General features: G+C 38.5%; 2 protein-coding genes across 6 annotated transcripts; one reads left to right on the top strand and one right to left on the bottom strand.

Moving 5' to 3' along the window:
• Positions 1-10636: 10636 nt before the first annotated feature.
• Positions 10637-16172, bottom strand: LOC132761929 (fibrinogen-like protein 1-like protein). The gene is made up of 3 exons (XM_060754975.2): positions 15750-16172; positions 13477-13651; positions 10637-11485 (listed from the first exon to the last, which is right to left on the bottom strand). The coding sequence occupies exons 1-3, from the start codon at positions 15759-15761 to the stop codon at positions 10818-10820; spliced, it is 855 nt and encodes a 284-aa protein (XP_060610958.2). The 5' UTR covers positions 15762-16172; the 3' UTR covers positions 10637-10817.
• Positions 16173-44654: 28482 nt separating this feature from the next.
• Positions 44655-143317, top strand: PTPN4 (protein tyrosine phosphatase non-receptor type 4). Of its 5 annotated transcripts, none has more exons than XM_060774226.2 (27): positions 44655-45176; positions 63858-64012; positions 66302-66409; positions 74857-74899; positions 75000-75078; positions 79277-79321; positions 80641-80693; positions 83189-83309; positions 83760-83847; positions 84754-84842; positions 90713-90776; positions 92834-93006; positions 93443-93511; positions 97728-97862; positions 102801-102959; positions 105966-106131; positions 107300-107383; positions 107470-107526; positions 108249-108405; positions 121308-121474; positions 122410-122500; positions 122591-122652; positions 125516-125662; positions 128017-128145; positions 129139-129287; positions 133425-133560; positions 135292-143317. In XM_060774226.2, exons 2-27 carry the CDS (start codon positions 63875-63877, stop codon positions 135373-135375), a joined length of 2793 nt encoding a protein of 930 aa, XP_060630209.2. In that variant the 5' UTR covers positions 44655-45176; positions 63858-63874; the 3' UTR covers positions 135376-143317. The 5 variants fall into 5 exon arrangements, with proteins under 5 accessions (XP_060630209.2, XP_067329627.1, XP_067329637.1 ...); XM_067473526.1 differs by having other exon boundaries at positions 74982-75078; XM_067473536.1 differs by lacking the exons at positions 44655-45176; positions 63858-64012 and adding an exon at positions 69531-69600 and having other exon boundaries at positions 66308-66409.
• Positions 143318-144179: the final 862 nt, after the last annotated feature.

Here is a 144179-nt window from a genome sequence, read left to right as displayed (position 1 = left end):
AGTGAGGGCACTCAGCCAAGCACCTTTTCTGTATCTGACTCTGCAAACTTCAAGATTCCAAAGCTTGCAGCCATGGTAGTTAAAATAGAAGCACAGCATTATGACTCTCTTAACATGAAAGAATTCGTGGTGTGTTGGATAGTGACATTATAAGTCGATTTTATCTGGCAAAAATCAGGAGTTTCCTTTCAGTTTTGTGTTCTTGTCCCAGGCCCCCTCCACACTGCTCTATATCCCAGAATCCGATCCCAGATTATCTGCTTTAAAATGGATTATATGAGTCTCCATTGCCAGATAATCTGGGATCGGATCCTGAGATATAGGGCCAGTGTGGAAGGGGCCTCAGAGGCACAATAAAGTTAAGGCTAGTTTCTTGACTAGTACATTCTGAATGTCTTCCATGATCTTGGATTTTATGTTATTTTACATGACTTTCAGAGAAGTTTTCATTCTGACTTTGAAGAGATATACCATTTTGCAGTGTTTGTGTCATTTGTGTGAGTTGGGTTCTATACATTAATCAGTTTGGATCTGATGGAGAGGTGTTTTTCCCCTCATGGCAAATGTCCAGACCAGCTGGTCCAACCCCTCTTTTCCTGTTGGTTTTTTTTTCTTCTTTTAGCTCCCCACCACACTGGAATGGCTCTGTTTTAAACGACTTCCTTCAAAGGTAAATGTAAATCAAAAATCTTTCCCCGGTTGTCTGCCTTCAGATGTTCACTGATGATGATAGGATCAATAATATAAAAATATTGGGCAAGAGACATGAGATGTAAGTGGTAAGCTATTCAGAAAAACAAAGTACCAATACATTGGGCTGAGGATATCAAGACATCAAGAAAGTGGGAGGAAGAGAAAGAAAAAAATGCTTTGTCATATATGTACCTGTCACATGAATAGAATGGAAATGAATTAATCTAAAAAAAACAAAAAAACAAGCATAGAATACATACAATATAATTTACTATGTGGATTTTCTCAATTGCTTCTCTGCCCCATGTTGTTCAAAGCACACTTATAACTAAATTCCCAACATTTAATGCATCACATGGGAATAATTTCATGTACAAAGTAGCAGTCAAGTATTTTAGGATTTTTTTTTTTTGTTAAGCACATTGCTACAAAGTGGAAATAGGAAATGTGTAAGAGAGTAGAAGTTAGGGGCTTTTCACAATAGAGTGAGATCCCTGTAACCACGGAACCCATATCTGTGCCTGGGGGGTGGGGGGTGGGGGGGGGGGGGTTATATGTCCAGGAATTTTCCAGGCCCTCCAGGCTATAATAATAATAATAATACTTTATTTACTGTATATATTTGAGTATAAGTCCAGTTTTTCAGCCCCCTTTTTTTAGGTTGAACCCCCCCCCCCCTTGGCTTATACTCGGGTGAGAGTCCTGCTGGGAAGGCGTAGGGCTGAAAGAAGGGCTTCTTTCATCCCCACGCTTTCCTGCCAGAACCCTCATCTCTCTGCACAGCAACCCAGATCTTCTTCCTCTCCTTTCTTGCACAATGTGCACCTTCCTCTCTTCCTCTCTCAGCACCAGACTTTCCCATTTTTCCTTATTCATATACACACAGCATTTCCCCCAAAATGTATAGTTAAAATAAACTATGGTGATTATTGGAAGGATACACAAACACATTTATATTGAAGAAGGTTAGAAAAATGCTTTAATCAGAGTTGGACAGTCTTATCTTAAATTACAGTTTTATGTAATTATTCAAAAACATTGAACCTACTGATGCCTCAATTAATGTAATTTTATTGGTATCTATTTTTATTTTTGAAATTTACCAGTAGCTGCTGCATTTCCCATCCTTGGCTTATACTCAAGTCAATACGTTTTCCTAGGGGTTTTTTTTTTTTGGTGGTAAGATTAGGTGCCTTGGCTTATATTTGGGTTGACTTATACTCGAGTATATATGGTATATTCCGCTCTATCTCCCCTGAGAGACTTAGGGTGGATTCTATGATATACTTCCCACATAAGTCTCCATAAATTATTAATTAATTAATTTATATCCCATTTTTGTCCCATGGGTGGGACTTAAAGCAGCAAATAATGGTTAAGACAACAGAAATTACACAATTACAAAGCACATCAGCTGTAAATGGCCTCACGGTGTCAAAATATTTGGAAAGAAAGGAAGTAGTCTCCCAAATGACCTCAAAGGGAGTGAGATACAGAGTATAATTGGCATCTGCTGTATTTTGGTTCCAGAACCCCCTGCAGATACCAATATTTGTGGATGCTCAAGTACCATTATATACGACATGGTAAAATTGCATCCCTTGTAGTTAATGGTAAAACCAAGCAGTGGATGGTTGAATCCATGAATTCAAAATCTGGATATGGAAAGTTGACTATATTTTCTAGAACACAGCAGATAAAGTATGGCAAAAGAGGCACAGTATGTGTTATAAAAACTCACAAGATTGGAAATGGTGATGAAAATTCTAGTTTGAGGGTGGTTAGAAGAAACACTTCTGTAATGGGTCTGGCACATTTGCAGGTTTCCCTTTTATATAATTGATTAATATGTATTCTCTAGAAATCTCTAGATCCTTCAGTGCAACTCCATGGTCAACTTGAAATTGTCCATAGATTTGAACTGGAAGGTCTAGACATTCCTAGTGAGAACATTTCTCTGGGCATTTGTAGGTCTTCCAGCATGATTCTATGGTCAAGTTCCAGAATAGTGGGTTTTCTGGTAGCAATTTTCCCACTTTTGCGGTGATTCTGTGCCCTTAACCCCATCAAATGTCGAGGGCTGACTGCACATACCTTAGTGGGTTATGAAGAGATTAACATTAGCTGCAGATGTGATCAAGTCAGATGTACAATGTGAGAGGAACATTTGTGGTCAGAAAAGAGTTCCCTGTCAGTTTGCATTCCCTGATGTTTCTTAACATGTGATGCTCACTGACTTTTGCATCTGTATTCTTCGTATTACTGTGAGCATCTCCACTGCCTCCAGAGATGAGGCAGGCTGAAGACAATAGCAGGGAGAAAAGGCCTGCTAAATAGTTATATAAAAGAGAAGGGAGAAAGCTAAATTTTGTGTGTATGTATATTAATAAAAGCTAGCCCCCTTTTACTTCTGTTGCAGAAACATAGCTAGTCTAGGGAAGAAGAGAAGGAAAGGAGGGAAAAGAAGAAGAGGAAAAGGGAATATATTTGTTACCTGCCTCTCCTAACAGCACAAGGCGGGGTACAACATGGTTAAAACAGACACACCACTACTAAAATACAACACAACACTCTTAAAATACATATAACAAAATACACACAAGACCAACTAATAAAACTGAGGTTAAAATTCATAATTTAAAGTTGACTGATAGGCCTTCCGAATGAAATACGTTTTCGGATGTGTCTTTAATTCTGACAGCTGATTTACCGGTAACTGTCGAGGCTCTTCCAGCACTTCATTCCAGAGTCATGGAGCGGTGAGTGAAAAGATCCTCTGGGAAAGATTTCATCATCTTGGCTAGAAAATAAATCAGCAGGAATGGCCAAACCACATGAAATAAAGAATAAAAGGTCAAACAAGGAACAAAGAGAACCTGGGAACAATATAAAATCCACATTGAACTGGAATATATGGCAGTGTGGACTCAGATAATCCATTCAAAGCAGATATTGTGGATTATCTGCCTTGATATTCTGGGTTATATGTGTGGAAGGACTCATTGTTTGTCCTTCCAGAAGTATCAATCAGACTGAAGTACACTACCACTAAGGCCCTTTTTACACTGATTATCTGCTTTGAATTTGATTATCTGGCAGTGTAGACTCCTATAATCCAGTTCAACACAGATAGTGTGGATTGTCTGTTTTGATAATATATGACAGTGTAAAAGAGATCTCAGTCTGGAGGTTCTGTTTATATATCACTAGCGATCCCCTGCCACGCGTTGCTGTGGCCCAGTCTGTTGATCTGGAAAATAAAGTAATGAGAAAGTGTTGGTTTCTAATATATGTAATGTCTTTTTGTTTGTGGGTAAACAGTATTTCTTGCTATTTCACTGCCAGTGTTGTGGAGATTTTCTGGTTTGCCTACTCTGGAACATGCAACATATCATTGTCCTTCTTTAAGGATCCCTTTCAAATCTATGATACTGCATCTGTCATATACATATATATGTGTGTGTGTGAATGTCTGGATGGCCCTTTGTCAGGGGGGCTTTGATTATGTTTTCTTGCTCTGGTGAAGGGAGCTGGACAGAATGGCCTTAAGGCAGCCTTTCTCAACCTGGGGTTTGGGACCCCTGAGGAGGTTGCGAGGGGGTGTGAGAAGGGTCGCCAAAGACCATAAGAAAACGCAGTGTTTTCTGTTGGTTATGAGGTTCTGTGTGGGAAGTCTGCCCCAATTCTGTCATTGGTGGGGTCCTCACTACCTCTGAGGATGCTTGCCATAGATGCAGGCGAAACGTCAGGAGAGAATGCCTCTAGAACATGGCCATATAGCCCGAAAAATTCTACAACAACCCAGTTATTTCCTGCCATGAAAGCCTTTGACAATACATTCTAGTCTTTATTTGGGCTGCATGTTCTTTCAAAAATCATTTTTTGGGTTCTCAAAGGCCCCATAGACCAAATGAATAATATTTCATGCCTTTATGATTATTCAAAGGAATTGAAATGATCTAATTTTAAAATATGGGGTGTATATAACTCAGCTTTATCAAAAAAAATGGTTTAAATGTCTAATTTAAATAATGATTGTAAGACTGGCTTAGTTTCTTTTTTACAGCTGTAGATGTGTTTTATTTGCTGCTTCTGCAAACTTATTGCGTCACACAGATTCCGGGTTTGAGGACTAAATAAACAACAACAAGAACTGTAAAAATTCCACTATCAGAATGCAGTTTTTGGAAAAGTCAATATGTGCAACTATAATTATCTGGCTCTGTTTATCTTTTGCTTCACTCCCATCATAAATCCATTCGGGAACAAATAATTCAGATATTAACATTCCTTTCTGACCATAGCAGTGTTCCAGGAACAAGTCATTTTTATGTACTGGGTTCAATGGGTTGATATGTTCTACTGGAATATGCCACTTTGTTGGACTATATCACATCAGACTATGGGCACAGATAGCATTTCTGATTCTAAAAGCTCTTTTCGATGAAAGCAAGGTTGGTGAAAATATGCCAACATATTATTTTTATACTGAAAATCCAAAAACACATACTAATTATGTTTACATTGAAAATTGAATCGATAATTTAATTATATACATTCTTATTTAATATTTAAATATACACAATACTGAATACATTATTGGAATGCTGGTGAAAAATTCCATCTAGGATTTCATGTCCCAGTTTTGTCCTTGGAGAAAGGGAAGCAACAGATAAATGATCAGTTGGAATTTTAAAACCATCAAAAGACCTATCTCTTCTAGCAGGACATGAATTTTAAACTAATGTCCTGTGGTTTAATCTTTGTCCTATGTATTTAATATGTATTTTATAGAAATACATTTTAATATGTATCTTTTCTAGAACTACATTTTAATATGTGTGTTTATAGAGTTTTTGCAATGTATGTGTGTTTTGACCTGCCTCGAGGAAAAGTGGGTAAAAAATATCACAAAATCACAAGTCGAAGGCTTCCCAAGCGTCTATTGTTGTTGTTGTTGTTGTTATTATTATTATTATTATTATTATAGAAATAGTTGAAGGAGGGTAGTGTGGGAAGTTATGATAATGGAAGACATGTAGTGATAAGTATCAATTTAAAGTTGATTGTAAAAAATGCCTAAAAGGACAAAGCTGGGAGATTCTGCATACAAGCTCTCAAGTAATTGGGCAAATATATATATAGTACTGTCTAATGCATTGTTATGGAAACAGTATTAGTAAATTATTGTTATAAAACAAGAATAAGAAGAAATCTTTTATGGGCATAACTGTCATGAAAATTACTGTTGTAATATATGCAATGTGGCAAGATGTCATTTTCTTTGTTTAGACAATTGCTAATACCATAGATATAATCTGTACGTCCTCGTTCAACAAATTTTATTTCCAATATACCCTCAAAACTTTGTTAAAAATTACTTGGAACCCTAAAATATAATATCTGGAAGTGGTTGAAGTGCTTATCAACCGTTTTTGCACATTTCCATTTCTAATGTCAGATGTTTGTCTTCTGGGGTAGATATTTTATTATTGTCCAATGTAGAATGCAATGTGACATTTTTGACATGGGATGGTATATATCATTTCAGAGAATGGACAAGTGAATACACTTCTGACGTCACAGGTGATGTTATAGGTCCTTGCAAGGTTGCTGGTAAAGTACATGTAGAGACATCTGGCATCTGGGTTCATAGCAAGCTCATTTTAATGTATTTCAGTTCATTTCAGCATCCTGTTGTTGGTAACTGTCTATTGACAGAGTGAGAACCAGTGTAGTGTAGTGGTTTGAACAGTGGATTTTGACTTGAGGAATCAAGGTTCATTTCCCCATTTAGTTATGGAAACTCACTGGGTTACCATAATTTGAAAATGACTTGACAGAACATAATAACAATTGTATGTATGTAAATGCCTGCCACTCAGAGCCCTTGGAAGGGCAATATTATTATCTGCTGTTATAGTTGTTACTATTATTGTACTTATTTATTTCTGTCTTGCTTTTTTCCCAATTCAGGACTCAAAGCAACAACTAAAAAACGACATCATTAAAATTCATGAGATACAACAGTTAAAACAAGACTGAACAATCAAAAATTAAAACCAGACTAATCACTTCATCACACTAGAGAATCAATCTACTTTAAATCCGGTTTCTGCCTCCTGCAGAATTCTGGGGTTTGTAGTTTAGTAAGGCTGTTAAAGGCTCCTCCCTACACTACAAACCCCAGAATTCTGCAGGAGGCAGCAACCAGATTTAAAGTGGATTTTTTTCTCTCTCTAGTGTGATGAAGCAGAACACGCTACATTAAACGCCGACATGAATAGCAGAAGCAGAACAATTCACAAAATTATTTGGGTGAGCTTGGCCTTATACGGTTACAAATCAATGGCCTATCAGAGTAGAAATGTTCACTTGTCTGTGGGAAGGCAGTAGTGCAGATGCCGGTTGGTAGTTTCTCTGGAAAGGGACTTACGGAGCATGGGCCAGCCACAGAGAAAGCTCTCTCCGATGTTCTCCAAATTTGTTGACTGGGCCTTATCACATTGAGGTCCCTAATTTGGACAACAGCAGGGGAAATCACTGGGCAGCATGACAAATTCATGGGGCAGCAGGGGAAACAATAGTCTTGCACCCTGCATCACCCACATTGCCGCCTTCCCCATCACATGGGGGAAAGCGTTGCCACCCAGCTTCCCCCCGCACTGGCCCCATTGTAGGCTAAGAGAACATGAGCAGCCCCTTGTTTTCTCAGGTCTCCAGCCTAGAACACTTCCAGTATGGAGCCAGGATGGAGCCCAGAAAGCCATGTGATGATGTCATATGTTTTTCAGTGGTCTCAGCTGAAGCAGTGTGTGACCACTAGAGATGTTTTATCGTTTTCTCTTTCTATTTCTGCTTTATCGTTTACCACAAAGGCAGTACCAGGCACTGCAGGGCGTATGCATGTTAGAGATCTGTTTGTTCTGAAGTTATTAACTTCACAATGAGCCTCAAATTGCAGAAGCCCAGCACACCCAGGCAGACATATACTCTGTTTGACAGGACACGTCGTGGTGGCAAACACTATAAATGAAGCTTATGAACTCCAGACTGGAGAAATAAAAAAAACCCAGAAGAGAATGATTTTGTTTCTATATCACACTGCCATTTTTAAATGGCACAAATGACCATTAGATTTTATCCATTCATTCATTGATTCAGTTTTGTGGATATGCAGGTCTCTTCTATACTCCGCAGATGGATAATATGTTTCATCCATTAGATTTATCTACATGTTCATCCACCATTCAGCAACTAATGGTGTGGGACTACTCAAACTGACATTAACTAACAGCTTGCCAGCCCTTTTCTTTTTCTGTAACTTAATGTCAAATGCAAGTTAGGCTGTCACCCTTTGTGCTGACCTTCCAATTGATAGGCAAAATATCTTGTTTATTCAGGCATCCCTGTGGCAATTGACTGGCTTCTCAGAAAGAGGGTTTTAATGGCTGGCAACTATATGGTTTTATTGATCTACTTTAAAATTGCTTTTAATTCAATAGTGTATTACTGCTTTGATCTCTTTCATTGTGTTTTCCTGTTATAGATTTTTTACTTTTATTTGTTCAGTAGGTCCGCAATATTCACTGGGATTTGTTTCTGGGATACCCCGCACCCCCTCCTCCACCCTCTGGTTACCAAAATCTTTGGATGCCCAAGTCCCATTATGTGCACTGCTATAGTGAAATGGTTTTCCTCATATGGAAACCAAGGTGGAGGCATATTTTAGTACTTTTCAAAGAGATACCAACAGTAGTCTGTTTCTGTATAAAAGGGCCTATGTATGTAATGTATGAAGGAATCTAGCAGCTTCTTGGAAACTACCCATTTTATTTTCATATAAGCATGTGTGTCTGAAAAAGTAAATTAATATCCATGAAAGCTAATGCCAAAATAAACCAATTAGTCTCAAAGGTGCTGCTTGCTTCCTATTTTTCCATGTTATGAAAAATGTAGGTAAATGATTTTAAAGTAATGAACAACATTCATACTATTGTCGAAGGCTTTCATGGCTGGGATCACTGGGTTGTTGTAGGTTTTTCCGGGCTATATGACCATGTTCTGGAGGCAATTTTTCTCCTGACGTTTCGCCTGCATCTATGGCAAGCATCCTCAGAGGTAGTGAGGTCTGTTAGAAGTAGGAAAATGGATTTATATATCTGTGGAATGACCAGGGTAATGCTTTAGCTGATCACCTTGATTTGCATTCAATGGCCTGGAAGCGCCTGGGGGGAATCTCTTGTTGGGAGTGAATTGATGTGCCTGATTGTTTACTCTCTGTTGTTTTGCTGTTGTAATTTTTGAGTTTTTTAATACTGGTAGCCAGATTTTGTTCATCTTCATGGTTTCCTCCTTTCTGTTGAAATTGTCCACATGCTTGTGGATTTCAATGGCTTCTCTGTGTAGTCTGACATGGTGGTTGTGAGAGTGGTCCAGCACTTCTGTGTTCTCAAATAATATGCTGTGTCCAGGTTGGTTCATCAGGTGCTCTGCTATGGCTGATTTCTCTGGTTGGAGCCCTCAACTGGGCTCTACAGGCCAATGGATACTCCACCTCAGACATCAGAAGAGCTGCAAGACCAAGAACAAGCCACGAGAGTAAAGATGAAGATCCACCCAGAGGAAAAGTGTTCCTCACTACCTCTGAGGATGCTTGCCATAGATGCAGGCGAAACGTCAGGAGAAAAATTGCCTCCAGAACATGGTCATATAGCCCGGAAGGCATCTTTGTTGATTTCAGCAAAATCCCACCCCAGAGATCTCTCTGGAACTCTGTGGTGGCCTGGAATTGTGGCACATGTAGATGCAACCCTAGTTTTCCCTTCTCTTCCCACTTTCCTTCTTTTTCCTCAGCTTATTTCAATTACTATAAACTATAAACTAAAAGTTCAAGGATAGCTTGTTGTCCATTAACTCAGAAGAGGAGAAAGAGGAGGGGGGAGAATGTTGTCTATCCCTGTAGACTAGTGCTTCTCAAAGTGTGAGTCTCTAGGTGTTTCAGCCTACAACTCTCAGAAATCCCAGTCAGTTTACCTGCTGTTAGGATTTCTGGGAATTAAAGACCAAAATATCTGGGGATCCACAGGTTGAGAACCATTGATGTAGACTCAGGCAAAAGCAAACTGTTGCAGATTTTCCTAGCTCATGTGTCATTGCTCATTAATTTTTTCCACCTTAACCATAGTGTGATGTTCCTTAGATATGTGTGTGAACTGTATGAGGTGGGGCAAAATTATTCAAATATTCTTTCCCCCGTCCCATGAAATTTTCCTTGGGTCTCCAAATTTCTAACAGTTAGGAGAAGGAAACACTGAGGGTCATTAATACCTAGAACTCATATTTGCTATGTTCACATTTTCTTGGAAACTTTTGGCTGTTCATTTTCTCGGCTGCCAAAACTGTATTCCGATTTCTTGTGAAATTTTAACCTGGTGGTCTCCCCCCCCCCCCCCCCTCCAATGTAATGAGGAGCTGCATGTCTACTTTTTCCACAGATCCAAAAGCAACAACCCAGGACCTTAAGATCATATTTACATCTCTGCATCTGCAGTTATAAAAGCCTAATCCTGCCTGTGAGAAACACCTTCAAATTAACCAGCAAATCTTTTTCCTTTATGTCTGTTTTGTTTATATTTGGCAATGAAACAAAAGCCATTTATTTAATTTTTTATTGCAGGTATCTGTAAATCATTTTTGGACACTACAAGCAGGTTGACAAAAACATTTGAACTTTGTATTAGCCTTCTATTTTAAATAAACCACTGGTTTTTCACATCTTAAAAGGGGTGAATCTTCTCTTGAATAAACTCCTAGAATATACAACAGTTTTGGTATGTAATTTAAAATATTTTTTAAATTATTCAGAAGTGTTTGGAAAATGAGAACAGATTAGCAGATTAGTTCTCTTGACAACCCTCCCCAGCCCTTTCACCCCAGTGAAATGCCTGAAACCTTGGGTCGCATTTTTCTATTTATATCAATGGGATTTGCTCAGGAGAAGTTTTTGTAAGGATGGATATTTTACCTTCAAACCTTGAGCTTTGCAAGCAATATTTTGGTGATTGGTATTCAGAACAGAATTTAGGTGAGAGGAAGCTTTTAAAGCATTGAGCAACAATTCATTAATATCTTGATGGAATGTTGCAGTTTTTCCCATTTGGTTTAATCATGATGGATGCTAATTTGCAGTTGCTAGTCTCTGTGCACAACCCTTCCCAGTAAATCTGGTTACCATTGGTTAGCTGAGCTGAATAGCAGTTATCATACCACCAGCCACCCCCATTCTCTAATGCACAGTTTGAAGTGGGCCTCCGGTCATTATCCCGATCTTGGGCAGAAAACTTCATGTTGTCATGGATTCCTGCTTCGCCCATAGAGGTCAGGGCATCTCCTGCATTCCCTGAATAGTTCCCTAGCCTCCAGCAATAATCAGTATCTTCACTGTCCACTCTAAAACTATGGTAATCGGCATGCTTGATATTTCCATCACCGTCAACTATAACAAATCGCACACTGAATGGATTTTGTCTAGTTAAGTTATGCATATATTCATTTCCAAGCCAGTGGTTTCCTAAAAGATCCCCAAACCCCATCTTATAATCTTTCCAGCTGTGTGACCAAGTGGTCTTTTGTTTGAGATCATTTCTGTGCAGAACTGTCCAGCCACCACCATCATACTCCATGTCGCAGTAGACCACCAGTAAAGGAGAGAATCGGGGACGGATAACATAGAGGCCACTCTGCCTCCTACCATGACGGTAAGCACCCCTGCAGTCTCTTGCCAGGTACTCTGAAAAAAAGAAGAAAGAAATGAGACACCTGTATGCCTCAGATACACTTCACCAGCAATTAAATGCACAGGTGATTCAAGAAAGTCTGGACTTTGGTCATGTCCGTCTACACAATCCCTTTTCTATTCATTTGATTTCTCTCTCTTCACTCTCAAACTACACAATGAGATCATTATAATGAGTGACATAGGTCTGTCCTATGGAACCAAGAGATTGAAGTTTGGACATTCAGAATGTTCAGAAAGAGATCCCTAGACCTTTGCCAAGCTACAAACTCCAGGATCCCATAGGATACAATTATGGCCAATGAAGTGACATCATAGCACAAAAATTGTTTAGTGAGAAAAGACCTATCTTTTACTAGTTGAAGTGAATATTTTCACTTCTTCAGTCTGTGTAGTCCTGCAGTTTTTGTTTCTGTTCTCTCAGTATTTGTACAAAGGCACCATAGTGTTCTGATATTCTGCTTTGTGTAATGAAACTCCTGCAGATAAGTTTTTTCAAAGAGGAAGTGAAGTCTAGTACACAATATTGGTTGGCACCCTGTTACTGGCATCTTATGCCTTTGTGTGTCTTTCTTGGGTTATTAGGGAAGTTGGTGTTCTCTTTCAATCTCTCCAACAACCAATAGCCACCCTACCAACCAGACTCAAATTTTTGCCATAAGAGTTTCCCTGAACAGCCATTTCATGTCATATTCTTATATGATAGTCTTATGCTATAGCATCTCCACCTATTTACAAGCAGGGGAGGAGGAATATCTGTATTTCCAGGTGCTATTGAGGTCTGACTCATCTCTCACCACTATGTATATTGGTCAAGAGTGATGGGAGTTGCAGTCCATCAACATTTAGATTGTTACACATTTCCTTGGCCCATAAGGAATATGTAATACAACGAGGGTAAGTAATAGAGATGCACTCTGCAACAAATTTGAGACAAAGGGTAAAATAAACAAAAGGAACCACTGGAATTCACATTGTGTAGAAAGTGTGATTTTACCCTTTGATTCTTTATCAAGACAACTACAGATTTAGTCCATTTCTTAACCACAGAAAGCCAAACAATTTGATACCCAGCACACTTTTGAATTAATTCGTTTTCTTATTGGCAAAAGGTTGCCGTGAGGAAAATGGGTTATAGAAGTCGCTCTGTTGAGTTTTCACCAAATGTACTTTGTTTGTGAGACATAAAGAATTTTCATTTTCTCAAATGAAAATTCATAGGGAAGAAACAGTATTTCGGATAACCTGGCCTCAATGGATTATTTTGAAGTATGGATGTTTACCTTTAAAACCCTAGATGGCATTAAGAGAACCAGCACTTCTCTCCCTACCAGTAATTGGGAGGATCTCCAAAAGTTGTTTATACCATTTCCAAAAGTATCTGAAAAGACACAAGTTCCCCACCACTGCCCTATATGATCTCTTCCATCCACTGAGTTGAACCAGAGTGACTCTGCTCATGATCCCATCTTTGCAAGAGAGGACGCCTACTTGAGCCAAGAGCAAGACTCATTTGTAATTCTATGTTTGTGAAAGTCATTCTATAGCAGTGGTTCTCAACCTGTGGGTCCCTGAAATCCTAGCAGCTGGTAAATTAGCTGGGATTTCTGACAGTTGTAGGCCAAACACCTGGGAACCCACAGATTGAGAACCACTATTCTATAGTGGTACCTGTGGAACACTTTAAAAAACCCTCCCTACTTTGATCATGGTTACCTTCCTTGTTTTTATAATTATTGTTCAGAAGCTTAAAGTTCTATAACAAAAATGGTATGTGAGTATTCAGTGAAGTTGAAGTTGTTGATTAGTTCAACTAACTAGACAAGTTTACTACCTATTCCATGATGACTGGAACATAATTATCAATGGTTTTTCTGTCATTATCAGCATCACCACAGAATGGGATTACCCTAACTATGCCCCCCCCCCCCATCACATTTTTGTGTATATTTATGTCTTGGTTTAAATTCTTTTGACTTGATTACCTTCAGAAATCACAGGGTTTTTGCCATTGATCAGGGTGGCAATATCCTTGTTTGCAATCATATGCTTGTTGCCAATTTTTGACAACAGCTCATCCCTTGTTACAGATGTTATGGCAAGACCTCCATGAACAAAGAAACACAGACAAAGAGCAAGGTGGCATAGCATCCCCGGAACCTAGCAGACAAGGATGGAAATATTACTATAGCATGTCAAATCAAGATTATTATTTTTATGTTCCCAGGAAAACTTGGATGAATGATTGCTTTCATATACATACCTCTATCGATACAGAAATACAAATTACTTACAAACATCATCATAATCAACAACAGGTTCTCTAATCCAGTGGTTCTCAATCTGTGGGTCCCCAGATATTTTGGACTTCAACTCCCAGAAATCCTAACAGCAGGTAAACTGGCTGGGATTTCTGGGAGTTGTAGGCCAAAACACCTGGGGACCCACAGGTTAAGAACCACTGCTCTAATCGATCAACATTCCCACATACACATCCCTTTCATAACAGGGAAGTAAATTCTGAAAAAAATAACTTCGGCCCCTTCTACACTGCCATATAATCCAGTTTCTGAATCCACATTATCTGCTTTGAACTGGTTTACATGCATCTACACTACCATATAATCCAGTTCAAAGAAGATCATCTGGATTCAGAAACTGGATTGTATGGCAATATTAATGGGGCCTTAAAGCCAAACTTTATTCCTCAAGGAAGGAGGCTTTGTACTTTTTATACCCCCTACATGTAGAAACACATTTTTCCTTCTGTGTTTTAAAAATAGCATTCTTGGGTGGAGGGTTAATATACATTACCCTTTAATTTAATAATTGCTGCAATAGATGGATCAAGTTGGAGGGAGGCTACATGATTTGCTTTTAGTTCCCATTGAAATCTTATTCAAATTAGTGAGGCTGTCATCATAATCATTCATTTCATTTCACTAGGATTCAAATTTATCTAAGGGCTCTTTCAGACAGAAAAATCAAAGTATGGTGATTCCACTTACCCTGTCCTGGCTGCATCCTATGGTTTGATGAGACACTAAATCTCTCTGCCTGAGAATTCTAAGGGGCCCTCGCAAACCTGCAAATCTCAAGATTCCATAGGATGGAAACATGGTACAGTAGAGTCTCGCTTATCCAACATAAATGGGCCGGCAGAACGTTGGATAAGTGAAAACGTTGGATAATAAGGAGGGATTAAGGAAAGGTTTATTAAATGTCAAAGTACATTATGATTTTACAAATTAAGCAACAAAGCATCATGTTTTACAACAAGTCGTCAGAAAACGCAATTCAATACACAGCAACCTTATATAGTAATTACTGTATTTATGAATTTAGCACCTAAACATCGCAATGTATTGAAACAGCTGTGGATCCAGGAGGCAGACTGCGTTGGATAATACAGAACGTTGGATGAGCAAAGGTTGGATAGGTGAGACTCTACTGTAGTTACAGCAAAACCAAACTGTTATAAACATGTAATGTGAAAATTTCCTAAATTACAACACAATCTCATAAATCTTAGATATGTCTATTCAGAATTAAATCTCATTACACCACATACTAAAAGGCTTACTCCCTCATAATTGGGTATAAGATGGCAAACAAAGTAGAGATCAGAAGTGATCCCACTGTAATGTTCTAATATTACATATTAATTGCAATCAATTCCTGATAACTGCCACCTGCATTTTTGCTGGATAAACAGGAGGTTTTTCTGTTCCAGAGGTTTGTATGTTTCAATTTTTTAAACATGTTTTTCAATAAATCATAGTAAAAGTGAAGTTGGCCTGATTTCCCTCCTAAAATTATCATTTAGGAAGAACAAAAATAGTCCCTGACAACAAACAATTCCATTGGAAAGCATGTGTGCCTCCCAATCTTCTAAGGGCCCTTCTACACAGCCAGATAACCCAGGGCCCTTCCACACAGCTGAATAAAATTCCACATTATCTGCTTTGAACTGGAATATATGGCAATGTGGACTCAGATAACCCAGCTCAAAGCAGATATTGTGGGATTTTCTGCCTTGATATTCTGCATTATATGGCTGTATGGATGGGCCCCCAGAACATCAAGGCAGCTAATCCACAATATCTATTTTCAACTGGATTATCTGAGTCCACACTGCCATATAATCCAGTTCACTGTGGATTTTATACAGCTGTGTGGAAGAGGCTGTGTGTCAGTTCAACAGACATAGGACTAGCCCCCTACTTCAAATATAAAAGCTAAAGGCATCATCACTTACCTTGTTTGCCATTGTTGCAGATGAAGCAAATCAGACCTAGGCTGCAGGCAGCCTAATGATGAAAGAAGATACCAGCAACCGCAGCCTACCTGATGGAAAAATTGATAAGTGGAGTCAGTTCAAAATGTAACAATGTCTGGATACAATCAATATCTTCAAAGTCTTACAGTGAGAATGTTGTCTCTTCTTTTTCTCTTGTCTTTCTCTTTCTTTTTGTTTGAATTTGGATGATGAAACTTTTGCAAGACTTTCAGCTTTCAGCTTCAGTTTTGCAAGACTTTCAGCTACATATTTTGTGACTCCAATGACACGTATTTCCTACTGAGCATGAAGCTATTCTGCTGTTATCTTTCTTTTGTTTGAATTTGGATGATGAAATTTTTGCAAGACTTTCAGGTTTCAGATTCAGTTTTGCAAGACTTTCAGCTACATAATTTACTACTCCAATGACACGTATTTCCTACTGAGCATGAAGCTATTCTGCTGGATGCCAAGGGCTCAATATTATACTCAGAAAAGAAACCAACAAATCCGATATTGTTCTATTATTTTAGAGAATGATTTGGAGAGTGGATTTGTCGGGTGTCTCTGTGTTAATACCATGCTCTTTAGAACTTTTCAATAAAATAATAGTAATAAAGAAATAAATCAACTGGGGAGGGGTGCTGTTAGAACTTACCTTGCTTGGTAGTGCTACTGGACAGAAGATTGAATGATCTGAGGAAGGCTCTTTCAGAAAAAGCCAATGGAATTTATTTTGCTTTTATGCTAATATTTTAAACTGGGATGGGTTCACAAAGCAAATAATTTAATTATGGATGTTTGCCTAAAGTGGTATCAGATGCTTGCTTATGCAGGAACAGCTTGCAAATGGGCAACTGTAGGGAATATAATTTGAAATAGTTCCTGGTGCTTTGGGGTGTGCCCTATAATCTCTACATACCATAAAGTGTAATGAATGACCTGTGTTTGCTTGGTGATGTTATACTTCTGTCAACATAGCCAATGGGGCCTAGGACTCATTCTTCAGAAAAACTGTTCACCTATGACTTTCATTTGGTTAAACACCTGAAATCCTGTAGAGAGGGCATATTAGTCATTCATTATCATCATCAGTGATCCCTTCTTGCTGAGTATAATTGCCTCTCAAGTATAGGGCTTTACTGGTGGGTCTGTATGTGACTGTAGAACCTGTCTGTTCTTTCCCCTTTTTTGAAAAGGGTGGCATCCATGAAGTCTGCTGGGTGTTAAAGCATCGCCATGTGTCATGGACATCTGTGAAGTGTCGGATTTCTTCAGCCATTTTTGTCCACCAGATGTTCTTGAGTTCTCAGATCCTTCTTTGGACCTCAACCTTTACACTAATGTAAATCTTTTCCTTAATAGCACAGTTGGTGTTTCTTTGCCATATTTGGAAAACTTTCCTTTTCTTCTCAATTAACTGTTGGATCTCATTGTCATTTTCATCAAACCAGTCTTGATGTTTCTTAGCTTGGTATCCCATGGTTTCTTCACAGGCTGTAATGATAGAGGTTTTCAGTCTATTCCAGTATTCCTCAACTTTTTCAGGGTGTTCCATGGGTGGATAATCCTTGAGAGTTGTTTGGAGAAGGGCTTGTTTAGAGGGCTCTGGGTGTTCATTTCATGTCTTATCTTTATTCCTTGGAGTCTGTGCTTGGGGGCCATTATAGATTGAATTAACCTGTGGTCTGTTTAGCAGTCATCAGTGCTTGTCATGACTCATGAGAAGCACATCATGGTGGCCTCTGGCATGTGTAATTACAAAGTCTAAGAAGTGTCAACGCTTTGACCTGGGGTGCTTCCATGATATCTTAAACTTATTTTTCTGGTCGAAGAGTGTATTGGTGATGACAAGGTTGTATTCTGCATATTTGGTGAGAAGTAGGATGCCATTTGAGTTGCTGTTTCCAACCCCATCTTTCCCTATAATCCCTGGCCACTGGTCTAAATCTTGTCCAATTCTTGCATTAAAATCTCTCAGTGTAGCAGACCTCTTGTCCCAATTGGGCCCTCGGCCAAGGGCTTGGCTATCGATATTGCAAGCGCGGCAGAATCAAAAGACGGACAACTTGGTTCATCCAAAGAAAGCAGTTTACTTCTCCATGCAGCTGCATGTGGTCCCTTCCAACGCAACGAGGCGTTTCTGAGGAAGCGACCCCCTCTAGTGGGCCTAGTGCCCTTTTATACAGTCTAAAACAGTGTAAGTTTCATTTCTCTGAAATCACATGCTTTCGGGGAAATCACGTGGTTGCTCCTATAGGGGCTGCACTCAGCACTCAACCTCTGCACACGGGACCCCCCTTTACCTTCCTTATTTGGTAACACATCCGTCTTATTCTCCTTTCCATAATCATAAGGCTGCCTTATTTCCCCGTTTTCTTTTTGCGAAGCGTTTTACAAAAGCGAGAGCAAATCAGCAAAAGTTTTTATGGATCTCTCCAACTTTTTCTCTGGATGAGACCTATCCTTTCTATTGGCGTTACTTGCGTTATACACTTTTGGCAGGCTTGAAGCATAATTGGAAAACAACACATTAGCAATAGAAAAATGAAACAGCATAATATAATTATAAGCATTAACTCTTTGAGCCATGATATTGAAGGGAGCCAAGATGTCAGCCACGAAAAAGGTTTCCACCCATCTTCTTCTACATTATGATTTATTAATTCTTTTAATTTTTCCAAATCATCTTCAATTGTTTGGTTGAGATCATGAAATTGGACTATACAATGTCCCCTTATTATAGAACAGAATCCTCCCTTTGCGGCTAACAAATAATCCAGGGCCAGCTTGTGTTGTAATAACATCTGGCTCAGCTCTTCAATTTCGGATTGTAATTGTCTAACTATCTTTCCAGTGGCATTTATGCTCTTTTCTAGCCTACACGTGAGTCCTAGTATATTTTTTCTATTTTCTTGGGCAATTACGCCTGGGTAGGATCCAAGAGTCAGGACCCCTGTTATCAATGGAATGCTCTGCCACCTGAAGTTCGTGCCCTGCGGGACTTACCAGCTTTCCGCAAGGCATGTAAGACATACCTGTTCCGACAGGCTTTTAATGTTTGATACTGTTGTTTTTAAATTGTTTTAAATTGCTTTTAAACTTTGTTAGATTTTAGCTATTCTTGTAAGCCGCTCCGAGCCCCAGGGGAGTGGCGGCATATAAGTTTAAATAATAATAAATAAATAAATAAATAAATAAATAAATCCTCCCCCCACCCGTGTGCCCTCGGTGTCAGACAGGGCAGAGTTTATGATCACCTCGTCTGAACACTCTGGTCCTAAAGGCGCCACGGGTTGTAGGGACCTTCGAAGCCTTGTGAGGGTTTTGGGGTGTCTGAGAACTCGCACAGGGAACGTTCAATATCCTACCCCAACACACTGGTATCTTCCCGGGTGGTAATTGGTGGCCCATTTGTCAAAGAAAAACCACATATTAGGATCTCTAATTTGCCATCCTGAACAAATACTGCCACCACTACTCAGGATAGAATAATTTGAATCAAACATTGGGTATTCAGGGTACAGTTCTTTCCAATCTGTATCTGTCAAACTTTGTCTATTGGTATAGGTAGAGTTATGGGTTCTATGTAAATAAAACCTATCCGTACAGTAAGTATAATTTTTCAACCCTATTAGGAAGGCTTTTCTGCGTTCCCAGTCTCTCCACCTTTGATTCCATGTACCCTTATTTCCACAACAAAAACACATTCCCCGCGTAGTGGCAGTATATCTTATTCGTCTGAATCTAGCTTGATTTAATCCATCAGGAACCTGGGAAAACATGGTGGGATTTCGAATACTTCCCTGCAATCCCCCAAGCACCACCTGAGGGTCTTCTATTAGCGCTGGGAGGAAAGATAAGTCACCTATTTTTTCTGGATGTTCATATATAAGAGACACATCTTTACCATGCTGGGCAAACATAAATCTTGCATGTTCTTTTAACCAATTTCCCTGTATCATAGTGATCATATTTATAAGCATTAGGAACCCAAAAACTGTCCGAACTCCAGTTGGTTCTCTGGAGCCTCCTCCCCTCCTTCCCATCACAATGTCTTTCCACCACTTCCAAGAGAGTGCTTTCGTTGGGCCACACTGCGACATACTTGACCTTCGACGTTCTGTTGCACCCGATGGGATCAGCTTCATGGCCTTGTTGACCCCGTAGGGGGTTGCCGGACGATCCTGAGTCTCAGGTCACTCTGATCTGCTTTTTCCACTTCCCACACGGGGGGTGCCAACTTGGCATGGGTATAATGTATCCAAGGTTTGACTTCCTTCACTTTAATGGTGGTAGGGGTTGATAACAGCACAGTATAAGGTCCTCTCCACTTTGGTCCAAGTGGGTCAATCTTCCACTCCTTAATGAGCACCTCGTCACCTGGCAAAAAACAATGCAAAGGTGTGGTAGGATAAGGTGGGCTCAGTTCTGAAGTATATTGAGCAATTTGTTCTATCTGTCCAGCCAGAGCTTGCAATTGTTGAATCGTCTGTTTATCTCCAATCACATGTTGGTCTCCCCCTTTGTTTATTATTGATCTTAAATTTAATGGTGGCCTACCATACAGTCTCTCATAGGGGGTCAGACCTGTTTTTTTGTGGGGGGTACATCTTATTCCCAATAGCACCATGGGCAGCACTACAGTCCATCCCAGCCCTGTCTCTTGGCAGATTTTTGATATAGCATTCTTTATAGTCCGATTCATTCTTTCAACTGGGGTCTATAGGCACAATGTAACTTCCACTTGGTGCCTAATATTTGGCACAGTCCCTGAACTATCTTGTGTATATAAGCTGGTCCGTTGTCGGATCCTATTTCCAATGGTATTCCAAACCTCGGAATTATGTCTTTTAACAGCGCCCTAGAAACTTCTACCGCCTTTTCAGTGCGGGTCGGGTATGCCTCTACCCACCCGGTATAAGTGTCCACAAAAACAAGCAAATATTTGTAGCCCTTTTGTGGAGGCATTTCCGTGAAATCAGTCAGAATTGCCTCGAACGGGATGTTGCCTACATGTTGAACTCCTGGGGGCTTTAAGGGTCCTTCTCGAGGGTTATTCTTGGCGCAGGTCCAGCACCTGTGTGCAGCCGCTGCCGTTAAGTTATGGAGCCCATCAATGTACATCTGTCGTCCCAACAATGTTGCCAGGGCCGTCTTACCCAGGTGTGTATTGTAATGCATGTGTCGGACTATGTGCCACGCCATGTCCTTAGGGACGTAGACGCGGTTATCTGGCATCACAATGACCTCTCCCTTCCATTTTCCTTTTTTCCCCAAGGCCCAATTCTCCTCCTCTTGTGTGTATGTAAACTTTTCTAATGCGGGGTCTTCTAATGCAGTTGCCGTCAGCAGGCACTGCTTATTGCGGGGGTGTTTAGCTGCCTCCCTTGCGGCCAAATCAGCTAACCTATTTCCTTGTGCAACCGGATCTTCTCCCCTCTGGTGCCCCTTACAATGCATTACAGCAACCCGATCCGGATCCCAGACCGCCTCCAGGAGGGCTACAATCTCAGCTGCATTCTTAACGCCCTTTCCAGCCGACGTAAGGAGTCCCTGCTCCTTGTACAAGGCTCCATGGGCATGAAGCGTAGTAAAAGCGTACTTTGAATCCGTATAGACATTGACCCGCTTTTCTTTTGCCAACTGCAGTGCCCTGGTGAGGGCTATCAACTCGGCCCGCTGAGCGGAGGTTCCCGGAGGGAGCGACTCTGCTTCCAGAATCTCCCCCTCCCCCCCGCACCACCGCGTACCCTGCACGCCTCTCGCCATTCTCCACGAAGCTGCTGCCATCTGTGAATAGGGTCATGTCTATGTTGAACATTGGTATGTCTTTTAAGTCGGGTCGGCTGGAGTATACCTGTTCTATCACCTGAATGCACTGGTGGACCATTTCCTCCCCCGGGGCAGGCAACAAGGTAGCCGGATTCAGGGTGGCGCAAGTTTCTAGGGTTACCATCGGGTTGTCACATAACGCCCCCTCATACTTAGTCAGTCTCTCGTTTGTGAGCCAGCGTGGTCCCTTGGTGTCTAACAGTGCCTTCACATGGTGTGGTACCTTTACGAACAGTGGCTGCCCTAAAGTCAATTTGCTTGCTTCTTTTATTAAATCTACTGCTGCTGCCACAGCCCGCAGGCATGGTGGCATTCCCTGCGCTACTGTGTCTAGTTGTTTTGACAAATAAGCCACTGGTCTTTGCCATGACCCTAAAGCCTGGGTGAGTACGCCCACTGCTACTCCTTCTCGCTCCGATACGAACAGAATGAAGGGTTTCTCCATATCAGGTAGGCCCAGGGCTGGTGATGACATCAAGGCCTCTTTTAAGGCTTCAAAGGCTTGTTGGCATTTTTCTGTCCACTGGAATGGATCTTCTCTATTTCCTTGGGTGGCCTGGTATAAAGGCTTGGCCAATATAGCATAACCCGGAATCCACTGTCTACAATACCCCGTGGACCCCAAAAATTCCCTAACCTGCCTCCTGTTGGATGGGGTTGGTATTGCACAAATAACTTTTTTTCTTTCGACCCCCAACGACCGATGTCCCTCAGTTATTTCAAACCCTAGATATTTTACACTTCTTTGACACAATTGGGCCTTCTTTTTGGACACTTTATATCCTTTTTCCTCTAATGTTTCCAACATTCTCAGGGTGTAGTGCCTACATCCAACTTCTGTCCTACAGGCTATCAGCAGATCATCCACGTATTGGAGCCACACCCCTTCACTCTCTGGAATTTCAAATTCCTCCATGTCTTTAGCCAGTGCCTGTCCAAATATCGTTGGACTGCTGTGATAGCCCTGAGGGATACGTGTCCACATGTACTGGGTCCTCTGGCTGGCTTGCTGAGTGTCCCACTGGAACGCAAAAATCGGCTGGGACACCGGAGCCAACCGGATGCAAAAGAACGCATCTTTAATGTCCAATACAGTAAACCACGCCGTCCATGCAGGTATTAAACTCATCATGATATATGGATTTGGCACTACCGGGGTCAAAGGAACAGTGACTTGATTTACTGCTCTTAAGTCCTGAACAGGGCGAAATTCGCCCTCCCCTCCTGGCTTTTTAACTGGCAACAGGGGAGAGTTCCAGGGTGAGCTGCAAGGTATAATTATTCCATGTTCCAGTAGCCTGACAATATGTTTTTGTATTCCTATTGATGCTTCCCGACTCACAGGGTACTGGGGTCTCCTTACCGGCCCCATTCCTTTCTTTACTTCCACCACTACTGGGGGTACATATTTAGCCAAGCCAGGCGGGTTATCTTCTGCCCATACCAAGGGCGTCCTCTCCCATGGCCACTGAGCTTTCGGTGGTTCTGATCTCAATGTTTCCTGTCTTATGAGAAACAACCTCCATTCCTCTTCCATTGGAATAGTCAATTCCATCTGGCCGGTGTTAATAAATTGAATCTGTGCCCTTAATTTAGAGAGAATGTCTCGCCCCAAGAGGGGAACAGGACAATCCGGGAGGTATAATAATTTGTGACTCACATTATGTCCAGCCAAATTACAAGTCCTTTCCTGGAGCAAGGGGCATTTCTGGACTTTTCCCGAAACCCCTACAACTCGAGTGGTTTCAGCACTTGGTGGGCTCGTTAACTTGTTTATTACTGATCTTTCAGCTCCTGTATCCACCAAGAAATCAATTTGTTGGTCCTCTATTTCTATAGTGACCATAGGCTCCCCGGGGTCCAACAAAACAAGAGCCTGGCTACTTCATTCACCATCTTCTATGTCCTCCCATCCTTCTTCCTCCACCACTGCAGCCACTATTGCCTCCTTTTCCTGATACGGAGTATAATTTCCGCGTCCTCTGCCACGTCCTCGGCCTCTTCCTCTACCATTTCCTTGACCTCCTTGGTCACCAGTCACTTGCTCTGTACATTCCCCCTTCCAGTGACCAAATTTCTTGCATCTAGCGCACTGATCCCATCCCAGTCTTCCGGCTCCACCTCTTCCTCGGCCATTTCCCCTTCCATGTCCTCTGCCTCTCTTTTCTCCTGTTCTATCATCCATCATGGATAGGAGAGTCTTGTATCCTTCCTTTCTATCCCTCTTCTTCTTCTCTTCTTCTACCTGGTTCCTAGCCATATAGACCTGGTCAGCTATGGCTAATAACTCGTTCATGGTCTTCCCTAAAAACCCAGGTTGTTTTTGGATTTTCCTTCTTATATCATCTGCTGCCTGTGTAATGAAAGATTGTGCCAGTGTCCTCTTCCCATTGTCATCCTCCAAATTATAGGGACTATATTTTCTATAGGCATCCTCCAATCTTTTCAAGAACGCTGTAGGTGATTCTGTCTTTTCTTGTTTGATACCCTGTATTTTAAGTACGTTAGCGGGGCGTGGTGGACCGTGTTTTACAGCGGCCACCAAAAGGCCCTGAAATACTCTCAAGTCCGCCTGGTGTTGTTGATTGGTGGGGTCCCATTGAGGATCCACCTCGACCGGGAAGCGTTGGGCCCCCCAAGCCACTGCATCTGACCCCGCCGGGGGCTGTGCCTGAGCCAGAAGTATCACCTGGTTGATCACCTGTCTCCTTTCCTCAGTAGTAAACAGAACCTGGAGTAATTGTTTGCAATCCTGCCAGGTGGGATTATGGGTTGCCATAATACTTTCCAATAAGTTAGCCATTGCTTGGGGCTGCTCCGAGTACGGAGGGGTGGAATTTTTCCAGTTCAATAGATCACTGCTGGTAAACGGGACCACTTGGTATGTTCTCACTATCTGATCCAGGCTATTGAGGATCGGAACTTCCCAGATGGGCATCTCAACCAGTGGAGTATTCATGGGCGACCCGAATGAAGGGCCAAATTGCCCCTGCTCCTAGTCTGGGCCGGGCTTGCGTCGCTCGGCATTCTACTGGACTTCTTTTCAATCCGTTCCCCTTCTCCAACTTGAAGGGCCGTCAAGTCTGGGTATCTCAAAGATGGATTTTTATTTCCCCCCTGTCCATGATAAGATGGGGGTGGTGGCGGTGGTAATGAAGGGCGACCGGCAGTAAAGGGGCATTAGGTACTGCAGGGGCCGCTGGTCTTCTAACAATTCTCCTTGCCGCCTCAGGTTGGTCTTCCTCTTGTAACCAAACCTTCCCTTTTCCCTTGCCCCCTCTCTTCTTTAATGTCACACATTGTCCTTGTTTACATTTTCTTATCCAATCTGGATTTTCTGAGACAACACTGTCCCAAGTGGCAATATAAATGAATTGGTCTGGGTGATTGTTTGCACAATATTCCTCTATTTGTCTAATCTTCTTCAGATCCCAAGTTCCCTCTTCGGGCCAATCAAAGGGAAAAGTGGGCCACTCGCCTGTACACAAATTTCTCAACCTGTAATCTTTAAAATCTCCTGGATCTGCCTGACTAGATGCTGCCACAAATTTGTCAAAATGGTCTAACATGCACTGTAGTGGAGTCATTGGCTTTGAACTCCCCCCTCCCATGGCTTCTAGGTGGGATTTGGCCCTGGCCTGGACACCCGGACTCTCAACGGTGTGCCTCAGAAACCGCAGGACCTCCTCCTTCCTCCCACCAACCCACGGGAGACTTAGTGGTCCCCTCCCGGCACCGGTATGTATGTTCCCTAGTATCTCACTTAACCACTTATACTTGCCAGATTGCTGTAGACGTCGGAACAACCTTCGCCCCTGGACTTTTTCCTCCTCCTTGGATCCCTCCTGGCCTTCCCGTCTGATTTATCTGGTGACTTAAAGTCGTTGCGATTACCTTGATCCGGCGACGTGGACAGAAGAGAGAAGCACCGCAACGGGTCTTCTGGCAGTCGGGGGCCCCCTTTACTCGGCTCACGGTGGTTGCCTCCAGTCCCCGGCGCCGATCACGAATCGTCCTGCCAACAGGATCCGTCCCCTGACTCTTGGCTTGTCTTACAGAGATCCGAGTCACGGCACCAAAAATGTAGCAGACCTCTTGTCCCAATTGGGCCCTCAGCCAAGGGCTTGGCTATCGATATTGCAACCGCGGCAGAATCAAAAGACGGACAACTTGGTTCATCCAAAGAAAGCAGTTTACTTCTCCATGCAGCTGCATGTGGTCCCTTCCAACGCAACGAGGCGTTTCTGAGGAAGCGACCCCCTCTAGTGGGCCTAGTGCCCTTTTATACAGTTTAAAACAGTGTAAGTTTCATTTCTCTGAAATCACATGCTTTCGGGGAAATCACGTGGTTGCTCCTATAGGGGCTGCACTCAGCACTCAACCTCTGCACACGGGACCCCCTTTACCTTCCTTATTTGGTAACACATCCGTCTTATTCTCCTTTCCATAATCATAAGGCTGCCTTATCAGGAGGAAATATGTACTAACAAGATCTAAGGATGCCTCTTCACTGATTTTATTGGAAGGGGGGCTAATCAGATGCACAGCAGTTGCACAACATATGGAGCTGGTTCCAGTTCACACGAGTCAATGCTGCTTCACGCAGCCTTGAACCACATTAAGAGAAGTCACAGAATCCATGCGAGCTTTCCCAAAAAAATCCAGAGTAAACTAAAACATTGGGCCCATGTAAGCAGCTGTGACTGTCTATACCACCTTCCCACTTTCCTTGCTTTCAGGGGATAGCACCAACCTGTTGATCTGGCATATTTTCCCCAGGCATAAAAAATGACTTTGCACACCACTTGGTGACTAGAGCAACAATATCCAGAGTGGCAAAGCAATCAGAGGAAGGAGGAGGAAGGAGAAAGTGATTTCCCCTTTCCCCTCTCCCTTCTCTCATGTTATTTTACTGAGTAGCACCACTCCAGACACTGAGCAGTATAGAGTGCCATTTTTATGACCAGTGGGAACCGCAAATGCCAGGGCAACAGGGTAACTCAAGGTTTGTTGTCAATTAGTGCCAAACCAGTTCGGGCACCACTTGGCCATGCAGCTGCCATTGAGGGCTGCGCAGTGCGGCCACCATCCAGCTTCCAAGCTACCTACCTTGCAGGTTTGCAGTGTAGCCTCCAGCGAAGCTGATCCGAGTACCCCATTCTGGATCAACATTGTTATTTCTGGCCAATGAAGATGCACCCTTTCATTAAGTGTCATCCAGTTTGGCCCACAAAAACTAGTGATAATGCAAGGAAGTTTGTGTTTTGGTAATATTTCAATAGCTTGGGACAATTTCCCTCACCCCTGCCCCCAACATTGAAGTTGTTTTTAAAGTGTTTGGAGGTGTTGATTTTTTTTAAATACAGTATAATTGGCTACCACATACAGTTCTTTCACAAATGCAGTATTTATATCAATTCCATTATTAACTCCGTTTTGTTGAAGTAAGCATTCTAATGTTCCAGTGCAATTTATTTTAGTGCTTCTGAACAGAATTTTGTGTTGCATGTCACCAAATTAAAGTGTTTTGAAAATCTTTTACAAGCATTTAAACCTTTTCTTGCCGTTTACTCTTTACTCTCCCCAAAAACACAAAAGCAAATTGTGTGGAAAAATGTACATGGTGGAGCAAACCTAAGGTCATTTTTGGATTTAGAATACCAAATTCCTATAAAACTAGCACAATTTTTAAAGTATCTATGACCTTTAATTTTTTAGGCTTGTGTTATCTTGACCACACTGCCTACTAGAGATAGACTTAAAATAATGCGCAGAGCATTCTTACTGGCATCAATTATCTCTACTTTGAATTAAGGCATAAGAAATACAGTGACAGCCTGGGTTTGCCTTGGATTACCGAAGTGTTTTTTCTAGAATGGTTTACAATCAGCATTTATAAATCCATTAGTTTTAGGGATAGGTTAGATTTCCCCCCAGCAACACACAGACCATAAGCATAAAAGCAGAGTGCCAGATCTCACTTAGCGGCTTTGTCCAATTTAGAAATTCTTGTCCATTAATTAAATATAAATGTTTTCACAGTTAAATAAAAAAATGTTCTTGGTTTCTATGTGAGAGCAACAGAAATAGTAATCTCACAGCATAATCTGAGAGATTCTGTTGGTGTTTCAGAATGCGTTGTAAAAGGATCAAGAATGAGTTTGTGGGAAACATTAACAGTAAAAGTGAGCAGAATTAATTAGTCTTAAAGTGGAATAGATATATATGTGGTTTTTCTATTAGCATCTAGTCAGAGGTATCATGTATGCAAGCAATGAATGATCCTGGATCCTAGGTATTTGGCATTCCATAATGTTTAGACAGTCAGTATCCTTTTGCTTCTGCTGTTTTTTCGTGACAGAACCACATTTCACCTTGATTATATTTGAAGCTATCAGAGGGTAGTTTGCGTAGTCTTCTGTACTAACGCTGATTTCTGTTGACCACTGACCTACATTCTTCCATTCAATGTGTTCCTTAGAACAGTCGTTCCTTCCATCATATGTTCCCCTATTGTCTCATACATTTGATTCTGAATAGGAACCGGTCACACTGTTTACACATTCATCCCAATTTCCCTGGGGATGCACCTATCTTGATGGGCCTGTTGCTATTGTTGCAGCAGCCATGGAGCTCAAATGCTGTGACAGGATGCAAATGCTGATGGGAGGGATAAAGCAGGGAGGAGGAGTAAGCCCCCTTCCCTCCTAATAACAACATAACTGAGGAAAGGGTAGCCATTTACTGGGTTTGGCCATGCTAGGCAGTCAAGACACTGTCCTGCTACCACAGTAGGACAGAAGCAGGCAGTGAAGCTTTCCCAGGGTACATCTACATGGGCAGGAAGTCCAAGGGGCAGAGTACTACACTCTGCCCCTTGGGCTTCCTGCCCATGTAGATATACCCTTGGACTCATTACAGTGAGCAGACCCTCCTAAACTGCAATTTTATTGACAGTTGAACCACCAATTGACCAACCTCGCCTTTACTATATGACTTTCCCCCACAGATCACCGAGTTCCTTTTGCAGAAAATACCAAGACAAAATAGAGGCTCAGCAGTTCCAAATTTTCTGTCATGTGGTGAGATCTCACTATCTTTTTTTCATGTAGATGACCTACCAAATCCTTGCTCTTCTTTCTTCAAACCAGTTCCATCTTCAATTGCTGGTCTCAATTAATACTGAACTACAGGATCGTTTTTTGAAATAGTGATAACTTATATAGATTCCCATTGATTCAGTGGGTGTGCTAGAGTTGGGACTAGTCATTGGGTTTGGTATGATTTTGTTGTTTGACAAAGCTTTATAGCCAGACAACCTTTCTGCATTCATTGGACACTCAAATCATCTGGTTGTTTCCTTTCCCTTCATGTTCTCTACATGTCATCAAAAAGTTCTCATTCAACCATCCAGTTCTAGTTGAATAAAATACCCACTATCCTTCACTATTAGCAATGTAGTTAGAAATTACTGGGATCACTATACAAATTGTTATAAATTGTTAATTTGACAATTCCTTGTTACTATACACTGCTGGATTATAATCAATATTACAGCATGTGGATATCTCAATAATTCTCTGCGGGTTTATCTAACTGTATACTTAATTTTGCTATTTTTCAGTATGAGGTCATACAGTTGAAGATAAATCATTTCTTGACAAAGCCTTACATTCTTATCAGGACAAATGAGGGACTGTAGAAAGAGAAGATAGAGATACAAAGGAGAAACCTTTGGCCATTGGACTGAAGCTCCTTCAGCACTGCAGTGGTGGCTAAGATTGGTGGGGTAGCATTCTAACAGCAGCTGGAAAACCAGATGTTGCCTCCCCTTCCATACACAGTGAACTTAACAACAAAAACATTTCTAGAAGTTGCAATATAGTTCTCCAGTTTAACAAGACTGTATTCATAACTCAAAGAGCAACTTATGAGCCGCTATGAACAGAATTTACTATGGAAAAGCAGCATGTAAATGAACTAGCTAAATTTGCTACCTAAGATTAACCTTGTTTTGCTGCACCCCTTCCATTTTATCATCTGCAAGCTTGACCAGCACACCTGGTTAAGAAATACACAGGTAACAAAAAACCGACAAAGAGTAGGCAAAGACCTATTCTTGGCAGGAACATATGTGATAACATTCTGCTTTTGAGTGTATATAAAACTCCTTAAGACATCACAATGCCGTTGTTGTCGACACCTGCACCACTTGCCTTAGATGACTTCTTCTCTTTTATCGCATCCACGAGCACATTCCAGCTCACATTTGTGTTGGTCTGTGTTGTTGCAATGAGGTGAAATCTTGTTGGCATAACCACAGACTCTGGACGACTGGGCCATTGTGTTTTCATAGGCACGAGTGTACTTTCCCAGGGAACTTCTGCCAGTTGGCACCCTTCGCGATGACACGAAAGAAGAAAGCAGACAAAGGACAACAGCTGCAGCTAAACCAACATCAGCAACAGTTTGGCTGGGCTGCTGAGGAATATCCGCTCTAGAGACAAGTCCCCATGACCCTGACACAAAACCAGGCTGTGTCAGAGGCATTTCTCCATAACCAAGAATACGTTTTCAAAGATGGCATGAGTTGAGAGATAAATACCATATACAAAGAGTACTGGTTTTCTTTAAAATTCATAGTGAACTCCTAATTAAACTTAAACTTGATTTTAAATTGATGGAATTTAGATTCAAGTACAGGCAGTCCCCAAACTACGAACAAGATGAGTTCTGTAGGTTTGTTCTGCAACTGAATTTGTTTGTAAGTCGAAACAGGTACATTTTAAAGTGGAATGCAAGCCTCTGTGTGTATACACATATACACACACATACACACTTTGGATAGCATAGGGAAGGTTTAACACCCATGTGGTGTTTGTTTTGTTGCCTGCACCCCGTTGAGAAGATTTCACATCACTTTCCGTTCCCGAGATAATTGGATTTTGAAGAAAAAAATGACTTGTTGTGAAAACAAGGATTGGTGATAAAGCTTAATTGGATACCCCTTTCCCCTATGATAACTCTTCCAGCAGTGAATTTCCCTTCTGAGGGACACTTCCTGGTGTCTCGCCCTCATTCTTAACTATGAGTTGTTTGTAAGTCATATGTTTGTAACTCGGGGACTGCCTGTAATGGTATCAAGGAGCAGCACATCATGATAATCTCATATCTTTAACATCGATAACTAGTCATGTGAGTTCTGCCATATGCCAGTAGTCTATGACATTTTAAAAGCTGAGCATTCTGAATTTATTTTTGTCAGATAACTTCAGCCAATCTGTATTAAACAAACTGCATCTAAAAATGTGAAGGCTCAATATATTAAAAAAGAAGAAAAAACTCTGTGGGAGGAAAATATATTTTCTCATTGTTTTCCAAAGCCTTATTTTTGTCCTAATGAATTGTAAAAATGATAACACTACGCACAGTCTAACATTCTAGTTTTGGCATTTTCTGAGTTCTTTTTATGGGGAATTAGCCAGCTAACGACTGCTTGACACTACAGAGAACTAGTGGAAGCCAAATAAATGTCTTGGTTTTACTAATATTTATTGTTTCTTCTGTTTTTATTGTCTCTTCCCTGTTGCTAGTAAACTGACAAATCCAAAGAGGTTCCATACAATGCAAATGTTACATTTCAGGACAGTAGAACTACATTTGTAACACACACACACACACACATATGGGACTTGGTCATCCATGGAATCAAATTTCAGTGGATACCGAAAGCAGCCTGTAATTATAAACTGAATTTAATTTAAGATTATATATATATAATATATATATATATATATATGTAAAATCAGTTTATAATTACAGACTGCTTTTGTTATCTACTGAAATTTGATTCCATGGATGATCAAGTCCCATTATTTATAAAATGGTGCCTTATATAACATGACAAAATCAATATTTGCTCTTGGGATATTTTTAAAAAAATATGTTCAGTCCATGGATGATTGCATTCATAGATATAGGACCCATAGATATGAAGGGTCAATTTTCTCAATTTTTAATGCATAACTACATTTTGAATAATACATTGTTGAAGGTTTTCATGGCCGGAATCACTGGGTTGTTATAGGTTTTTCAGGCTGTATGGCCATGTTCTAGAAGCATTCCCTCCTGACATTTCCCTGCATCCATAGCAGGTATCCTCAGAAGTTGTGAGGTCTGTTGGAAACTAGGAAAAATTATATATAAACCCAATTTTCCTAGTTTCCAACAAACCTCACAACCCCTGAGGATGCCTGCCATAGATACAGGTGATACCTCAGGAGAGAATGCTTCTAGAACATGGCCATACAGCCCAAAAAATCTACAACAATCTTGAATAATAAATTTTATTATTCTAAAGCAGCAACATGACATCCAATATCACTTTTTACATTTTTCCAAATTATTCCTGTTTGTTTTCAGAAAAAAAGAAACATTTCTTAAAATGAAACATTTTCAGAAATTTTAAATTTCTAGGCTTATTCCGCACATGCAGCCTTGTGCAGTTACATGTTCCACAACCACCTTATGTGTCTGCAAAATCTACATATTGCTTCAATTTATATAAATAAAATATACATTTTTCCAGTCCTGACCAAAAGGCTTCTTAACTCACATGCATCCTTGTACCTTGTATCAGTGATTTTTATAACTCAAATATGTATGTTTTTCTTTCAATCAAAATTTTACGTTAACATAATTCACAATGTTCTATGACACTTTCTTTGAGTCTTGCATTGGCCACCAGGAGATGCTGCAGAGCCTGCTGTATTAAACTGGCAGCTTCATTGCTAAACTTGTTTGGATGGTGGTTGCTATTATGTCTCATCAATGAAGAGACAGAACAAGACATGTAACCACGTGTCATCTGAACTGCCAATGCAAATCTTCTTTTTACAAGATGGACCAAAGACAGAAAATTATATGTTATGTGCTTCGGCAACTCTGGCTAAAGGCGCAATAATTTTGTAATTGCAAGTTCCAAATTGCGATACATAAATTGGTAATCTATTGTAATAGTCCTCACTATGTATTGGATGCAATATAGTACAGGTTGAGCATCCCTCACCTGGAATTCTGACATCCAAAATACTCAAAATCCAAAACTCTCCACATGGATGGCTAGCTAACAAAACCCTTGTTTTCCGAGTGGTTCAGTGTGTACAGACTTTATTTCATGCACAAATTACTTTTTTATAAATATATATGTGGAATTACCTTCAGGTCACGTGTGTAAGATGTATAGGAAACATGTAAATTTTGTGTTTAGACTCAGATCTCATCTCCAGGATATTCCATTATGTACGTATATGCAAATACAGATATTCCAAAATCTGAAATCCCAAACAATTCTGGTCCCAACCATTTTTGATAAGGGATATTCAACTGCCACATCTGTGAATAATGCTTCAGTTCCTCATACAGCGAACATTGTCCCTTGTTTCCCCTAAAGGGAAAGAGTCAGGCTACTTACTGTATATTTCCTGCCAAAGAGTTCTAAATCTGATTGGTCAGCTGGTATATGATTTGCTCATAATGATTTCTTCAATGCCATTTGCTATTCCCATCCTGCAAGTGGCACTCTATAGCTCTTTAAGCACACCAGGGGATTTACAGTCAGTATTGACTAGGATTGGTTCTTAGAGATACATTTGCTATTCCACTGCAAACCCCCTGAGGCCCTTGATTCCCTTTTACCCAGAATAGGAAAGGTTCACTGATTTCCAGCCGTCAGAATGAAACAAATTTCCCTTTGACTCATGATGACCTCTTGAAACTAAATGGTGTGTAATCAAGGTGTTATGTCAGGAACATGTCTTTGCTCGTAGGAAGGTGGTATATTTGTCTTCCTGGCAGACTAAGTGTGAGTCTGTTCATTTAACACAGAGGCTGAAAGATATACACAGGGAAAACTTCTTTTTGGGCACATTTACACAGATTATTTAATACAGTTTCAAACTGGTATGAAAGGAAGTGTATAGGAAATCCTGGAACCAGCTTGAGGCCCAGATGTACACAAATTACAGAGCACTAATGTGCATTAAGGGGTTTATTTCATGCACTTTTGTGGGTTTCTTTATTTTGCCACCATCGTTTGAAGCTAGCTTTGACCTGCATTAAATATCTATTTTGTATCAGGAGCAACTTGAAAAACTGCAAGTTGCTTCTGGTGTAAGAAAATTGGCTGTCTGCAAGGATGTTGCCCAGGGGACGCTTGCATGTTTGAACTCGGGGGAACATTGCTGAGTAGTTCCAAATAGGATTGGGCTGTTAGACCAATATCTAAGATTTTCAGTTAATTTTTGTTAAAATATAGTATTCAAGGTAAAGAAGTTAATCTAGGGATAGCAGTCAATAGTTCAAAAAGGCTTTAGAAGGGATTTCAAAACTACTTAGGGAAGGAGAGAACGTTCACATGATCTATCTCTAGTTTGTGGACTATGAGCTGTAGGACACAATATCCTGGGAAATTTAAATGCACACAGTCTTTATAGGCCTTTGAAATATGAAATTATGTATCTTTTGTGTTATCTTGATTTTTAAAAATAATATAATTAATCTGTAAAAAATAATTTTTCAAAAGATTCCTTAAAATTGGCTTGAGGTTACCATTTCTAAGGTACTACAGGAATTTCTTATACAAGGACATGAAAACATAGCAAACAAAACAATGGCTTACTTTTATGCATGTATGTATGTATGTGCCTCTTGTTGACTTCTGGCAAGCCTATGAACTCATTGTGGTTTTGCCCATTCTTGCCTATGAAATATAGTTGTTGGTGATTTCTCATCCAATTTATAACCAGGGCTGGCCTTGTATAGCTTAGAATATGCTGCCTTTAGGGCATACCTATACAAAAATGTTTATGTTGTCTTAATTTATTGTATGAAATTTGCTTCTCTGAGCAGTCCTTGAAGGGTCCAAACATGGCTCTTCAAGGACATTCTAGGCAAATGTTTTTAACTTTACGCTGATTTTCAAGGTGTAGTTGTAAATAAACAAATACCAGTACTTAGAAATCGTACTTTTCAAAAACCATTTTACCAAAATAGGAATGCAATTTTACAATATACTACAAACACCATACTAGTGAAATTTCCTGTAGAAAATTGGAGATCTCGCAAATCCTCATTTTCTTTTCCAAATCACAAAACACCTCTTGAAAACATCCAGGAGGCACCCTTAAATTTCCCTGAAAGAAAGCTTGTGCAACAGTAAAATATAATTCTTCATGTTGGTATGCACTGACCTTGAATGTCATATGAGAGTTCACTGAATGTTCAACTCCCGCCAACTTAATTGTACATTGCTTGCTCATTGGTACAAGAAATGCAGGAGGGGCTGAATGAGTAAGTCTTCCACTGAGAAATGTTACATTCCATTGTAGTTACAGATATGGGGGGAAAGGTATTCTGGATGAATGGATTCCACAGACATAGAACTAGGCATTCATTTGAGTTATTCCCACTATTATAAAACGTTAGGACCTGTTTGCTCCAAGTATCTGAACTTTGCACAGAATAAGCACTTAACTTATATTCAGTGCATCTTATATAGGGAAGTCTAATTGAAAAGCAGTGACTCTCTAAAGCAGGCATGGAAAAACTTTGGCTCTCCAGGCGTTTTGGACTTCTACAATTCCTAATGGTAAGTTGGTTCAGATTTATGGGAATTGTAGTCCAAAACACCTGGATGAGGTTTGGTCTTTGCCTGTGCTAAAGGTTCAAAATTTACCTGTGATCTCATCATTGGAATGAACCTTGGATTCATATGCTTCATAGTGCATATACTCTAAACCACATGCTAGGCCACTGAGCTGTAATTTTCCTATAGCCCTTGACTAACAGGCATGTCTAGTTTTCTGAACTGCTGAGCTGCACAGGATTGCATTAAAGATTCAGGTGTTGCAGCAGATGATTTGGCTGAAAGACATCTTGGAACAAGATATACCAGAACACCCAAAGAGATGTTTCAAGTACCTAAAAACAAGAATTAACAGTGGCAGCTATAAATTGCTAGCAAGACCCTTGGTCAGATGGCAGAGTGCTGAGAGCAATGTGGTCACGTTTGACTGAGAGATATAGATTAGACATTCCCTTTGCATCTGTCCCTCTCTCCCTCTCTATTGCATCCTGTCTACAGTATGTTCTTGAGATAAATTCTCTTGAGTTTTAGGGGAATTGATGCAATTTGATAGCACTGTAACTGCTATGGCTCAATACTATGAAATCCTGGGAGTTGTAGGTTGGTAAGAAATCAGTATCTGGGCTCTTCCAAGTGCATGGAAATGGAGCCCAAAGGCCATCTGATATGGTCCACAGTTTAATACTCACATCACACCACACTGGCTGTTTCTTATTTTCATGAGGGGTTATAAATTAGTCACTAATGCATACCTCACAACTCCATCATGATAAGGTTTTGGATTTCTGACATCATATTCTACACTGGAATCTCTTTGAAAAGTGCTTGGAAATTTCACCTGGTCCAAATGGGAGCAACCTCATTATTAATTTGGGTTCAGTGCAGAGAATATGCAACATTCTTGTTGCAACCGCTCCACTGGTTGACACTACAGTCTACTTGCATGCTCTGAAACTCCTTCTCTGGACGAACTAGATTGTCAGGCTCCTTGCTAACCTTCCAAAGGTTGGTGAAAAAAAAGTTTTGTTTCAACAGGCTTTTATGGATGGATTGCTCATGGGAAAGAACCTTTCAACAATGCACAGTATTGTCTACATTTGTTCAGTTTTTTCACTTTTAATGGGTAGAAGTTTAAATTGTGTTTAATAATATAATTATATTTTAACTTCCATGATGTGAACCTTTAACAGTATATTTAACAGTGAACCTTTAACAGTATATGTTCCTACTTTTTAAAGATCCCATCTGAACCTGGAAGCTAAACAGGCTCAGGCCTAGTTATACATGAATGGGAGACATCAGGGAAGGCAATGAAAAACCACTTCTACCTTAGAAAGCTTGCTGAAATTCATAGGTTACCATAAGCCATCCATTCAGATGGCTTATGTTTTATATCTCAGGGCTGGGGAAAAGGTGGGAAATACATAGATAAATAGTCTATATAAAATAGACATTAAGCTCTGCAGGCATACCCCTAAACACTCCAGTCTTTATGAACATGCCAATATGGACGTGCCAATATGAATTAACACAGTGGTTCTTAGCTTGTGGGCCGCGGACCACAAGTGGGTTGCGAGGACGAAAATCTGGTCCATGAACCTCCTTCCTTTTTATTTTATTTCTGCTCCTTTTGCACCGCCTGTTGCTCCTTCCCTGTCACTGACCATGGCATATATTCTGTATCAGACACTAGAGCTGATGTGATCTATCTTATGCAATTTTCTGAATCAGCACCCCAAACTGAATCTAAAGTTGACCAAACATTGATTCATAACCCTTTTGGTACTTATGTTGGAGAGTGGTCCCTGGTCAAGTAGTCCATGGTCAAAGTTGTCCTGGTCAGAAAAAGGTTGGGAACCACTGGACTAACATAAAAAAGGTTAGGAACCACTGGACTAACATCACTGCATGCTATCATGCAAATTAAGACACATTCTTGATACTGAACATTTCAAAACCTGGATATTAAAAATTCAAAGATTTTTATACATAAGACTGTAAAACAATATATGACAGTTTTATGCACAGTTGGGAATTAGCCTGTTAATATAGGGAGACATTCGTCTAAGGAAAACTGCTGTGCAATAATTGGCTCGCGTTCAACGTTTCCCTGCTGCTCTCTTCTCTCTGGTTTTTCACATATAACTTGCTAGTGTTTCATGGTCTGTGAATAACATCTAGTGGAGACTGTGTAAATCACAGAGATGAACCGTTAACACTAATAGCATATCTAGGACACTTGCACAACCCAGAAAGAACTATACAAAATGCTACCTTAAACCAAACATTCACATTTTGAGTCCTGTTAGCGAAAATCCCCCGAACATGAAGATGACTTCGAGGTAACTGGAAATATAGGGCATCTGTAGCTTTCTAGCAGAGGTCTAGCTCAAGGACAGATCTGTACATGACAAAAATCTGAAGGTAAAGAATTCCTTAAAGGATATGCCTTTAGCATCTTATTATTTTCTGTTTTCTTGGGCTAATCAACAAGCATTCCTATCGTGGCTTGGAACCAGTTTCCCCCGATTTCTGACTCATCTCCAGCAGCAGAGCAACTAACATCCAAAAAGGACACATTTTCTTTCATGCTCTCTGCAGTTTCCTATTGATGCCAATGATGCCTCAGTGAGTCCTGCATGAAAAATACAATGAACGACAGATCACAGAATTTGGCTTGGCTTGCATCTGGCAGCAGACCAGCACTGCATCCATTTCCAATGAAACTACTAATAGGACTTAAGATGTGGGACTATGCAGTTGATTTTTTATTGTATGTCTTAACTGTAAGCGAGGAAAGTCATTGTTTGTGCTGGATCATACCTGAGGAGCATAACTCTGCAATATTTTTCTCAGATATTACTGAAATAAATGATACTGAGGAAACCAATCTTTGCTGATGTTTTGGGTTCTGAAAAACGTTTCATTTTTCTATTCCTAGGTAAACTTCATGAATCTCCGTCATTACTGAAATGTTGATGCCACAGTCTAAACTATTAATATTTTGGCTGTTGTTAGTAAACATATAAAAAGTTAAATCCTAATTCAGAATGCCATAAAACAAAATTAAGTCATTCCTGTAAGAGATAATTCTATTTCTTCATAATGTTGTTGTTTTGTTCTTTCAAGTTGATTTGGACATCTAGTCATAAGAGGTTTGCCTTTGCTTTCTTCTCAAACCATTAAGTTGCACCAGCTCTTTGCTTCCAAATGGCTATTTTATATATTGTTATCATTGTGAGGAAAGATGCAGATCTGAATGAAGTAGCTGAAATGAAATGAAAAGATGTCAGCACCTTCAAAAGGCACACAAACTAGCATATTAGTGTTTAATACAAGGTGCTAAAACACCAGGTGTGAGGCAGAAAGGATGACTCATGCTAGAGGCTAAAAACGGTGACCATCAACAGAGCGTATTCAGAGATGATTTCCTGCCAGAAGACTGCGCTGCTTGTCATTAGAATCTGGCCTTCAGTGACAATAATGTTATTTTTAAACATGTGCTACATACTACATGCTAACCATAAAAAGGGGAAAGCAAAAATTGGTATTGTTGTAATGTACATTGAATCTCTCTTATCTGAAAATCCAAATATTCCCAAAACACAAAACAAAAAATGCTGACAGCCACACACTTTCACCTTTGTGAAAAGCTCTTGAAACAGAAGACATCCCAGAAACTTGCATGTTCTCCTTCCCTCTGGCTAATTGTTACACATGGGGGTCAGTTACTCTGGAAACAGGCTATGAATATGAGCATGGAGAGACCCCATTTGCCACCACCTGCGTCCAGCCCAGAGAGAATGAAAAAGACTCATGGGGGGCTGGAGTGGATTTCAGAGCATCTCAGATACCTGCCTTTTGCAGGGCCTTGTATAAGAGGAGTCCTCCCAGATTTCCCCCAGTCTCTTTCCCCCACTTTTCGGCTTTTCGGCTTAGAAATGGAAATGAGCACCAACCCCCAGAGTCAGACACAACTAGATTTAATGTCAGGGGAAACCTTTACCTTTACTGCATTAGGAATTTTGGGGAAAGGGAGATAGTCACACTGATCGGTTCTAGTGGTTCATTGGCAACTATTGCAGATTTCAAAACAATCACACTCTTGAATATGATCCTTTATCACTTGAGCAGCAGCATTTGTGGCAGCCAAAATACCTTATGTGAAAGCCCCACTTACAGCTTATTTCGTCAGATCACCTGGAAAATCATTAGAGCATGGATACTGTGGTCAGATTATTTTGGTTCAGAAATAATCACAGCTTAGTTGACAATAAAGATTTCTCAGCACTGAAGCCAACTGGCTTTCCACAGATAGCTTTGAATTGAGGAGTACTGTGTACTCCCACCATTGCATGCCTGCTTAATCAAGGGGAAAGCCATTTCTCCCAAGCAGACTGTTCTCCTAATTCCCAGAAATCAACAGACTGTCTTCTCCCAATTTAACTTGAGTTTATTGGCTTTCATCCAGTCCTACACTCCCTCAAAACAGTAGCCCAGCCGCTGAACACTGGTTTTCAACTCAGATGGGATGGAGGCACAGAGATGGAGGTACTGACAAATCACCCCTGATCAGGCATGTAGCCGGGGGGGGGGGGGGGGGGCTTGAGGGGCTTCAGCCCCCCCCCCCCAAATTCTCATGATGGTCCATGAGAAGGCCTTACTGGTGCATTATTAAACTGTTATGTTTATTCATATGATGATCTGATCACCATACTCAATTTATCCCATATACATGGGGTTATTGAGATAACGATACAAAAGGTTTGCTATGGTAGACCCTCTTTCACTCAGACTCAGCCCCCCCCCCCCCCCGCCCAATCAAAATCCTGGCTACGGGCCTGCCTCTGATAATTCCTTGCCTAAGGAAAACGACCTATGGAATTAATGGAGTTGCCATACATTGTCTGAAGGCAGAAATCATTGGAAACAAAACAGAACATTGCATAACATCACAGCATGACTCCAATGTCTCCCAATGCTACTCTCTTGTAGCAGTATATAGAATCACTGTTCCCTATACCAACTCATAAGCCATTCTGGAAAATAACAATATCAGCAGTATTAAAAGCCATATTAGTGTGAGAGTTATAAAAATAGATATGGAGTATATCCTGTAGACTCTCAGATTGGATCTACACTGCCATATAATGCCGAACACAATTTAACTGCATTGAACTGCATTATATGGCAGTGTAGACTCATATAATGGAGCCCCCGGTGGCGCAGTGGGTTAAAGCGCTGAGCTGCTGAACTTGCTGACCGAAAGGTCGCAGGTTCAAATCCAGGAACGGCGTGAGCTCCCGCTGTTAGCCCGTTTCTGCCAACCTGGCAGTTCGAAAACATGTAAATGTGAGTAGATCAATGGGTACTGCTACAGCAGGAAGGTAACAGTGCTCCATGCAGTTGAACAGTGCTCCATGCAGCTGGCCACATGACCTTGAAGGTGTCTACAGACAACACGGGCTCTTCGGCTTAGAGATGGAGATAAGCACCAACCCCCAGAGTCAGATACAACTGGACTTAATGTCAAGGGAATACCTTTACCTTAAACTCATATAATCCAGTCTAGTGCAGTCAAACTGAATTCTGAAACTGAATTATTTGGCAGTGTAGATCCAGCCTCAGCTAACCAGCACCCATGGGGATTGATAGATGCCGGATAATTGTAGTTTCAGGTTGCTTGAGAATTACTATTAAAAATAGGCCTAACAAATACTATATGTCATATTATACGATATCATAAAATCTGTACTGACTTGATATTAATATTGAAATACAGTCCCCCTCGATGGACTGTCACCTTGTCGTGGTGAGGGGGCTTGCGTGTTCCGATGAACCTGTGGGCACAACAACTGGAGTCGTGCACTCCCAGGAGTGGCCGCGGGGGAGGTCCCAGACCAAGCACAGTCCGAAGACCCAAAGACCTCAACGGCGGAGCAGGCGGAGGATAACATGGCACATGTTACAACGGCTGCGAAGGCGGAAGAAGGCTGCAACAGACTGAGAAGCCATGGTCATTGTGTTAAACTACATCACCAGTGGAACCTCATCTGTGAAGACTGTGTGTTGTTCAGTTGTGCACTGACCTCCACACATTAAAAAAACCCACGCACAGGCATCTTCCAAAATCCTCCAACATCAACTCCGCTGGACAGGCCACGTTGTCCGGATGCCTGACCACCGTCTCCCAAAGCAGTTGCTCTACTCCGAACTCAAGAACGGAAAACGGAATGTTGGTGGACAGGAAAAGAGATTTAAAGATGGGCTCAAAGCCAACCTTAAAAACTCTGGCATTGACACTGAGAACTGGGAGGCCCTGGCCCTTGAGCGCTCCAGCTGGAGGTCAGCTGTGACCAGCAGCGCTGCAGAATTCGAGGAGGCACGAGTGGAGGGTGAAAGAGAGAAACGTGCCAGGAGGAAGGCGCGTCAAGCCAACCCCGACCGGGACCGCCTTCCACCTGGAAACCAATGCCCTCACTGCGGAAGAAGATGCAGAGCAAGAATAGGGCTCCACAGCCACATGCGGACCCACAAGGAAACCCATGATGGAAGACCATCTTACTCGTCCAACGAGGGATCGCCTAAGAAGAAGAAGAAGATTGAAATACAGTAATTAAAAGCAAATAAAGGCAAACTTAACTTAATGTTTTACTGTATTATAAAAACAGCTTTGTGAATGCCGTTTGCAATTTTAGGGTTTTTTGGTTGCTTGAGAGTCCGAGTTACTTGAGTTCCAGTTAACTGAAAGTCTACTGTAGTCGAACATTATTGTTAACATTTAATAATATGCATTTTCCACATACGGTATTTGTCCACTGAGAAACCTTCCTTCATCTGTGATAAATAATATAATTGACCAAATATGTTCATACAAGTTCAGTTGGTGCTTGTGGCAATTTCCATCGGGCAGAAGCACAGCCGGGCAGAAATAAGTTCTCAATTCTAAGTCCGCTTGGAAAGCTGAGTTATAGTCTTTTTAAAGACATCATACTGTTGAGTGCCATTATACTGCAGTAATATACAGTATGGTGTTTTAGAGTTTAGTGGTGTGTTAATATCTATAATTAAATTTGCTACATTTGCGCCACACTTTCTGCTATAGTGCTTAAACCATTTTGGCATAGCATTTTACAACAGTCCTGCAAGCTAGATTACTATCAGAGGAAAAACAGGGGACTGAGTCTGGTTTTGCAAATCCTAATCCATCAACAGTCAGGCTGCTTCAACCACAGGGGTCTTATTATTTTTTATTATTAACTACTGTCAGATGGTTTGTAGAATTTGCCTTGTATGAACACATGAAGTCAAATATGTTGGAATTCTAAAAAAACAAAACCACAACTCAAATACAACATTGCAGGAGTGGTGAAAGCTAATTTATAATTTCCCCAACTTAATTCAATTAAAAATTATTTCTCTTTTGGACTTAAAGGATCTTCTAAAGTAAATGTCAATCATTTTTCAGCTTCAGAAGAACAAGACACCTATGAAATGAGGCTACAAGAGTCTTCTTGGGGCAAAAGCACCATGTTCTATACCTTGGTGTTTTATTTATCTTCCAAATGTATGAAACATAACCACTGCCCCGGAAGTGCATGGAGCAGTGTACAGTTTTACCAAAAATAATGAAAACATTTGGCTCAAAACAAAACTCGCTCTTGGTCTCCAACAACAGAAAATGCAACTAGATGGAGGAAACGTGATTGTGATTCATCTATTGATATGTTCACAGCTGCTACCGCTTGGTGGTTTACAATATTTCATGGCCATATTGCTCATGAATTCCAGCTTGAGTACAAAAGCAGGAAAAATGCAAAAGTCTAAATGTATGGGTATACTATACCCTTAGTCAACATTTTTTTGAGTCAGCATTAGCGATGTAATTAATTTATTACTGAAATTAGAGAATTGAGCATTCGTAACAGCAGATCAGTGCAGAACTAGGTTTCGCTGATTTCAGTGTGCATTATTTCAAAGGAAGCTTTCAAAACCATATCCTAGACACAATATGTTGTTTGCGTGTTCCTCTGTATTTACTGTACTGATTTTAGAGTTTTTTTTAATATTGGTAGCCCAATTATATTCATTTTCATGGTTTCCCCCTTTCTGATGAAATTGTCCACATGCTTGTATTTAAAAACTTTCAGGTGATAGTATGATAGCTGGGTCCGGAACAGAGATGCCGCAAAGGAGGCTGTGAATAAGGGAAGAGAGGGGGCGGAGGGAGAGCGGGGAGAGTGGATGAAGAATAGAAAGGAGGGGATGCTTAGGGCGCAAGGTTTAGGGTTTGGGTCAGGGTTACAGTTAGGGTAAGAGGTAGGAGTTATGGTTAGGGCACGGTTTAGGGTTTGGGTTAGCGTTAGGGTAAGGAGTTAGGGTTAGGTTCAGGGTTAGAGTAAGGGTTAGGGGGTGATAGTATGATAGCTGGGTTCTCGGTTAGAGTATGGGTTAGGGTTTCACCCTTAAAGTACTCTTACATTCCTTGTATATTACATGTCTCCGGCCTGGCTTACATTAGCTAAGTCTCTCTTGCGCAAACAGCGCTCCATAACGCTCAGAGATTCCGGACCCAGTTATACTATTACGAACTTTAAAATCAGGAGAGTAAATACATTCAAACAACAGGAGAATTCCAGACAGGAAACAATCAGGGCCAGCTAATACCTCCCAATAAAGGACTTCCCAAGACAGTAAGCAGTCAGACCTTGAAGCTGCATGGCAATTCAATGTGAATCATGGTGGCCAATTGCACCATTTGAACTTGCCTCAAACAGGCAAGAGTTCTTTCTCCCACCCTGGACATCCCACAGATATATAAACCCCACTTGTCCTAGTTTCCAATGGACCTCACAACCTCTGGGGATGCCTGGCATTGATGCAGGCGAAACGTCAGGAGAGAGCGATGCTTCTGGAACATGGCCTTATCGCCCGGAAAATTCGCACCAACCCAAAAACAGGATCTTCTCCAAAAGCCCCAAATCCTAATTACATTGCCAGTAGGTGGCGCTCCCATGCAAACAACCTCCCTGCATCACCATCACTGCAACATGCTATTGGAGGCCTGCTCCCGCCTTGATTGTGCTCCTCTCGGCATAACCGACGCCTTGGCCAGCCAATCGCCTGCCCGTGAATGAAAAGTGGGCGGTCCCTTGGCCTCTTTATCCAATTGCCGGAGGCGGTGAGTCAGAAACCAGGCAGCGAAAGAGAGAAAGGGAGAGAGGGAGGGATGCGCGTTGCCTACGGAGTATGTGGATCTCGAGAGTTCTCGCGAGACCTCGGGCGAGAGTTTCCGCCTCCCCTCAGCCGCTTTTCCACTGGGTGACTGCGCGGCGGCCATGTTGGTTGCTATGCTGCGGCGGCTGCCTGTCTGAGGGCAGGCGGGAGGGAGGGAGGGAGGGAGGAAGGGGAGGGAGACGGAGGAGGGGCCTCGCCCCCTTCACCCCCTTCCTGAAGCGCAGGCAAGCAGAGCCTGACTGTAGAGCTGCCGCCTCGACCTGCCCCCCCCCCCCCCGCCTTCCCCACCTGCAGGGGAAAGGGGCCTCGAGAGTGCCGGGAGGCCGAGGAAGGAAGCCCCAGGGGAGGCGCGCGAGGGGGCTTCCTTGGCCCTCCCCGCGGAGACCGGCCCGTCCCCCCTCCCCTCCCTTGACCCTCCTCGGGCGGGGAGGGGGCAGGAGGACATGTGGGGGGGCTTCGAGGGGAGAGTGGGGCGCCTCTGGGTCGCTCCCCCCTTCAGTATTCCTGCCTGCCTGCTCCTCCTGCTGCTTCTTGAACTGCGGATTTGAATTTTGAATCTATTCTGGTTTTTGGTTTTTTATTTTTGGAGAGGAAGACCTTTTTTTATCTTTCGGCTCTTCCTTCCCTCCGTTTGGACGGCTGTTGCTCCACTTTCTGGTTCTGTGGAAGGACGTGGCTGTTATATGAAGGTACCCAGAAATTCCTCTTCGTTTTCTTGGTTGTTTTGAGCCCTTCCACACAACCCAATGTCCCAGAATATCAAGGCAGGAAGTCTCACATTATCTGAGTGTGGACTCAGATAACCCAGCTCAAAGCAGATATGGTGGGATTTCCTGCCTTGATATTCTGAGGTATAGGGCTGTGTGGAAGGGCCTGGAGTTGCCAGGTTGAAATGGGATTCTCTCTTCCTCCCTCTCCCCCCCCCCCCTTCAATCCCACCTTTCTCCTAATGCAGCGTGTATGATGTCTCTTAAGGTAAGAAACAATTCCAGGGCCCTTCCACACAGCCCTCTATATCAGATAATGTGGGATTTTCTGTCTTGATATTCTGGATATAGGGCTGTGTGGAAGGGTCCCCAATGGCTAATGTGCCTCCTGCATTGTTAAGAGACAGGCTGCAGGAGCACTGAAGCCGTAGAGAGGGTGGGTGGACAATTTGGAAGGGGGCCAAATTATAATTACCCATAATATTGATTTTTGAGGAGCAAATGTGATGAAATACAGAAGCAGGTTATTTCTACAGTGGGGTTATTCAAGCGTCCAGAAAGAGATGGCAGAGTTAATGTTATTTTGGGTCAAAAATAGAAAAAATAGAAAAAATGAGATGCGGTTGGAGAAGAATAGGATTCATGCAAATGTCTTAGGGGGGCTTCCAGACAGGTCCTATATCCCAGGATCTGATCCCAGCTTTTCTTCTTTAAACTGGATTATATGAGTCTGCATGACTAGATACTCTGGGACAAATAAAAAACCTGGGATCAGATCTCTTCTACACAGCTGAATAAAATCCCACATTTTCTGCTTGGAGCTGGGATACAGGGCAGTGTAGACTCAGATAACCCAGTTCAAAGCAGATGTTGTGGGTTATTCTGCCTTGATATTCAGGGTTATACGGCTGTGTGGAAGGGCCCTTAGGGCCTGTCTGGAAGGGCCCATAGATGTAAGATAGCTATAATCTTTTAGTGTGGGATTCATGTGAATGTCTAGGTTTCCTCCAGAAAGAGATGGTGGTATTAATGTTATTTTTTGGTCAAATGTGTTAAAATACAGAAATGAGATATGGTTGAAGAAGAAAAGTGTGGGGTTCATGTGAACGTCTAGGGGTCCTTCCAGACAGGTCCTATATCCCAAGATCTGATCCCATGTTTTCTGCTTCAAACTAGATTATATGAGTCCGCCCTGCCAGATAATCCAGGATAAACAGAAAACCTGGGATCAGATCCTGTGATATAGGGCCTGTCTGCAAGGGCCCATAGATGTAAGATAGCTATAATCTTTTAGTGTGGGATTCACACGAATGTCTAGGTTTCCTCCAGAAAAGAGATGGTGGAGTTAATGTTATTTTGGATCAAATTCAATATTGGTTTGACAAATACTCGATTCACAAAGACTAGAAGAGGTCCTGAAGGGAAAAGATAGAATATTGATTTCCTTATTTAGTGAAAATGTTGGATTTCTGTAAGCTGCAGGTTAATAACATTTGGTGTTGGAAGCGTACTGTGTGGAGTTTGCGCCCTACTATGTTAGCCCGAGAAGCAGCAGGATTACGTTATTCTTAGTGGGAGTGGAGAAATGACAAAATTAGGTTGCTTGAAGGCATGTCATCGTCCTGATCTGGGTTTGAGGGTTATAGCTACATGCATTTGAAAGCAGGATATGAGATCAAAGTACCTTTCTTCTTCATGTTAACAGGTACACAATACAAATATATATTTTATTATTATTATTTATTTGCGACATTTATATTATATTTGGAAAGTGTAAAAGACAAAGTAAAAGTTATTTCAAGGTGCGTTCTCTGTAATGTGATCTGATAGGTAAAAAGGGAAGGCAAAGTTATGCCGCATCATATTTCCATGCATCTTTTTGTTGCATTATGTATGCATCTTCTCGATGTGGCAACGCAATTCCAGGATTAGTGTCTGTCACCTCATTCATCCACTTTCATTACTGCGTTAGATGGTATTCATTAGATATATGGGACAGTGGCTGAACATTGACAGGTTGCTACAAAAAGCTATTGCAATGTTTGTTTGGTTTTTTTGTTTGTTTGTTTTACTCTTGTGGCTCTATAAATGATTTCAAGATCAGAATGCAAACTTCTTTTGTTGAGAGTAGAGCTGTGGTGCCACACCTGACAAGCTTCATGTTGTTGTTTTTTTTAATCTTTCTGCTTCCACAAGGAGAAAAAAAGCCCCAAATTCACACCAGAAGCAAGGGATCACAATAGTACTAAAGAACATAGAAATGATACCATATGTTATATAGTGTCCTGATTTGTTTTTAATATCCCCAGTTTGGAATGTCTGAAATGATAATTTTTGTTGTACTTTTGAAGTCTAGACCAGTAGGCTGGTTTCTGATGATGTATGCTTTGCTTGTGTCTATATGTTTCCTTTCAAGTTGTCTGCTGACTTAAGATGACCCATCTACTTACAGAAAGGGGCGAGTTTTATTGTAGGTTAAAAAGCAAAATCGAAATCCATTTCTGTGATCAGGTGCATAATAAGTGATCTAGGTTCTTTATAAATCTAATACGTATTTCTGATGTACTCTGCTTTCATCTACAGAGGGAAGAATACATATTCTGGAGACAAACGTTTAAATGTTTCATATGTTGGTAGAAACAGTGAATTAATATTCACAAGGAAGTAACTTGTAGAATTTTATAAAACACGTGAAGTTGGAATAATCAAGGTTTTAGGAACCTTGGAGCAGCAAAACATTCAACTTAAGCCCTTTCTAGATTGTGAATGATATTATTCAGAATAGTTCTTGTATGCAGTTTTTGTTCATATGATTTTCTCTTGTCTAAGATATTGTGGTGTTTTCTCTGTGTGTTTTGTCATTGGTTTCAAAATGCTTTGTAACACATTTGTAAACACATTAAACCACTATAAAACCGCGAGATAAGTCTATTGGATACTGCATGTTATAACATTAATTTCTGTTTGTGAAGCAAGATACGGTGTACTAGCTGGCATGGTGCATAAAGATAAAATAACATTTACATAATATTTTTGTTTTGCTGTTAAGTCTTGTGGGCCAGGCCAGCAAAGGAGCATTTAGTGCATTGTATTGATTCTCACATATGCACAATAGTGCTTGCCACCAAAAGCCCAATAAAATGTTGAAGATAGATTGTTTATGTTTATTCCATATTTAATATAAGGAATCATGTTTACAGCAAGGAATAATTGTTGTATCCAAACTAGTTCCCATACATAGTTCACTTGAACTTAAAAGAGACTACTGAATTCTCAGGTGGTGTGATAGTTCAGAATCTCCCTAATCCCATCAGCCTGCTTTACACAATCTGTTTTGAAGTTTCTCCAGAAAATGTGTGGCAGCAGATTGTGCTCCTTCTCTTGGAACTCTGTTTCTCTTGTTGGAAGGAGTGGGACTCAGTGCCAACACTCTCTTCCTGCTGTTCATCTGTTTAGGGTAAAGTGGGGAGAAGAGAGCAGCAAGCATTAATAACCATAGATCCCTGCCTCCATGGACAACTGAGGAAGTAATTCCATTGATGTAACCTTTGAAATTCATTGCACCTATACAAAGTGCACAAAGATAAAGAAATCAATTTGAGGCATGCCAAGTGACTTAAAGTTAACTATTCTCATTTAGGAAATAATGAGTAGATATTGTTCATGAACCACCTGATATATTTTAGCTTCATTTGAAATCCGTTGATTCTCTTTCACTGCTATTTGGGGGAAAATTAAGTTTGTGTTGACCCATTTATAATATCCTGAAAAATAAAAGAGTACTCTATATCTGCCAAAAATCGTTAAAAATACTTTAACATTAACACATATGCTATTTTATTTCTGTATATTGTTTCCCTTTCTAACTCATATCTCTTGTTATTCCTGGAGCTGTATCATTTTGTTAGACAACATAATTATCTCTTTATTTATTTAAAATAATTTTATTATAAATTTCCTAATTAACCATTTGTTCTACTGTTCTCAGACCCTTTTTAACTGGGAGCTGAGAATCTCTGTAACCTTTGTCTAATGGAAAATGAGATTAGGCCATAAGTGTGGACCAGTTTATGATAGCCAGTGTATGTGAAGTAAGGATGTCCAGCTTATGTCTATTTGCCTAGTTATCTTGTGCTACCTTCTTGTAGAGAGGACTGTGCTTTCTAGTTCATTGATATAGCAGTAAGGTACTGTTCAATTATCAGGGCGGAGGCCACAAGGAGGTGCTAGAAAAAAGAAGGATAGTCCATTTTACTGTGGGAAGGGGGTTGAAGAAGTTAAACCATTCCCCATGTTTTCCCGTCATTCCCCCCACTCATGTTGTTGTCATTGAAATAACCATCATTATTATATTGGGGGGGGGGGGGGGAGGGGGGTTACCACTGAAAATAGGGAAATGGATATCCTTTTCTGACTAGGACCCCTTTTGGAGTCCGCCCAGATAATGGAACAGTACCAGAACTAGTATTATTTGGGTTGTGAAAATGTAAGTAAACTGGTGCTGGGCATACATAATTTTACTCTTACGTAAACATTAAATGCCTGGTAAAGTTATGATTCCTTTACTTTCTCCAGGTTGTATGAAACAGTGTTGTTACGCCAGCAAAAAACAAATACTGCTTTGAATTCCTTCTCCTTGTAATACAATCTTGAGATTCTCCTAAAATTTACTGCAGTGTGTAGGATTGACCACGTGAGAGAATGGGATGGGCATGGCACTCCAGAGAGAGTAGGAAATAATGATGCACAAAAATGTTCTAGTACATAACTGGATTTAACCTTGTCTATTTTAGCTGGCATAGTACAGTCTTGAACATGCAGGAACAACACATTTAGTATCACTTACCTGCATCCAACAATATATGTCCTCTAAGAATGTTCTAGGTCCTCCAGGTGATTCTATGGTATGCTCCTGGCAGAAGTTACTATAGTGTCTCACTGCAGGATCTACACAATTCTCAAATAGATATAACTGTTGGTGAAAGTCATTCATTTCAGTAGAATTTGCTATTCTCCATGATTTTTTGTTTCAGCAGTAAGCTCAGAAATAAATCCTTCACAGATACAGGATTCATGCTGTATTTTAAAAGTGTAAAATCTCAACCTGTAAGATATGACTCCCAAAATATAAGAAATTTATTTATTTACTATGTTTATATCCCGCTTTTCTCACCTTGAAGGGCACTCCACTACCTGCACAAACAGAAGCAGCAGAGCACTAGTAAGCATATGCCCTGGGCCTCTGCATATTTATTTCAGTTTTGCCCCTCCTGATTTAAACAAGAGTTATTGTAAGAGACATATCATGTAACAAGTAAATGAATGGTTTCCAGCTAAAACAGGATAATTCTGGCTATAGTTGTAATTCAAAATATTTAGAGGTTAGAAAATTAGGGAAGGCTCATGTATTCAATGAAAATGGTCACTGATGCAAGCATGTTTTATATAAAATTACAGTATTGGTAAAGAAATAACATGAGCAGGCTATTGTATGATTTGTTATCTGCATGCAAGTTGGATATTGAGTTATGACTGCATGTTTTCTAATGAGCAGTTCTATAATTTTTCTGGCCATGCATTTGTAGAACCTTGCCAGTAGCCAAACTAAAACCATTCTGGCATAGTTAATAAGTTCATTTGTGAAGAAAAGATGTGATCATTTTATAATACTTTTCTATTTACATCTCAGAACAAATTAGGGAACAAAAATTGATAATAATTAAGAATACATTTTAGTCACATGCAGCCAATCCCTTTAGGCCACAACAACAGTTTCTTGCATAGTTGTAAGGTTATTTTTCTGATGTCCTTGCTATTGGTAATTTCCATTCTAAGCACTTTCATCTTGACAAGGAATTGTGCTGTAAAATATTCTTATTACTAAAAACAAGTGTTTGCCCTGGGTTGAGAATTAGTAAGTGTTCTTTATGGCTGATCAAGACTTCTTTGTAACTTAACATTGAATAACAATTAAATAGATCCAGTAAAGGATGTAGCTTAGGATATTTTTCTGCTGGAATTATTATTTATTTATTTTATTGTTTTGTGATAAAACATTTTCAAGGAAAGTATAATTTTCATTAAGTAGTAAGTAGCAAATGTTCATATGGCATTGCCAAATATTTTCACATTTGTCTTTTTTCTGACCTTCCCTGCTACTTACTGATAATAAGCTTTCAGATTTTCTATGACACCTATTGTCCACAGCTATATGCATTGTTGAACAAATAAATCTTTCTTTGGAGACTAACAACTGTTCTTTCTTCCTACACCACGTGCATTCTGGTGCCATCACTACTTACACATCAATTGAGAGCCATCAGTTAGTTTCAATTTGTATTAACCAGGCTGTTGTGAAATTGTAAAGTATAAATGGAGTATCACTTCAGACCAAAAGTGTTTTCGTTATTTTGGGTTTTGGAATACTTGCATACATATATTGAGAATATCTTACACATGAAACCTAAGCTTAGACACAACATGAGTTTATACTGCATATATACATTGAACACATAGACTGAAGACACAGTATATTAAATAATTTTGTGTTGTTTATGCTGAACAAAGAGCAAAGGTGTCACTATTTCAGCCACCCAAGTGGGCAGTTTGGGTGAGGTATGTTCAACCTCTGTATAACAGCCTCATCCCATTTACTTTTGGAAGTGTCCTATAACATTTCCACTCCAGCTGGAGGATGTATGGGCCCACCACCCATCACATGGCTTAAGGGAATTTACTGTGGAGGCCCCTCCTCCAACTGGAGAGAAAGTGTAATATGACACTTCCCTCTCAACACTTCTGCACCGCCTGGATGATTTCCCCCATATGATAGGGAAAGGTTCACTGCAAGAGAGCGGCACACAGGGTGACAGATTCACCCCCGCTGCCCTTCATTTCAGCAGCGAAGCCAAGCAAAATGGGAATGTTTCGCCTGGTTAATATGGTAAGATCCTTAATTATTCAAGTGGCTACAATGACACTGGAGAGAAAAACATCTTAAAGAATAACACAGATATGGGAATTATGCTTCTCACAATACATTGTTGAGCTGTAATTTCCAGCATTCTTTAGCATTGGTTATAGAGTTAGAATCCAATGGCTTTCTGAGGGTGGTTCATTATCCATGCCCATATGACAGAGATATGGAAAGATAAGGTAAGGCACTCCATACATAAAATATCCGTTTGGCATAGTGTAGTTGTTGCAGCTTGTCTCCTGGACTAGATTTGATGAGATTGTCGTAGCTGCAGTCTGTATGAGGGAAATGATTCACAGACCACTTACAATAATGGAGTCTTAGTGATTTCAGTGGAGGTTCTTTAAATGTAAATATCATGCTGTGTATGCCAAGGAAAACAAGATACCTTGCTAGCTTCAAGCAGATTATAAGGAGTAGGATGTAAGGTTAAGGATTTAACATATTTTAAAATATCTGATGTAATAATTAAACTAGTGATGTTTTGCAAATATAAATATTTTTGGATGGCATTTAGAAAATGTGAATGTTCTCTTAGTTTTGATCATAAAAAATATAGGAAGAGCTCCAGAAATCCATGTAGTTCAACCTTCTGTTTCCCACAGTGGCTAGCCATATGTTTTCGGGAAATCCACTAATACTATTCATGCCTCACAGTGACTGGAAATTGAATATGAAATTGTTTATGAAATCAAGAGAGTGATTTAACTTTTATGACTACTATGGAAGGTGTGTAAAGTAATGACAAACAATCTACTTTGTGCAATCTCTCTATCATTGGGTGCATTTATAAACTAGGATTCAAGAAAAATCCTGGTTTACCATGTATAAGCTAGTGTAAAGCTCACTCTTTCAGTCAAGTTATGAAATGAGACAATATCTGGTACTGATTTGTTTCTTTCCCAGAAACCAGAAGAAGTAATCCAGAGTTTATTCATGACTTCCTTCTGTGGGTTATTGGGTGTGGGAAAACCGGAGTACCAGTTGCTTCTTTGTTAGTACAGTAGAGTTTCAATTATCTGACCTTCACTTATCCAACATTCTGTCTTATCCGATGCTCTTTTCCGACCCTCCCCCCTTTTCCTTCATCATTTCCCCTTCGATTAAAGGAGCGCTCCCCAACTCTCTCCATTCCCAATAAGTGAAAAAGGCAAGACAAGGAGGAGGAGGGAGGAAAGGGGGGAAAAGAGGCAAGACCAGAAGCGAAAGTGTCCTCCCTCCTTCCCTCTGTGATTTCCATGCTTTTCTTCTGCATCCAGACACTTCCTGCTGGGCTGCTCTAGCCCTGAGGCCTTGCCTTGCCTTAACCCTTTGAGTCCCTATTGTTAGTATTCTAGGTATCTAGTTCCGCATCAGACAGGTAACAGTAGGATACGCTGTATTATCCAACATTTTCATTAATCCAAAATTCTGCTGGCCCGTTTATGTTGGATAAGCGAAACTCTACTGTACATCATCCTAAATTAGGGACCAGAAGTTATTGATGCACATAGTAGCAATTGGATGTAAAATTGTATTGCTCTCCAGAAGTTGTTTAACTGCAGTGTCCAGCATTACTCATCATAGCTATGCTGGCTAGAGCTGGTGAGATTTGCAGTTCAATTTTGGTACACTTTCATAATTGCATATAGACAATCCTGACCTACCTTTTCCCCAGATGCTTTAGTTTTTCTTATATTTTAACCCAGGATGCATTGCACACATTTAATTTTGAGCATCGTTTACTATTGTTGTCCACTCGCCCAATAGAAAGGAATAATTTTTGACATTTAGCTTTCTAAATACGTTTATGTGTTCTACAGGACAGATATGTTGCTGTCCTCTGCAGATGGTTTCTTACAAATCAAATAGGCTTGGTCCCAATCCAGATCCTTTTCAGGGTCTTACTACTTATTTCTTTCCATTTAAAGAACAGTCAATTTACTGCCATCTGTTACTGTTTCTTTAACATAACAGGAGCTGCCCTGTGATCACTAACTGGCAGGGCTTATTTTAGTGCTTTGGTGAACCACATCTCCTTGGTTGTGGTTCTCCAAAGCTTGAGAATAAACTCTGGTAATTAGGGGTCAAAATTAGTTGCAGCGTTTTTTCTTAAAAATAAACTGAAATTAGTAGTAATGTGCTAAATAATTGTTTTAATATGTCATTGATATAGTTGAAAATGAAGAAGTGTCTCTTCCTAAATTATGCTTGCATGGGCCCTGTCTCCCTTACTTCCAGTCTTTGCTGGAAGATGGCACCATCAATCCTCTGTTAAAAATGAATCCCGTTTGTGAAAAAGCCATGTTATAAATTAAATAAATAAATTAAAATGACCACTTCAGAAAAACGTGTATTCTTTATTTTGTTTGATCATGGTGAATAGTTGACCAGCATCCTTATCCTAGGCCAGGTATTTGCAAAGTATATTCTCTCTTTTTTGTTTTTGTTTTTTGTTAAAACTGTTTATTTTGATTATTGTACATAACAGAAAAGCAAATCATGGCAGATATAATCAGGTACCAATATTTTTGACATGTACATGCCTATCTACCTTATTCAATCAATCAGTTAATTTTGACATTAAGTACAAATTATTATCATTTACATATCTTAGTACACATAGATTTGCTATTTCTGCCCGTTTTCAACTGCTTTCAGTCAAAGCTTTCTATTAAATTTTTTCCATGACATTCAGGAAATCAGCACATAGCATTTTACACACATCAGACCTTACACTCATCCCAAAACCCCTATCCTAAACAAAATATTCGACAGACCACATAATCTCTTCCTCTCCTGGTGCATTTTCTTCTTATCACCTTTAATTATTAATTTTATGCCATGTTTCCAGGTGTGTTGATTCTTTAAGTATGTTTATTGCTTATACCACAATCTAATTATATCAACTTGGTTTGAATAGGAAGGACTTTTTTTTAAAGATAAAGTCTTTCTGTGTTTTTCTAATTCCAGCCTTTTAGTAGTTGCCAATATAAGCTGACTTTTGTATTTAGAAAAGAAAGCCCTGAATGCAGACTATGTTGGTATGGAATTTTTTATTGGATTCTCCTGCTTGATTTTTGGTTACTTTTCCATTCATATTGCCTTATGCTCCTTGGAAAAACTACTGTGAGGGTTGTGGAAGTGTCTGGAACAATATAGTGGTGTTAATGGAATGGTAGGGCAAATTTATGAAATACCCCCCTCCACACATACTGAAGTATATGATGATCTTCTGCAAGTTCAATAAGACTGTTATGTTTGCATAGGGACAGATCTGGGTCAAACCCTGAATTTCTTGCTGCGTGAACATAGGAAGCTGCCTTATAGAAATCATTGATCCATAGTGTGCAGTCCTAACTCTCCTGATTGGCGTCAGTTCTCCATTTGCAGATCTTTCTACCTTACCTGGAAGGTACAGGTATCATACTAGGGAGCAAAGTATGTATCGTACTGATAGTTTTTGATCTTTCCAGTCTTATATTGACAGTTGCACTAAATCTAAGTTACACTCTTTTACACTTCAGTTGAATGTTGCTTTTTATACTTAACATTAACTTTTCTGACTTTTAGTCTTCAAACTATCTGACTATAACTTCTCGGTCCTTTAGATAAATAAATCTATGTAACATTTCTGAAAGCAGCCAAAGTGGTATATTGGTATTTGAGTGTTGGATTATGACTGCAGAGAAGGGTTCAAATTCCTCTTCTGCCATTGAAATTCACTGAGTGATCTTAGGCAAGTCACATTGCCTTAGCTTCAGAAGGAGGCAAAGCAAACCTTGATTGAACAAATCTTGCCAAGAAAGCCCTTTGATAAGTTCACCTTAAGGTCATTGGAAACCAGAAATGGCTTGAAGCTGAAGAAGTAAAACCAACTATGAAATTGGTGAAAATTTCATAGTTGGTTTTACATGCTGTAATGTGATTAGTTGTAATGGCTCAAGTTCTGTAGTTCCCTAATAGGTGCCCAATTTATTTCAAAAATGTACAGCCAGTAAGCATTTAGATTTGTTTTCATTTTGTAATATAAAGGAAATAGGATGAAGGATAAATGTATATCTTATGCTTTTCTCAGTAACTTTTTTGGATCTGAAGACTGTGGTTTAATTGTCTATATAATAAAGTCTGTTAAGTCCCAGAAATGATGTTGCACCTCAAAGACCACAAACTTTGAATCTTACCCCCTCCTCAGCTGCAGTAACATGGCACAATAAAAAGAGTTTTGAAAAGTAGTTGGCAGTATGACACAAGGAGTTCTGCTGTGGTGAAGTTAATTCTTTGATACTGTTTTAAGTGTGCCATTGTTTATTTGAAAAACACACAGATAATTGGCTGTAATGGTTTGGGTTTTGTTTTGTTTTGGTTTTGTTTTTTGGAAGAAGCTACTCCCAAATTTCCTGCTTAAAAGAAAGAACATTTTAGAAAATCCCAAATCGTTATTATTTCCTGTACATTACTAACTTGTTCAGGTGTTTTCTGCACTTTGAACTGGGCTGATAAATATGTCAAGGGCCAGCATAGCTGGGTCAAAAAAAATATGATCAGAATTTCTGGTTCCTGTGTTTATTTTGAAAGTGTGAATATTTTCTACACAGTCTTAAAAAGCAGCCTCCTGTATAATGCAATGCAGTAATATAACCTGGAGTTACTACAGCACTTATGCCAGATCATCCCTGATGACATTTAGGGTATTACCGGACAACTAGTTGTAGACTTACTCCTTTAAATGCTGCAGTATTTCTATAATGTTGTTTCTATGCCATGTAAACAAGTTCAGTAAAGAGACTTCTCATATTTTGAGTAATTACCTTTACAGCTGAACAGCCACTGTGGTGTTCAGGTGTGTATACAGGGTATACATGATAACTGTGGTCTTTATTTTGCTGTCTGTGTCCCTGTTCAGAAGATTTTGCCTCACTTTCTTTCTCTTTGATCATTTGATTTTTTGGGTGGGGGGGGGGGGAATGGCTTGGTGAGAAAGCTTCAGTTGAAACATCTTTTTCCCATGATAACTCTTTCAGGAGTTAATTTCCCTTCCTAGGGGTAGATTTCCTCTCACTTCCTGTTGTCTCACCCTCGTTCTTAACTATGAGTTGTTTGTAAGTTGGATTTTGTAACTTGGGGACCGTCTATATATTGTTTTTCTACAAATTTGCAAAACGGAGTATACTATGGTTATAAGGTACTATTTTAGGCAGATATTAATGTTATTCTGTAAGGCTTATTAGAAAGGGCATCTTCATGGTAGGGAATGTATTTTTGTAAGTAAATACAGTTGAATGATTCAAAGAATACTTGCATCGCTTTGATTTCTACAGTGGTTTGACAAATTAATTTCAAGTTGTATGAATAAGTTTTGGGGGAATACAAAATGTTGACTTTAAGTTAACCACTTTATCACAAAGTTAATTTGGGTAACAATCAAGACTACTTCAAAGTAGTTTCCAGTATTGAACCTTCTATTTTTTGTTTTGCTTTGTTCTGTCTTAATTTTTTCTTCCAAATAATTTTATTGACATTTTTCCAAGAGAGATGGGGCAGAGGAAAAAGGAAAGGAAAAAAGAAGAATTTGGGGATAGTAGATTTAGTTCATTGCCTCTTTACAAAAATCTAATATTTCTCAAGAAGAAAACAAGGGCATAGGGAATTCTTTTACAAAGTTATCATTGTTACAACTACAGTAGAGTCTTGCTTATCCAATATAAACGGGCCAGTAGAACGTCGGATAATGTTAGATAATAAGGAGAGATTAAGGAAAAGCCTATTAAATGTCAAAGTATGTTATGCTTTTACAAATTAAGCACCAAAACATCATGTTTTACAACAAATCGACAGAAAAAGCAGTTCTATACATGGTAATGCTATGTAGTAACTACTGTATTTACGAATTTGGCACCAAAACATCGCAATGTATTCAAATAGCTGTGAATCCGGGCAGGAGGCAGACTGCATTGGATAATACAGAATGTTGAATGAGCGAAGGTTGGATAAGCGAGACTCTGCTGTAAGCCTTATATTGAGTGTAGAGTGGAATATGACTCATTTTATTTTACAAGAAAACAACTAGTGCAAATGTGTTGGCTAGACTGTTGTCTTTCATGTACTTTAAAGAACAGGTACCACTGATTGCTTCTGAATTCAATTAAGAGTGCTGATTTTGACCTGCAAGGTTCGGATAATCCTAAAAGTTGCAGTAATGTTGATGATGCTTTATAGGTTGTATTATAAAATGTATGTAGAAAAATGTATAGGCTAGTATTTTGAGATAAATCAGGGGAGGTATGAAAACAGGGAAGGAGAATGGGTGGAGTATTGTAATGTGCTGGGTGTGGAATTGCTGAAGTGAGAAAATGTGAGAGAGCAGTCGAAGAAATAGCAGTTGGAGGAATTAGAGTTTGGAATTTGGGTGTTGTTTTGGTTATGTATGAGTTTAAGGAACAGAAAATAGTATAGGTAGACATTAGCTCTGCATAAAAAGCATAAAGAACAGTCAACTGAAATTGCAAGTTTGTCAACATGATGTAAGACAATATTTGTTGTATACTGTGTCATAAATCTATGTGTTCAATCATGCCTGATTCAAAGCTGTCGAGTGCTCTGACAATATAGCTTGTTTTATGCAGTTAAGTATTTCAGATGCTGAGAAGACTGCTGGTAGAAAAGGAAATCCCGAACTGGGAAAGTCTACAAGTAAGATGAAATAGTTTCTAGGTATTTTCCTAAGGTTGCAGCCCTTGACACAGTGATTAGAGCAGGGGCTGAAAACATACATCTAATTACATGATGTTTGATCATGAATTCTGCCGCTCTCCCAGCGTATTGTAAGCATAATTGTAGATTAGATCTTAAAGAGCATAAGTGTAGGATGAGGCAGGGCTTTATAAATAAACTAACACACAAGGGGGCAGTGGCAATAGCTGCAAATGAAAAAAGAACATAGTCTTACCTGTTTGGGTTGGCACATTCCGATTAACTCGGTTATGGTAGATTACACCTTCTTGCCATCCTAGAATGAACATTCATGGCAAATCTAATTTCCATTCTTGGCTTTTTTGTTGTCACCTACTTTTTCTCCGCATAGATTACACTATGTAATAAAATTTGAAAAAAAAATCTGTTCCTGGTTTGAAAGTGTTATTTTCTATTTAATTGTGCTATACTTACTTTGATATACTCCTCTGTGCCCTCCTGAGAATGAAAGTAGTTGTTACACTCCAGGATTTTCATTTTTGTGGCTGCCACAAACTATGGTATGTTAAATTGGTTGAGACTCTATGAGATATTCATTCATTGAAAAACTATAGTGAAATGTGCTACAGGATGTCCTTTTCAAACTTTTCAATGTTTTTTTATGATAGAACCTATTGGGAAATGACATTTAATAATAATAAAAAAAATAAAGAAACTTTATTTTTATCCTGTCCTATCTGCCCTGTCTCCCTGGAGGACTCAGGGTGGTTTACAACAAAAAAATTTGGCAAACATACAGTGCCAGCATAACATAACAGACAGATCAAATAATAAACAATAAAATAAACAATTTCAGGGTATACTAATAAACAATTCAAAAATAACAAAACTAAAATTTAGGTATACAAATAGGACATTGGGACACATTTAACTAGTAAGTCTAATAATAATAAACAAAACATTAAAAGCATAAGCAATTTGTGGCAAACCAACAGTGCTGAGATAATATCTGAATCAGAATGTTAATAAAGTGCTAATTCTCATCCTCCCCATAAACTAGATTTCATAAATAAGTTTTTACCAGCTTCTTAAAGGAGAGGAGGGAAGGGGCCATTTTAAACTCTTTTGGGAGGGAGTTCCAGTGGCAGGGAACGATCACGGCGAAGGCCCCCCCTCTCGTTTATAACCCAGAAATATAAAATCGTGTTACATAGTATAATTATCATAGTTTTCTTTCTCTTTGTATACTTGTCACTCTGAACTGTTGTGTTTAAGGTCCTGGCTCTATTTTTCTCCTTTTACTTTTGTGTATCGTCTGTTCTTAACTGCATGAAGAGTTTAATGTCTCATCTATTGAAACTTTCTTTCTTTCACTACCTCTGAGGATGCTTGCCATAGATGCAGGCGAAACGTCAGGAGAAAATGCCTCTAGAACATGGCCATATAGCCCAGAAAACCTACAACAACCCAAAGTCTTAACTAATCATAACGGTTCCATTACTGTCTGAGTACTTAATGATTAGTGGAGTCAGACTAAAGTAAGAAGATGGGATAGAGTAAAATGTCATATAAACTAACAAATTACTTTCAGTGCGCCAGGGAATATTTTGCTAACAAGAATGCAGAATTTTCTATATTGTGTGTAGTTAGTATTATAAAATCAGAATTTCTTGATTGATTGCTGATTACACAATTGCTTGGCACCTGCTTCTCTTTCCTAGACAGCCACCATAATGTTGGCTGGCTCAGTCCCAACAGAGGAGGATTTCTGGTATCGCTGGAAATCACAGCAGTAGCTTGCAACTATCTTAACTATGTCTTCTGTTTCATTACACATTTCTACAGCTGTATGAGCAGTGAAGAATTGGATTGATGTGCTTTAGAGCTAAGTTTAAATGTATCTCTCATACTGTCCTTGCAGTTGAAGGTTGAAGGCTTACTCTTACTATTTATGAAAGTAACAATGTTCTCAAAATTTTAGAGTATGCACACTCATTTGCAGATATGGCAAAAACTGAAGGGATTTGGCATTCCACCCATAGTGCTTCCTAGTATTATCAAATAACACAATTGCTTAACTTGCAGTCTGTACAATATAATCTCCTACCCAATATGGAAAGCGCACCCTGTACTTCGAAATGCACATATCAACTTATAGGCAAAAGTAAGTGTGACGGATGTGACCGCAGTAATTGTACTTATGAATTGATTTTGTTTCTGTGAGTAACTTGATTGTCATTACAGAAGAGTACTGCTGCTGTTACTTATTTTTAATTTTGTTTATTTTTTAAATTCAGCTACACTAAAAAATGGGGAATTGAGAATTATGATATGACATTCTGAGAGTATAGAATGGAAACATGGTGCAATGTATCAGAATCTATACATTATATTCAAAATGATATAGTACATGTGTAATTCTTTGAATAGATCATACTGGTGCTGTACTAATTTTGATTAATAAGAATGTTTATCATGTATGTTGTCTGTGAATAAGTTGAGTGACTTTGGAAAACCGATATCCAAAATATCAGATTAAAAATTATGTATCTTTAAACATGCATCCATATCACAGCAGAAGAGTTAGCAAAAATTGTGTGTTCTCCTGAGTTTAAGCAAGTATTATGAATTATACTGTGAATGAAATCTGTAATAGTCGTGTTTTGAGGAGAAATTTGCTCATATTTAAGGAAACAGATCTGATCTTTGGGTATATCAGAATAGTGCAAAAACTTTATGCAAGAACTGACCACAGGCATGGGATTAGCTGCATAGTCATCTGGCATAGACTATTATTTTAACATTTCTATTCAGTAAATTAGAGATGCAAATGTGCTTTCCTTTTTATTTTTTGTGCTTGTATGTGGAAACAGGAGGCTGCCATAGTAAATTTGTGTTAACTTCAGAGCCTTAAGTTGTATTCTACTGAGAACACGGGGAGCTGATAATATGAATGAACTATTCAGAGAGAGAAATGGCTCATGAATTGCACCATACGTGTTATTTTAGAAATGCCACTGCAGATTCTATACAATCAAAATAGTTTTCCACCACTGTTGGACATGATTCTTCTTTCTGCTGTAACTTCCTAAAATGTCTCCTGGATGATTGAGGGAACCTCTGATGCAGCTTTGAAGGGGCATAGGAGCTGGGGTGCCTGTAGAGGAAAAGTGTATTGAGCAAGTGGAAGTTGACATTCACAATGCTTGTTGTAATCCATAAAGTTAAACTTTCATTTTCACACAAAGGTGTATCAAAATTGTGTTCTGTTCAGTAGAATTCAACATGGTTTCTAAATACATTAATATTTGGGAATTTTATTAGTACTTCCTCAGTTAGGATTAGGTAGATGGGGGGAAGTCCTTCCAATGCTTTGGGTGTTACATGATACAAATAGGCTATGTGGAAGCTTCATGCTTCTATTTTACAGATTGCTAATTTAAAGTATATATCAGAAACTTTCCACTGTTTCAAAAATGCTGTGTGACTTTGTGTGTGTATGCTCCTGTTTGAGGAAGCCCAGTCCAAGACTCTGAATTACATCCATCTGTGTCACTATGCTGATAGGACATCAGTGTTGGAATTATTCCAGTGGAATAACTTCACTCTCTTTCCTTCAGTTCATTGTACCTCAGATGGAGAAAACTACTTAAGGCTGCTTTGTGTAGTAACTTTTGCTGATATGAAGATCATTGCCATAGCAGAAAATCATGATGTGGAGTATGCCTTGCCTTGGGGTGCAGTTTTAATAGGAGTCTTCCTTCTACTATGTCTGATTAAATTGCCCTTCTTAAACCACCCAAATGCTATACAATTTGCATATTTATTTATTCATTTTTTATTATGGTGGTCCATTAATGAAGTACAGCTGTATTTTTAAAAGACCAATTTCTAAATATCAGTCAAAACCTTCCTAACAAGTTAGGTCATTATGTGTAATTTGAAGTTTGATTTGGAGTCTTATGTTTGTGCTTTTTGATATTAAAAAAGTGTTTGCTTTAGAAATATGCTTCAAAGACTGGTATATTGTAGTTGCAGGTTGAATTTCAAAAAACACCACAAGAACCAATTTTGATGTGATTGTTTGCCGGTAACCCATGGAGTTTTATGTACTCTTGAAACAATCTATTTCTCTAGAGATTATTTGAAGACTATGACTGTTGTGTCCCATTGGGCCTTAATATTGTTCCAGTTTATTGGTCAGTGCCATCCCCAATCTTTCAGTACTATTTAACTTAAGGTTAATCTAAAGAAAGGATCCAAAGAAGATTCCTACTTCTGTGAATTGTGTATTAAAATAAGCTGGTTGAATAATCTGAATTAGTGTTTCAACCAGTTGATTCCAGATATATCAACTAAGGTTCTGTCAAGAAAAAAGCTATGTAAAACTGATAAACATCTCTCAGTTACAGTTCATGAAAGTTAGGTTGACATTACTACCATGGAAGTCCAATTCTGTATGGCAGAAACTGTGTGAGGTTACCAAAACAGAAACTATTAGGAGAAACCCGAGCCCTTACATCCAATCTCCTTCCGGTTGAATCTGGCCGATCTGCTGTCCCAGATAATCTCTTTCTCTTTCATAATCCCTTTCTCACACTTTTAACATTTTTACCCATTTTGAAATGTTGAAATGCTTTTTACAAGGCATTCTTTTGAAGTAAGATATTTGAGCTAAAATATAGTGGCATTATTGGTGACATTAAAATACCATAGTAGTAGCATTAAAATATAATGATATTTATTATTTTGTGTTTGATCTTTGGCCCCATTCACCATTGCAGTGTAGAGCTACTCTGAAATTTAATTTGGCCCTTGAGGGAAAAATAACTGTTCAGTCTAGTAACATATTATAAAGCAAAATGATATAATATAACACAATCTGTTGTAAATGCTTTGCACCACAAAAGTACAGTAGTCTATAAATCTATTATATATGGACGATAAGCATTGTATAAATTGAATATATGTGATTTCTTAACATCAAAAATTATGTTTTTGTTTTTCCCATTAAGACGCTGTGTGGACAGTAATGACCGCACGTTTCCGATTGCCTGCTGGCAGAACCTACAATGTTCGAGCATCTGAGCTGGCACGAGACAGACAACATACAGAAGTGGTCTGCAATATTCTTTTTCTGGATAATACTGTGCAAGCTTTCAGAGTTAACGTAAGTGCACTTGTTGAAGAAACGTGGTCTATCTTAAATATTTCCTCAGTATTAAGTTCTAGAATTTAGAAGGTATTTTTTAAGGTACATATTGAATGACAGTTGACCAGTAGAATATTTCAGCCATTCAATTATTTGCAAAACACATGGTCATTAAGCAAAGTGAAAGGGGTCAGTTATAAACACAGTCTCCCCCCCCCCCCCACACACACTTGCCAGTGCATATAAAAGCTTAAAAACATGTTTACAATTATTATAGTCACATTTATTGAGTGCATAATAGCCTAAATTATTAGTTATGCTAAGGTGCTACTAGGACTTGGGGTGGGGATTCCTAGTCTGGGAAGGCACAACGGAACAGCCAAGTTTTTAAATTCCTTCTGAAAACGGCTAGAGTGGGGGCCTGTCTGAGATCTTACTCATTTAGAGTATCCAGGTATTCCTGGACTACTTTACTTATTTTGGATTGCACTTCCTTTATTACCTCATCTGCTCTGTATTGTTCAGGTTGAAACCAGTCTCCTTTTGGGAGAAGATTGAGGCAAAGAAGGTATTGAGCAGTTCTGCCATTTTCCTATCCCTAGTTAGCATTTTAGCACCTTCTCCACACAGAGGCACCACTGTTTCCTTTTTCTTTCTTTTTCTACTGACATAACCAAAGAACCCCTTTTTATTGGTTTTAACCTCTCTGGCAAGCAGAGTTCATTTTGTGCCTTAGTCCTATGAACCTTTTCCCTGCATATGTTGGTTAATTGTTTGAATTCCTCTTTGGTGATTTGAACAATATATGTATATATGGTTACAGTGAATTCCAATTAGATTTTACAAATTGAATTCTCTGTGGAAAATTTTTATACACCACCCGGAGTCCCCTCAGGGAGATAGGGAAGGATAAAAATAAAGTTTTATTATTTATTTATTATACATATTCCAGGTTAATGAATATGCCAGACACCTGTCTGTTGGTAATAAAATTATTGAGATCGCCTTGATCTTTGCTGAATGAAGGCTGCTTGTGTAGTTTTATCAGAACACTTGCTTGAACTGTGAATCTATTTGTAATGAGTAAGCTGTAGAAATAAATCTACTTTGCCATAGGGCTTTGTGAAAAACAAATGCCAGAATGCTACTTGGAGAAAACCTCCTCTGATCCAGAAAATACAATTCAGGTAGTCTTATTATGCACTTAGCATATTATGTATATTAGTATATTAGGGCTCCACAGCCAGGTTACCACTCTTGGAAGACCATCATCCTTGGAATACTAGGGATCGCCTAAGTAAAGTAATATTATGTGAAATTCTTCATCAGCTAGTTGCTTTAGCAGCATTGTATATACAGAGGGGATGTTCCCCATAAATAGTTTGTCCAACAAGCCAAGACATACAAGGTAGCATGAAAGGAATCTGGAGTGCATGAAGGACACAAAATAATGGTTGAGAACCCAACCTGTGCCACATAAGTGGAAGTGACAGTCCACATCTCAAAGGCAAGGACAGACTTGCTCAGCATTTTTAAGACTACAAGGTTGCATTGTTATATAGTAGAAGCAGAGAAACTATTTGTGCAGTATATAGTAACATGCATCCATTTAAATGAAGCAGAGTATGCATTTTTATTCAGTTACATCTTGTAATTGCATAAATAGTGGTTCCCAACCATTTTTGACCAGGGACCGTTTGAACAGGGACCACTCTCCATCATTAGTACTAAAAGGGTTGTGAATCAGGTTTTGGTCAACTTTAGATTTGGTTTGGTTATTTGGAGTGTTGATTCAGAAAATTGCATTGGATAGACCACATCAGCTCTAGTTTCTGATACAGAACATATGCCATCCAGTAGTCACCATCTGCTCACCCACAGAAAACCATATTTAATCATCTAGAGCTGATGTGGTAGTAGTAATCTTTCGTGGATAGTCAGCCTCTCCCCTCCCGAGATCCCCATTGCCTCGGCACTAAGAGGGTTTTGCAAAACCAGTCGCTTTCATTCCTGTGTGGTTTTGAGGCAACAGTGTAGTAATGGTGAGGCCGTGGACCACTTTAGGATAAATAGAATAGTATTTAAAGTTGGGAACGCATTAAGACTGGTAGAGCTGACTGTTAGATGAAGTACATAATCATTCAGTTTGAATATGTGAATGTTTTTTCAGAAAGAAGTTTCAGGTTTCTACCCCCAGTATCAACATTACTTTGAGCTTGATGAAAATGGCAAAAAACAGTGTCCTACTTTAGTGGTGACTGAAATGTTGCTCTCATTTGCACATATTTTTGTCCATTTTTTTTACAGAAACATGATCAGGGTCAAGTTCTATTAGATGTAGTTTTCAGGCATCTTGATCTGACCGAGAGAGACTATTTTGGTTTACAATTGGCTGATGATTCTACTGATAACCCGGTAAGTTATAGCTATATTTTAAGCAAAATCTTCATCTTTGCTGTGTGTGTGTGTTTTCTTTTTTTAAGTTTAAGGCCCGGTTTTGCAGAACAGGTCTGTATTTGATCTGTATTCCTGAGTTTGATAATTCTGGTTTGCTTTTCATTTCATTTAATTATATTGAGAAGGCAGAACAAATGTCTTGTAAAAACAGTGTTATAAGGTTTGCCTACTGAGAATTTGTATACTTTATGTTCTTTTCTTGTTGTTTTATGAGTCCTTGGGCATATAGGAATTGGAAGTACATGTATCAAAATCAGTATTCTTGGTGATGAATGCTATATAAGAATTGAAGTGTTTATTCAAATTATAATAATCATTCATGGTGAGCTTCTCTTTTGAGTTATGGAATCCTGTTTATTTGCCTTCATTCAGTAGTGATGCAATCCTAAACATGTTCACAACCTCACTGGAAATTTAAGCCCTATTTGAGGCCTAACTTTATATTGTCAAGGAATATGACTGGAATTTTGTTGTGTGTATGCTTTTTTGTGCTCGTAATTCTTGGTTTTATTAGACGTGTTGTGTTTAATTGTTTAATTGTTTTCATGAGGGACAGTCCCCTTTAAAGAGATGCTTTTTTCAGTTTCCATCACCCAATTTGACAACCTTCATGTGGTAATTCTTTTGTACTGGGCTCAACAAGCATCCAGCAAATAAGTGATTATTCTTGAATTGGTTCCAATGAGTGAGATAATTTAACATTTTCCTGCCTATTTTAACATCTCATATATATATATTGTATATATTTAGTTCTGTTGCCATGCTGAAAGTGTTCGGCAGACTCTTAGTAAACAAGAGGCATTTCACAGATCATTGAGCTATGCATATATTACAGATTGCAAAATGGAGTAGAAATAAAACTGTTGCTAAGTCTATTCAAGCCCCTTCCTCTCTTCTCCATTCCCATGGCCTTTCGTTTTATATAAGAATGGAGTAAACTGAGAATGTTGATGAGGAAGTTGAAAAAACAAGTACACAGAAGATCCCTTAGTGTTAATTTAGCCTGCTGTTCCTAGTGGATGAATCTGAGGGTCTTCATAGTAAGCAAAGCATTGTGACAGGTATTCGCTTGAGACTGTAAAATTTGGCACAAACTTTGGTAGATGTTTGCTTCATGAACAGTCATATTATCCAAAAATCGTGGAACTTGATACATAAATCATATGCTTGCTATGATTTTTTAAACTGAGCATCAAACCTATGAGGTGGTTTTGTTCTGGCCTTTGTGACATTTTTGGATCTTGTTGGCTTTTTAGTTTTCGAAGTCATGCTTCTACAGTTATGCTTCTCAATACTTTCAACAGAGATACATGTTTATTTCTCTAGATCTTTGTATATTCTGAAAATAAAAAAAATGTCTCTCTTCTCCAAAGCGCCCTTTTATGATGGAAAGATTAATAACAACTTGAGACAATTTCTGAGATAAATATTTCGATTCCCTTTGAATTGCAAAATAATCTTATGCTTCTGATGATACCATGATCATTGATTTAATTAAAATGGAACCAAGATCAGTGTCACTATATATCATTTTCCGAAATGAAAAGATCTAATTTTAAGTTGTCAGCATAAGGCTGTATTTGAAACAGATTGAAGCTGTTTGAGTTTTATTCTCACAGTGATTGTATTTGTGTTTAGATCTGGCAAAATGGATGTGTCAGTAAAATGTTTTAGGTACTTGTCCATCTCATGTACCCTGACAGTGTAAAATAAATGGTGGGGAGGGCAGGAGTGGCCTAAATATCATCATCATCATCATCATCATTTTTTACTCACCTCTTCCCAGGAATCAAGGCAGGGAACAATAAGATATTAAAAGCATATTATAATACAATATATACCACACATACCACATGAACTGGTCAAACCATAAGTTTAAAAGAACATATACAGTCAATACATATTTAAAAATAAGTACATAATTTGAAATTTGTAATTTAAGATTTATAATTTAAAGTCAGCTGCCTAGGCTGGCCAGAAGTGATTGGTCTTTAATGATGTTTTAAATCCAAAATGGGCAGACCACCAATGAATACTAGATGCTGTAGGCTCTATTTCAGAGGAAGGAAGTAGCAAAGTCATCTCCTTACCTATAAAAACTCTGGTGAAATCCACGAAGTTGACATCGACTTATTTCATAATAGTCACTATTTGTAGTAATGCATTAACTCAGTGAATGTATACTGCTGAAATAGTGGTTGTAATAAGTAACAATTGTTAATTCTGCAAAAATCTAGTAAATATTTTAATCTTATTTAATTATTTGAAAAGCACTTAGTGATGAGTTGTACCAGAAAAAATTAATTAATATGTCATAGTATACAAGCGTTAAATTTGAATTGTTTCCCTAGTTTTAAATAAAGATTGCTGGTAGCTCTCTAAATGAGCTAAAGTTAAGAGAATATGTCTCGTGAAATTTTGAATGTTTTAAAAAGCATTGCATTAATAATGACAACATTTATATAAAATTATAAACATCTTGTTTCTCTTACAAGAAAAAATACTGTTTGTTTCATTCATTTATTTTGTTTGTAAAAAAAGTCAAATTATTCATCAGTGGGGCTCAAATTACACATTGCACTTAAATGAAAAGGTGAAGATCAATATGTGTGCCTCTAGTAAACTGCAGCTCTTGGATGTAGGCCATCATACTCTGACAGCATTGCTGACAATGTACTTGATGCTTTAAAGTGAATGAACAGCTGTCTAATGTTCAAGTTAGGTTGATGTTGGGTCAAGTGGATAAGGGTAAAGCCAGAAGATTAGGGCAGGGGAAGTTAGGAGAAACAGACCTGATTTGCTGCATTTGATAGTTTTTCTCATTTGTGGAATATGCTAAATTTACTACAATTGCCAACAATTTCTGTTTAAACTTGATCTCATTTACATTTTGATTTTTCACAGTATTCTATAATGCTGCTTTCTAGAACTGCCAGAGAAATTAAAAGGGAGCTAGATTTTCAAACTGCATGGTTGGCCCAATGGGCTGTGAAAATGTTCACTAGGACAATGTTAGAAGCCAGGTACAGATACCAGCCTGCAGGGAAAGTCATGCTAGTAATTTCTCCACATTTTGTAGGCCAAAATGGGTTATTTGGAGATACTTCTCAAGATGGTGGGCAGTTCTTATAAGTTCATCTTATTTACAGGTACAATCTGCAGTTTTTTATTTATTAAACCATTTCTATCTTACCCTTTACCATAGCATTTCAAAATATTCTTGCACCTCATTTTAGTGTTCCAAAGCTCTTCATGTTGACCTGCTTTACAAAATTAAATAGTGAACATCCATCTGTTCTTGCATCTATAATCTCTTCTAACCTAAATATCATTTTACTCTGTGCGATAATTTGATTCATTTGTAAAGTGTCCCCTGTTGCTGATTAAACAGATTTTTTTTCACTGTGATGCACATATTTCAATTTTTAAATGTTTTTATTTATATTTTAAGAGACCAATTTTAATGCATAAGCTACAAACTAAGTTTGGTCCACTCTGTATTCTTCTCCTAATCCTGTAATTTTATAAATCAAAAGGAAAATCATTAATAACTTGTAAAATATCAAATATCTCAGATCACACCATTAAATAGCATGTTAGAATAACATACATCTTTTAATAACCGAGTTGTTGCTGGAGGGGCAGTTGCTCTTTGTGGATTTTGTTTGGTTTTGCTCTGTTGGGATTTTTTTACAAGCATATTTATACTGAGTGTAGCAGCTTAGATAACAGATCCTTTGTTATGATAAAGCTTCCCCCCCCCCCCCCTAAAGTCTAAGGCTAGGAAATCAGTGGCCTAGAAAGTAATCCTTGAATGTTCCACATATGGTCAGTGATATATCCCTTGGCTCATAGTTTCAGACAGAGACAGAATTGGGCAAGTGTTGTTTCCTGAAGAAATTATGACTATTTTAAACAGGGTGTGTGTGGCCTTTTGATTTTCTAATATAATTGTGCACATCTGATGTCTAGCAACAGATCCCAATGTTTTTTTTCCCATCCTGTTATCATTGCTCATCATCTGTGTCTCTATACACTCATGTATTAGCATTATCAAATGTTTGCAAAGCCTACATGTTTAGTAGTATAGTGTTTTAGATGCAGCTGAATCCAGAACCGAATAAAATTGATTTGTAAAGATTTAGAGCTCGGATTAACTGAAGGAGGGCTTCTTCAAAAACAGCCTGTATCTTAACCTTACCAGGCACGTTAAGAGTTTTTATAACATTTTTTGAATTGGAAATTAGATAGCATTGGATGCTGATTGAAAATTGATGGGTATTCAAGTGCTTTTAATTTTGCCACTGTGTGTTCCACATCCCCAGTAAGAGGGATTTTTAAGGCTTCTTTTTCCTGTATTTTGCTTTTATAACGATTGTCTGCAAAAATCTAAGAGAATAATTATCTTTTAGAAAGGCCCCCAAATTGTAAAGAAAAATATTGGTTAAAACTTTCTTTACTTGTTTATCTGCAGTGGAGCATACGTGATCCCATCAGGAGAAATCTGTGGCTTTCATCCTATTATGAAAATTAATTTAAAAAATTGAACATTTTTTAAAAAAAATATGTATAAGAAAAATCACAGGTGGATAGTACAAACAGTGTATTTATTAGGCACAATCTCACAGGGAGAAAAATATAGCTGTTAATTTTCAATTCTACTCATTGGGAGGCACAATGATTGTGTCCTGTGGTGTTGTACAAAGACCTAAGTCAAATTGAATGTCTTCTAAAATACTCTGAATTAAATCAACTGACAAATAAGGGTACAAACAGAATCATATGTATCTCTGATTTTTTAGAATGAATGTTGACCTTTTATATCACATATGTCAATTGACATAACTGCAGCCAGATTGTTAACTGGGGTTAGCTACAAGAATCACTCAGCTCCCTCCTTGCAACAATTCCATCATATCTCACTGCACAAATTTGTCTGGCTCAGAGATCAAGAGATGCTTTTCTCTCAGTTACACCATTATCACAAGAGAAGGCCTTCTCAGTGGGTGCCCCAAGGATCTGGAACTCCCTTTCCAGGGAGACCAGAATTGACCCCCCCTCCTTATTGTCCTTCCAGTGGCAGGCTAAAACCGATTTATTCTGGTATGCCTTTAAAACACAAGTTTTAAAGAATGGGCAAGAGATGCATGATATTAGCTAATTATTAACAACTTTTTAGGTATTTATTTTAATATTTTAACTATTGTTTTAATACTTATGACACGTGTAATTTTGTTTTAATATTTTTGTATGTTTTTAATTGTATAGTTTTAAAGTTATGAGCAACTTTGGTTCTCAGTCCTGAGAAAAGTTGGGTACAAGTAATAATATTAACAGCACCATATAGATTGAATATTTAAAAGAAATTCTAGAAAATGCTGCTCAGTTTTTCTTTGTTACATTATGTGTGTCTCCAGTGGAAGCAGTTCCGAAATAAAAGTGTATTTGACTTACTGTCAAATCAAACTTTGTCCTGACAAACAGATGTTTGATATGGGGAAAATGAACTGTACTTGGAGTATAAAGTACTTGTTTGATAAATATAACTTCACATTCAAAGTAGTGTGCTTAGTTTCAGCAGCTAGAGTGTAATTGCTATTTTATATGACAGTGTAACAGTGCTCCTTAAGTTCTCTGATGTGGGGAACTGGTAATATTTTTCCTCAGTGGGCCAGATTTGTGCCAGTTCAGTCCAATTCTTTCTTTTGTTCCTGGGAACTCTCTGCAAATTGGCAGCCAATGGTTTGGAGACTGGTCACATTTTAAGGACCACCACTGTGGGGAGCACTAATGTAACAGACTGATTTTAAGCAGAAATCAGTGGAAGATCTGTGTGTACTAGTCAAATCCCATAATTTTTGCATGCTCTTTGAGACAATTGAAGAATAAATACAAAACCAAATGCGAAATGATCATGATAGTTCTTCAGGAGGTGATTTGCTCTTTTTTTGTCTTTTTATGGAGTTTGAAAAAGTACAGTTGGAAAATAACCACGAATATAGGCATTAAAATAGTATTGACTTTCTCAGGGTATCAATAAGTACTGGATTCTGCATAATCTTATTTGTCTCAGCAAGAAAAATTAAGCCCAGTTGCTTGCATTTACTGCCCTTAGCTTTCAACTTAGTGAGGTATGCCATATGTAATAACAATTCCACTAATGGTGTTGTTAGGTTGATCAGGATTGTATAATTGCCACATTACAGTTTGAGTTCAGTGGCAGGGAAAACGGACTGGTTAAGTAATTTATAGTTAGTTTGGAGTTGTCCTATGTTATGTTTATTCTGTATTCAGTGGCTGTTATAAGCTATATAGAACAGCAGAAAGTAAGTTTTTACAAAGCAATCATTTAACACTCTGTTCAAATCTATGAATGCATTTACATTGCAGAATTAATGCAGCTTGATACCACTAACTTCTATGGATTAATGCTGTGGAATGATCAGAGTTGTAGTTTTGTAAAGTTTTTAGCCTTCTTTGCCAAAGAGTGCTACAACTCCCATGATCCTGCATTATGGCAGGAAGGAGAAGGAGGAGGAGAAGAAGAAGAAATAATAATATTTATTTTCTACCCTGCCTCCATCTCCCCGAAGGGACTCAGGCCGGCTTACATGGGGCCAAGCCCAAGGTAGAATACAATTAAAAACAAAGCAGTAACAATTAAGATAGCATAAAACAGCATAACAATAATAGCAAGCATCAACAGTAACTGCAGACTAATTTTGGCGGGGAGGGGAAGAAGACCACTATGCGAGCTGGTTAAAGGATAAGGTGGTTCAATAAGGTAGATAGCAGCATATAATAGCATAGGAAATATGAAAACAGAGCAAATTAACAGGATCAGAATCAATTCAGTTAATGTAATATCGGAAATCAGATTAAATGATGATTCAGGTCATGATACAGGCCGTTTGTCATAGGAGTCATCAATCAAAAGCACGACAAAACATCCACGTCTTAGGGTGCCAGCCTAATCTCTCTGGGGAGGGAGTTCCAGAGATGGGGAGGCACCACTGAGAATGCCCTCTCTCTTGTCCCCACCAACCGCACCTGAGACGGGGGCTAGAGCGAGAGAAAAGCATCCTCGGAAGATCTTAAGGACCATGTGGTCTCATAAGGGAGAAGGCGGTCGCACAGATAGGCAGGCCCTGAACTGTTTAGAACTTTATAGGTAATAATCTGTAGCTTGAATTGGGACCGAAAACTTATCAGCAGCCAGTGGAGCTGTTTAAACAGGAGGGTTGACCACTCCCTTTAACTTGCTCCAGTTAACAATCTAGCCGCCGACCTTTCCACCAGCTGTAGTTTCTGAACTGTCTTCAAGGGCAACCATGGACCACCATGGCCAAGTCAGACTTCTCGATGTATGGTCGCAGCTGGTGCACAAGTTTTAACTGTGCAAAAGCTCTCCCGGCCACCACTGACACCTGAGCATCAAGCATCAGCGCTGAGTCCAGGAGGGCTCCCAGATTGCGGACCTGTGTCTCCAGGGGAAGTGTAACCCCGTCAAACACAGGTTGCCACCCTATACCCCGTTCGGCCAAGCGACTGACCTGGAGGACCTCTGTCTTGTCAGGATTCAATTTCAACCTATTGGCCCTCATTGTTGCACACCAAGGCTAAAAGCACACCTTTGAACCCACAAACACTCCACAGTTCTTTAGCGAATAAATAAATAAATGCAAACAATATAAAAAAGGTGAAAAGGGCAAGTAAGAAAGTCTGGACAGATTTGACCCCTTCCATCAAAGGTTGATTCCTCCTGGTTGCTCGTTAACACATTCCTTTCACTTTCCTTATCTAGCAACCCAGGCTGGTTCCCATCAGACTCTCTGGAAACCATTCTATCTTGAGAACTAACTAACTATCTCAGAGTCTTCCAACTCCCTTTGCTCTGCTGTTTGTTCTGTGCCCTCATTCACAATCCCCTGAGAATCTACATTAAAATCCAACATGGAAATCTCTGAAGGGTCCTGCTCTGAAGGAAATTGACGAATCAAGAGACCTTTTTTTCAAAAGCGGCCTCACGACTGCCTGTTTTAGGCATGATGGAATTTGCCCTTGCTCCAATGAAGCATTTATTATCTTTGACAACCAATCGGCCAGCCCTTCTCCGGCAAGTTTTATAAGCCACAACAGGCAAGGGTCTAGTGCGCATGTGGTTGCCCTCACCACTCCAAGGATGTCAAACTGTATGAATTGTGCAGTGTAGATGCACCCTGTGCTTTCCAGAGCAAAGACAAGTATTTGGTGTTGTCTAGCTATCAAGGAAGAATGTGTAGTAAGTGATTTGGTCCCATAAATCCCGCAAAAAACTACGCTTATTTTGTCTTGTTGAGAAGTACCGCAATAATAATATTTGTTGTTTGGAGAATACACATAATGATGTTTTCCTTTCTTTCCAGAGGTGGCTGGATCCAAACAAGCCTATCAGGAAACAATTGAAGAGTAAGCAAAAATGTTTTTATTTACAATTAAGAGAAATACTTACACATTTTTATTTTTCTTATATAGTGTACTAATAATGAAGTATTTTGGTTGATTTTAGGAGGATCGCCTCACAGTTTGAACTTCAGAGTCAAATTTTTTGTAAGCGATCCTAATAAACTTCAAGAAGAATACACACGGTATCAGTTTCTCTCTTATTTTAATATATCAGCTTGATGTTTTTATTATGTTGTTGATACGGTATAGATATGTCTTAATTAGTGAGTGTAGTGTGTTTCTGTGCTTTACTTTTTTTGTAGAAATGTTGGTTTAGTGTGTTTTCTGTGCTTTTTTTGTAGAAATGTTGGTTTTTGAGACAGAAATAACATGAGAGAATAGAAATAGCCCTGCTTTAATAGCAGTAAGTAAGGCAGCAGGAGAGAAACAAGTTTAAACTGGGGAGTATAATGGAGGAATCCAATTGGATTTCAGTACTTCTGCCTGAGCATTTCAGGGATCATTTACTATGTGGAATGAATTTAGTTTGACACCACTTTAGCTGTCATGGCTCAGTGCTATGGATTCATAGGACTTGTGGATCACAAAGTCTTTAGCCTTTTCTGCTGAAGAGTGATGGCATCTCCTCATACTGCAAATCCCAGGATTCCACACCATTGAGCCATGGCAGTTAAAGTGGTGTTAAACTGCATTAATTCTACAATATAGATATTCCCTCAGATAGAAAAGAAAGGTCCACCAAGTTTTGCAATCAAATGTTCAAGCCTATGTGTAATAAACATTCAAGCCTCTGACTTGCCCTCAAAATGCAAGTTAAGTAAGCTAGGGTAAATTGACATGCCAAAAGATCTGCTTTGCTTCTTATACCCAAATACCTTGCTAATTAACATTGTATTCTTTTCTTTGAGTTATGTTTTAAATCTTAGTAAATATGTGTAGATAAAAGGTTGTTCTTAGTAAATATTTTCTTTTTCTTTTTGAATAAGTCAGAGTATTGGTTGTTTGTAAATCTGTTTTGCTGCTTTAACCTCAATTGATTTCCCAGTGCAAGAGTTTTTGCAATGTATGTTGTAAGTGGAATGTAGACAAGATCCAATTAATCTTCCTGTGTAGTTGAACACCCGCAGTGTTGCATTCATATCATCTGCTCCTGTGCCCCAGAAAAATCTCTTTCAGACAGAAATATCTTTCTGATCCATGAATATAAGTAGAAGAGTTTATATTCAGGAGAGTTCTTAAATAAATCTATGCAAATAACATAATACTATACTTACCATTAATATTTTTGGAAATTATAAATCATTTTATAGAAAATAAGAGTTATAATTTTTGAGATATGATTTGGCTGTTTCTCTGAGTATGCAATATAGAAGTTAAACTTCATACCATTGCTGATAAGTTTGATCAAGTAGGTGCAGTGCTTCTGTTATTCTAAGTCCAATTTCCATAAGAATATGTTGTATACATGTAAAATAATTCAGAATAATGCTGATGTTGGGCAACTGATTATATAGTGACTTGATGTTTTTTTCTATATAATTGGATATCATGCTACTAACATAGTGCCTGTTAAAAGGAAATATGTGGACTGGGCCTCAGTCCAATCATAGGGAAAGTGCTCTTTCACTCCTTTGATAAGGAACAATTTCACCTTTTTATCATTATGTAACAAAGCTGGGAGTACAAAGGCCACTTGGCAAGAAATGCTAAACAGTCCTTTCAAATCTCCCTTTGTACAGTAAAAATAACATTCCTTGTTGAGAAAACAATTTAAATGTAATTCATTCAATTTTACAGTTCCCACCTTCCATTACACTCCTCTCCATAAATAGCTATGCATGTAAAATAATAGATTATTATAATAGATTATGTTTCATGGATCACACAGTGGATTTTCTTTTTCAACAACATCAACAATATTAGTAAAATTGATTTTAATCTGTCAATCGAAATATAACTTCCCTACAATGAAAAATTACCAGCTTTTTTGGGAATGATGATCAGACTCAGATTCCCAAACTACAATTTCTTTAAATTAAAATTTCAGATTCTGCCCCTAACTTGCCCAGTGCTGTATACATGTATTTTCCTTCTCTTTATTTTATCAACAGTTACAGCCAACTGTCTTTTGTAGGATGCCTTCTTTAGTAGTCCTCTAATTCTTGGTGAAAATTTCAAACCATTTGAAAATTTTAGGTGAACCTCAGTATGATTGTTTCAGTAAATCATTAGTCAAAGGTTTTTAGAAGTGCCTTTTAAATTCAAATGTATCTGCATGACAGTGTTGTCATGTATTTTGAAGAGTATATTTTATCACATTATTCTTTGCATTATTATATATCAGTTGTCCATGTTGATTTTGCATGCAGAAATATTAATAATAATTATAAACCTTTGGGCTTAGGATATCCTAAAGCAGTGTTCATTTGAGAAATGCATACTATTGGTGTGGGTGGTAGAACATGACTTATAAACATACTTATGAATAGCATCCTCAGATGAGGATTAAAAATTAGAGGAGTTTAATGTGAGTTACTGAAAGATGCAAAGTAGATTATCCAGATTCCTGTCTTAAAGTAGATATGATCCTTTGCCACATATTTTCAGTCAAAGAGTATTATCTAAGTGAGAACTCAGCAGGACCCATCAAGAATACTGATATAGACCCCTTCCTTACCCTCCCACCCTACATTCCTTGGGAGACTTACTAACATCAGGGCCTCCCTGTACTTTTCCTACTGCACTATCTGCTACATATTGTTCTCCCTCTATCTATGTATTTATGTATGACTCTAATAAAATTTATTTTAAAAAAAAGAATACTCATATAGGCAGTCCCAGGTTACAAACAAAAAAGGTTCTGTAGGTTTGTTCTTCAGTTGAATTTTGCATGTAAGTCGGAACAGACACATGCTTAAGTCTAACTCCATCTAAACCAGTGGTTCTCAACCTGGGGCCCCAGATGTTTTTGGCCTTCAACTCCCAGAAATCCTAACAGGTGGTAAACTGGCTGGGATTTCTGGGAGTTGTAGGCCAAAAACATCTGGGGACCCCAGGTTGGGAACCACTGATCTCTCTCTCTCTCTCTCTCTCTCTCTCTCTCTATATATATATATATCACCCCCATTCTTAACTATGAGTCGTTTGTAAATCAGAAGTCTGTAACTTGGAGACTGTCTGTATTGTATTCCTTGGCCTTATTTATTACCAGAGACTTTTAACACACTAAACCATTTCCTAAACGAATCAGTACACAAGATGACGTTTACTTGGTATATTAGGTTAGAGATGTTGGTTTGGATTTACAGAACTACATGTACAACAAGGCTACAGTAATTATTACCATTTAGGGTAAGGAATATTTTAGATCCATGTATTTGATCCATGAAAGAATATGCTTCACTCTGATGAATCTGTTGTGGGTAAATAGTCATAACTAGCATATTAATATAAAAACCAAAAATGCATCATTTACTAGTAAAATAGAAGAAAAACAGCCTAGCTTATGGACAATTATAGTTAAGCATGTCACCCACTCATCTTTAATTTATAGTTTAATTAGAGGCTTAACTTGTCTTAGAGTAAAAGCAAATATGTGTAAAAACACAGAAGTCAAAAATACAGCAAAGTGGTACAAAGATTTCATTCCATTAGGTTAAGGCATTTCATATTTCATTGGGGACTTCAGATCGCTGCAAGAAGCCAGTTAAGGATCTAAAAATTCTTGAGTTTGTTTGGGAATTTAACACCTCTTTGTTCCTTCATGCATACAGTACCCGAGGTACCTGAGAACGTGAACGCCCTAGATTTAATTAACATACTACTGAAAAGCTTATCCGATTGGAGCCAAATTTGTATAGGTTATTAGTACTGAGGTTAATATCTTTGGGGATAGGTCACAGTATATTTGTATCTTTCTAAAACAATATAAACAATGTAGTGGTGAACTCAAAACAGATGTTACTTTAGGCACAGCCAAGGGTTTAAAATTGAAAAATATATATTTTTAGATAATTCATGATTCCTACAGTCACATTTGTCTACATTTCAAAATATCATGCAGAAACAATTGATATCACATTGATTTGGTGAATTAATTTGCTGCAAGGTTTACCTTAGTGTACAAGTAAAACCAGTAGCCATATGCTACTGATATTTCATTACCGACATAAATAGCAAAAACAACTTTTGAAAAAAGTAACAAAATACTGATTGCTTATATTACAATAACTTCAAACTTGGTTTAATTGCTGTGTCTTGCCTGTCTAAAATAATGATACATGATGAAATACAGCTATCATTAAGTCAAAAAGTTATCTTCATTTTGTTAATAAAAATGTAATGGTAATTTTGTGAACTCATGCTTACTCTTTCTTTAAGGTACCAATATTTTTTGCAAATTAAACAAGACATTCTAACTGGAAGGTAAGAATTATTTCCCATGTAGATAACTGTAAAGATATTAAATGATTCAGACCCTTATGTGAACAGTGAGGTGGAAACTTCTAGTTTGACATTGTGATAGCAAAATATATGTAAAAACTGATTTGATGAATTGGGAAACTTAAAGTTTGCTATTGTTACATTTGCATTCCTGGAGCCTCACATCCAGTACTTGAGGTTCTTCGTGCAATTCTGATTGTAGATCAGGAATCCTGCCTCCTCACAGGTTTGATCAGTCAGTCTGTTTGTGAATATATATGAATTCAATATGTGGATATATTTGAGTCCCTACACCTGCTTCTCCATCAGGAAAAAGCCAACTTGATTTTGAACTCCCATCCTTTTTGACAGGTCACTGAAATCAAAATAAAATATGCCCACTGTGAGTTTATACCCCATTCTGTGCTATGCAAATCCTCCCTGCTAGCATGTCTATAAAACAAACCAGAAAGGATTTGTTTACTGTGTCATCCAAAGTGTGGGGTCCTAGCTTTTCTCAAAATCACATGCTGAATGAATGACATGGTACAACAAATCCTTCTTCACATATTCTATTTTTTGTTTATTAGTTAATGTATTTACATACAGTCCTGTACCCTACAATCCAAGGACAACATAAACTGATGCCAGTTTAGCCAGTTTGAAGAGAATTAAACACTATGAATTTAAAAAAGTGAAAAACATATTAAATATTTTGACTTGTTAAAACAAGGCTAGAAAAATTAGTCCTTCAAAGCCATGAAGCATATGCAGATGTAGATAGCATCGTTTGGTAAAGAATCATACTTTTGCATGGCAGTGGAGTGACACCAGAGTAGGATCTAATCTTGGGTCATCACAGCTCTGAAGGCCCTCTCCTATGTCTTCTAAGTGGTGAAATATAGAGGGGACCCCCCCCCCCCCATTGAAGAGCTCAGTCTTCAGGCAAGCATATGTTTTCAAGTCATGCTGTCTGGAAAGAGCAAAACAGCCGTGAACAAAATGTATGAATTAGCATGTAGCTTGTTAAAGAAAGGCCAAGATATTGTGTAGGTCTTTTTTTATTCTGTACAAATACTTGTTGGTTGTTGCCAAAATGTGTGTATTTAAACATTCAGAAAGCAATTAAAAGTTGTGGTTGTTGTTGTTTTTTTTACAACAGGCCTATATGTAAAAATGCAAACATTTTTAAAGATTACCACCTTTACATATTTGGCTGCTTTAAAATGTTTTAATTGTTTATTCAGAATTCTAAGAAATTTAAAAACTATGTGTTGTTAAACATTACTGTTTAAGTATGTATGTGTACTTTGTGTTCATAGGTTGTCCTGCCCTTATAATACTGCTGCACTCTTGGCTTCCTATGCTGTTCAGTGTAAGTAAATCATTTTAATAGTTCGGATTTTTAATAAAAATGTTCTTAATGTCTGCTACCATTTTTGCCTGCTCCTATGGTGTTCCCAACTTTGTGTTGTTCAATCTTAGGCAAATATATTATGTAAAACAGATAATTTTATAAAAAGCATTTTAGTCAGTTAATCTTGCATTTTTGTATGTTTCTCTTTGCTTGCACAAGGCCCCTCAAAAGAGCAGGTGTTTCAGAAACTTTCCAGGCTGTCAGTGTACTTTCCATCCTTCTAGCAATAGTTGCTAGAAAAGTAGGAGGAAATCCCCCCCCCCTTTTTTCCCCCATTCTCTCTGGGTTAGACGACCAATGGAGGATTGTGGCTTGTTTCCAGGGCACCCACCCTTCCACTGATGGCCACCTTTGTCAGACACTAGATATAAGATAGCCCCATTTCCCAAAAGGCAGAAACAGGCAGCTGGTAGCAAAACATAGGGTTCTGAAATACTTCAGATATCATATTTCTGGATAAGGGAGACTCACCTGCAATGTGCAGGAGAGATTTGAAGTATCTAAGCTAGGATAATAGCAGTTGAGAACTCTGATAATACCCGAGTTACCATTTTTAAAACTACATACACCCACATATCCCTTCTCTATCAATGTCATGTGTTTACATTGTTTCACTTTTTCAAAACATTTTCCTTTCCTTCTTTTTTTTCTCCCCTGGTTTTTTTTCTCCTTGGTCACAATTTTAAAAACCTTTTAGGGTTCTTTAGCCTACTTTCTTTCACTGATTCTGAGGCAGAAGCCTGTACTTTATTGTTAACTATATCAATTGGAATTAAAATGTCATATAATATTGTATTTTCTATTAGTTCTTCCACTGTGGCCTTTTCTTTGTTTCTTTTTATCTGTTGATTGATTGAGCTATAGAAATAAATACATGTTGCCAGGATTATTAGTCATCAAAACAAACCTGGCTGATTCTTTAAGAATTGTCTGAATTTTCCATTACATTTGTTTGCAGTACTTTGCATATTTAGATTAATCTCAATTGAATTATTACTACTATGGGATGCTACACTGTTTCTATCAAATCAACAGTTTCTTCAACTGTTGCTGCAGACTGACAGTTTAGCAAACTCTTGGAGCTGTTTGACCCTTTTTTTGTTCTCATTCAAAAGAAAACTAAACATGAACATGCACTTTGCTTTAAAAAGTAATTTATATTTTTACCTTTGAGCATTTTGTGGGAGCTTTAGTGTGAGATCCTTCCTTGTTTTGCCAAACTATATTTGTACAGCTGAAATTGGCAAAGATTTCCAGTGTTTAGCAAGAATTTGCATGTAACTATCTGAAAACTGGGAAGCTACTATGTTCTCTTTCTCAACATGGTGTGTGTATATGTCTTCAAGTCACCTATCAACTTATGGTGACCTCATGATTTTCATAGGGTTTTCTTAGCTAAGGAGTACTCGGATATTGTCTTACCAGATTCTTCCACTGAAATACAGCCTGCAGCACCTGGTATTTTTTGTGTTCTCCTAACCAAATACTAACCAGGGCTGACTTTTTAAACTTCAAAGATGAAATCTGGTGTTCTTTGGGTATGTAGGCTATACTCAGCATTGTATTCAACGTAACTTATTTGATGTAAAGAATATGTTTCCTCACATTTTAAAGAGTTGTCAATATCAAACAAATAAGGTATCTAATTAGAGGTAAATCACTTGCATTTCAGTCTAAAAATTAAAATGGAATCAGGAGCACTGTTCTTACTGCTCAAGATTTCTATGACATGTTCTGTAGAGCAGGCAAATGGCTTTGTAACTCCGACTGCAGGTTATCCCTCTGAGAGTGAGAGTTACCATACTTCAGAGAAAGCTCCATTTGTGTACATGGTGTATTTGTACATAGATAACTGTTATGGATTGCAGACCTGCAAAAATATCTGACATAGATTTGCTTAAGTGACTTGAAACCTTCATGCGAGAGAACACCCAAGGTCCGAAATAAGACAATATAGTTGAAGACACTAAAATACAGGACATTGATGTTATAATTTTATATAAACATTTGTGGTGATGGAAATCAGTAGGGAGTTGATTTCAACTAACTTAGAATGTCTCTTGAATTATGTATTCTTGCATCCTTATGGTGGTATTCATCAATAGACTTCCATCAGCAAAATTTCAGAATCCAACAGAACAGGGAATTGATTTCTGCTCCACTCTTGTGTATACCTCTAAAACTGTTTATAAAGACTGAGAACTCAATTCAAGCTATTTTTTTCTGACCTTCCAAAGGGACGGAGAGAAAAAGAGAAGGAGAAGTACATTCCTAAAATCTGCCTGTAGGACGTTGAATTTAGACTTACATTTCTAGAAGCAGTTCAAACCATTATTAAGTAATTATGTACAGTTGTAAAAACATTTGAGGGAATAAATGTTTTGATATTTTGTTTCAGATATTTGCAAAGTGTTGAAATGTGGCTGTTGTTAAATAGCTTCTTTAACTTTTAGCTGAACTGGGAGACTACAATTTTTCAGAGAACTTCCCAGGCTACCTCTCAGACTACACTTTCATCCCCGGTCAACCTCAAGACTTTGAAAAAGAAGTATCCAAACTACATCAGCAGCATATGTAAGCATTGCATTCAAAAGAACTGCATGACTAATTCCATGTTCACAAATTGAAAGTAGCTATCCAAACAACTTACTGCAAATAAATAACCCACTTAAGAGTTTACAGGTATTTGACTCAGGGAGACGGTGGGTGGAAGAACACTAATATTGGTTAGGGATTAATGTCCTGACATATAGCTCTTGCTGTTAATGAAATTCATGAAAGTACAGTAAACTTTAGTGATCACATTTTACAACAATGAAATTACTTGCAGTGTACCTTGAGTTTTCAGATCTACCTAGAGCAAGTCTTTTTTATGGAAAGGCTGATTGGATAGCCAAAATAAAACTTTAATAAATTGTTGTCATTTCCCAATTCCATGTATTTGTGTGGAAAGCATAAAGATTTAGACTATGTTATAAGTATTTTGAATGATTTCATGTTCTGCCATTTTAAAAATCTTTTTAGAGGTTTATCTCCAGCTGAATCAGAATTTAGTTATCTCAGCACAGCTCGAACCTTAGAACTCTATGGAGTTGAATTGCACTATGCACGGGTAAGTATGAATGGATCATTCATAGCTTCCAAAATATTTGTAGTATTGTCCAAAATATTTGTAGTATTTGTAGTTTTGACCTTCTATGAACTTTGTGTCCAGGAATTTTTCTTGTCTTAGCTAAATGAGTGAATTTCAGTTAGCAATTCATTATTTTTTTTATTTTCATTTTACTAATTAGTACAGTACAGGATATTTTTATGCTGCACTGTATTAATGAGTGAAATGAAAATAAAATTTCAAGCTACCTGTTTTCCATAAATAATGTCATTGGAAAACAATGTTCATTCTTTATTTTTATGGAAGGACATAATGTGACCTATAAAGCTGAAAACTTCTTTTAAAGATATTAAAAAGATTTTAAAATCCAGTTTAGAATAAGCCTATAAACCAAATAGAATGAGGGATGAAAAGATGAGGTTTTTGCATACTCTGTGCACTATAAAAGGCAGACTTGATTTTCTCTGTTCTTTCACATTTTATTATTTGTTGATAAAGACTTTATGTAAACAAGACTTCAGCTTTTAAGTAGTTGGGAAAGGTGTGCAACAATGTACTGTTTTAAATAATGATATGCCTTTAACTTTGTAAAGGGCTTTATTTGGATTGTGTAATGCATTTGTATTTTTTGTGTTATAGATTATTTTAGCGATTTATTTTAACCTATGGTATAAACAGTTTTGGGTCCTGTAGTGGGAGAAACATGGGATATAAATCAGCCAATCAATTAATAAATGTATGTAAAATGTTGTGTTTGTGAATTTTGGTGCATGGTGGGATGCGTAGCAATCATCAGATTTTCCAGTAGAGTGGTAATTCAGTTAAGGTTTAAGAACGTTGCAAGTTCAACATTCATAGGAAATCAGAGGATGCAGAAACATTGATCTTTCCCCTCCTTTTTTGCAGGATCAAAGTAACAATGAAATTATGATTGGAGTAATGTCTGGAGGCATATTAATTTATAAGAATAGGGTACGAATTAACACCTTCCCATGGTAAGAATATTTATAAGAAAAATGGTTTGCATACTACATACATATTTTGTACTGAATAGCATCATTAAAAAAGTAAACATCAGATCTAATCAGATACTTTAAAAGTGTATTTTTTCCATTACTGGAAATGGCATATACAATTTTCTGTCAAACCTTACAAATATACAACATAGCTCCTGTAGTATTATTATACAGAATTTTCAAAAGCTTAATCTATTATTAAATTAGATTAATGCTGTCCACTCTCTCTATATATATTTATTAAATATATATGTCCGTTAGTTCTGTGATTATAATGTTGTTGGAATAAAAATGAACAAATATATACATATAGATAGTTAGATCCAAAGAGTAACGTGCAGAAACCTGCACATGCAGCAGATCTTTCCCAGCCACCATTTCCTGTTGCAGCCCCCAGAGTTACTTCTGAATATCATTGGCTTTTCCTGAACCATAGCTGGGGGTGAAGGTAATTCAAAAGGCAAAAGCAGCAACCGTCCTTCAAAAAAGACCAGGCTCTGTGTATCTATTCATTTAATTGATAAAAATTACAACAGAGCAAACACTGCATATTTTAGATAGAACTCAAAATGGCACCAAGTTTGGAAGCAAAACTAGTCTGTGGCTTCATTGGTTAGGAAGTCAGCTAGGTCTTGGGAATTCTGTGTACTTTAGCAACTTTTAAATATACTCCAGTGTAATTACATTGGATCCCACAGTTGTGCAACTGATTGTATAACGGGCACTATAGTTTTGAGATCTCCCATTGTGCAATTGTCAAATAGCTTCCCACCCACCAGGTTGAAAATGTGCGAGAGGATTCTGTGTGCACTTGTGGAATAATTGACTGCAACAGAACAGCACCAGAGAAAGTGCAACTGCTTATGCAGTGATTTTATGCTAGAGCAGTTCCTCAACAGGATTCCCAGCATTGTTAGTCATGTTGTTCCCATCACATGGATCCAAAGGGCCATGTGAAAATATACTATATACATCGAGCAATTTCAGCCTAATTATTTTGGTGGCAACCCAAATCTCCATTGAATCAGTTGCTGAATTCCCCATCTGTTTGCATTTAAAGTTGTTCTAATCATTCAAAGATAGATTGATTACTTATTTTCTAAAATAAAATAACTCCAAAATTATCCAGAAAATGTAGCACCTTTGCTTTCTTATAGTTATGTATATACAAACATAGCTTCATGTACAAAATTATTAAAAAGTTGTGTGTAAAATTATTTTCAGACTACGTGTGTAAGGTGTATATGAAACATCAGTGCATTTTGTGATTAGGCCTGAGTCTCATTATGTATAAGCATGTATTGCAAAATACCAAAACGGTTCAGATATTAGGAACATGCTTGGTCCCAAGCATTTTAGATAAAGGATGCTCAATCTGTATACTATAGAGATGATGTTATAATAAATGATTAAACACACCAGAAAAATTGAAATAAACACATGAGGTGTCAGAAAGATCCTTTCTACATTATTTGAAAGCCAAGGCACAACTGAATTTCTGTCTCTGGAAGCTTCCCCTCGCCTCACATCTCATAGGATGAGGAGTATTCATTAGGATTTCAAAAAAAAAAGTTAGGCATACATGGAGATATAGATGATACTTCTGATATCCTGGTCCTAAATTGTAAAAGCTTTGTTAATTGGGTCTGGAAATGAACTTGTTATAGACTTTATAGACTTTATATGCACAACTCTCTTGGTTTAGCTATATACGTTAGACTGATGTAGGTTGGTTTAGGAGATGATGACACTTTGCCTGTTCTGGATCTTAATAGGATTCAGAGTTTTGGAGATAGATTTAGATTTTAAGTCATGTGTTTCTTAAGCCTAGGTTGACATTATGTGTTTTAAAATACTAATAAGAAAAAAACAAACAGTTCAGTACCTTCTGTTGAAATGCAGTGAATTTGGTAACTAAACTATCAATTGTTCCATTTTTGGCAGTAGGTAGGATAAGCCTGTTACCTGTTTATGCCTACTGCACAAGTATACTCTATCGCTTTGACAAGGGATTAAGCATGGCATGGTTCATGATCTCAGAAGGAAGTAAAAAGTTGGTTGTTAGGACTGTCAGAATTAAATATTAAGGCAATACCTGCTTTTCAAAAGTAAGAGAAAGTGTCTTTGAGAATGGACATGAGTCAGACAATACTGGTTATTCCTTACTCTGTCTCCGCCAGTTTCAGTTCTGACATTTTTCTCATAGAGATTCAGAACTACAAAGAAGGAAAACCAGAGTTCCTCATCTGGAATTTTGGAAATCATTATTTGTCCTGCAGCCTGTTTCTAAAGCCCCAACTTTTATATGTGTGTCTTTATTGCGAGACTTTTAATATGCATTCATTGACTTTAATTCTAAACCTTAACAATTTAGTTTTATTATTAATTTTAGACTGATATGATAAGATGTGTGTGATATATCGTGGTGAATGCACCTAATTTCCAATTCCTTATGGCTGGCATGTTGCAGACTTTTTTAATTGGGGGGGGGGGGTGTCCAGAAGTATATACCCTTCAAAATCTTCCTTGCACAATATTTCCCGTGAACTAACATGGACTGAAAAGCACATGTCTGAAGTATTAAGCAGTACTAGCATACATCATTCCAGTTACACCCATGCAAGCAATTTCATTTGATAGAGTGGATCTGCAGATACGTTGCTGATGTAATATTGTTTATATGGCAGCAGTGCTGTGTTCATTTTACAAAATAACAACATAAGTCCTTGCACTGAAGAAAGAGACATAGGAAGAGAGATGAATGCATAAGTAAAGAGAACATAAAATGCATTCAGATTAGGTACACTGATACATTTGTACACATGAGACCTAAATAGTTGGCTGCAGACTTTTTCTGAAATGTAGATTTGAGGTTTAGAAAAAGAATTTTATTTAGTAGTATTTCAGGTGTTCTTTGGTTGTGGGAGGTAGTAGTATAATCCTGGGATATCTGAAGAAGAGTGGGCAATCTAGATTATGGTTATAAATAGCATTCTCCCGTACTTTTGATTCAAATCATGAATGCTGCAAGATTGTTTAGATAGAGGATGTTTATTTGTGAATTGGAAGCAAATGATGGTGTGTAGGGATGTAATAAGGAAATGAAAGAAAAAATAAATGTTTCCATCTTGGATTCTTCTAGCTGCATGGTTATTTTGATATTCCTGTTTTAGCATCCTGTATTAAATATTTGCAATTGTTACTTCTGCTGAAGTGATAATGCATTGACATTATTTTTCTTTTTATATACATCAATGTCAGATTTCCAGCTTTATTTGTAGGCCATAATTACTTTTATTATACTTTATAAACATCAGTTTTTATGTAGTATAATTCAGTTTGGAAGAGCTTGTTCCTTGTAAAATTCAGTCATTTTATTTAATTGGTGTTGCAAATAGTACTAAATGTTTTTCATGTTGCTATTATGCACAGAACAATGTGGTAATACAGTTTCTCCTTGGGAGGTTGTAAAATTCTTCCAGATTAGATTGGTTTGGCCTACTTTTTAATCTAATGTTTATGCAAAGTGATACAAGGATTCCATGTTATTACATGTATAATGCGGTCTAATCCATTTCTCTCCCTGGCCACACATAAAGACTGAAGCAACTTCTGATCTGACCAGGCATTTAACTCCTTGATAATACTAGCTGATAGTTAGTAACATAACTGCACTCCTGTCAAAAATCCTAGCAAACTTTGTTGAATTACACTTTATTTTCTTCAAGTTTAATAATGTTGATATAGGAAACTAGATCTATTTACATATCAGGCTTGGCTTCTTCCCTGCCAAGTAACTCTGAATTGATTGCTCGTTTAGAATTCTTGGTAGGGAGCAAAAGAGAAGGCTTAACCTCTTACTCTCCTCAGACAAGGTCAGATGCCTGCTTCTGTATTGCCATTAACATTGTGAAAAACAATACAGTTGTCCTCCCCTCCCATATCCAGGAATTCTGCATCAATGAATTCAACCAACCACAGCTTGAAAATACAATTTTTTTAATTCCGAAAAGCAAATCTTGATATTGCCACACACTGTGACTATGCTGATGTAGCCTGCAACCTTTTCACAGACTCTTAAGCACTCTCTGGTACTTGTTTGAATTATTCACAATTTTATGTAAGGGATAAAATTTGCTATGCCATTATATGTAATGGGACTTGAACACCTATGGATTTTGGCATCTATGGGGTGTGTGTGTATCATGGAACCAAACTCCAGTGGATATCAAGGACAGTTTATCAGCAGGGGAAAATTGGCTGGTTGACAGGACTTTCAGGGGGGCCATAGATTGTGCTCCCCAGAAATGAGGACTTTATGACATTTACATGTTTCTATACCTGAAGCATAGATAGACAGAGACTGTGGTGGTGCCTCTAACTTCATCAGTTGTATCAGCTGTACTAGTAAGAATCTCATCCTTATTAGCAGCCTAGGAGCACAATAAAAACATAAAAAGAATTGTGACAGAGTGACAACCGCCTCTAATCATCCTGTTGCCTGGAGACAACTGCATATGAAAAGCACCAGTTGCAGTGCATCACCATCGCAATTGCACAGCTTTCATCACTTAGCTCATTCCTTGTTTCATATTCTAGTGATAGGGACTAGGATAGAAGATAGCAATCTTCACTGCTGAGCTACTGTCAATTTAATGTAGCTTTTCTCAGGCTTGTGTCATCCAGATGTATTGACTCCCAGCAGTTATATTTTTCTTGGGAGCATAGCAATTGCTTGTAGTAATCAAGTGGAAAGGTCTGTACTAATAAGTAGCGGTTTCTCACATGAAACTAAGAATTTTGCTTCTGACAGTGCAGCCATTTCCATCCGCTTCATACTTAGTCATCATCAGTGTGTTTCCAGTATAAGTAATTATAGATATTTGGTCATTCACAGAACTAAAACAAATATTATGTTTTATTACACAGATTTCTAAAAAAAACAAAAACAGTGAGTTATAGTCTGAGTGTCATAGGTGTAAACAAAGATGTGGGAGATACTTGTTTCAACCCTGTATTCATCAGTACTACAGATTTCGCTCTCCAGAATTCTTAGAGTAAGAGGGCCTCAAGCTATGAATCACTGTGTAAGCAGCACATTATTGGCACTATGTTATAGAAGCTAGTATAGTCAGCAAGTTACCTTCTTGATTGGCATAATGCATCACCAACCTGTTATGTTGCTAGCCAGAATTTGTATTGTGTGATTTGAGGATTCTCATTCTGACAGTATTCTGCTCCTGTGGAGTGACAGAGCAAGAGGACAATTCATATATCTGAAATTATTCTTTGACACTTTCGGAGTCGATTAGGTGCCTGACTTATAGCCTTCTCTTCTATTTTTTACAGAGAAAGCATAATAAATGGGTGAATGTACTTTTCATTAAAAAGAGGGGGGGGGATACTTTCCTCATTTGTATTTGTTAATGTGCAACCATGTGAGTGTCCATTAGCTATTAGCAGTTTACTAACTCACATCCGAGCCATGTTTGTGAATGTAGACATCTCTTTGCCACATCTCAATGGTCCTCCAAACCATAGTAGAGGTGTTTGGGTGAGTGCAAAAGCATGAGAGCTCCTGTACAAGGATGAAATCTTTCATATGACCTGGAATTAAATTATGCTAGAATTAGCTTTAATTAACCTGCAGTTAGAACTTTTTTGTGACTGATTATGTTGTTCAAATAATTTTCTGTTATTTGTAAGACTAGAGTAAAGCAGTATATCTTGGGCATAGCATTGTTGGACTGGGCAGACAAGCCAGTTTTTTTGTGCACATAAAATTGGATACTAAAAATATTTATGCACAGATTAAACATTACAGCATTCTGATTTTTTGTTCTGTTTAGGTTGAAGATTATCAAAATTTCTTTTAAGTGCAAACAGTTTTTTATTCAGCTTAGAAAAGAATTGGTGAGTACTGACCTTAACCTTTGTTTCCTGATGTCCCAAAGTATTTTTTTCTGCAAGATTATCGTTTAAGAACTTTATGCCTGCTTAAAAACATTTAATTTCACCAGTGTTTCCATTCCCTACTTCTCTGTGGACAGGTATTGTATTTCAATTTGAATAACCTCTGTGTTACGAAATTGTCCTTCTGGTGAAATATTTTTAGTTTAGAGATGAAGTTTGACTGAAATAGTTGCTTGCTTCTCCAGGGACAAAGAAAGGAGGGGAGAGTGGGTGAAAAGCTAGCACTTAACTGAGTTAAAAACAGGAGAAATGTCATTAATTGTGGCTTCTGAATACAGTCAATCTGCAAGTTACAGACAAGATAGATTCTGTAGGTTTGTTCTTAAGTTGAATTTGGATGTAAGTCAGAACAGGTACATTTTAAAAAATGTAACACCAGCCGTGTGTGCGTGTGTGCGCATGTATGAGTTTTTGGATAGTATAAGGAAAGGTTAACACCCTTGTGATGTTTGTTTTGCTATTTGTGCCCCTGTTCAGAAGATTTCACCTCACTTTCTGTCCCTGTGACAATTGGACTTTGAAAAAATTAGCTTGTTGTAGAAACAAGGATTGGTAATAAAGCTTCAGTAGGGACACCTTTTTCCCATGATAACTCTTCCAAGAGTGAATTTCCCTTCCTAGGTGTAGATTTCCTCTCATTTCCTGTTGTTTCACCTCTGTTGTATGTAACTAGTAGGCCTGTAACTCGCAGACTGCCTGTACTTTGATATTACATTATAAGGGACCCTCTAAGGATGTTCACAACCTTTGCATTTAAGAGGAAACATGATATGGTTTGCTTATCTTGCTCAGTATCACCAATCAAGTTGCACCCAGTGTCCAGCCCCTAAGACGGATTGGTCGTCAATAAGCTCTGTAATGTGATACAAGTGTGTTATAGCACCTTTGTGCTTTGATACAAGGGCTTTACTTACTTATGTTCTCTGTTTGGTGTCAAACATCCATGTCAATTGTAACATAGCAATATATATATATATATACATAGCATAATTCAGAATAATTTGCTATGAGGGGAAAGCAAAAGCCCTCACTCCTAGCTTGCCTATCTAGTATTTCAGCTTTCAAGACCCTATAAAGTAGCAAACTGCATGGAGATTTGTCTAGATGGATGTCTGTCTTACACCCTTAAGTAAGGCCCCTAAGCCTAGGTGTTTAATTGTTGGAAAGTAGTATATATATGCCTAGATGGTCTGCATTTTTTCTCCCCAAGAACAATGTGGAAGCACCTTAAGATTTTTTTTTTACCTTAGAAGGCAGCAAGGGTTGAGTGTTTGCAACACTTTTATCTTGCATGAAACACACACTTGTGCATCCTGTTGAGCAGCAAGTAAAGAGTATTAGAAGACTACTTGGCACTTACAGGTTTTATCGGGCTTTCAGAAAATAAAATACATATCGGTAGGTCAAAAATGTGTTGGTAGGTCAAAGATTACATAATATTTACTGAGTTGTGCAAATTATTTGCACTTGCCTGATTGCAGGTATACGGTTTGTCATCCCTTTAAGGATGTGACTTTCTTATAAATGCTTCCAGAACATGATTTTGTCATATGAACATGACCAAAAAGTATATACAGTCATCAAGAGTTTATTATTATTGTTTTTACTTCTGGAAGCATCAGACCATATCCAGTCTAAGCCAGGTCTTCTTGGCATGAGTGGAGGAAACGCTAATCTGGTTTTAATGGTGCATAAAATGACAGCACATTAAAGGCATGCAAAACTTGGCTGCCATTCATAGAAGTATTTCTGTTGATCTTCTGTATAGGATCTCCTGAATCTGCTTTAGTGAATATATACTCAATTCATGCAAGAAGGTCCTGGACAAAAATAAATAGACTACTTATCATTGTTCTGTAGAAAACCATAAATGATTTTCCTTGAGTCTTCATAGAGAGTCCTTTGTACTTGTTGCAAAAAAAGGAAATGTTTAATAAGAATTATGATCTACCCTGATAAATTAAAATTATACTAACGTTCTCAAATGTTCCTCTCAGCATGAATCTAGAGAAACTTTGCTTGGATTCAACATGGTGAATTATCGAGCCTGTAAGAATTTATGGAAAGCTTGCGTAGAACATCATACCTTTTTCCGGTTAGACCGACCACTGCCACCCCAGAAGAACTTTTTTGCACATTATTTTACTTTGGGTTCAAAGTTCCGGTACTGGTAAGATTTCTCTATTACTTGCCTTTTTCTTTTATTTCTCAAACTTAAAAAAAATTAGAATAGAAGTAGGTGGAAGGTGTTGGGAACTTTATGAAAATTATCTTCTCTAATATTCTTTTCAAGCTTTCAGAATGCTGTTTTTAAATTAAAAAGCAAAGAATCCTGAAGGGCTTATTAATATGGCCTATAGGTGCTAACCTGAATCATATTTGGATACAAGGCCGATTGTTCTTTTTTTCCTTTCTATTTCTTTTCAATTCAGGCAAGATTTGCTTGTAACTTAATATAATAACTCTTTTAAATAACTACAGCCTACAGCCTGAAACTCATTCACTGCTGGAACAAAAATAGCTATAAATTTCACTTCTAAACCTTGATTTTCCGTTCTTTCTCATTCCCTTTTCGTTATGATCTCAGTGTTATAATTTATTTTCAGTGGGAGAACAGAGGTCCAGTCTGTACAGTATGGAAAGGAAAAGGCTAATAAGGATAGAGTATTTGCCAGGTAAGAAATTTATTTGTGTAATGAGTGCCCTAGTTTATTATAATTGCTTTTCTTCTTTGTTTACAGGTATATTTTGCACCTATTTGTCATACATCCTGAAAAGGAAGTAGGGACATGTTTACTGCCATACTCCCCCCTCCCCAGTGCACAATAAGAAATCTGAAGTGCATAATTCTCTGTTCATTTTTGTAATAATACTATCTACGGTGTTTGAAGGGTCTCTGTACAGCATGTTGACTGGGATGAATGAGAAAGAAAGAAAAAAGATGGAAGATAATTTGAAGGATTTGTAGTCCTATAGTCTTGAAAGTGGCATCCTGGAGAAGTCAACTACAAAATGATCACTTTCCTAGAAGCCAGTAGCAAAATTCACTACTAGGTGATAAGTAAATGTGTCATCTGTAAAATATCGTTGTTCCTATAAAAACATATGATTTAATTTAGCACTATCACAGCAGGTTAAATGCCATCTTACTCACCATTAGCAGTAGGCTAATTTTCCACTTTCTTATGATCAAGAACAATGAATAAAACTTTAAACCTAATATTCCAAGCTGTAGTCTATAATGTTCAGCTAAATCATCTCTCTGGGACAACAGATGAATAAAGATTTTTGATTTTGTTTTAGGGAGAACTTTTTCTATAATCCTTGCTTCTGAAGAACAAACTGTCAATCCAGTAGAATTGACCCAGAAACTAGCATGGTTTCCAAATTAATAGCAGCACAGTGTGGATAACTTTTTGGTCTTTGGCCTAAATTGTGAAGCATCCTTGTAGGGCAATCAGAAGGGAGAACATTTAAGTCCTCGGGGCATAACCCAGAAAGGAGTTTTATTAAAAAGCAGTGATACACAAAATCAGAGTTAGGTCACTAAAGGCTATCCCAGAGCGGAGGGAGAAAAAGGAGAGTGGCACTGAGCAATAGTATACAGAGAAAGTGAAATTGGAGGCAAAGCAGGAGAAAGCAAGACAGAGGGAATGTGTGTAAGCAAGAGCTCTTGGGTCTGCTAATATGCATGGAGGAAAGAAGGGGAAACGACTCCTCAGAGACAAGGTAAATCCAAGAGTCAGAGGGCAAGCTTTCCCTTGCCATAGTAGACATGTCCCTAAGCAGGAACACGGGATGATTAAGCACCAGTCCAGAACCTGCTAAGAATGACTTGTGTAGAGTGTCTTCCTGTAGGAATGCAGAGATGTGGTCTAAAAATAGAAACAAATATGTTCCTACTGAAATGCTTTTCCAAAGGACTACTAAAGACCAATTTCTAAAACCTGGAGAGAACAAGAGCCATTTAATGTTTGTTTTTTGATAGTAGATAGACGCTCACAAAAGATCAACAGATCATTGGTTTTCCCCTTGTTGCATTTGAATGTAGTTGAAATTGGCTTCTGCACACCCAAAGATTCCTTTGACTAAGATACTAAAGCATTAAGATATACTTTTCCTTTTTGGTTGAGGATAGATGATCAGGCGCACCATCTTTGATTGCCAGGACTTGACAGCATAGCAGTTATAAATGCATAAAATGTAATCTTAAAGACACAATGAAGGCATGGAGCTAAAATGGAGGAGATGTGGCAACAGGACTCCTTTCACACAATTATTGGTGTTCTTGCAGAATATACTAAAGTCTATCTTTCCATTCATCATCAGGCTCTTTTGTATGCAGTGGAATGCTGAGCATGTTTACTTAGAAGAAGTCAATCTTAAGGAGTTGGATGATTTGCTTTTTTAAAGTGTTTAGCCTTTCAAGTTTGATGATTTAGGATTAACAGTAATGTTCTTAAAATCTAAGAATTATGTTTCCTTTATTCTGTTCGTTTGTTCATTGTCAAGGGAACATCTTTTCGACCAGACCATAATCTGAAAAAGCAAAATGTGCATCAAATGTGGGTTTGAGTAAATGTTCATGATTTGGGTCAGATATTTCATGTAGGAAGTCTTTCTATTATTCTGTGAGTCAGAGCTTAACTTCTTGTGGTTAAAAGTAATTTATAATTTACTGTGCTGCTTCCTACAATTGATTAATCTAGAATGGTTTTCCCCCCTGAAATTTTGAAGCCAGTAATAATATAATGTTGATACTTGTTTACTTTATGGAGGCATTGAATGTTTGCTGTTGTATGTTGGAATCCGCCTTGAGTCCCCTTGGAGACATAGGCGGAATACAAATAAAGTTTTATTATATTATCATTATTATTATTTACATCAAGCAGAACTTTGTGTTGCCCATTTTCTTTGTTATTTTTATTGCATAATCTAATCAATTTGAGAGAGAATAGCATTTAAATCTATATAACATGAAGCTATGTAAAAGAAAACCAAAGAAATAAAGATTTGTATTAGTAATTTTCACATGGAAACTTATTTAAAGAGGAAACTCTAGACTTGTATACTGGAAGAAATATTGCAGTGTGGTAACAGTTTCTTTGAAATTTCCACAAAGAACAGGAAGTTTCGGTAACAAGTGTGAGGTGGGTGGGACTCTGAGGTTACAAAAGTTAATAATCAAATGCTCAACATGTAGTTTGACAGTTAAATACTTCTACTCTGCTTTGTAACTGCTGAGAACCATATTTACAGATTTTCTAGTTGCCAATTAAGGTGAGTGCTTCTAAGAGTTGCATTATTTCTAACAGAAAACACAAGTCATTAAATGTACAAAAAGTGGCATAAGCGTAGTTATGTCATATTTGGTTTGATGTATCTGTTTATGTGATCAATCATATAGACAATGTGTTTTTCAAAAAATAGATAGATCTTTGTTTGCTTGTTGGTTTTACCTTCCTAATTTCGTAGAAGCTAAGAATTAAGGCTTTTAATAAGGCTACAAATAAAAATCACTAGCCAAATTTAAGTATCACCTTTTAAATCAGATCTCATGATTTTATATGTGTACTCTTAGTAGATTTGTGAAGCCCTCGGTGGCGCAGTGGATTAAACCCCTGTGCCTGCAGGACTGAAGACCGACAGGTTGCAGGTTCAAATCCAGGGAGAGGCGGATGAGCTCCCTCTATCAGCTCCAGCTCCTCATGCGGGGACATGAGAGAAGCCTCCCACAAGGTTGATAAAACATCAAATCATCCAGGCATCCCCTGGGCAACGCCCTTGCAGACGGCCAATTCTCTCACACCAGAAGCGACTTGCAGTTTCTCAGGTCGCTCCTGACACGACAAAAAAAAAAAAGAAGTAGATTTGTGAGTTAGTTTAGTGATTGTAATCTTGAAATCATTCAGATGAATCAATTAATTGTAATTATAATCTTGAAATGATTCAGATAAATCAATTAAAAGTCTTCAATGTTTTACATTTCCCTTTACATGTGCTTCTATTTTTAATGCCATAGTAAAGTTTCTAGTTACAAGTAGATTTCTCTGGAGAGTCCTTGGGTATATTAATACCAATATATGCATCTGGTCATAATAATGGATTATGTTTCATAGTTAGTTGTTCAGCAAGGTAAGAAGTACATGTAATCCTTTCTTTTTCTTGCCTGTTTTGAACTACAGTACCTTTGAAGAAGCAGTTTTCCTCCTCATACAAAGTTACAGACATTTATTGAATCTGTTTTTAGTGATACAGAATGCTGGTATACATAATCTTGGGGAGCCTTGCCACAATATAGGCTGGAGTTAGGTTGCTGATTTTGTGAATCTAGTGTTGTGCATAAATTGCATTTAGATTTGCTTTCTTGTGAATAAGAGATACTTCCTGTGCTCTGAAAAATGATTTCACTTAGGGTGGAACATCCCTTACCCGGAATTCCAAAATGCTCCAGAATTGTCCTTACAGTCGGCTGAGTTGGTAACACTTTAGCTTTCTGATGCTTCAGTGTATACAAAGTTTGTTTCGTGCACAACATTGTTAATGATATTGAGTATAAGATTACTGTCAGGTTATGAGTGCAAGGTGTACCTGAAATATAAGTGAATGTTGTGTTTAGACTTGGGTTCCATCTCTGTGTCATTATGTTCATGTATGCACCAAATACATATCCTAGGATCCCCCAAAATCCAAGACACTTCTGATCCCAAGCATTTTGGATATGGGATAATTAGCCTGTACTTGTACATAACATATGTTGTGCACTATTTTTCTAGGTGTGTTAAAGATAGCCAATCTCATTTTCTTTCTGTTTTAATTCCCACTTGCTGTTTCTATAAACTTCCAGATACACCTCATTGTTAGTTATATTTAAATATTCATTTGTTTTAGATCTCCAAGTAAACCTCTGGCTCGCAAGTTAATAAGTGGAATGGATTGGGAGGTTGTCAGCAGAAATTCATTGTCTGATGATCGGTTAGAAACTCAGAGCTTGCCATCACGTTCTCCACCTGGAACCCCTAATCAGTAAGTAAAACTGAATAATTGTTCTGTAGTTCCATAGTTAGAGTAAGTTGATTTCAGATCCTCTATTTTGGAGAGAAAGCAATCTGAGGAGCACTGATTCTGAACATATGTTTCACTGGATCAAGAACCTAAATTAGTTTTCTACCTTCTTACTACAACTGTGTTGGGAGTTGTGAATGGGAAAGGCCCAGTAGTTCCTTTTTCTTTAGTAGTTCGTTTTCTTTGCTGAATGTTAAACATACCTTTTATTTATTTATTTATTTGTTTGTTTGTTTACTTTATTTGTATACCGCCCCTCTCAGCCCGAAGGTGACTCGAGGTGGTTTTAAAATAACTCTTATGGTTGTGAGGTGAAGTTTGGAGGAAGACAGGTGAAATGAATTGTATTGGTGATAGATACAGTATGGTTTCTAAATAGCAATAATTCAGAATTATAGCTACATTTTAGCTTTATTTTCTAAAATATTAATTTATGAACATCTAGTCTAGAGGTGGAATGTGTGGTCCATAAATATCATGTTGTATCCAAATATTAAAAATTAATAGAATTTTCATTTGAAAATTGCCCAAAGATCTAGGAGACGAAAAGAGATTATTTTCATGTAGTACAGAAAAAGTAGCTAATGATGTGTGTTTCTAGTGACAGTAGACAGTATGAATTATTGTTTCTGAACAAGTCATATAATTCTTCTAAGGAAATTATTTACTAGTTCATTTGTTGGAATTTTTGAGGAAATTCTCAGATGGGCTAAAGAAGCAATCCACAATTGCCTACTAAGGTAAATCATAGTAAGGCTAAATCTCAACAACTAATAAAGGAATTTAAAAAACTGATGTGGGTTGAGAAGCAACTGAAATAATTGTCAATAGTTGAAAAACTGTAATTGATTGTAGATCCACTGTTCATCCCTACCTTCTTGATGCTGAGGTTCAATCTCTAGAATTGCCCACATTCTGTCCAGATCCAGCTCGCTTGCTGGAGAAGTATGGCATTCTCAGGATGGCCAGGAGGAGCAATCCACTATGTTTCACTCCCACATTCCAACCGGAATGACAGTATCCAAGATTTTTTAGTTGAGCCATTATGTCCCTGCCCCTTCTCACAATAGTTTTTTCAATCCCGCCTAACCAGCCGGTCATGTTTGTCCTTCTCTGACAAACATAAAAGGCAAAAATGTTTGTAAGGATAAACAACAAGGAGTAAATTAGCAAAGATACGCAGATTCTACCTGAGCATTTGGAAGAAATTTCTGACTGTAAGAGCTGTTAAGAAGTGGTACTCTCTGCCTCTCCTTGGAAGCTTTTAAACGAAGGCTGGATGGCCATCTGTCAGGGTGCTTTGATTGTGCTTTTCTTGTATAGCAGGGGGTTGAACTAGATAACCTGTGTGGTCTCAACTCTATGATTCTATGATACATCTCCTGTGAAGAATATAAAAGATTAGATTAAGTGAGACCTTGTTTGTCTCTTTCCCTCTAAAAAATTTGGATAATCAACTATTTTTTTTCTTAGGCTAGATAAAAAGTTGTTTTTATTTGTTTTATGGTTATGCTAAGGCATTTGAGTATATGCTACAAGATCAGCAGCATTATCATAAGATGTTTGTAGAGTGGCAGGATGGAAAGAGCCATCAATGTTTGCCTGTTGCTATAAAGTTGATAAATACATATTGGAATAGGTAGCGTTTGGAGAGTCAAGCATAAATGTCTTTTGTCTAAGGATGAAAGAGATACGATTTTGTTAGTTTTACACATTACAAAAAACAGGAGGAGAAAGCATAAAGTTTTGGCTTTGTGGGAAAAGTTGGATATTGAATAATACATAAATAGTCCAGGACAGGGTAGCTTGGATGTCAAAAGTGGTTTGGAAAGCTAGAATGTCGATTTAAAATTCTTTTAAGATTGGTTTTTGCTATAAAATATTTTGAATCACATTTGAGAGAAAAGCAGAATATTAAATAAAATTTAATATTGTGAAAGCAATAGCTAACTGTTATGATGTCTGAATTTCTAACCTTGAGAGATATCCCCATTTTTTTGGCTAAACGTTCTAAGCACAATCCTATACACGGCTACTCAGAAATAATTTCCAATGTATTCAGCATTACATAGTCCCAAATTATCATATATAAAATTGAAAGCTTAATATATATTTTTCGTATTTTCTTGTTACATTTTTGAGGTGATTTTACTTGATTACCAAAAGTCACCACAGAATGATTTTAGGGTCACTGTATTTTGTTCTTGACTAAAATGTGGTTTCTGAATTGGATTTCTTGGTTATGCTGTAGCCTACTTTGGATGTGAGAGACTCATTGATTGTGTTTCAAATCTCACTACAAAGGTGCCTATTGTCCGCACTACAAACTACTTTTCTTCCTTTTTAAACTAAATCACCATAAAGGAGGACCTCTTCTCCTCCTATGACTCAATTGGCCTTTTTACAGCCAACTTCCCTCTTTTGTGGTGAGCTAAGTGGGAAAAAAGGATCATATTCTCTTTTTAAAAAACCCTTTTTGTCTCTTGGTACATTTGCTGAATTATAATACCCAGCCTGAGAGTCCTAGAAGTTTGCTTATTTTGTAATATTTTGAAGATTTATACAGGATTGTGCTATTGTCTTGATTTTCCTTCATTTTTTCTATTCTTTTTCATTGAAAAATCACTAATCAGCCCCAAAGTCAATTTTCTTACAAATTTAAAGTTAGTGGATACAATGGCTAGGCGACTTAACCATTCTTACCCCATTGTACATCATCTGCAAATATTATTGATCCATGCTAACTTGCTAAAAAAAACCTTTTTGCTTCTGCCACAGTCTTCATCACCATGAAAAAAACATGTAAGGTTATGTGTACTGCATTGAGAATTCATTTCGGTTACTTTTTGTAAATCTCATTTAATAATACGTGTTCAGTCCTTACTCATGGACCTGCACATCCTACTAGAAAAAGAAACAATTCTTATTCCCACTGCCTGTGATATTTTGCTTTCCCCTTATCGCCAGATGTCCACTTCTTCTTGCTTATGTGCAAGGAACTTTGGCATTTGTAATTCCTGGTTATTTATTTATTTATCGTGTCAGAAGTGCATTGCGAGTACAGTTATAATGTATTTAAAGACACAAATAAAGTTAAACTTGGCATTATACTAAATGTCCTTTCACCAGAAGCTGGCCACTGGTGTTGCTATGAGAAGGTCCTCCACTGTGCATGTGGCAGGGCTCAGGTTGCATTGTAGTAGGTGGTCTGTGGCTTGCTCTTCTCCACACTCGCATGTCGTGGACTCCACTTTGTAGCTCAATTTCTAAAGGTTAGCTCTGCATCTCATGGTGCCAAAGTGGAGCCTGTTCAGTGCCTTCCAAGTCGCCCAGTCTTCTGTGTGCACAGGAGGGAGTCTCTCATTTGACTTACTGATTGAGGTTCCGGATTTTTGCTGCCACTTTTGGACTCTCACTTGCTGAGGTGTTCTGTGAGTGTCTCTGTAGATCTTAGAAAACTATTTCTTGATTTAAGGCATTGGCATCCTGGCTGATATCCAAACAGAAGATGAATCAGATATGTCAATACCTTGGTCCTTTCATTACAGCTGCTATTTCCCAGTGGGTGTCAGGTGATGCAATACCAGCTAAACAGTATAAGTTCTTCAGTGGTGTTGGATGTAGACATCCTGTGATAATCCGGCATGTCTCATTAAGAACCACATCCACTGTTTTAACATGGTGAGATGTATTCCACAATTGGCATGCGTTCTCAGCAGCAGAGTAGCAAAGCACAAAGGCAGATGTCTTCACTGTGTCTGGTTGTGGTCCTCAAATTGTGCCAGTCAGCTTTCGTATAATACTATTTCTAGCACCCACTTTTGCTTGATATTATAAGTCAGAGCACAATCCAGAGTAATTCCCAGGTATTTTGGTGTGCTGCAATGCTCCAGTGGGATTCCTTCCCAGGTAATCCTCAGAACTTGAGATGCTTGTCTGTTCTTAAGATGAAAAACACATGTCTGCATTTTAGATGGATTAGATATCAGCTGGTTTTCCCTGTAATAAGCAGTAAGAGCACCTAAAGCTTCATAAAGCTCCTGTTCATCCATTTAAGCTCCCTGCTTAAGCGGTGATGGCACAATCATCAACATAGATGAGGCTCTGTCCCTTCTGGCAGTGGCTGGTCATTTGTGTAGATGTTAAACATTGATAAAGCAAGCACACTCCCCTGAGGCAGGCTGACTTGCAGCATTCCTAGTATAAGAATGGCTTTTTTATCTGTCAGTGTTATTTGGTCCTAATTTAACTGCACAAGCACACTATGTACTCTAGAGAATGGCCTTCAGGATTGCTCTAGTGGTGCTTCTAATTGGCTCTTACAAGATTTGAACAATAAATGTAAGGAAAGGAAATTTCTATAACCCATGCATGATCTGTTGTTTATTGCTATTATTATTTTCTTCATCATGGGGGTTGGGCCCTGAGCCAGGGCACTTTGGACTTCTGAGCCTTAGTAGAATTTTTATTTCTTCCCCAGTTTGTGTCTGGTTCACAGAAATCTTCCATTAGGGGTAAATGATGATTATCTCTTTCTGCATTTATTATGTTGTTTGTGAAATTATTTCTAACACAGCATTGCTATACCTATCATATGCTAGATGCTATTACATGAACTTGGGGACAATATAGCTAGTAGAAATTGTGCTATGCCCTTGGATGTATTTCAAATATAGTGATTTCCTTCAGTGGTTAAAATACTATTTGGCTTTTGAAACTATAGCAAATTCCTGGTTATTTTTTGACTAGTTCATATAGGAATTCTCTTAACTGGTGTTGAATAGTAGAAATGATCAAATTAACTAGAGCCTTTACATTTTTTAATACAGAGTGAAAATTGTACATCTTTACTAACATAATATCTTCCCATTACTGAACTTCTATTAATTCCCTTCTTAGCCGCAACTCTACTTTTACTCAAGAAGGAAACCGTTTACGGCCATCTTCCGTTGGACATCTAGTGGACCATGTTGTCCATCCTTCACCAAGTGAAGTTTTTGCAAATCATCGATCTCCTTCTTCCACACAGGCCAACAGTATCATTCTAGAATCATCACCGTAAGTTTTGTTTTTTTGTGGCTTTTATTTTATAGGTATTTCAAGATTTCTCCTTGAAAAAATGTAAATTTCCCTGGCATAATCAACAATCTGAATCTCCTTGGTTAGTCACAGCTAGAATTAGACCCATGAAATTATTGCTCAGGTAGTGAGTTGATAACTAGATCCAGTAGATCTAGTTTTCATTGTGAGTAACAATAGCCATTGGAGTCATACAGGGCAGGAGAGTGACTGGATGAGACTTGGTGCGGGGGGGGGGGGGGGAGCTAATCTCTCTGAGGTCTGTGCAGCAGCAGACAGGCCTGGAGGTTAGGGAGTTGAAGTTGCAGTGGTCTGTTGTGATTCCATCCCCCTGACCAGGTTCCCCATTCCACAGACAATAGTGTTTGAGTATTTACCTAAAGGTGGGTAACGAGAACATAATAGGGATACTGTTGCTATACCACCTACCCTGCTGTTCAGCAGTCTCCCTTCTTGAGCTAGTCAGGGTGGTCTTGGAGTTGACAGTGGAGTCTCAGCAGCTCATAGTCCTGAGAGACTTCAACGTTCATGCTGAGACTGCCCTGTCGAAAGTGGCTCAGAACTTCATGACCTCAATGACAGCCATGGTTCTGTCCCAGGTAGTGTCTTGCCCTACTCATGCTGCTGGACACACTTAGGACCTTGTTTTCTGTGTGGAATGGGATGATGGTTGGGAGAAACGAGAGAGAGGTCCTTCTTGGTGGCTGCCCCTAGACTCTGGAACTCCCTGCCTATGGAAGCCAGAATGGCTCCCTCCCTGCTGTCCTTCCGGTAGCAAGCTAAAATCTTTTTAGTAGTCAGGGGGTGCTGTGGTTTTTAACTTTGAATATGTTTTAATGGCTTATAACTGGGAAATTTTAATATTGTTTATATTTAATCCTGTTTTAATGTTTGCATAATTTATATTTTAAATTGTACACTGATGCTTTTATGTTAAGCCGCTTTGAGTCTCCTACAGAAGAGATAAAGCAGGGCATAAATAAATATAATAATAACAATGATAATTGCATAGCTTTCTATAGATATTTATTGTACTACTACTTATTCCTTATATTCATTTTTATAAGAAGATATAACCTGAATATAGATGTTATCTTGTGTATGTTATATATAAATCAAATGTCTTATTTCCTGGAATTGAGCAGACCACACATTTAACTACAAGAATTCTTAACTAATTTTAGTAATCCCTGAAAACGTGAAGGACACCCATGAGAAATGTACTGAATTAATTGTGTTGATTCACAGACTTTGTTGTGTCATGAAAAAGGTGAATTCAGAGAAATGTTAATTTGAAATGTTTGTCACTAATTCGATTGCAGCACAGTTATCACCTCTAACAGGAAAACATTGTGCTTTAAAAGCTATATAGAAAGTGACAGTTTTACAGTGTGACTAAATGAACAGCCCTTAGGTTTTTAGGTCTACTGGTGAAGTTATATGTTGTAAATTAATTATCTACTTCAATAAGCTACTGACCAGATGGCCCATGGACATATCAAGTTACTGGTGGAAATTAGGGCAACTTTCAGCTTGTGCCTCACTGAAGTCACTTGATAGAGGTTGCTTGTAGTACGTTTGGATTAGAACAAGGGTAAATATTTTTTAAAAGTAAAATAACAGTGAGGTGGATTATTCCTGTTTAAACTCATGGTAAAATATGAATCTTGCAATTCACTTTCTAGAAAATTGGAGAGATAAGCTTTTAGAGCAAAATCCTTCTCTGCCATACACAGCTGTTCAGTATTTCTAAGAGAACTAAATGTGTCATCTTTGATTCCGTTCCTGACTTTTAGTGTTAACAAAATTCATTGTCTTCATGTAAACATGTATTGGAGTGGCCCACATAGAGGCTATACTTACTCCATGTCATTTTTGCAGCCCCTACCATCAATTTCTGTGGTGGTTTAATCCTCAGTATAAGTAAAAATTCAATTTCAGTCTGCTTGCTGGAACTCTGGACAAGAGCACTGCGGCATTTTGTCATGGGTCCTAATCGTTTCTAATGTGTAATTTAAAACTAGTTTTCAATCATTGTTTTGTTTAAATATTTGCATCGAATACAGTTTCATTTAGGGCTTTATGTAAATGTCATCATGAGTACCTTGAATTCAGACAAGAAGCAAATTGACAACTACTACAGTTCTTTTAAGCCAGTGTCTTAAAGTTTCTGATTGGTGTGCCCATCAGAAATCCAGCTGTATTATCTTTAAGGACAGACCCATGTGGAGGGCAATTCCAAACAGGAATTTACCTTTGTATGAATTATTGTGGTTAGATTAATACTAGTCCAACAAAGGACATAATTGGAGGGCCGCATATTTTGTGCTACTGAATCACCTGGCCTTCCAGCAACAAAGGTGGATTCAGGAATACTCCCAAGCTGTGCATCTACTGCTTCAGAAAGAATAATTCCATTAAGGCAGGTTGCTTTTCCAGTTTCCAGACTTGGGACTCACCAATCCACAAAGTCTTTATCTTGTCAGGATTCATCCAGCCCTTTGGAACAGTGGGCACTAAGCCAGCAATTTCAAAGCCCTGGCAGATTCCAGCAACAGTAAAATTTAGAACTGACTATCATCAGCATACTGATGACTCCTAACCCTGAAGCTCCCAGTGACATCTCCCAGCAGCTTCATATTGATACTGAATGGCACGGAGGATAGAATATTACTTTGTTGTAGCCAAACTGAATATATCCTAGAAGGTCTACAGTGACATTAATAGAACCTGCAAATCTTAATGTTGGAAGAGGTACCACGAATACCATCTAGTCCAGTCCCTGCCATGCAGAAATACAGAACTATAGCACTCTTAAAAGATATATTTCCGATTTCCTGTTGACTTTAAAACTGGTTTATAATAACCGACATAACAGTTTTCTAATCTTAACTTTCTGTAATTATTTTGTGATCTCTTTAGCATGTAGCTCTAGTACTTTTGCCATTTTCAATACCTCCCTTTGTTTTCTCATTTTGTATGTAGATCTCAAGAAACCCCTGTAGATGGGAAACCACCTGCACTGCCACCTAAACAATCTAAAAAGAACAGTTGGAACCAAATTCATTATTCACATTCACAACTAGAATTGGATAACCATATAAATGAAACATATGATGATGACTCTTCTTCATCTCCTGAAAAATCTACGGTAAGATATTATGTTAACTCTGTCTGACCTGAATCAAAATTGTCTTGTACAAGAGGTTGCTTTCTTCATCATCTGTCCAGGCTTCAATGAACTTTGCAAACAATTTATACTTTCAGGCTTTTTAGTGTTCTACAGAAATCTTCTCTATAACCTGTAGGGTTATATTTATTGCTGAAAAAGATTAATCAAAAAGGTGCTTCATGTTATATTTGAAGTTTGAGTCTTTAGTTTTAAAGATATTGGTACGAAAGGGAGATGTTTGTTACTTTCTTTGGTTTTGCACATGGTAGTGCTTGCAAAATTTATGATAGATGAGAAATATGTTTAAGGTATCCCTTATTTTATGAACAATGTATCCAGCAGTTATCAGCAGTCTAATGCTACTCTTGTGATACCACTTTTATCACATAGCTGTGACATATTTTGTCACATGTATTCATTAGAAATAATAGTTACATGCAATGCAGTTTTCTAAAAGACTGACATATTTTTGGACATCAGTGTTATTTCCGTAGTACAATTCCCTTGTTTGTAAATACCAGGGATGCTTTATGTGAGATTTACAACTTTCAGTATGTTTTGGCAAGTTCGCTATAGTACCTTTGGGAGGCATGCAGCAGTGATTCCATTAGTACTTTTGCCGTTCGATAGTTCAAATGCTGAAACAGATTATCATTGAGCAAATTCTAGTGAATGAGGAACTTGAAAAATATGAATATTTCCCATACATCAATACAATTTGTTTTGAAATAAATGGATTATAACCGGTAGTGTTAATCCAGTATCTGAACGTATTCCATTTCCTGTGTGTGCTCCCCAAATCTGCTTGGGAAATTTGTAGGCTTCTGTAGAATAGTGGCAGATGGGGTGCAAGCAACTGAAAAAAGAGAAGTGGAAAATCCCACTCTGATTAGAAATCCATTTTTTTAATGGTAGATGGAGTGCAGTTTGTTCAGAAGTAGTTTACAAGTTGTAGTTCCATTTTCTCTCCTGTATTTGGTTGCTTTTACTTCAGCTTAATACAGACATGCTCCGATTGTTACTGAGGTGCATTAATAACTCTGTCATAATTTTAACTGTAATTATAGACTATTTTGAAATGTAAAAATATATTTCAGAAAACATTCAGGAAATAGAGAAAATAACAATATGTTGTTTTCATTTTCAGCCCAATGGTGGAATTCCACATGACAATCTCGTTCTAATCAGAATGAGACCTGATGAAAATGGAAGATTTGGATTCAATGTAAAGGTATTGAGAAAATCTCTTTCCTCATATCTTTGGATAAAGAATATATAATACTTCACATTCCTTCAATATTTACCTTTCTTTCAAAGGGTGGGTATGACCAGAAGATGCCAGTCATAGTGTCCAGGGTGGCTCCAGGAACACCTGTAAGTTAACAAAGTTTACTGTGGTCTCTGATTTGATATATGTATTCAGGTTGCCTTTGTTCTCCTGTGTTCTTCAAGGGCTGTCAAGGGCTATGCTGTCTTCAAGATATGCTGTTAATCCCATATTGACACGCAGCTGGAATATATATTTTTCCAGTGCATTAATGTGTAAGAATGTATATGTGTAAAAATGTGTGTGTGTGTGAGGATCTCTACTTGTAAAAATGTGTATATTGCCATCTTGGATTTAACATGAAAATAAGAATAAGACATTAGAATCCATTATAGAGCAACAAATTAAAATAATAACTTTAAATTTAAAGAGTCCAGTAACAAAGCATTTCTCTATGTTGATAGAATTTGGGGGGCAAGTCTTTAATTTTTCAAACGTACAGACACTATTGATGAAATCTTCAAAGCAATTCTTGTCTATTGTATTTTGCCCTTGTTTTCAATTATTTAAGCTATTTTTGTATTATATTCATGTTAGTGCACTAAAATGGGTGTTGTCTGGATAAAAGATAACATTTTCTTAGGGGAAAATTGTGAATGACTTTGATATTTAAAATACAACCAAAATTGCATATTGATAATCCAAAGCTGGTTGTCTCTGAACCAGCTTTATATCTTTATACTGAATTGTTTAGAGAGCTGTAATTACTGTTGTTGTGTGCTGTCCTGCTACCTTGGGCACAGGATAAAGCATTTGTTTCCTTTTTCAGGCAGATATTTGTGTTCCTCGTTTGAATGAAGGAGACCAGGTTGTATTGATCAATGGCAGAGATATATCAGAACATACCCATGATCAGGTTGTCATGTTTATTAAAGCTAGCTGTGAACGGCACTCCGGTGAACTTGTACTCCTAGTTCGGCCCAATGGTGAGTAATCTTATCTGTGTAAACCATCTCTCTCTTCCCTAAACCTCAAATATTACAGCACGTTTCTATCTTGATCACTGTGTTCTTTTCTGATAATCCTAGGCATAGGGTATTTTTTTACCATAGTTGCATACAGTCAGTCCCTGTATTACAAACAACTCAGAGTTAAGAACAGGGGTAAGACAACAAGAAGTGAGAGAAATCTATCCCAGGAAGGGAATTCCACTCCTGGAAGAATTATCATGGGGAAAAGCGGTCTTCACTGAAGCTTTATCACCAATCCTTGTTTCCACAACAAACCAACTTTTTCAAAATCCAGTGATCACAGGGACATAAAATGAGGTGAAATCTTCTGAGCAGGGGCATAGACAACAAAACAAACACCTCAGGGTTGTTAACACTTTCCTATGTTATACTATCCAAAGCTAATATATATGAATTACTAGCTGTGCCCTGCCACGCGTTGCTGTGGCCTTTAGTAAGAGTTTTGAAGTCTCTGCCTGGCCTCTCTTCCTTCCTTCCCTCGCTCTTTTTCCCTCTTTCTCTCTCTCACACTCTTTCCTTTCCCCTCTTTCTCTCTCTCTCTCTCTCTCTCTCTCTTTCTCTCTCTGGCATCCCTCCTTCCTCCCCCTTCTTTATGCTTGTGTGTAAACTTGAGTATTTTCTGTTGGTCATGGGGGAATCAGTGTGGCATGTTTGCCCCAATTCTGTCGTTGGTGGGGTTCAGGATGCTCTTTGAGTGTTGGTGAACTCTGAATCCCAGTGACTATGACTCCCAAATGTCAAGGTCTATTTCCCTCAAACTCCATCTGTGTTCATATTTGGGCGTATTGAATGCTTATGCCAAGTTTGGTCCGGATCCATCATTGTTTGAGTCCACAGTGCTGTCTGGATGTCGGTGAACTACAACTCCCATACTCAAGGTCATGGAGGGAAGGGGTGGGGCGAAGGGAGGGGGCGTGTCTTTCCGGAGGGGGTGGGAGGAGGGAAGGAGTGAGTCAGGGAGGGAAGGGGTGGGGGCGAAGGGAGGGGCGACTTTGAAGACATGCCTCCTCCCTTCGCCCCACCCGTTTCCTCTGTGAATCACTCCTTCCCTCCTCCCTCCCTCTCCGGTTAGGCACGCCCCCTCCCTTCGCCCCACCCCTTTCCTTCCAGGAGTGAATCACGGAGGGAAGGGGTGGGGCGAAGGGAGGGGGCGTGTCTTTCCAGTGGGGATGCGGCGCGGCGAGGCTTGGAGTGTGCAGAGCGGGGCTTGGAGGCAGCGTGGGAGGGGTAAGATGAAGGAGGGGGTGGAGGGAAGGGGGCGGGGGGAAGTTGCGTTGTGTGTGCGTGTGTGTGTGTGGGCAGCGACATGTTCATGCTGGGCAGGGCGAGGGAGGGAAGTGCAGAGGGTGCATTGGCCGTTCGGCCATGTGTGTGCGTGCGCTGGGGACTTTGCTCCAGTGTACATGCTCAGTTGTTTTGGTGATTTATCTGTGTGTTGTTGTGTTGTTTTCAAATCTGAGTGGATTAGTTTGTACTGAGTGGGTTGTCCTTGGGGCATGGCAATTTTGGTGCAGTTTCATTGGGGGGTTGTGGAGTTTTGCTGTCCCGTTGAACCAACCTAACAGATTTATATATATAGATTTCCATATATGTATAATATAAATGTATTTTTATGGTTGGAGCTAGACTTAAAAATGTATCTTGTTCATAACTCGGGGACATTCTGTGCCAAGAAGTGCTTTAAAAAACCCACACAACACTCTAGTAATATTGTGGCAAAATTGGTTTGTTTTTAGTGTGCCACAAAATTGTTTAGTTAACTCCTGCTCTGGGAATAGTTACATCAGTAATAGTGTTAGCTTTTCTGCTGCTTTTGTAATGTTCTTGATTTTTGCTGAGGTGGTTGTCTGGAAACAGTCTAGAACTGTGTCTGCACACAGTAGCTAATTAATATTGTTTAGCTTGTTACAGTAGTGATCTTCTATAATGATATTTTGTTCAAAAAATTGGATCCAGGTTTACAAATGCTCAGAGCAATACATGTAATTCAGTGAGATTCAAATCTCTTTCACTTCGTTTTTTCTGCTTTAATTGCCCTGAATCCCTTTAGGGAGAGAGGATGGGTTAAAAATAAAGTGTTGTTGTTGCTGTTGTTGTTCGTGTCAGGAGTGACTTGAGAAACTGCAAGTGACTTCTGGTGTGTGAGAATTGACCATCTGCAAGGATGTTGGCCAAGGGACGGCCAGACTTTTTTTTGATGTTTGCACTTTAAGAACTTAAGATCAGCTCCAGTGCACGTAATTTATCACCACTACTTATGTGGTCCCCTACTTCCCTATATGTATTATCCTTGCTGCTAATTATTTGTGGAAGGGATACGGGACGAAACGAACTGGAGTCTGTGGGAAATGATAAGGCGGGAGGGGGGGGGAATACAGGGAACGGAAAAACATGGCAATGTAAGACCTTAACAAACCAAACAACCAACAATGGGACAACAATCAAGGACATGGAAATGGACTGCGGCATGGAGGAGGGGAGGTGTTCCACTAGCCGAGGGGCCCCCATAGAAGTCGTGGTGGGGAGGGGGAGAGGCAGGAAAAGGAGACCATTAATTCGGCCTAGGGACCATACGACTACATTAGTAATTCCAAACAGGTCTCCTAAAATGGTAAATTGGTGTAACCGTGGCGGCGGTCCCTCTGGATTGAAGGTGGTGCTGTTGAACGCCAGATCTGTCAACCGAAAAACTACTACCATCCAGGATCTAATCCTGGACGAGCGGGCAGACCTGGCGTGCATCACGGAGACCTGGTTGGACGAAGCTGGAGGCGTGAATTTGACCCAGCTTTGCTCACCAGGTTTCTCTGTGCAGCACCAGCCAAGATCCGGAGGGCGGGGAGGCGGGGTCGCAGTGGTCTATAGAGATTCCATCCCTCTGACCAGGGGCTCCATCCCGCAGTCAACAAATTTTGAATGCGTCCACCTGAGGGTGGGTGACCGGGACAGAATAGGGATTCTGTTAGTGTACCGTCCACCTCTCTGCACTACAGTCTCCTTACCTGAGCTAGCAAGGGTGGTGTCAAGCCTGGCATTGGAGTCTCAATGGCTCCTTGTGCTGGGAGACTTCAATGTCCACGCCGAGGCGACCCTCTCAGGAGCAGCTCAGGACTTCATGTCTGCCATGGCTACCATGGGGCTGTCCCAACAAATATCTGGCCCCACCCACTGTGCTGGACATACATTGGACTTGGTTTTCTGTCAGGGATGGGAAGAAGGTGGCGGTGTGGAGGAGTTGAACATCTCTCCGTTGCCATGGACCGACCACTTCCTGGTCAGATTTAGGCTCACTGCGCCCCCTAACCTCCGCAGAGGTGGAGGACCCATTAAGTTGGTCCGCCCCAGGAGGCTTATGGATCCGGACAGATTCCTGACGGCTCTTGGGGATTTTCCCGCCACCTCGGTAGGTGATTCTGTTGATGCCCTGGTCGCTCTCTGGAATGGGGAGATGACTAGGGCAATTGACACGATCGCTCCGGAACGTCCCCTCTCAAGTAGCCAAGCTAAACCAGCCCCTTGGTTCACTGAGGAGCTGGCAGCAATGAAGCGAAGGAAGAGGGAACTAGAGAGTGTGTGGCGTTCGGATCCGAGCGAGCCAAATCGAACACGGTTTGTGTCCTTCTTAAGGGCATATGCCGTGGCAATAAAAGCCGCAAAGAAAACTTTCTTTGCTGCCACTATTGCGTCTGCAAAGAACCGTCCGGCAGAGTTGTTTCGGATTGTCAGAGGCCTTTTAAATCCCGCCACTTTAGGCGGGAGCCCTGACAATTCGGCTTCTCGCTGTGAAGCTTTTGCTCGGTTCTTTGCAGACAAAGTCGCTTTGATCCGTTCTGGTCTGGACACCATTTTAAGGGCAGTTTCTGAGGATGTAACATGAGCATCTGCTTGTCCTATTTTGATGGATTCATTTCAATTGGTGAAACCCGAGGATGTGGACAAGATACTCGGAGGAATGAGGCCTACCACGTCCATCCTAGACCCCTGCCCATCCTGGCTTCTAAAGGAGGCCAGAAGGGGATTGGCTGAGTGGGGCGGCGGCCATGATACTAACAGGAGCGGAGCTGAGTGGGTGGAGGTGGTGGTTAACGCCTCCCTTCGGGAAGGCAGAATTCCAGCGAGCTTAAAACAAGCTATAATAAAACCACTGTTGAAAAAACCATCACTGGACCCCACTAAATTTGACAACTTTCGGCCAGTTTCCAATCTCCCTTTTTGGGCAAAGTACTGGAACGCGTGGTGGCTTCACAACTCCAGGTATTCTTGGGAGACACGGATTTTCTGGATCCGGCACAGTCTGGTTTCAGACCAGGACATGGAACCGAGACAGTCTTGGTCGCCTTAGTGGATGATCTGCGGCGGGAGCTCGACAGGGGGAGTGTGTCCCTGTTGGTGCTGCTGGACCTCTCAGCGGCCTTCGATACCGTCGACCACGGTATCCTTCTGGAACGCCTTGCAGGGATGGGTCTTGGGGGCACTGTTTTACAGTGGCTTCGGTCATTCCTTGAGGGTCGGTCCCAGAAGGTGTTATTGGGGGACACCTGTTCAACCCCACAACCTTTGTCGTGTGGGGTTCCTCAGGGCTCTATACTGTCCCCCATGTTGTTTAATATCTACATGAAGCCGCTGGGTGAGATCATCCGGAGTTTCGGGGTACGGTGTCATCTGTACGCAGATGATGTCCAACTCTGTCACTCCTTTCCACCTGCTACTAAGGAGGCTGTTGAGGTCCTGAACCGGTGCCTGGCCGCTGTAACGGTCTGGATGAGGGCGAACAAATTGAAATTGAATCCAGACAAGACAGAGGTACTCCTGGTCAGTCGCAAGGCCGAACAGGGTATAGGGTTACAGCCTGTGCTGGACGGGGTCGCACTCCCCTTGAAGGCGCAGGTTCGCAGCTTGGGTGTGATCCTGGATTCATCGCTGAGCCTGGAGCCCCAGGTCTCGGCGGTGACCAGGGGAGCATTTGCACAACTAAAACTTGTGCGCCAGCTGCGCCCATACCTTGGGAAGTCTGACTTGGCCATGGTAGTCCACGCTCTGGTTACATCCCGTTTAGACTACTGCAACGCTCTCTACGCGGGGTTGCCCTTGAAGACGGCCCGGAAGCTCCAACTGGTCCAACGTGCGGCGGCCATGATACTAACAGGAGCGGGGCACAGGGAGCATACCACCCCCCTGCTGTACCAGCTCCACTGGCTGCCGATCTGCTACCGGGCTCAATTCAAGGTGCTGGCACTGGCCTATAAAGCCCTAAACGGTTCCGGCCCAAGATACCTAACTAACCGCCTCTCGGCCTATGAGCCCACGAGGACTTTGAGATCTTCCGGGGAGGCCCTGCTCTCGATCCCGCCTGCGTCTCAGACACGGCTGGCGGGGACGAGAGATAGGGCCTTCTCGGTGGTGGCTCCTCGGCTGTGGAACACCCTTCCCGTGGACATCATTAGCCCCCTCCCTGTTGATCTTCCGCAGGATGCTGAAGACCTGGTTGTTTAAGAAGGCTTTTGAATAGAAGTGCAATGTCTGGTGATTTGACCATAGGAATTGAACAACGGAAATGGGATCGGATTGTGAATTTGACGATGAGACGACTCGGAATGATCTTGTAGTAATTTGATGTTTTGATGATGTGATAACTATGTACTGTGAATTATTTTATATTATGTTGTATTCTGCACCTTTTTTCTATGTTGTACACTGCAGTGAGTCGCCAGGAGGCTGAGAATTGCGGTATATAAGAGTAGTAAATAAATAAATAATAAATAAATAAATGTTTTACCATGCTGTGGGAGGCTTCTCTCATGTAGTCGCATGGGGAGCTGGAGCTGACAGAGAAAGCATTCGCACAGTTAAAACTTGTGCGCCAACTGCGACCGTACCTTGGGAAGTCTGACTTGGCCACGGTAGTCCACGCTCTGGTTACATCCCATCTTGACTACTGCAACGCTCTCTACGTGGGGTTGCCTTTGAAGACAGCCCGGAAGCTCCAATTAGTCCAACGGGCGGCAGCCATGATACTAACAGATAGATAGATACGTTTTATTGATTGGCCTATTGGCCGTATCAAAACATTTAACACATAACACAATTAACACATAGTCATACATAGTCATACATACAACATACAACTCTCGGTATAAAAGGAGTTAAAATAAACAAGCTGTCAACAGACATTTGTCGTTCAGATCAAATGTCTGCGTCACCTCCACAGTTTACCCCAATTGATTCTAAATGTGCAATTCTTAGCTGTGTTGCTTTGAATAGAAAAAGGGCTGTTTTGTGTGTTATTTTAGGGTTCTGCCCGGCCAACAAAAATGAGGTTTTAATATATGGGTCCCAGTGTGTTTTTTGAATAATGTATGGTCCAAGGCAATGGTCTCTCTCTTTCTTATACAGCTCACAGTTGAACAATACATGTGTGATATCCTCCACCTCTGGTGCTCCACAAATACAAAATCGTTCGTTGTATGGGACTTGATTAAACCTTCCGTGCTTGTCCATTGTATCCAGCTGTTCAAAACGAGCTCTGGTAAATACCCTCCTAAGGTGTTTAGGCATTTCTGTTTTTAGATATCGAGCAGTTTGGAAAGTATGTTTAAAGCGGCCTAACCATTTCAGTGAGCCAGCTTTACTGAGGGTAGCGATATCTTTTTGGCCTTCTATATCCAATACTCGTTGAGCAACTATTTTTGGGTCTAACACTTCTAAGAGATTCGGATACCGAGTCGGAAGTCCACAGCTCCTGATGTATTTTGTCAGGAGAACTAACCAAGAGGTCTGATGTTGATTTTCTATCTGCTCTAACAGGCACAGTTTGGGGAGTCTATCATTTTCCATGGCCATCAGTTTTGCCCAGTAGTTGTAGGCCCTGATTTTGGATAAGCCATCCACTGTGTGTACTCCCAGTTCCGCTCTTACTGCGGCAGCTGGGGTCGTCCTGTCCACTCCTAGGAAACTTCGCAGGTGCTGTGATTGTGATTGCTCTAATAATGGTATCTGGTTTAGACCCCAAACTTCAGCTCCGTACAAGAGCATGGGAGTAACCTTTGCTTTATATACTTTGAGAAGTGGGTCTAAGGATCCTGGTTGGTTGTGATTTGTCAGTTTAAGTAGTTGATTTGCACGCACTCTTGCCCTAACTGAACTTTTTTGATGGTGTGGTAGCCAGGAGCCGGTCTCAGAAAAAACAATTCCCAGATATGTGAAAGTGCAAACTTGCTCTATTGGTTCATCATCCAGGAACCATCTATGTCTGTTACGTCGTTTGCCAAATACCATTGTTTTTGACTTTGATTTATTAATAGTTAGAGCGTTGTTATGACAATAGGAATTAAATCTTCTCAGCAGTCTACGTAGCCCAACTTGCGAATATGATAGTAAAATCATATCGTCGGCATATAGAAGGATGTTGAAATGTGTATTGCACAGCTTAGGCATGTGTACCTCTGGGTCCTTCAACTGTTCGGGGAGATCATTTACGTATAAGCTGAATAACAGTGGTGCTAATATACACCCTTGTCTGACCCCTTTGTATGTTTCTATACTATTTGTCATGGCTCCTTGCATCCCAAGTCGCACTTTCAGGTAGGTGCTCGTGTAAAGTGCCTTGATTAGTGCCAGCAGTCTGGGTTCCATATTGAGATCCGTTAGTTTCTTCCATAACGTCTCATGATACTAACAGGAGCGGGGCGCAGGGAGCATACAACTCCTCTGCTACACCAGCTCCACTGGCTGCCGATCTGCTACCGGGTTCAATTCAAAGTGCTGGCGTTGGCCTTTAAAGCCCTAAACGGTTCTGGCCCAACTTATCTATCCGAACGTATCTCAACCTATCAGCCCACCAGGACCCTAAGATCTTCTGGGGAGTCCCTGCTCTCTATCCCGCCGGCTTCACAAGTGTGGCTGGCGGGAACGAGAGACAGGGCCTTTTCTGTGGTGGCCCCTCGGCTTTGGAACACCCTCCCCATAGAGGTAAGATCAGCGCCCTCACTGATGGTGTTTCGGAAAAGATTGAAGACATGGATGTTTAAACAAGCATTCGGTTAATCCGTTGCAACGAATTATGATAACTAAAGGACTGGTAATCATAGACGATGAATTTGGATTGCGACTCCAGTTACGAGATGCATTGGATGGTTATTGGTGGCCCAATAATTTGTATTGTATATGTGTTTTATGCTTTTAAATTGAATATTGTTGTTTTTTAAGTGTTGTAAACCGCAATGAGTCGCCGATTTAGGCTGAGATATTAGCGGTATACAAGCGCATTAATAAATAATAATAAATAAATAAAGCTCAACCCACTCTCCCCAGATTTGAACCGCTGACCTACCGGTCAGCAGTCCTGCAGGCACAAGGGTTTAACCCACTGTACTACTGGGGGCTCCATTGTATTATTATTAATCATAACTTAGATTTAATTCAAATAACGTTAGGTTATGCCTAGAATCTCCCCTTTTTGTTGTTGCTGTATGTTGCCTTGATGTTCCCCTTCAAAAACTGGAAAGGATATTTTGAGATTTCCAGAAGGCAGGGATGGTTTGACACATCTGCTTCATGCTCCGGGCAGACAAAGCAATATAGAAGAATAGTCACCTAATTAGCAATTAATTATCAGAGAGAACTCTCTCCAGTCAAGTAAGAGAGCATACGGATTGCCTACAAGTGCTCGGGATCACTGTTCCTCACAAGGAAGCTACTAATTACTGGCAATTGGAAGCAAGTGTGAGCAGCGTGGAGTTGCAGGAGAGCATCAAAACTCTGGCTGTTTAGCAAGCCCTAAAGAATTGGGCCTTTGAAGAGGTGCAGAACAAAATTGGGAGGGCAGCTCAGCGTCTATTTTTTACCACATACTCTTTTCTGGTCAGATACTGCCCAATAAGTGTTCATTACTGTAGTGTCAAATTGTAAATATATTCTCCTTTCTCATTGTGCTGCCTGTTTTTGCAGTTAAAAGAACATTTCTCAGATTCCTTGAACTCATTTTCAAAATCATTCTTGGGGGGGCTTAGTCTTAATTCCAGATCATTATTGAAGAAGTTAAGTGGAATCAGTCCCAATATTTCTCCACTGTTTATTTCTCTCCATTGTGTATTTTCTGTTCCATAATCCAACTTGTTTGTTTAACCAACTACCAGCTTGTGAAAGTAATTTTCTTCTTATGCAGTGATTTACAATTTCACCACAGAGATTTGGGGTCAGTGACTTCATTAAAAAATCATCTGAAAATCCAAGTCTATAACCATCCTTCTTTTGCACAGTGGTTTAATATATTGTATGGCACATCAAATAATTATAAAAGGTTATTAACACAAGACTTTCACTTTCAGAAGTACATATTCTTGTCACCAGAATTTGTTCTTCTACATGACTAATAATTCTTTTGTTAATAAATTATTCATCCAGTTTATCTGAGGCAGAGTAGATTAATGTGTCCATAGCTTCCAGTGCTCTGGTATGGATACTGGCTTTAGTGATAAACTGCATGCTTTTCTCACTTGAATTCCATAAAAGCTCTTGTGCCTCTCATGCTCAGAGACTTGTTTCTGTCTTATTTTTTCAGTTACCACTATGTTTTATTTTTTTTTTCAGTTACCATCTTTTGTGTGACATTGTTCTCTAGATATTCCCTCCCCCCTTGATGTAAATGTGTCCATGTTGAAGGGCAGTATTTATAGAATCATCATTGGAAGAGACTGCCTTACATATTTAATAATTTTGTTTTCATATGTTTTAATATAGATAAAATATACTTCAGTTAGCTTAATTGAACTTGCTTCATTGGACTTACATACATACAGATCAAATATCTATTTTTCTTTTTCTTGTTGTTGCATCAGTTTATGTTTCTCATTAGAATAGGTGTATATATTACCTTTTACCTGACAAGTTGATATGTAACATTTGCATTGTTTTGGCATGTTGTTAGTTAACTGAGATATTTAATTTCAATTCACTGTCCAAGAACAACAGCAGAACCATTCAGCAGGAAGGTATAACATGAAGTAAAAGAACTAAAATGGATTGTTGAAATTGTTTCACCTGAGTCAAAAGGCAAGGGATGTTATCCAGATGTTTAGAAATATGTGTGTTTTAACTTCACCACCTCTATTGTATCGCAGTCATAGAAAATAAATTGGGTGGGTGTTCTGATTTAACTTCCCAAACTGTGTTGATTGCAGTATTACTTTAAATAAAAGATCTTGAAATGTAGAATTTAGTGAAAGCCATAATTTCCACCCCCACACTTATTGCAGTTTCATTTGAGTTCCCAGCATTGGTAATAAAATGTATTTGTGTTCCACAAACACTGTCTGGCACTTATGTGTATAACACATGTTGTTTCCAGGCAGGAAGTGTATGTGAGGTAATGGTTAAGTGATACCAGCATGCATTCTAGCAAAAATTAGGCCTCTTGTGTCCTTGATTAACCTGCTCAGTTCCAAGTAATAAAACTGCATGAAAGAGAGAGAGATAGGGTGTTTTTATTTTGCCCATTTATAAATTGAATTTAGATTTTTATGTAGAATCCAACTGTGATTGTCTACCAACAAAATGGATGCTGCTGGAGAAAAAGATCCCCCAAATCCAGAGGTATTCAATCTTTAGTCCTCCAGATGTTTTGTACTTCGTTTCCCAGAAGTCCAACCTTGTACAGCCAATGCTAAGGAAATCTGAGAGAGGAAGTCCAAAATGTCTGGAGGGCCAAAGGTTAAGAACCACTGTCCTCAGTTCCTTTACCACACCAGCTCCCCCTCTCCCCATCTCATCCTGGCCAAGATCAATTGTAGAAAATTGGCAGACATTGTGCAGTTGATTTTGTAAGCAAGGTGAAGTGAAGGGCCAGAAGAAGAAAAAGAAGCATGACACTGAATGGCAACCAACTTTTGTCATTGGTAGGCCATACTACCTTAAAAACAAATGAGTGTTGTAACAAAATACTGCAGTGGAGAACTTCAGCTTAGGATTTCAAATACTTCATACTATCCCTCCCCCGGCCCCCTCCTTCTAATGGTTTTCTGACTCTCAGTCCTGGATTATTTTGTGAAGTGTCGCCTCCTTTGGATTTACCCAGACTTTTTTTCTATATCTGCATATTTGGGGATTCCTCTGAAGATGCTGATAACTGCCTTTTGTGCATAGGCAGCATCATTCTGCCTTCTTAATGGCCAGCAGCCAAAACTCATATGTCTGCTATTGTATGTAATAATTTGTTCACTATATGTAGTTGTATTAACATGTTTGTGACTGGTGCATTTGATTTTGCATAGTTTCTCAGTGTGCTGGTTGTTCTTAATGAAAATGCTCTTTGCCATGATGAATTATCACATCAGTGAGAAAAAGAATTTTGGAAGAGAAAATGCTTCCAAAATTGCCTTTCAGGAGTTTGGAGAGCACTTCCATCATGTTTAGAAGCCACCTGGGCCTTCCAGGAATTTAAAAATCATTTTTTCCCCAAACACTGGTTTTGGCTCAAAATGAATTTGTAAGGGGTTTTCATCGGGGGGTGGGGGGTACTGACTGAGCCAATATAGTCTCAGGAGAGGCCTTATTTGAAAGAGAAGAGGAAGTCACTTTGTCTCATGTCCTCCTGTCACAAAGGCCTCCCTTGGGCCTCAAATGGTTTCGAAAAGGCCCAAAACGTATTAAAAATACACTCAATATTCCCTAGAGAACATTTGGGGTTGGGGGGGGGGGCACACTAATTCTATTTTTTTTTTCAGAGCAAATTTTATTGGAGCCCTCATAGATCTAATAATTCAGTTCCTTTGCCTTCTGCAGTTGCCCAACTCTGCTTCATCTGTTGTTCCAGTGATATGATTCTACATAGGTGGCAAAATAACTCTGTTATACCCATATTTATTCAGGTGTAATGCACCATCAAATCTAATAAATACCTCTACTTTCAAAACCCCGAAACAAAAAAAATGCTGCCAAATGTAATACTTAGCAGCCAAACTGTGTTCTTTGTAATTTGGTCAAAAACAGGTGTGCATTATTGTTGCGGCATGCTTCGAATTCCTTCATTATAAACAATTGTGTTAGAACACCAATGCTTTCCATCAATGGAAAATAAAACCTTGGAGTGGATCTATGCTGTAGAATGAATCCACTTGAATTACCTTGGCTCAATGCTATGGAATCCTGTGGGCTGTAGTTTGACAAGGTCTTGAGCCTTCTCTGACAAAGAATACTGATGCCTTACCAAATTGCAAATCCCAGGATTGCATAGCATTGAGCCCTGGCCATGTAATTAGAGGTGACGTTTCTCAAAGAGGAGCTCCAGGTTCACCTCCTGAAGCAGCTTCCCCTTTTGCTTTGGCTCAGCATTAAGATTACCGTATTACATGAATCTAATGCGCACCCTAATTTTGGCAAGATCATTTAGCCAAAAAAGGTGAGCATTAGATTTGAGTAAATACAGGATATGAAACTGACCTCAGTTCTGTCTTTATTTGAATTGACTCACCAATAAGCCACTGGATTATGAACCTTACTAAATACATTTTGCCATATCTTTTTAAATACTATCTTTATTACTATCAGTGCTTTGAGCTGTTTGGAAGCCCGTGGTTTTGCAAAAGTACCATCAGCACTGATCTCCTAATTTTTACAGAACTACACCCATTAAATTCTTATTGAAAATCCCCTTAGATACCTTCAGCCTTAATCTTGCCTGCAATAATTGCAGTATTAATCATTTATGCTATTCTATAATCATCTGGCTTCAAAAAAAGGCAATTGTTTACAAAGAACATAATATATCTTTTTGGTATAGATGAATTTTCACTGCAGCAGCTCATTACGATTGTGCAGTTTCCCCCTTTTTTACTGATTGTACTACTTCTGGTTTATTGTAGCTGTTTACGATGTAGTGGAAGAGAAGCTGGAGAGTGAGCCAGACTTTCAGTACATCCCTGAAAAGTCACCACATGATGGAGTCCACCAGGATGACAATGCTCTGAGGGAATCTATGTTTCAGCTGGCAGAGGGGCTTATTACTGGGACTGTCCTGGCTCAGTTTGATGTAAGTAATGAATTTCCTGAAGATCATGTCCATCTCCGTATGCTTTTTAGATGAGTGTTCTGTATATAGAGCAGTAAAATAGTCTGTAACAAGATCACTTATATTATTTGGAGCAGGCAAGTAGTGAAAACAGTTTTGCATTTTCCTCACTCTCTGTGTGTTCTTGTTAAATCACTTTGAAACCAGTACTTTTTCTCATATATTTTTAAAATATTCCTCTTAAATGATCAAGAGTGAACCTATTCTTAAGTGTGTTGTGCCTAGATATTACAGGTGTCTTAACTGACTGAGTAACTGAGTCTCAGTATCAGTACCTTCAGCCACTTATGTGTATAACACATGTTGTTTCCAGGCAGGAAGTGTACATGAGGTAATAGTTAAGTGAACCAGCATTCATTCTAGAAAAAAAAAATAAGGCTTTACTTCCCACACATTTTAAAGTGCTGTGTGAATGTGGAGTGAAAAAAACCCATACTTTGTGTTTGGTATTGTACTTTGTTTTGTTGAATAATTAGTATTGAGCTCAGTCAGACAGTAAATTTCTTGTTTGGACAAAATATACTATTTTATTTTGTTTTTATGAATGTTGTCTATCAGATTAGGACACAGTTTAAAGGTCTTGAAGCATTCTGTATGGACGGTTCCCCATCTCCTTTTGTTTTCATAGTCTCTTTCTCAAATGAGGGATTATGTAATTGCTGTACTTTCAGATTTTCAGACAAGATCTTTAGCAGAATTTGTAGGTGCAAGAAACTCCATCTTTCAGAAAACACATTGCAAAAGGGCAGTATGTGACATTTTTCTCTTTAGCAACATGTTTGCAAGAAGAAAAAGGTGCTTTTGCATTAATATGCTGCTGTTCTACATATATAGGGCACTTTCAGATTATTTCTCATCTTCTGCTTGTTACTATGACATGTTTTTTTCCCTTTTAGCAACTTTATAGGAAGAAGCCTGGGATGACAATGTCTTGTGCCAAATTACCTCAAAATCTTTCCAAAAATAGATACAGAGACATTTCGCCTTGTAAGTTTTTTATGTCTGTAAGTTAATGCAATTCATTCATTGGTACCATTTTAAAAATTCACAGGTGTTTTAATCATCTTTTCTTTTTAGATGATGCTACACGGGTCATTTTAAAGAGTAATGATGATTACATCAATGCAAATTATATAAATGTGAGTTGGTGATTACCATTTTCTTTCATGTTAATTCTGTGTTGTGTACTTAGGGATGAAATAACATGGCCGTATAGATTTAAAAGGAAACAAAAAGTATTTCCTTTTAAAATCTCCTTTGAAATGTATTCAGTGTGCTGTAGTTTGTTAGCAAGTGCTGTAGTTCTAATAAAAAATGAAAAAAATGCTGATGCAGCTTTATACATTTGTGCTAGAGAGAAAGGAGCAGTAACAACCTACTCCCTAGTAAAAAGGCTTGGATGCTTCTCTGCTAAAAATAGTGAGAAGGTAAATTACTTACAAGTGACTTCAAACACAGAATATTTACAGTTACAAGTTATGAAAATAACTTTTTTCTAGAGGTATGGGAAGAAATTATTTTGACCTTTTACTGCAACCTTTGTCTAGAACATGGCCATATAGCCCGAAAAAACCCACAAGAACTGAGTGATTCCGGCCATGAAAGCCTTCGACAATACTTTGTCAATGTATTGTCAAAGGCTTTCATGGCCGGAATCACTCAGTTCTTGTGGGTTTTTTCGGGCTATATGGCCATGTTCTAGAGGCATTTCTCCTGACGTTTTGCCTGCATCTATGGCAAGCATCCTCAGAGGGTGAGGTCTGCTGGAGCTGGGAAAAAAGGGGTTTATATATCTGTGGACTGACCAGGGTGAGACAAAAGGCTTTTGTAAGTTGGGCTAGGTGTGAATCTTTTCAACTGACCACCTTGATTAGCATACAATGGGCTGACTGTGCCTGGAGCAAACTCTTAATGAAAGGTGCTTAGATGTCCCTGCCTGTTTTTCTATCTGCTGTTTTAATTTTAGAATTTTTTAATACTGGTAGCCAGATTTTGTTCATTTTCATGGTTTCTTCCTTTCTGTTGAAATTGTCCACATGTTTGTGGATTTCAATGGCTTCTCTGTGTAGTCTGACATGGTGGTTGTGAGAGTGGTCCAGCATTTTTGTGTTCTCAAATAAAATGCTGTGTCCAGGTTGGTTCATCAGGTGCTCTGCTATGGCTGATTTCTCTGGTTGGAGTAGTCTGCAGTGCCTTTCATGTTCCTGGATTCTTGTTTGGGCGCTGCGTTTGGTGGTCCCTATATAGACTTGTTCACAGCTGCATGGTATACGGTAGACTCCTGCAGAGGTGAGAGGATCCCTCTTGTCCTTTGCTGAACGTAGCATTTGTTGGATTTTCTTGGTGGGTTTGTAGATTGTTTGTATGTTGTGTTTCCTCATCAGCTTTCCTATGCGATCAGTGGTTCCCTTGATGTATGGCAGGAACACTTTTCCTCTGGGTGGATCTTCATCTTTACTCTTGTGGCTTGTTCTTGGTCTTTCAGCTCTTCTGATGTCTGAGGTGGAATATCCATTGGCCTGTAGAGCCCAGTTGAGGTGGTTCAGTTCATCTTGGAGGAGGTGGGGTTCACAGATTCTTTTTGCACGGTCTGCCAAGGCTTTAATGGTGCTTCTTTTTTGACTTGGGTGATGGTTGGAATTTTTATGTAGATATCTATATGTGTGTGTGGGTTTTCTGTAAACGGTGTGACCCAATTGTTGATCTGGTTTACGGATGACTAGGACATCTAGAAAAGGCAATCTTCCTTCCTTTTCTTTTTCCATAGTGAACTGGATGTTAGGGTGGATGCTGTTAAGATGTTCCAGGAACCTGTTGAGTTCTTCTTCTCCATGGCTCCAAATGGTGAAAGTGTCATCCACATATCTGAACCATATAGTGGGCTTTTGGTTGCTGTTTCAAGAGCTTGTTTTTCAAATTGTTCCATGTAGAAGTTAGCTATGACTGGGCTGAGAGGGCTCCCCATAGCTACTCCATCTTTCTGTTCGTAGAATTCATTGTCCCACTGAAAATAGCTGGTGGTGAGGCAATGGTGAAACAGCGCCGTGATGTCTTCTGGGAACCTCTGGTTGATGAGTGCCATGGTGTCTGCAACTGGGACCATGGTAAATAGAGACACCACATCGAAGCTGATCAGTATGTCATTTGTATTTAGCTTGAGATTGCTGATTTTTTCAATGAAGTGGGCTGAGTCCTTGATGTAGTGTGTTGTGAGCCCAATGTGGCTTTGTAACTGTGCAGCAAGAAATTTGGCTAAGTCATATGTGGGGGACCCAATGGCACTCACGATTGGTCTGAGTGGGGTGGAGTCCTTATGGATTTTGGGGAGTCCACAGACTACTCCAACCAGAGAAATCAGCCATAGCAGAGCACCTGATGAACCAACCTGGACACAGCATTTTATTTGAGAACACAAAAATGCTGGACCACTCTCACAACCACCATGTCAGACTACACAGAGAAGCCATTGAAATCCACAAACATGTGGACAATTTCAACAGAAAGGAAGAAACCATGAAAATGAACAAAATCTGGCTACCAGTATTAAAAAATTCTAAAATTAAAACAGAGAGAAAAACAGGCAGGGACATCTAAGCACCTTTCATTAAGAGTTTGCTCCAGGCACAGTCAGCCCATTGTATGCTAATCAAGGTGGTCAGTTGAAAAGATTCACACCTAGCCCAACTTACAAAAGCCTTTTGTCTCACCCTGGTCAGTCCACAGATATATAAACCCCTTTTTCCCCAGCTCCAGCAGACCTCACCCTCTGAGGATGCTTGCCATAGATGCAGGCGAAACGTCACGAGAAATGCCTCTAGAACATGGCCATATAGCCCGAAAAAACCCACAAAAATACTTTGTCAGTTAGTTGTTCATTTTTGAGCTCCCTTTCGAGGTTAACAGATTATCAAAGAATCACAGTTAAAGGTAAACTACCTGTTCTTCTCCAAAATTACCATATATTATGAAATTGTTAATTATATCCTGCTTATTTATTTTTAGATGGAAATCCCTTCTTCCAGTATAATAAATAAATACATTGCTTGCCAAGGTCCTTTACCCAATACATGTCCCGATTTTTGGCAGATGACTTGGGAGCAAGGTTCATCCATGGTGGTTATGTTAACCACGCAAGTGGAACGAGGCAGAGTAAGTTAATGTACAGCTTTATTCAATCAAATTGCCAATCCAGTGCAAGTGACTCAATTATACCAGTCTGTTTGTATTCCTGTATTCTGAAAATGTTTGTTAAAATTAATATGCTTTTTTTTTTTTTTTTTTTTGGTCGTGTCAGGAGCAACCGCTCCTCTTGTGAGAGAATTGGCCGTCTGCAAGGACGTTGCCCAGGGGACGCCTGGATGATTTTTGATCTTTTATCATCCTTGTGGGAGGCTTCTCTCATGTCCCCGCATGAGGAGCTGGAGCTAATAGAGGGAGCTCATCCGTCTCTCCCCGGATTCGAACCTGCGACCTGTCAGTCTTCAGTCCTGCCGGCACAGTGCTTTAGCCCACTGCGCCACCGGGGGTTCCTAATTAATATGCTTATACACAGCTTTTCTATCAATGCAGGTTACAAACTTGAAAACACTGAAAATAACAAACAAAAAAGTTACAAACTGTAGTTCTCTCAGGTTAATGGTCTCTTCAGCATCTGATGGCCTGAGTTCCCTGGGCTTCCACACATCTGTCATTCCTCAGGGCACACAATCTTAAATAACATTATAGGTAATAATGGGAAACAGTGCTGATCTGTGTTTTCTCAGGCCAAATGATTTTCCTTTTGGAATTTAGTAGCACAAGCAACCCTATAACACCTACCCCTGACGCCATTGAGCATTGGACATGTTTTGTAGGTTTTCACAGTTTTAGAAGGTCTTCCATCCTCTGAAACATATTTTTGTTGAGAGCATATTGCAAATTGATTCAAACACACACAAAAGGGCCTTTGAGCAACAGCAAGGTGCTTGGCGGGTCCCGGTTCTTGCCTTTGCCCCCACATTTTTCTCTGTCCCGAGGGCAGGCAGCACGTGGGGCTGCTGCCTCCAGTTCCAGGACGGACATGCCCTGTCTCTTGGCATCTCTCAGCCTCCTGCGGGGAGGGAGGGGGAAAGTACCACCCAGGGGTTAGCTTCTCTGACTTCATGCCAGTGGTAAAAACAGAATTAACTAATTAACAAAAGGGACTGCGCATGGAAAGGTTTAAGAAACCCTGGTTTAGATGGTGGGGTGAAGGGAATCCTTGTCAAATTTGCAAATGATACAGAAGAGGGATAATATCTAACACATTTGAAGATACCAAACAAATTCAAAAGGATATTATAATCTAGAAAACTGGTCTGAAATTGATTGATTGTTTGATTTTTAACACTAACAATCTAATATGTAATCAGAATAATAAATATTCAGAAAAAAGAAAAAAAAGTATGAAAAATACATATAACTAAAACACAGTAGGGCTCTGACTTCCCATCCTGACTGTAACAAAAAATAAAAAGAGATGATTTTACTATTACAGATCCTGCTAAATGATTCTACTGAAATTACTGGTAACTATAACCATAGATCGTTACATCATTAGACTTATTGCTTGAATAATTGCAATCTTTCAAATCATCTTCAGTTTGTTTATAATCTTGGGAAGGGAACAAGGGATGGAAATTTTTGTAACCCAAATACAAAGTCACCTGAGGGAATTATGACTTTCTTTGTTCTATACCAGGGGTTCTCAGTCTTTTTAAACTGAAGGCTGGTTCATGGTCCCTCAGACTGTTGGAGGGCTGGACTATAGTTTGAAGGAAAAAAAAGAACGAATTCCTATGCACAATGCACGCATCTTATTTGTAGATCAAAAAATGAAAGAAAAAATCAAGATTTAAAATGAAGAACAATTTTAACTAACATAAACTTACCAGTATTTCAGTGGGAAGTGTGGGCCTGCTTTTGACTGATGAGATAGTCAGGTTAATTGGGACAGTTGTTGTGTGTCTTCAAGTTATTTCAGACTTAAGTTGGCCCTAGGTCTAAAATTTAGGACAGGGGCTGAGTAAATGATCTTGGGAGGCTGCATTCGTTTTGGGACCCTGTTCAAGAACGTTCAGTACATGATGCAAACCTTCACTATGTACCTTTTTGTGTATTGAGATATCATTCTGAAGCAGACTGAAAGAGCCATCCACTAGACAGGCTTAATCCCTTATGTAAGGAGGCAGTAGTTGAAACAGTTTTGAAATCTAATGATTCCTTCTTTGATCAGATTGCCTTGAGGTTTTAACCCACATGAGGGGAATTTTTTTCTTCATCCTTCATAGAATGACTATTCTCTGAATTTCAACCTTTCAATTAGTACATTAACTCCTCCTTTAATATGGTTATGCAAGAAGTTATTTGTCCTGGTTTATAAAATGAATTCATGCTTCTTGCAGCAGTTTGAAGCACTCTCAAGAAAATTGGGACAATAAATCACTATGAAAACTGAGGATTTGTTTCAATCCTATTGAATTTAGGTAAAATGCCATCAGTACTGGCCAGAGCCCAGTGGAAGCTCCTCATATGGAAATTTCCAGATCACTTGCCACTCAGAAGAAGGAAATCCTGCTTATGTCTTCAGAGAGATGACGTTGTCTAACCTGGAGGTGAGCCACAGAATCTCTATATGATTTATTTTGAAACTTGCTGCCTCGTGTGAATCCTGTACCCTAACTCTTATGAAAAAAAGTAATAATCTATTTCTTTAAATAGAATCTGTCCTGGCAGAACCTAAAAGAAGTATTGGTCCCTTCTACTCTCTCCACTGTGGCACCAACTTGGCCTTTTGAATGTCTGGGTCGGAAAATGGCAGTGGTGCCTTTTTGATGCTCCCCCTCAGAGGAGTTGTCAAAAAATACTGCTGTTCAGTGCTTATTTTAAGCTCTCCTGGGACAAAGTAAGCTAAAAGGATGGGAATGTCTGTAGAATGACAGTAGGCTTACTCACAGGTCTTATTAAAATCCACACACTCAACTTATACGTGAGGATGATTTTTACAAGAGTATATGTGGTACTTTATTATATTTCATCATTTTTCCAAAGCTGGGATTCAAACAAGATTATATATGTATAATCAAACCAATAGCAGTTTTTGCATGAAGACTCATATAAGAAACATGCAAGTTCTCTGCTGCTTTTGTGCAACAATTGATTCTTGGCCAACTTGTTTGTATCAACATATAAATGGAATACACTAAAATTGTGTATCAGTGCTCTTCATAGGGAGAAACAGCCTTTTACCTGATGCAGGAAAATTCTAAATCTTACCATATAGATACACACACACACACACACATGCTGATTTACCTGTTACATCTTTAAACTATACTTGTCAGGTTGTCTTAAGTTTAGCCCTACTTCATGCATATAGCCCATGGAATTGATCTTATAAATCCATAGTGTATGCATCCATTTAATTCTCTCTTGAACTCCTGTTTGATAATTTTGTACTTCATTGAAGCATTTTAACGTTCATTTTGCAAAATGTAAGCTCAAATATTTGAGGAAAAAACTGAAATGGATTTCATGTTTAAATTTAAAAGTGTTAAAACGATATATTGAAATATTGAGTTGTAAATGATCACATTTTGTTTCACTAGAAAAATGAAGACCGTCAGCTCACACAAATCCAGTATATCGCATGGCCTGATCATGGGGTCCCTGATGATTCCAGTGATTTTCTGGATTTTGTATGTCTTGTCCGAAAAAAAAGAGCTGGCAGAGAAGAACCAGTCATTGTTCACTGCAGGTATTTGGTTCACATGTAGAACTTTCTATTGCTTCTTTCCCGTGTTTTTTTTTATTTATTTATATTGTTACTTCACTTTAAAATACTCTTCAGTTTCAAATCCAGTTCTATATTCTTGATTCTATTTAAATAAATAGTTATTTGCTATTTTCTTTTGGCTTTCCTTATATGTGAACAGATTTGTCTACTTGTGCCTCTGTTGTAGGCCTCCCTGGGTCCCCTTCAGGGTGAGAATGGCGGGATATAAATGCAGTAAATAAATAAATAAATAATAAATACTTGCTTTAAGCCATGTTTTTCATGCCTCACAAAAATATGACTGTGTTTACATTTAAAAAGATAGGATTTGGAAGGGAACTTATTTAACGATCTATCATAACCATAATGTGAAATATGTTATTCAAAACCTGCATTTCTTCTAAAAGAAGTGTCTGGCAGTGAGATATACAATAAAAAAGCATTGCATCAATGCCTCTTGCACATGCTGGTCTATAATTTGGTTCCTAAATATTAGTGAAAAAATTAACTGTTCTTTTTACAATCATTTTCAATGTATAGTTATGAGACTAAAAGTTGTTAATGTCAGTCATATTTAGTTTAGCAAATTCTTTGTACTGAAATTTCTGCTGGAAGCCACATATTCTGCTCTTGGCTCTTTTCTACTTTTCTTGCATCTGTGTGAATCAGTGGTGAATCTTAGTTGTTGTCCTGCCTGTGTAAAAAGATGTATCTTGGACATAGCATTGAGAATCCATAGGTTGCTAGTACTGGGAGATGTAAACATATATGATAAGGCAGCCTTGTCTGGATGGCTCAGGACTTCATGACTGCTGTTGACAACGACTGTGGAGCTGTTGCAGGATGTTACTGACCCAAGATAGGTCGCAGGCTGCATTTCAGAATTAGATTTCTCAGTTGTACAGGAAGAAGATGTTCTGAAGGTGAAGGCCTTTAAATTATCCTCAGATGATTTCCTCTCGAAATATAGACTAACAATGTCCTCCAATGCAACAGTAGAATTATTAAGATGGTCTACCCCAGAGGATTTCTAAAAATATTTTTTCTGTATTGTAGGGCAGACTTTTCCATTAATTTGTGAAATGGAGATTTGTCCAGTTCACACAATCGCTTCCAGGTCATTTATCTTATTTAATGGGGTCCTATGTACATTCCAGAGCTTAGAACAGTGGAGTGGGAGAAGACTTCTGGGCAGGTGTAGTAAATTCCCAGACAAACTCTGCTAGATGTCTACAGTTGAGTTTGAAGTCGAAACACCTGGAGGGCCACAGGTTATACAGGCCTGTCTTAGAGGTAGTGAAAGCAATGAAAATGAACTAATTTCTTTGCCTCTACTTCCTCTTTATATCACAAAGTAGAACTTTTCCAGGCATTTCAAGGCCTGTTATCTCACTATAAATCTTTGTAGCATTCCTTTTCAACTGTTATTCTTTCATATCCTGGAAGTAGTTGTGGAGATCATGGCTTTTGGGATGTTGTTGTTTGCTTGTTTAGCATTATCACTGAATAGGGCACTTTACAAGTAAAAGAACAATAAAATGTTTCCCTGTCCTCGGACTTATAATCTATTTAAGACATTATTCCAAAGGACAAAGGGATGGCAGAGGTTTTTATTGGCTGGGGTGTGTGTGTGTGGGGGGGGGGGGATGTTACGTCCAACAGATACTGCAGAAGGTTCTTCCATCTGCTTCTGGGTTTAGGCATGATAGAGCTCCTCTCTTCAAGGCCAGGGCAGTGGCAATTGTGGTGGTGGCAATTGGGATGCTTTTGGGCAAAGCTGTGCTTACTCCTTCTTAAATATTAAATAGTAATAATGTGGACTTTTTTTTTTTTGCTTACTCCGTGATCTCTTGGTCTTTTTTCTACAGACTAGAGGAGAAAGAGGTTTTGCTGGTGTTAAATTTAAGAAGTTGTTCAACTTTAGGTTTTTGTGACTTAGATTTCTTGGACATTTTTGCTATGTTATGCTTTCTGCTTTTGCCTTGATCTAATGTTGGTCTGTATAATGTTGGTGGTGGAGAAACAGGCCAGCCTTCAGGCAGGTGAATAAACTTGGATGGCCCTTTGTTATTCCCTGTGTCATTAATGACAAGTAATATTTGAGGTTCCTGTTGATGCCACCTTCTGGACAAACGTAGAAATTAACTTGTTACCAAAATTGTGACAGTTCTGTATCAGATTAAAACAAAACAGCAAAATTTATGTAAACGAATTCTCAAATGCATACTGACATTGCAAATTAACATAGAGACACTTGAGCTTGCATAGTAGTCACCTAGAATATGCTGACTTCAGCTTGTTATTCTTAATTGAGATCATTCCTGATAAACTCAGTCTTGATATGGTTTAATTCAGATGTTAATTTTTATAATCAAAAATATTTAAATTAATATTTACAAAGCTTTTGATTTTTTAATGTTTAGTATATATTAAACATTAAAAACTGGCAGTAATGGCAGTACTGAGATGCAGAGCTGAGCCCCTTAGTTAAATGTCTTATGATCATGCTGCAAGGAAAATAATAATAATAAATAAAGCAAATTGACATAGCATAAAATTGGACACAATGGGCAGGCCAAACGGACGAGGTAAAATTATAAAACCCTGGATGAGGTAGGAATTAAAAAAAAGTGTAATTGAGAGGAACCCAAAAGGATGACCAGTGGGGTTAGGCTTTCAGTTTAGGAAGAGGGAAAGTGCATCATAGGGGCTGCACTGTAGATAGAACAAACAGAAATGGGATAAATGGTCACTCTCCAAAGTGATCTTTGATTGTAAATTGAGTCTAGTCCATGTCCATTCTGGAGTAAGCACATATATCTTAAGATTCTCCTTAAAAAATGAGGGACCAAGTGAAATGTTTTTTCCGGTTTGATTTACCAATATGCTGCTCCAACTCTTTAGTTTTTGGATGTTCCTGATTTTCAGGCAAATAAGGGGGGAACCAGTTGAGCTGCTTTTACATCATTAGCATAATTCATGGAGTAGGTGAAGCAGTTTTCATGGAATGAAGGAATAATATACACTTTTGACTCGCCACTTGTAGTTGTCTTTGCTTATGCACACTAAGTTTATCAGTGACACTAATATATCCTGTCTATATGACTCTCTCTCTCTCTCTCTCTCTCTCTCTCCCTCTCTCTCTCTCTCTATATATATATATATATCAGTTGCTTTCAGCAATCAGTGTACAAGCAACTCTGCAGAATGGCAAAAAAAAAAAACTACCTCAGTGTCTTCTTTACTAAATTCTTTATAAGGTTCAGCAGTTACATTAAATCACATTACTCTTTTAGTTATTAATCTTGGGTACTTGCTAATGACTTTGGTTTGTCAGCTGTGATCTTGCTTTTTCCTGCTAAGTACAAGCAGTTACTTCTGAATCAAATCCACTCCAAGTCCTTATTTTTTTTCTTAGACAATAACTGCTTGAAATCCTTCCATATAAAGATAAATAGCAGAGAAAAATGCAGGGAAACGTTTTCAGATGTGCAATAAAGGGGTGTATCTCCCTGATTTGTCAACATTGCTTTATAAAATCCAGTATTTTTGTAATTTTAAATAGAAATATAGGATTGGAGAGAGTACTTTGGATGGTCTATAATTATACTAAATAAGAAAATAGTAATAGCTGTATTGTGAATATATGACAACAATGTTATAAGCTTGCCTTACTTGACCCAGCAGATTCAGAAGATGCGGTCCTATATAAGCATGAATCTCCCTTAAAGTAATCTATATATGGATATGCCAGGAATAATGTATACTGCATCACACATGCACCTTCCAATCTTAAGTTAACATTTAAGCCATAATATGCAATGTGTTCAAAAAAAATTGAAGATACTTTTGAAAATCAGAAAATACTTTCCATAGGATCTTGGTCAAATACATTGAAAAAAAGAGGGAGGGAAAGAAAAGAGAAAGAAAAACATAATAGCATCTTTAATACTGTTTTGTATTTTAGTGTAAGTTTCCACTTCTTTAGAAACTACTACATTGGTTAAATACAGATTCAACTCATTCAGTAAAGTAGTTATGTTCCTAGACAGTACTTCTGTTTTTAAAAATACTAGAAATGATTTTTTTTTAAAATATATATATATATATATCTTGCAGTGCTGGGATTGGACGAACTGGTGTTCTTATCACCATGGAAACAGCTATGTGTCTTATTGAATGTAACCAGCCTGTTTACCCATTGGATATTGTGAGAACCATGAGAGATCAAAGGGCCATGATGATCCAAACTCCTGTAAGTAGCACTTGTTTCTAACAACACACATTACTGCTTGAAATAAGTGATATTATTAAGTGTGTCCTGGCACTGCATTTTGTACAACTATTGGATGTAAATTTGAATGCATTACTTCAGTTTTGTATTACATAGATAGATGCAGCCAGAATAACGCTGGTGCTCAGTAATTCATGATTTAGAATTCAGACCTCCATTCCCCTTCCTTTTCTCTATCACTCTTGCCACAGCTGCATTGGATCAAATTGATCTGATTTGTTTCATCCCTCCCTTTCTTTCTCTCTTTTCTCTCACTCATTCCTTTCCCTTCTCTATCTTGTCTCTTCTGCTCCTGGATTGTGTCTGTGTCCTCTTCCCCTTCCCCAGTCATGGGGGATAATCAGCAGTATTCAGGCTTGATGATGCCTATTTTCTGTGCTCCAAATTTCCTTCATAAATGTGAAATGACTAATGGATTTGGATTTGACAGTGTAGTTTTAATAATTGTTTTAATACTGCTGTTGTTTTTTGAGTTTTGTTGCATATGTTTATTTTTATTGTGTTTATGTATATATACAGCATCCATTTGCTACCTGTTGTGAGCTGCTCTGAGTCCCCCTGCTGGGGTGGGAAGGGCAGGATATAAATATAGTAAATAAATAAGTAAATAACTTACTTTCATGAGTGGAATAGATGAAACTTCAGTACGCATATATCCTTTTCTGGATCCGCATCCACATTATAGAGCAAAGAATTAACAGCATGTCAAAGGATTCATTTGGGAGATGATATGAATGAAGAGGTTTGATCACTATGGCTATGAAAGGCATTTCACACACAGAGAAAGGGTGACTGCTGTGCTGTTTCAGTCATGTAATTTGTACAGCTGAACATCAGAATCAGTTGTTTTCCCCTTTACACTTCCATATTTTATCCACAAGATGGCAGTGTTCTGTTTTTATTTCCCCTCTTGTAATAAATTTTTAATTGGATTCCTAAATCCATTCTACTGTTTCTATGTGTTAAATACACATTTACTTGTGGGTGCATTCATTTTAGTGTAGACCTCCTCATAGTGTAATATAAACAGTGAAATATTCTGGTTAAAGCCCCTTCTTGTATAATGCAGCACACATTAAAGCCATGAGTAGTTTTAGTATTGTGACCTTTTAGCATTATATCTAAAATAGTGGCCAAAAAAGCTCAGGCAGCTCACCCAATAAAGCTATAATGTGTTGAGCAATGCTAGTGCAAACAAAACCACAACACTGAATGTGATGCATGTGCAACAGTGAAAGCAAGTCATCAAAGGTTTTTGCAAGTCATCAAAGTTTGCAGTATGACACTTTTGGATGCAGTCCTTATTTTTCCTTGTATCTGTTCTTCAACTTGGAAATAGTTTTCAGATGTTAGTATTAGATTAATACAGATAGCCAAAGTAACTTCCACCATGTTTACCGATCTATATTTTCATCCATTTGTAGCTTTTCGTATACTGAAAGTGAAACTCATTGTTATAACATTAATAGGTAAAGAGTACGACTTAATTTGTGTAAAAAAAGTGATATTTATTAATGTGAAGAATTCACTTGGGGATAGACATTTATATTTTAACATTTTCAAAATGTTTTAAAAGTATTTTCATCACAATATCTTTGAAGTTTGCCAAGACATTCTCGTAGCTCACTGTTTTAAAAAAATCCCCCCTTGCCCCCCTAACTAAGACATAAATTGCTGCACTTTATTTTCCAGAGTCAATACAGATTTGTTTGCGAGGCTATTTTGAAAGTGTACGAAGAAGAACTTGTTAGACCTTTAAAGACATCACTGCATTAATAGAAGGCAAACAATACTTTACAGAAGAATCCATGTAAGACTGCACTTGTTGTGCCATAACATTGCTTGCAAGAAATGATGTCTGAAAACAATGAAGAACTGAAATGGACTTGGAAAAACTTCAGCACTGTTGCACTTTATGTTAAAACTGAAAACTGGTCTCTGAAACACTATGATTTTTTTCCCTGTCTCTTGGAAGACTTCCTTTATGCTTTGCTTCGAACAAACCACAGACTGAATGAACTCCATGCGTTCTGGATAGCTTTCCAGAGTTTGTTGTAGTGCCATATAGTCCCTTTGGTTTGAACTGCTACAAAAGAAAGGCTTGGAACACTCTCGCTCTTTATTTGACACCTTTCTCTCTCTTTTTTAAAGCAACAACAATACACATAAAGCCATTTCTTCCAGTGCTACAATTTATTTGTCGTTAAGATTCTTGTTGTCTTTTGTTTTGGTGAAATGTTAGCAATATTATTACTACTAGATACACTGCCTATGGAAGCAGCACATTTTGCCCTATGCTCTTCTAAAAATCTAACCTGATTTGTTGTGAAAAGCTGCAGTTTGTTCTAACCCAGCAGTTGCTGCAAAGGCCCATTTAACCAGCAGTTTGGTTTAGGTTGGAGTAGAAAGAATACTTACTTTGAACTGGTAGCTGTCTCTCAGCATGTCATAACAATTATGTATTTGGAAACATCCGATGACATCACCTAATGGGAGAATGCATGAATATTGTCTTAACCCCCGAAGTGCCTAGAGACCTACAGTGTATGTCTTAATGGCAAGGCACCAATATTGCCCAAAAAGGGAAGTGTGATCTTGGTTGGTTTTACTTTTTCAGATTCACATTCTAAAGCATTGTCTCTTGGTGCTTCGAATACGGTACTGTTGCGGGGCAGGATCATAGAAATACCATTCCTTCTTTTTCTACAAGTACCTGCATGCTCCTCTGTGTAGCAAAAACATCCTGGCCTATTAAACATGTAATCATTGTTTACTACTCTGCAATGAAGTGGAAAATCTAGCACATTCCTTTCCAGTTGTAAAATGTTAGCACAAAACAACAAACCAGTGTCAAATTCTAGAGTTTTTTCCTTACTTTCAACTATAAAATGAGAAAAAAGCTTTGTCGTTTGAGTAGGACATGACTCCTCAGTAACATCAGTCTCCCACTTTTAAACATGAAAATTCCAAGTGGACCTTCCCTGATGTAATTCATATTTATAGTGTTTTTACAAGATTAGGGGGGAAAGGGAAGGGAGGAATGAAATGCCATCTTTTTGTCTGCTAAATATGCAACCTTTCTGTACGTTCATTGGGATTTTCTGTGTTGTTTTGCATAATGAAACTGGTTATTTATCTCCATTTAAATTCAGTAGCCTCGATGGAGGTGGTTGATTAATACAATGTCTCCGCTCATTCAAGGGTAATATGTAGTCTTAGTTTTTGAAAATATACACATGTAATTCTAGGATCAGAAAAGCCAATTTGTTTGTAAGGATGTTCTCCTTCCTGCACAGCAAGTGTATGTTTCAGACCTTTATGAAAATTTAATCTGCCCTGTATTTGAATGCTTTCATTAGGGACCCCATTTTAAAAAAATCAGTCATGGAGTGAAATATTTTTACGATGGCTTTTAAAACATAGCTATGATAAAGAGAGAAAGGAAGACACTGTGAGGATGGATGTAGACTTCTCAGCAGAGCCCTGTGCAGAATCCCATATTGGTGTTTAGAGGCTCCTGCTAGTAATAAGAGGAGAAGGTTAACTAGCTATTTGGCTTCTTATCCTGCAAATGCTTGCAGCCTCCAAAGTCTGCTTGATGCTGGGGGAGGAATCCTTAAGCAGATTTTAGAGGACACTCTGGGCTTCAGGGAGAAGAAAAGCTCTTCTCATATTCCCCAGCTCTTTGATTTGGAGAATGTGAAGTCTGCATCCAACCCATGGCATTGAAAATGTATTCCCATTCATTTAACTTCTGTAGGGCAAAGATATACCAACCTCATTCCCTTTTAAGAGAAAGTTTTAAAGGCTTTATAATTTTTTAAAAAAGAATATTGATTGTGTTACTTATTTTAAAAGCAAATTTTGTTTCTGGATTTGGGATTATTATCTTTAACTATATCTTCCTTTTTGGGTCACTTATGAAAACGAATACCAGCGATGAGTGATTTACTTTATCCAGGTTATAGTTCAGATGGTATTATCTGTAATGGGTTACTTACTATCCAGTCTGTAAAAAAACACAATCCTTTTCTCTACTTCCAAAAACTGAAGCAATTCCTAAAATGCACTTCTATTTTTGCTATCTGTGGAAATAAGTGATGATTCTGGTGATTGCTTAGAATTGTGCTGTGCTGACACCTAAATTATCTCTAGTGGAAGGAAGGACTGTTCAAGAGTTTTGTGGAAAGTCTGCAGTGGTGGCTCTTATGAAACAATATTGCGGCAAGCCCAAAGAGGAATAATAGTAAAATTAAACATGCTAAACGCTTCTGTTTTCATAATCTTACTTTGAAAAGGATTGGCACCTGGTAAGTTTTAGGCTTTGGATTTTGTTACTATTTCTGTTGTTTTGTGTCATGACATTTGTTTTCAGGGCTATTTTACACACTTGTGACATGTTAAATTTATATATGAAATTGTTTGCATTCACTCTAGAAAAGAACGTACAATTTTACTGTTGCCAAACATATACATGAAAACAGCATTGCCCTTTTTATAAACTAGATGGAAGAGAAAAACTAGGAGGTATATATACCCTTGGTATTTTTACATATGCTGATATTTTACCTATACTGATATTCTTATGAGAGTTTGCCAAAGCAATCTGAAGCTGTGAGTAACCTTTATCCCACAGTGTATAATTTTGTTGGGGTGTAGTTTTGATTTTTCATACATTGATCCAACATAGAGACAGAAACATTAGCTGCCTTAAAAGTCTCAATCTCTCCGATATAAGCTGATCCAGGTTTACAGTCAGTGTCGATGAAGAAATATTTGAAGAGATTACTTGGGCAGCTCATCAGCTAATCAACAAGCTACAGAAATTTCCCTCAAATGTGCATATATGATAGAGGCAGATTGATAATAAAGCATTGTTATGCATTAAAAGAGAAATGTCCATAAAATGCATCTTCCCATTGGTATAAATAGCCTTTTACTAATATTTTTATATGGCCTAAAAGTTAATATTGCTAATTACTTTGCATTGGGTTACGAAGATATGTATCAAGCTAAAAAGAAAAAGAAAAAAAATATTTTTTGTATGTGCTTCATTCTGTACAAAACATGAATGTATGTTTCAGGCATAATTACATAAAGTGATGAGTGTTATGGGTGTTGGATTTTATGGATAATTATTTTCTTACTATTTCCTAAAAAAGATGTGGAGAGAGAAATTGTAACACTTCCTGTTTTTTAAAAAAAAATCAAGTTTTTTTTCATTGTAAATAAGAGCAATGGGGTAATAGTTTTGTGCCAATGTATGTTACAGATGTATGTTTTTTTTAATCTTGAAGACTATGATTATTTAAGGTATTTTTGAAGGTTGTCTACTGCAGAAATCTAGGTTGCTTCTTTGCCTTTTTAAAGTTGTGTGGCTTTTTGGGTAATGGAAGTATATTTTAAGGTAAGTTAAATATGAAGTATTCACTGTCAGTCATTCTCTGAGAAAGCCAGTTAATTATCCCACTTAGAGATGTGAGGAAATTATGGCCCCCATTGTTATTGGATTGTAAGTTCCAATAGCCCTAACTAGCATAGCAATTGTGGGAAAATGCTGGAATTTACAGTCCGACATGATCTGGAGGGTTACATGATGATCCTCACTATTAACATGAAGCATTGTCCCTCCAAATAATGACAGTGGTTTACCCATTTCTGGTAGTGCACTAGTTTCTGTACAACATTACTACTAGCATTAGAACAAAGTTGATTTTAATGTAACTTGGTATTTCCATTTCCAAAATGTACTTTCTTGAGCAATCTAAGTGTAGAATGAGGCAGACCATCAGTTACGTTAAGCTAAAGCCTTAGACATTTTCTCTGAAGTACTAAACTCACCTTTAAACCCAGTAGTACAAACTATTATATTACATTATTTTTCACAAAAGTCGTTCATGTTACAACTTTGGTTGGTAGCTTTCTTCTGAATTTTATGAATAAGTTCTTCTTGTAAAACATCATAGAGTTAGTGTAGACCGCAGTGTATTCATAGCCGATGGATACCAATATAGAAATGATACTCTCCTCTTATAGCAGAAGGTACAAAATGCAAGTGAAGAGAGATGGGGAGAGGTGTTTTGGCATAAGCATTCAGGCCAGGACCTTGCCACCAACCAATGTGCAGGTGATAATTGCATCATCTGTGAAAGGGAGAAAACAAAAGTGCTTTAGCTGCAGCATTTGCGGAGGCCAAGAAGTGGAAAGGTAATGCATGGAGTCTCAGCAGCTTTTGTGTATCATGGAGCAGAGCTACTCTAGAATTTTGGAAGGTGATCTGCTTGATTGAGTGCAGAATTACAAGTATGTGGCCAGTAGTTGGCAACTGATGGTTCCCCAAGCCTTTGAAAGTCTTGTGGGATTTGTAACTCATGTGCTATATTAACCCCTTGTGTGTTCTGTGTAAGTGCCTTTCCTTACTTCTATAATCAACATTTGGAAGGGAGTCAAGATAATCTGGTACGATGCCATCCTTCCCCCCCATACTTTCACTAATAGCAAGATTCACAAATGGCTTAGGACTACACATGTTGTTCAAAGGAAACTTCTGCATGTTATGCCAACATTTGTATTTCAGCATTAGAACTAGAATCTAGTTGTCTGCATGTGTACTTCACCAGTGCAAATAGAGGGCAAATTGAAAGAAATAACGTGAAGAAACCAGTAAGGAAGAGCTGCTATCGAACTTAGTGAGACTTTGGGTTCTGGTGACATGGAAATTAATGGAGAGACGCCAACAAGCCTCTGAGCATGCTTAACTGGAAATGAATTTCTTTAGTCAGTTGGATGGACTTTGGAATAAATGAGGCTCTTGCCTTAAGCACAAATACTGCAACTTGAGTGTATAGGTACTCCTGTGCAAGTGGAAAGTGTGTTTGCAGGTGATGCCTCACAATTTTTTCTTTTTCCTCTTGTTATATTTCCTCCCCTTCATCCAATGTCAGTCTAAAGAATCTATACTCAGGAGTGAGTTTCTGGAGGTGCAGTGAAGAGGTGATAAGAAAGCTTAAATATCAGCTGTAGGCTTAAGTAGCTTGTCATTTGTGATCTATGGATCACTTTTTGAATTTTAAATCTAGATTTGTTGCACACTTGCTTTGGGGTACTTTTGATAGGTTGCTTGTGTGTATTTGAGTTTGCCTTCTAACCGTAATATCCAGCTGCCATGGAAAACAAACTCAGCCTTCGTTTTCATTATTATGCAGTAGTACCATTTCAGTTTGTGCCATTGCCACCTATCACAAAGAAAGATACTAAATAAATACCAATGTTAAGTCCACTATGTAACAAAGTAGCATTTTTTTTAAAAAAACTTTGCATGGACAACTGTGTTAAGCTGAATTCTGGAAATGCTGTAAAGGAGAACTAACATATATGCTTTAATTCAGTCATTGCAGCCAAGCTAGAAATACAAACCAAAGCTGAATGGGTTGCTTTTCAATCTTCTGAATGGTTTAGGAATTGAAAACTAGATTTTCATCTTTGTGAAGGGCAGCTTGCCTTGTTGAAACTTGGACTTTAAAGGTTTAATTTCAGTCCATACACTAAATGTTTGTTCTCATCAGCTACAATCTGGATGAATAAATCTTATGAGATAGTCAGGAAATACATTCTGTGGGAAAATGGTAAAATTATATTGCCTTAAACCAAATGTTACTGGCATATGGTTTATTTGTACAGGGATCTTTGAAGACCACTATGTTAATATTTGGGAAATGATTTATTTGGGGGGGGGGGGGGGGAGCTGGTGATACTTGGGAAGTGAGGAGAGCTTGACTGACAATATTTACTGATAGAAATACTTGATATTTAACCTAATTTTAAATATATTTCATCTAAATTTCTTGAATTTCAAAATAGCACTTTATCAAATGCTTTACTACTGACATGATTTTTGGAGAAAACATGTTTGCTATCAGATTGAGGAGATGTCTAACTGACTACTATATGGAGCGGATTGGGATTTTTCTGAGCATGAATGCTTCTGGATGTTTTTTCCATCTGTCTTAAGACACATTTCACTAATTCCAAAATCTTAGGTCTGCCACATTGCATATGAAAAATGAATGCCTATGTATCAACCTGTAGTGCTAGAGCAGATCTTGATAAACTAAGCATTTTCCCCGATTTTAGAGTTGTAATCATCACAAGTGATGGCCCTAAAAAGAACCGTCACAACATCGCAGCTTAAACATTTCTTTTGATTTCTCTGTGTCATACTCAACTATAAACAGTTTACTATGGCTGAGATCCACTGGGCTCTGCAGATAGCTTTCCTTGTACGCCGCAGTTTTGACAGTCTATCATTATTCTAGATTGGCTTCCAAAAAATCTTGGGGAGCCACACAGGTTCACTATAAGGCAAAGAGAAAGGGGATAGTCTCTGAGTGGACATAGAAATGTGCGTGTGTAGTCAAGGAGCCCTTTGGATTCTGGCTTGCATGTATTCCTGCTTAACATTTTAAAATATTTGCTTAAAAGTCTGGAAATTAGTCCAGAGTTTTGTACTTCTGTAATGAGTAGGCAATGCAAAAAGATTAAAGGGAAAAGGCTGTAATTCTTATAGGCAGAAGCTAAAATATGGTCAGAGGGGTGAAAACAGTTTGTCACCCTGTTGCTTGTGTTTTTCTGTTAAGAGTATAGAGAGAGACAAACTTCCCAGTGTAGTTACTGCCACACATTAGGAACTGGGCTTCAAATTTAACATCTGTTCATATAGATACTAAAATTGGTGATCTCTTTCTCCTAGCAAATTCAAAAAAGCCGTTTTTGTGTTTGCGTGTGGGGTTTTTTTGTTTTTGTTTTGTTTTGTTCTCTGGCAGAGGTGCTAGTCTTATGTGTAAATAATACAAAGGGTGTAAAATCCAATCTTGTGTCTGGATCATCTTCACAGTCCTATGAGTGACCATATTTATTTATTTGTGTTGCTAATGGTAATGACTTTGCCTTTCTTCTGTGACTTTGCATTGTCCAGTTCAGCTGGCTGTTGCACTGCTTAGTGAGTCGGCTTTTGAGCGCCTCTACAGCCCAGTGTAATTGTGCATTGTCCATCTGTCATCACACAGGTTTGTTTGCATATAAATGGATGTGTCTCTGAACTTGTGTTTACATTTTTTACAAAATAAAAACAACAAAGGTTGTTCAGCTAAGAGCAGCTCTACACTAAGCAGCAGGACATTTGCTCCATTGAAAATTACATGCACTTGAATTTGATCAACACTGGACAATGTAAAAAAATAATCTGCGTTTATCACTTCAGCTACTGTATGCTTTAAAAGGGCCTTATGGCCTAAATCCAGTTATTCGTTCCAGCGAGGCCCAATGAATCAGTGGGAAGGTGAAGTGAACCCATAGGTTAATCCCAGTGATTGAATGGGCCTGCTCTATGTTTGGTTAACAATTGGATTTAGACCTATGTATCTTACCTGCATTGGAGTAAAAGAGAGTTCTTGCCATTAATAAGGTACACTAATGTTATGCATACTATACCAGCAGCTCCCCTGAGGGAAAAAAGAATAAATATTTAACATTTAACAAATCTTGTTTTTAGTCTTAAGAGCAACTTCATTCTATTATGTGAAATATATGCTGTTATACATATTTTGTGGATATATTTAATTTTGATTGACAAATAGTTGTCTAGGTAAAAACTTGAAAAAATATAGTTTACTTGTGGATCTTAATTGTTTAATTGCAAAATAAAGATGTGCTTTAGTAATTTAAAGTTTGGACATTTTTTTATTTAAAATGAGATTTACAGCATGTTGGATGAGTATCTGTGTTTACCACATGTTTATTATTAGAAATGTACAGACATAGACACTATTGGATTTGACACTATTGATTGAATTTGCAATTAAAGGCCTTTTTATCTGTTAAAAATCTCCTATTTGGATTCAGGATGAACACAGAGATGAAGCTGTGGAAAGCAACATAATTTTTCAGAAAAATTTAAATATTTGCAGGCTTTACAGAATGAAAGTTACTCTGTCATTTTGGGAACAGAAAATAAATTATATATTACTTTGTCATAAACTACTAAGTTCATTATATTAAAATTATAGCTTATTCTAAATATAATTATAAATTATTTTTGTTTCAAATGGAGCTACAAGGCCCTGAAAGTAAGGAGTACTAAACAATTTTGCCACAAAAAGCAGAAGAAAGAAACTAATACAATGTTGTCTCCACTAATTTTCTGTGACATCAAGCATATAGTGTATGTAACATATGGCATTCATTCCTGTAAACTGAGCTCAGAAAAAGAAACAGAGATCAAATTGCCGTGATCTAATATTGTGGGTAATATGTTCTACCTAAGTATTCTTACAAAATTTATTACTAGAAAGTAGGATAATAAATATATGGACATCATGCCGTAAGCATTTTATCTGTCATTCTCAAAACACAGAAAATGTGATTTTTTCAAATGTTTCCAAAAATATTTGAGGGGTTCTACATTTTTAAAAAGATATAGATGTTATGCAGAAGAAAACATTTTCTCAATCCACTGGAATAATAAGAGTTGGAAGGGTCTCAAACCACTGAGAGTGCATTGACATTTGGGAGAAATGTGTGCC

The sequence above is a fragment of the Anolis sagrei genome, chromosome 1, assembly GCF_037176765.1.
Source record: "Anolis sagrei isolate rAnoSag1 chromosome 1, rAnoSag1.mat, whole genome shotgun sequence".
NCBI classification, from domain to species: Eukaryota; Metazoa; Chordata; class Lepidosauria; order Squamata; family Dactyloidae; genus Anolis; species Anolis sagrei.
Note: the sequence above shows the minus strand (reverse complement) of the source record. Positions and strands in the feature narration are given on the sequence as shown.

What these genes read in the sequence shown, in the direction of transcription:
- LOC132761929 (XM_060754975.2), bottom strand. An exon ending in AAACCCTGTGATTTCTGAAG is followed by an intron (nt 11,486 to 13,476) that starts GTAATCAAGTCA and finishes TCTTTTTTTCAG; the next exon opens with AGTACCTGGCAAGAGACTGC.
- PTPN4 (XM_067473526.1), top strand. Translation starts at nt 63,875, where the DNA reads ATGACCGCACGTTTCCGATTGCCTGCTGGCAGAACCTACAATGTTCGA. An exon ending in CATCTCCTGAAAAATCTACG is followed by an intron (nt 106,132 to 107,299) that starts GTAAGATATTAT and finishes TTTCATTTTCAG; the next exon opens with CCCAATGGTGGAATTCCACA. An exon ending in GATTTGGATTCAATGTAAAG is followed by an intron (nt 107,384 to 107,469) that starts GTATTGAGAAAA and finishes TTTCTTTCAAAG; the next exon opens with GGTGGGTATGACCAGAAGAT.